Source organism: Vipera berus (genome assembly GCF_964194415.1).
Source record: "Vipera berus genome assembly, chromosome: 3".
In the NCBI taxonomy this organism is placed as follows: domain Eukaryota; kingdom Metazoa; phylum Chordata; class Lepidosauria; order Squamata; family Viperidae; genus Vipera; species Vipera berus.
In genome coordinates this window covers 21,344,459-21,469,871 of record NC_138204.1, presented here as the reverse complement: position 1 = coordinate 21,469,871, position 125,413 = coordinate 21,344,459, and the positions used below count along the sequence as shown (strand labels likewise).

Genomic DNA, 125,413 nt, shown 5'->3' with positions numbered 1-125,413 from the left:
TTGTATTGCGAGATAACAGCTCATTTCATCACATGTAATGTGCCTTTTGCCTGCCATGGACTAACACAGCTCTCCTATAATGACTTCGCTTAATTTTCTGAACCATACATAAGAACAGCCCTGTCAAGAATCTTTAAATATAGATTGTGTCCACACGTTAAGTCACTATTTTAAAATAGTTACTGGTTAGCAAGATGATCCCAGTTAACGCAACATGCCGAGCCATAATATTTGCGCCTCATTTATTTTGTGAACGTAGGCACTACATAGCAATTTGTGTTTATACGATCAAGTTTGTTGTGTGAAAAGTCCTATTAGGATAGTCTTTACTGATTCTGTACCCTCCCTATGCATTTCCATCTTTTGCCTAATCAGCATGGTTTACAATGACCAAAGTTACAGAATTGGGCAGCCTGGTACACTTCTAAAATTAAATAAATACTGCAGCTATGCTTGCAGAGATAATGTGATCGTAGAGTCTAATACACTGTAGAGCACCAGGCTGGAGTGGTACAAAACTACTAGGAAAAATGGGACTTTTATTATCCTGGACCTTTGTGGAATGACTGAGAAGACATTTCAGATGTTATCACTAGTTCATAGCATTGATTCTATTGATCCAATTATTTTAAGTTCTAAGAGCAAAAAGCACAAAATGTATTTTATCAATTCCTCCAACTGGTGGCCATGGAAAACACCCTATGGCAAGGTTTAGATCTACTAATTACCCACCACAAAAGGCTAAAGCAAAGGACAAGCAAAGATCAACAGGGAAAATGTGGAAGGCTGAAAAAAATCAGAGTTGCACCTCCTTTAGGATTAGCAAGGAGGAAACCACCTGCCTACATTAGAAGAAGAAAAAACAAATTTGAAGGGTAAATCAAAGGAGACACAGAGCAGCATCAACTTATAGAGGCACTTATAGTATAAAATATATACAATATATATAGAAATATAGAGAGCAAAATATAGACTTAAAGAAGAAAAACATGAATTCTATGGACTGCCCCAGACCAAATTCTATATTCTCTCCTATAACCTTTGGAGTACATTTAGAATTATGTGCCAAAACTATTTCATGGAAGAACTCAGAAAAATCAACTACCACATCATCAACCTGTGTGAAACTAGAGTATCAACTGAAACACACAAAAATTGAAAAATAATAGTGAAATGTACATATCCACAGGTGAAAACCTCACACATTGCTGGCGTCATCTTCATTCTAAATGTAGTCATTCTAAATGTAGTCATTGCAAATAATCTTCCATATTTTGCAAACAACAAACTAAAAATAAAGGGGAGGAAAAAAACCACAGCTCACAGTCCAATACTGTGTTCCACACAACAGTCACTACAACAATGAAACTGAATATTTTTACAAAAAACTTTAATAATAGCTCAGCTAGCCTACAAAAATATTATAAAAGACCTGTGCTTGAGAAAGTTCAAGATAAATGTGTTAAAATTTTGTAGGCAAATTTTTAGAAGATGAGTGAAATAAAAATATTGAACAGTTGGCAACCAATGTTGAATCATAAAAGACATATGTGATGAACATCTGTTTTGAGAAACCAGCATGGAAGCACTGAATTTGGCACTCTCCCAATTGGGAAATTAAAGTAGAGATCAACTTTGTATCTCCATCCCAGGGTAACACAGAAGTTGCTGTCACTGCCCTTTTGTGCCTGGGGGCTCTGGGGAATCTGGAAGTGGGGACACAACAGGCTTCAACTAAAGCCTTGAGATCTGGGGGTTCTCCTAGACTCATGACTCCTGCTTGAACAGCAAGTGGCAGTTGTGGCTAGGAGAGGTTTTGCACAATTTCATGTTTTGTGCCAGTTGCGCACGCTTTCCTGAATCATTATGCCCTGTGCACAAACACTCATGCCTTGGTCATTTCATGTTTGGACTACTTCAATATGCTGTATATGAGACTACCCTAGAAGAGTATTCAAAAGCTACGGGAGCATAGAATGCAGCAGTGTGGACAGTTCTAGGGGCCCCTTGGGTGGCCAATGTAACACCACTGTTGCATGAATTGCATGGTTGCCAGTTTGCTTCCAAGTTCAATTCAATGTGTTAATTAACATTTTTAAAGTCATTCATGCCATGAGCCCAGGCTATAAACTATCTCATCCCAGTAGGATTAGCTCTTTGGGCACAAGAGAGCACAAAAAAGCTTGTACTTTCTACTAAGGGCATTGCTGATATGATTAACATTCATCAGACATAGTGGTGGGATTCAAATATGTGAACAACCGGTTCTCTGTGTGGATGCTGCTTCTGGAAGTCCATTCAGGGCCTGGGCAACAAAAAATTAGCTACCAGTTCTGCCAAAGTGGTGCGAACCGGCTGAATCCCACCACTGAGTTAACTGTTTCTATTCTTTTTTCATGAGTCTGGCTATGTAAACTGACTGATAAAGAGTGGAATATAAATATTTGCAAGTAAATATTTTAAATCAATAAAAGAATACTGTCACTACTTATTCAAGATGGCAACTGGCTTAGGAAACCTTTATCTCATAAATGTCAGCTTAATAAAATTATACATAACTGTAATCCTCAATCCTCAAAACACCCATGCAGAAGGGCATCACAGAAAGTGGTTATCTACTTCACACTTTGGGCTCCATAATACTTATACCAAAGTCTGCAGAAAACTTTGAGGGGGAATTTGCTTCATCCATTCCTTGGTTCACATATCTCTATGAAATTACTTTATATTTGCTATGAAGACATAATTCTTACAACAACCATAAACCAATTATTATTATTATTATTAACCAAAATAACACAAATAAAAATAGTATTAATAATAGTGGTGAACTTGTCAGTCCTTTATTTTTTTTGTCATGTAGAACAAAATATGGGTTTGCACACATATATTTTTTAGTTTATATCTCTCCCACACACACGTCTACTTAATACTATTTCATTTTGGGGTTAGCAACATCATGCAAAGAAAAGGAATAAGAAATAGTAAGCCAAAAGAGCGAAGGTATTCAATAAGGAAAAGAGATTTTTACGGCTAAATCTAGTTTATTCCTTTCTATTCTTACGAACCATTCCTATATCAGTGTACAACCCCTGTACATTCCTGACTTTTATCTTTTTGTGTTTCTTAGGTATCCATTTCCATCATGTTCAAATTATTATGATTTTCCTGACATATTCAGTTCTCAGTTCCAGATAACAGCAGTTGTTATACATAACTATTTTTGCTTCCTTTTGACATTCATTCCTCACAGAAAAAGACCATACACTTATTGGATCCAATCTGGGTCGGTCACGGGGACCAGAGGTTTCGTCTTCTGAGCTTTCAGACTCGTGCTGGAGCCCCCATCTCAGGGAACTTCTCTGTGTGCTTTGGGCTTTCTGTGTGTGGTATTTATATGGTACCTTATACTTACGCTTTTATAAATTAAGAACAGAGTTCCCAACATTTTTTAAAAGCAAGTGGTGCAGAGGAAAGGACAGAATTCTTTTGTGCTATATGTGCTAGGGGAAAAAAAGAGAGAAGCTTCTGTAAGAAAACAGTAGAGCAGTATTTTTCAACCTTTGCCATTTTAAGACATAAATTTCAACTCTCAGAATTCCCGAGCAGAATTCTGGGAGTTGAAGTCCACATGTCACAAAATTGACAAAATTGAGAAACAGTGTGATAGAGTTTGATACCTCTCTCTGAGAATCCATGACAGTAAAACACTATCCCAGTATTTCTCAACCTTGTCAACATTAAGATGTGTGGACTTCAACACCCAAAAAAACTCCTGTCGGCATGTTAGCTGGAGGATTCTGGGAGTTGATGCCCAAGCGTCTTACAGTTTAGAAGACTGATAAACAATGAACTACTATACTGTTTCAAATTTAGTTGCATTCTTCTTTAACAGCCATATATTATTACATGTCCCTTAATGGAAGCAAATCAATATAGCAGTGGCTTCTTCACAAATAATTACTGATTTCTACTGCCTCATTAACCAGGTTTAATCAAATTAATCTAGCAGATGCCAAAGAGAAGTCATAAAGTGGTTTAATGTAACTGAGCAACAAGAAAGTTACATATGCAAAGGAACATATGCAAGTCAGTTGTCTACCTTGAATTACTGTGCAGTTATTTTAATTATTAGATATATAACTTGCATTTGCTCCAGAGCTCAGACAGGCATATGTACTACAGTATTCCATCTTCTCAACATTGCTGGGAGTTGAGTAGCTAATCTAATCTAAATATCTGGCTGACTGTGAGACAAACCATAGTATTTTCCCCTCACAACAGTCCTGTGAGTGTAAGATAGTGTGACAGTTTCAAAGCTGTCTGAGGGTGGCCTTGAACTCAGATCTTGGCCAACACCTACACACAGACACACACACCTGTACACACACACACACACACACACACACACACACACATATGGACAGACATGCATGAAATCTATCAGATAATCAAAATACTGTGTTAAGAAATAATAATCATGCTTTTGGGATTTAAAACTATGGGAAAAAGTGTAGTCCACTGCATGGGACAACCACAAAGAAGGCCTCCCTTCTAGTCCACAAACCTCCCATGTTACATAAAATGATATCTTTTAGCTGCAGGTTTTCTCTAGATTCTGTCACAGGATGGTTGAAGTAGAATCCTATTGGTGAAGGATCCTATCTCAGCCATGTAACTTGGAATTGCTTAATGTTGTATTTTGAGCTGTTTGCATTGAAACCGTTGTACTGATGGTTGTTTCTGGTTGTTGTTTTTTAATTTCAGGTCCAGATTGCCTATTTGTGTTGTACTTTGTAATTGTTGTAAGCCATCCAGAACCACCTCTTGGAGATGGGTGGCCATATAAGTGTGTGTGTGTGTGTGTGTGTGTTCATTTAATATGGAATACTATGGATATGCAAAGGGACGCGGTGGCTCAGTGGGTTAGGACGCTGAGCTTGTCGATCGGAAGGTCGGCAGTTTGGCGGGTCGAATCCCGAGTGCCGCGTAACAGAGTGAGCGCCTGTTACTCGTCCCAGCTTCTGCCCACCTAGCAGTTCGAAAGCACGTAAAAATGCAAGTAGAAAAATAGGGACCACTACGGTGGGAAGGTAACAGCGTTCCGTGCGCCTTTGGCGTCTAGTCATGCCGGCCACATGACCACGGAGATGTCCTCGGACAAGCGCTGGCTCTTCGGCTATGAAACGGAGATGAGCACCGGCCCCTAGAGTCGGAAACGACTAGCACACATGTGCGGGGGAACCTTTACCTTTACCTTTATGGATATGCAAACCCAGCTTTAGTATTGAAATGCTGGCTAGATAAATAATAACAGAGTGTGCCTTACTACCAAGATATATCAGGGAATATCCTGCCAAATACAATTCTGCCCATCCAGTTTGAACATCAAGAAACACACTTGGAAGGTTGACAGGATTTAGACCAGGAGGCAGGCCTTCTTGTTACTGGTCTTTTTGCCCTATATATTCCATTTGGCTCCCACCCGCCTTGTATTCAACAATGCCCTCAAAATGATTTTATTCCAATGAGTCTTTCATGTATAGATGGGTGTTTACCCTTATTAGTTTGGTGATTGTTTTTAACTATGATTTTGAGCTGCCAAGTTTTAAGGGATCTTAAGATATATTAATTTTGCACTGGTGTACTCGTGTAGTCTGCCAAGAGTCATATATATTGCAGCTGTTTACAAGATCTATATATGTCAGAGAATTGGGCAGCAAGTGTCCAATTTAAGTCAGAGACACTGACAAGAATTTGTCATTTTGTATAAATAAATATATTTAACATTTATATTTACAGCAGACAGGATAGTCAAGCACACAGGAACATCATGAGGTTAAAAACTTCAGATAGCAGAGCACACAGAAGAAAAAAAGGGCAACTCCCCCTTTACACCCACAGCAACCAAACGTAGATATATGGAAGCCTGACTTTTGGTTTCCATTTACCAGATTAATACATGACTTTCGGAAAAATGAGAAAGAAACAAAACAGCTAAATGTGTGTATCAAGGGCAGAAGTGGCAATACAGGAAGTCTTTGACTTACTGTTATGTACTGGGCTTGTGGTGATACACCACATTCATTGCTGGAGCAGCCAACAGCTCCCCAGCAACCCAGACTGGCTGTGTCTGGTCCTGCAATTGGCTGCCGCCTAGAGGCTAGACCAGACATGTCAAACACAAGGCCCGGGGGCCGGATCTGGCCCGTGAAGTGGTTTCATGTGGCCCACAAAGCCATCCTGGAAACAGTGAGGGAACGGCCCCCACTGCCTTGGCCCTGGCCCAGAGACCCTCCTCCTGCCAGAGACCCTCAGATCTGTCCCACTCCTGCCCAGGCCCTCATAGGCACCCTTGATGCGAATGATATAGAGCTGGCCACGCCCACCCAGTAGGCCATACGCACTCTAGCCACACCCACTCAGTAGGCCACACCCAACTGGCTCCCTGAGGGCAACCGCAATGCTGATGCGGCCCTCAATGAAATTGAGTTTGACACCCCTGGGCTAGACTATATATTGTGGCTGTTTGCAGCCCAAGTTTCAATACAGTTCCAGCAAGAATAAAGTATGAGTTATCCTGTACTCAGCCTCGTGTTGTCATTCCTGCACCCACGACTTAACAATTACCACTATTAGTAACCACTTAAAGTTACAACAGCACTAAAGAAGTGACTCATGGCCGATCCTCACACTTATAATCATTGCAGCATTCCCACAGTCACAAAACAATGATCAAAATTCAGGTACTGGGCAACCAGCATGTATTTACCACAGTGCCAGAGTCCTGGGGTCATGTGATCACCATTTGCGACTTTCCCAACTAGGAAAATAAATGGAGGAGGCAAAAAAAGTTTGTAAAATTGGGAGTGATTTATTTAATAATAGAAATTCCACTCCCAGTTGTGGTTGTAAGTTGAGGACTATCTGTATGCAAAACAATGGAAGTAGATACTAAAGCTTATTCGGAACTAAAATGGTTAGGAAGAGGTTCAAAATTATTTGTGCAGGTACTAGAATGTAACATTTGGGCCCATTGTATCAAAGGTCAGGAGAACTGTTAAAACAACTCTATACATTTTGGTTATGTTAGTGCTGGCAGCATTTGCTTGCTCTTAAGAAAACAAATTTTTCATGAGTGCCTAATTATAGTATAACTGGCTTACTTGGTCCTGTTCTTTGGCAATTGCTAAGAACAACTGTGAAAAACGTGTAATGAATATTGGCAGTTGTTTATTTTAATCAAGACAGTGTTATAACTAATATGCTTGATTTAACACCTAATCTTTTACAAATATTATCATATTATAACAATTACTTTTTAAAACAGCTATTTCTGTACTACATAAGGATTTAGTCTGAATCATACTTGCATTTATTTATTTAACTTATATGAACACTAAATTGGCAAGACTCAAAGCAGTTTTCCCAGCATGGCACCTTGGGCAAGGATGATAAACTAATGTAGTGATGACTGATACCATCTAGTATCTGAACACAATTCTCTTTGCTACCATCTAGTAGTCAGATGGATTTTTTTCAACTCAATTCTGGTAGCCAAAGAAGCTAGGTACCAAGTTAAACTGTGTCAGCCTTCACAGGTAAACCAGATAGGAAACATAACCAGATGCACTAATTATATTTTATTGTAAGGAATAGAATAGAATAACTTTATTGTCATTTTAAATGTACACTAATCAGCTTAAATTAAAATGAAATGTCATTGCATTCAGCTCCCAAAGGGTAACTGCCTCCAATAAACACTACATAAACATGACAAAAAATTATGCATATACCCACCTACACACAAATATATGAAACAACACAGTCTACTTCAGATGTGTACATTTACATGGTGAGAAAAAAGGATCCTGCGAATTTACAAGATGGATGGCATAAGGAACAAAGCTGTTACAGAATCTGAGAGTCCTAGAAATACTTTGAAACCTCCTCCCAGAGGGGAGCAACAGAAACAGACCATGAAATGGGTGGGTAGGGTCTCTAACAATGTTTCGAGCTCTAGGCATATAGCGCTTGTAAGCAGTATCCTGAATAATGGGAAGCAAGCTTCCTATAATCTTCTCAGCTCTCCTTACCACTCTCTGCATGGACCTTCTATCTGAGACACTGCTGCTACCAAAACAGACAGTGATGCAGTTTGTTAAAACGCTCTCAATCTTGCCTCTGTAAAAAGTGGCCAGGACAGAAGGAAAAATATGCTCTCCTCATCCAACACAGGAAATGCAGAGGCTGGTTTGCACACTTCATTAAAGATGACATATGAAGAGACCAAGTCAGATTGTTAGTAATCTGCAGCCCACGTATTTAACACTGTTGACCACCTCGACAGCTGCTGCCTTGATACAAAGTGGGGTATGACTATGCCGACTCTTTCTAAAATAAAAAAAATGATCTTCTTTGTTTTATTAACATTCAGAACCAGGTTATTTTTATTTTTATTAAGGCTATTGTGAAGTCAGCCCCCCAGAGAAGGAAATATTAAAAGGTCAGAAAAATATATTTCCTCAAAGGATCTTAAAGAGGCAGAAAAGCATGCCCAGTTTTTCTTAATAGCCCCAAGTCTCTCTCCCTCAAGCAGAAACCAGCTCTATAGAAATGCAGATGTAAATCCAGGAAGGTTGGAGCTAGAAGCTTAGGAAGACAAAGACACCTAAAATCTACATACCTCACCCAAAGTCTAAGACAGGACATAATAGGGTTAACTCACAGCTGCCAAAGAGACACAGGTCAAAATACATGACACAGGAAATACAAAGCCTCAAACAGGAACAGGAAATAACCTCCAAACAAAATTGGGTAATGGTCACTGGCTACTCAGACAGACCGTCTCCAGACCACCATTGGTTGGCCCTAGGGCGGCAATAGGTTCCTTTAAACCTATTGGCCACCGCCTAGTGGCCAGAGTATAAATAGCAGCGCAGCAGCCATGGTTCTCAGTTCAGTTCCTGCATTCAATAAAGCATGTTCCTGCCTGAACTCTCTCACCTCGTCTCCTGCTTCCAGCAAAGAGCCCAGTACACAACAGTGTGATGGAAGCGTCATCTGTTTTTCACGTTGCACATAAAAACAAAGGGAGATTTGATCATATCATTGAGATTGTCATCTTGACTTATAGACTTAAACCCTTATATCCTGCCAAGAATTATTAACCTGGTGTCCTCAGGATGGTAACATTCAGATTTGCCAGATTTCAACTCCCAGAATTTTCGTAGAAAGTCACAGACATTAAATTGTAAGAAATTGAAGGAGAGTATCTGAAAATCTTGCTTCTTTTAGCAGAATGTCAACAGTGCCACATCATTGTGCTGAGACCTACATGCTCTTGGGGACTTGTCTGTGACATCTGATACATGTAAAAAAGGAGCACAAAACTTATGTTACAACACCTTTTGCATCACCTCTGACTCCCACCACAAACAGCTGCCATGTGGTTGTTTGCATCCGTTTACACTGCAGAAGGCCTATGCCCATTTATCTGAAAGTTGTGAAAGTAAGGTTGCAAAAGATACTGTACACTTGAAAAATGCACTTACCCTGGATAGGAAGTCAGCCCCCCCCCCCGAGAAGGAAATATTTTGGGGGATATTAAAAGGGCAGAATATTATATTCCCCCAAAGGAATAATGGAGAAAATCTTAGGCAGAAACCAGCCCCCAGTCTCCTTCTCCCAGGCAGAGGCCAGCTTTTAGAAATGCAGATTTGGGGCCACCGATTCATCAGCAAAATGTCTATGAAAAAAAAGCCCTGGTTGGATTGTACATCACACCAAGCCATATGCACTCCACAATCAAACAAAATATTATAAATAAAAGGAAGTTATTAAATCACCAAATGACTATATGACAAATAAGAGAGTAACAAAATAAAATTGTACATGAAGCTTTAAATTAAGTATTTCTACTTTTGCTTTTCTCATGAATGCAAGGCAACAAAATATTGACAATATCCAGGATACATGCATTTTCATTCTAATGGACATCTATAAAAATGTTATAAACTGCAACCCATATAATGTATTAATTTTAAAAGGCGGAACAGTTTTGTAGATGCATATTTAGAAGTGCCTCTCACTGAACATACTGATTTATTCTTCATGTTGTACTGTATAGGTTTGGGTTTGCTTTCTTTATAATACTATAAACAGTGGAAATAAGACTTTAAAATCCAAGTGTGTAATTATAGTACAGAAGGAGAGGATTATAATAAGGGAATAGATAAGATTTGTGGAGAAGCAAAATAGAAGCAATAGTTTCAGTTGTTGAACAGAAACAACCAAAGCAGACCTTGGGCCACATATGTCACCTAGAAAACTTATCCCTTGTTGGATAATATTAGACACAAATTCTAGGGGAAGTAGGAAAGAAACTGACAATTTAAAATAAAATTGCTTCATGCAATCAAGAATAAAATCACTCCACAATGTGCTAATGAAAGGGCATGTAATCTTTTCCAGAATGGCTATATTTGGTCTTGATGATCCACAGTGGCACTCCAAAAATCTAAATTTAACTTAATTGTATACTTACATTTAATTAAAATTAAATATATAATTGTTTACTATCTTATTTGTGCAATTAATAATGTTCTTTTATTTATAATATTTTAATTTGTGTTCCATTGGGATATGTATCAAAATAACTTTGTACTTGCATTTAAATAAAATTAAATATATAATTAATATGTTTACTTTTCAGTTGTGCATTTAATAAAGTCTTCCTTTTATTTATAATATTTTGTTTGATTGTGGAGTGCACCAAAATAATTTCTTGCGGGGTGTGTGTGTGTGTGTGTGTATGAGTCCTTCAGCTGAATCCCATTATTTTGGTTCAGATAATCAATGTGCTATTTCTTTGTTTTCTCGTGAGATGTCCACTTATAATTAATTAAACCACAGTTTACTCAGTTAACCCCACTGCCCACAACTAAATATATTGGTTTAGAGTTGTACAAGATGCACCATGTCTTAGCCTAATGTGTAAACTTAGCCTATAGATCAAAATAAAGTGCAGATATTAAACAGTGGCTGGGTTTCACAATATACTAAGCCAGGAGTCTTCAAACTTGGCCCTTTTATGACTTGTGGACTTCAACACCCAGAATTCCTCAGCCAAGTCCACAAGTCATAAAAGGGCCAAGTTTGAAGACCCCTGTACTAAGCTAAGATGTGGTTACCTAGTTTGTGATACTATTTATTATAAAAATCTTACCAGTGTGGTTAGTTAACATTTTTTTAAAAACTGCTTCTTGCCTCTTGCTGTAGCTGTTGCACTTTCATACATAGAGAAAAAGGATGTGGCCTATAAAAGTGTATCTAGTGTTGTATTAAAAATATATTGGCCTGATTGCTACTGTTCTCAAGTTTTTAAAAGTGGGTGATCAAGTTTTAAGCTAAATTTAAGCTAAATGCAGAATTCAAGTGCTAAAGGCTAACAAAGTACTGTACAAATTTGCACAAGCAGTTTGCTCATGGGCATACCACATATTCATTTTCAAAATCTAATTGAATTCGCTTTTTAGTTTGAAAGAAAGAAGGTGCTAAAGAGTGTTTGGCAATTAGAAAGTTCACAACAATTTTAGGGGGAGTTGAGTGTTCTGTTGTGGGTTCTGAAGAGCAGGAAAGACGCCAGGCAGATGAGTACAGAAGAATCATAGATTTATTGTAACTTAGCCTGCACTGTACTGAGGCTTTGGGGTACGTTGCACCATATAGTCCACATGCTCTGAACAACCAATCAGATTGAACCCATTATTCCTGCCACATTAACTGCTGCCAGGACTGGAGATGCCCTGTCTGGGTTGCTGGAGAACTGTTAGTTTTCCAGCAGCACACGTGATTAAAGCTCAGTACATAACACCCCTCCCCCTTGTAAGAACAAATAATATAACCCTTACAAGTTTAAAGAATTCAATTCACTCCCAACTTCCAATATATAAGTGAATGTTTGACCCCATTCAAGGTAGTAGATTCATAATGCAACCTTCTCAGACGTGTTATGCACAACTGCATGCAATGAGACTAATGACAGTTTTGCTGTTCTGCCAGTAGTGTTGTAGTACCTAGCAGTAAATAATAATAATAATAATAATAATAATAATAATAATAATAATAATAATAATAATAATAATAATAATAATAATAATAATAATAATAATAATAATAATAATAAAATTTCTATACCGCCCTTCTCCCGAAGGACTCAGGGTGGTGTAAAGGGCAAATACAATAAAAATACAATATACAAAGGCTAAAAAGGAATTAAATAGTGCAGCCCAATAACAATAAAATAATACAATTAATATTAATATTAAAATACCCCAAACCCATCAGACCAGGCTGGCTTGTTCAAATAAGTATGTTTTTAGATCACGTTGGAAGGAGCGAAGGTCGGGAGCCATCCGGAGCTCAACCGGTAAACGGTTCCAAAGGTCTGGCGCGCCCACAGAGAACGCCCTCCCCCTGGGGGCCGTCAGTTGACACTCTTTGACCGACGGCACCCTAAGGAGGCCCTCTCTGTGGGAGCGCACTGGATGAAGGGAAGTTGATGCCGGCAGCAGGTGCTCCCGTAAGTAATCCGGACCCATGCCATTTAGGGCTTTATAGGTCATTACCAGCACCTTGAATCTTACCCGGAGGGCAACCGGAAGCCAATGCAGCTCGCGGAGTAGAGGTGTTACATGGGAGTATCGGGAAACCCCCACCACCACTCGTGCGCCTGCATTCTGCACCAGCTGAAGCCTCCGAGTAGTCCTCAAGGGCAGCCCCATGTAGAGAGCATTGCAGTAGTCCAAACGGGAGGTCACGAGCGCATGAGTGACTGTACGCAAGGCATCCCAGTCCAGATAGGACCGCAACTGGCACACCAGGCGAACCTGGGCGAAGGCTCCCCTAGTCACAGCTCCTATATGATCTTCCAAGGAGATATGTGAATCTAGGAGGACACCCAAGTTGCGAGCCCTATCTACGGGGGTAATATCTCATCCCCCATGGTTAGAGATGGAATAATCTGAATTTCCTGAGATGCCGGCACACACAGCCACTCAGTCTTATCGGGGTTGAGCCGGAGCCTGTTCCTCCCCATCCAGACCCAAACGGCCTCCAGGCAACGGGACATCACATCGAGGGCATCACTGGGGTGGTTTGGGGTAGAGATGAAAAGCTGGGTATCATCAGCATATTGATGATACCCAACCCCAAAACCACGAATGATCTCACCCAGCGGCTTCATATAGATGTTGAACAGGAGAGGCGAGAGGACCAACCCCTGAGGAACTCCACAAATAAGAGGCCTCGAGGCCGACCTCTGCCCTCCTGCCAACACCGACTGCGAATGTCCCAGGAGGTAGGAGGAGAACCACCGTAAAATGGTACCTCCCACTCCCAACCCCCTGAGACGCCGCAGCAAGATACCATGGTCGATGGTATCAAAAGCCGCTGAGAGGTCTAATAGGACTAGGACAGAGGAACAACCCCTGTCCCGAGCCCGCCAGAGATCATTCACCAGCGTGACCAATGCCGTCTCCATGCTGTACCCGGGCCTGAAGCCTGATTGGTACGGGTCCAGATAATCAGCTTCCTCCAGGAACAAAGGAAGCTGATGTGCCACCACACTCTGAACAACCTTCGTGAGAAAGCGAAGGTTGGAAACCGGACGGTAGTTGTTTAAAACAGCTGGGTCCAAGGCAGGCTTCTTGAGGAGGGGTCTCACCACCACCCCCTTCAAGGCGGCGGGGAAACTACCCTCACTCAAAGAAGCAGTTATCACTGCCTGAAGCCAGCCTCGTGTCCCCTCCCGAGCCAAATAAACCAGCCAGGAGGGGCACGGGTCCAATAAACATGTGGTTGAACTCAGCTTCCCCATAATCCTGTCGACCTCTTCCAGAGTCACAGGATTGAACTCCTCCCAGATGACATTACCAAGACCGCCCATGTCCTCACCGTCAGACTCTGCCCAGTTGGAGTCCAAACCGGTCCGGATCCGAGCAATTTTGTCCGACAGATGTTGGCTAAACTCCTCGGCTCGACCCTGCAAGGGCTCCTCCCTCACTTCCTGATTAAGGAGGGAGTGAGTCACCCTAAACAGGGCGGCCGGGCGATTATCTGCGGATGCAATGAGGGTAGCAAAGTAGTTAGACCTTGCCATCCTCATCGCTGCGAGATAAGACCTCGTAAAGGACCTTAGTCGCAATCGGTCGGATTCAGACCGGCTGGACCTCCAACAGCTCTCTAGGCCCCGTTTCCGATGCTTCATCTCCTGGAGCGCCACAGAAAACCATGGAGCCCACTGGGATCTGCACCGGGTCAGGGGCCGCAAGGGTACAACTTGGTTGAGTGCCTCCGTGGCTGCCTTTTCCCAGGCTTCCACTAAGGCATCAGCCGAGCTGTGAACTAAGGCAGCAGGTGGGGTCCCAAGCGCCGCCTGGAACCACTCATAGTCCATTAAGCGCCTAGGGCAGAACCATCTAGTTGGTTCAACAACCCCACGACGGGGAGTGGCAAAACGGAAGACCAGCCGCAGGAGATGATGATCGGTCCATGACAGGGGCGTAACAATTGGGGAACCCCCACCCAGATCATCTAACCACCGGCCAGATAGAAAAATCAAATCGAGCATGTGCCCCCCCATGAGTCGGGTCCTGAATTACTTGCGTCAGGTCCATGGCCGTCATGGAAGCCATGAACTCCCGAGCTAACTCAGATGATCCCCCCAGGGATGGCAGATTGTAGTCACCCAAAATCATAAATCTGAGGAACTCAATCACCAACCCCGAGAGGATGTCGAGAAGCTCAGGCAGGGCTGCTGCTATGCGACTAGGCAAAAGGTACACCAGCAGCAAGCCCAACTGAGCTCTAGGGCCACATCTCAGGAGGAGAGACTCACACCCGGCTATTTGGACAACGGTGGTCTCCCGCGGACATAAGGTCTCCCTCACAACTACCACCACACCCCCGCCCCTGCCCTGAGCCCGAGGCCGGTGAAGCACCCGGAAACCTGGTGGGCAGATACCAACCAGAGGGACACCTCCCTCTGGGCCCAACCAGGTCTCCGTAATGCAAGCCAGGTCCGCACGCTCCTCCTCAACCAAATCACAGATGAGAGGGGCCTTATTGACTACGGACCTGGCATTGAAATACACAAGCCTGAGCTCAGGTGGCTGCTCGTCCTCGTTCCCGGAACCACGGGACGAAACCAGAGGGTTGGAGCACATCACCACTTGAAGACAGCGGGGACGCACTCCCAAATGTTGATACGGCCCTCTGTTCGAACACCTGCTGCCATTCCCTAATGTCGTGGGAATAGGTAATCCCACACTCTGCTCCGGGGCCCCGGAGGCAACCAGCCCAAGCCCTGTCCCGGTGTGATCTATCCCGGACCTGGACTGAACAGCGGATAGTGGACACCCTCCAAAATCCAACCAAGATCGCAAACCCTCCCCCCTCCCTAACCCTATAAAATATTTCAATAAAAAACAAACCAGGAACCTCTTCTTAAATTTATACCAGAGGTTCCTATCCCTACCCAAACATCTCTCAGGGTCCCAACAATTGGGCCCATCATCAAGAGGAGAAGTAAAGAAACAGGTGGGTCGCACCCAGGAAGGGGGGGCACCCCTGAGAGTGAATAAGTCCGTGCTGGTGTAATGTAGGTGAGCCATAATTGTCCATGAGGGACCAGCAAAGGCAGACCCATGATTGGTAAGGAGGATCTTAAATCAGAAGATAGGTAAATATCCAGTCCGCCTAGCCAGCTCCACTGCCACTCAAGCCGGATAGCCTCTGAACAGGTCGGCCACGACGGTCACAGGCCTGAACTAGGAAGCGGCATGGAATATACGTCCAGGATAAGGCATACCCCCCATAGATCTCTCACCTCTAGGGGGGTAGCAGATGGTGCCTTCGAGCCACTCTCTCACAGTGGCTCAACAACTGGATCCTTCTGAGTCTTTTGGGGGCACGGAAGACAGAGAGAGTTAAACAGCTACTGGCCAAAGATGTAAAAGCCTGCTAGATGACAAAATAAACAGATGTCTCGGCTACAAAAGTTCTACTCCGTATCAGGAAAAAAAAATCCGGCAACAGGCGGGTCCAGCACCGGCCAATGGAGTACCAAGGAGCTATAGAGCCCTCCCCGCCTGCCGATCCAGATATTGCTGCCGTTCCTCCACCATTCCGCCGTTCCACACGTTCCTCTACACGCTGTTTTTCCACACGCTGTTCCAAGCCGCGGCTCCACCGGCTCCGAAAAACAGCCGGCCGGAGCCATTACAAGCCGAAACCAGCTGGTCGGAGCTGTTACAAGCCGCGGCTCTTCTGGGATCTTCCGGGCCCAATCAATGCCCCTCCGAGGGTCGCTGGAGCTCACGGAGATAATTTCAGGTTCCTCCGCCACTCCGCTATTCCAAACGCTCCTCCATGCACTGTTCTTCCGCGCGCTGTTCCAAGCCGTGGCTCCACTGGCTCCGAAAAACAGCTGGTCGGAGCCATTACAAGCCCAAAACCCAGCTGATCGGAGCCGTTACAGGCCGCGGCTCTTCTGGGGTCTTCCGGGCCCAACCAAGGCCCTTCCGAGGGTCGCTGAAACTCACGGAGACGATCGCGGAGACCTCTGCCACCTCTGCCATTCTGCCGCTCTAAACGCTCCAAATGCTCCTCATGCGCTGATTTCTCCACACCGTTCTTCCACGCGCCGTTTCAAGCCGCGGCACCACCGGCTTCGAAAATCAGCTGGTCGAGGCCATTACAAGCCAAAACCCAGCTGGTCGGAGACGCCACAAGCCGCGGCTCTTTCGGGATCCTCCAGACCTAGCCGACGGTCGCCAGAAACTCATGGAGCCAGTTTCAAGTATGGAGGGACCTTTGTTTATCTGTACAATTCCGGCCCCAACACAGAGGCAAAGCAACTCTGCAAAACTCCCAGGGTCGCCAAAAAGTCGGAGCCCCTCGCAGAGCTCAGCCAAGCACGTCCACCATCTTGGGCATGTGCAGTAATGTGATAGCTACATTATGATAGCTACAATGAAATTAAAGAACGGCTAAGTGAGCAGGCATGCCTAAGAACTGGTAATCATTTTACACAATACATTGTCCTTTATTTAACAACATAGTCTGTAAGGTATGCAGGAGGTTTGTGTGGTCGTGAGGAACGCCTTGGGGTTCCAACCACTTTGTGGTCTACCCACTTATCTGGCATGCCATGTGAATTCATGTTCTCCTGTGCTGCAGAATCTGAAGACGGAGAACTGCTCTGGCTGGCCTCTCCAGGTTGGCCCACCCCAGAGTCAAGACTTGGAGCAGAGTGAGCATAGCTGTCACTGATGTATGGCTGATCCAACTGATCAGGGGTCCCATGTTGCACCTCAGAGTTGTCTTGGTCCTCCCCAGACTTGAATTCCGCTGTGTGCTGAAAATACTGGTGGTACAGATGAGAGTTAGCTTGTGTGCCTGCTGGAGAACTATGGGAGGGACTTGTGCCAAAGTTCCCACTCAGTGACCGTTCTGGAAAACTTTTCCTTAACTGGTCAATATGCCGTCTGACCAGTCACCCTCCCTCCACCCCTACTGTGTAAGATAGGGGTCCAGTTTTGTCAACCACCTGTCCTGAGACCCACAAGTGTCCAGGCCCATAATTTCTGGCCCAGACCAAATCACCAGTCTGTAGCCCCCTCGGGGGTTTGGGTTGAGAAGCATCTGATGCCACTCTGTCTGGATGAAGTCTGTCTAGTTTAGTGATGAGTCATCTACCCCAATGAAGCTACACCGGACTTTTACCTGTGGCTGTGCAGGGTGTAGAGTGTTGGCAGAGTAAAAAGTCTGCCAGTCTATGATGCCAGTCCCCTGTGATGATGCGCTTGAGGGCGTCCTTGGTTGTCCTCACCATTCGTTCTGCTTGCCCATTTGACAATGGGTGGAAAGGTGCAGATGTGGCATGTCTGATTAGATTCGCTCTGAGGAAAACCTGAAACTCAGCAGCAGTAAATTGAGCCCCATTATCTGAAACCACGACATCAGGTAGCCCATGTGTAGCAGAGTTTTCTCAACACCTGGATGGTCCTAGCAGTAGTCATATTAGGAACTGGAATTACTTCCAGCCATTTTGAGTGGCTATCCACTACTACCAAGAAGAGCTGTCCTTGAAAAGGCCCAGCATAGTCAATATGAATCCTGGACCAGGGAGTATGAGTCTCCTCCCATCTATGGACAGGTGCTTGGGGCATTTCAGGCCTTGACCTTTGGCAGATATAACACCCGTGTACTTGCTCCTCAACAGCCTTATCTAAACCTGGCCACCAAAGGTAGCTTCTAGCTAATGCTTTCATGCGCACTATGCCTGGGTGTCCTTCATGCAAGGACTGTAATACCCTATCTCTTAATACTGAGGGAATAATGACTCTGTTTCCCCAAAGCAAACATCCTTTATGTGCAGACAATTCATGCCTTCTAACAAAGTAACTTTGGAATTCAGGGCGCTGACTTTTCTCCAACCATCCTGTGAATACCCATGACAATACTCTGCTTAGAATTCTATCTGTGGCCGTTTCTGCAGCAATGTCCCCAGCATGGAGGGGGAACTCAGGCAAATCTTGTATAGATAATATTCTTGCAGCAGGAGCTCGGTCAGGATCTATAAGTGGCAGTGGTAGTCTTCTGAGGCCATCTGCATGGCCCATCTCCTTTCCAGGTTTGTGAATTAACTTGAATTTATAAGCAGACAGAAATACAGACCACTTGAGCATCTTTGGGGATAATATGTGGAGGGTTTGTTTATCTGTTGTAAATAATCCCCAAAGGGGTTTGTGATCAATGTATACTGTGAAATTTCTTCCAAATAAATAATCATGAAATTTTTTGACCCCAGCCACTATGGCTAAGGCTTCTTTGTCAATTTGTGCATAATTGTGTTCAGCAGCAGATAAAGTTCTGGAATAGAATGCTATGGGAACTTGTTCCCCATTCTTTTCTATGTGTCTTAAAACTGTCCCCACCCGATAAGGAGATGCATCACATGCAAGACATACAGGTTAGACTCTGTGTAATGAGTGACTGTGGATTTTTCTGATAAGAGGGCCTTAAGGTCCTGAAAACTCTTTTCATGTACATTAGTCCATTGCCATACAGCTTTCTTATTGAGTAGTCTGTGGAGGGGCTCTGCTATAGCTGCCTTATGAGGTAGAAATGTGTGATAAAAGTTCAGTAAACCCCAAAATGCTTGTAATTCTGCTTTCTTTTTAGGACTAGGAGCCATTTTGATGGCCTTCACCTTTGATTCTGTGGGGTGGATTCCACTGGCATTGATACGGAACCCCAAAAATTCCATTGATGAGACCCCAATACTACATTTATTCTTTTTCAGTTTAAGGCCCGCATCACGAAGTCTTTGTAAGACGGCCCTGAGCCTAATTGCTAATACTTCTGCAGATTCTCCAGCAATGAGAACATCATCAAAATACAGGCAAACACCTTGAATGCCCTTGAGCAGACATGTCAAACACAAGGCCCGGGGGCCGGATGCGACCCGCGAAGTGGTTTCATGTGGCCCGCAAAGCCATCCTGGAAACATTAAGGGTACGGCCCCCGCTGTCTTGGCCCTGGCCCAGGCTGGCCAGGAGCCAATGTACAATTTCGTGGTGGTCATCTATGCTGAAATACATTCAGTCTTAGCTCCACAAGGCCATCTGGAAACAGCGAGGGACTGGCCCATGCCGTGTCGGCACTGCCCCCTCGGTGTATGCTGGGGAGGTATCACCCTTTGTGAGAAATGAAGAAATGCACCAACACCTGGAAGTGGCCAGCACATGGCCCTGCCTACTTCGGGCAGGCTAGGGGTTGGGGAGCATTGTGCTTCTCTTCAGATTCATGCCACCTGGCTCAGCCTCTCAGCACTGTGAGTATAGCACCCCGCTACCTGCCCAAACTGGGCAGGCTAGGGGCTGAGCAGCATTGCGCAGGTAACATCGACTCTCACGCTACTCATGGCATCCCCTCCCATAGAGCCCACCAAGCTGGATATGTGAAATAGGCGAGGGCCATGTGCTGGCCATTTCCAGGCAATGGTGCATTTCTTCATTCCTCACGAAGCATGACACTTCCCCAGCTGTGTTTCTTGCCTGTTTTTCTCCCTCCCTCATCTCAAATATTTTCCCACCACTCTGTTCTTTGGAAGGAAGGAAGGAAGGAGAGGGAAGGTCTGAGGGAAGTCCTACCTTAGTCCTGCCCTGCTGCCCTTTCACCATCCCGTTGCCCCCTCCTCCTGGCCTATCATAGGGTGTCTCCCATCCTATTGCTAAGGAAGCTTTGGATACAAAGCCAGGTCTCCTCACATGGAGAGGGAATGGGCCTCCCTCTTGATTTTGCCCTCGTACCCATCATGAGCAACCTGGCTAAGGAGAGCAAGCACAGCAGCAGCAGCCTTGAGGAGGAGGTAAATGCAGCTGGGCACCCCCTTGTGGAAGTGGGGCTGGGCTTAGTGCCATGGGTGCTTGAGGGCTAGGCTAGGCATTTGAACTCTGCGCCACCATCCAGCCCCCCTCCCCCACATGGCTTGAGAGGAACAGTGAGGCTCCTCTGGTGGACCATGCCTTGGCACTTCCCTGGTCCCATCTCCTTCTGCCAGAGACCCTCAGATCTGTCCAACTCCTGCCCAGGCCCCCATAGGCACCCTTGACACAAATGACGTAGAGCTGGCCAAGCCCACCCAGTAGGCCATACGCACTCCAGCCACGCCCACCCAGTAGGCCATGCCCACTCTGGCCACACCCAGCCGCCCCCCCCAAGGGTGACCGCAATGCTGATGCGGCCCTTGATGAATTTGAGTTTGACACCCCTGCCCTTGAGGGTGCGTTCCATGATCCCTTGGAATATTCCTGGTGCTACGCTTACACCAAACTGCAACCATTTGACTTTGAAAGCTCCTCTATGTGTCACTATTGTTTGGGCCGCTGCTGTGGCCTTGTCTACTGGCAGTTGTTGATACACCTGCACTAAATCGAGCTTAGCGAAAATGGCGCCCCCTTGCAGAGGCTAGAATATGGCTGACTATCAGGACCGGGTAGGCATGCTGGTTTAAAGCTTTGTTTAGGGTACATTTGTAGTCTGCGCAAATGTGAACCACTCTCCCCCTTCAACAGGCTGTAATACCCCTTGCTCTACTAATTTATCAATTTCTGAATCGATTTTATGTTTTAATGCAAAAGGAACTCTGTGTGGTTTGACTCTGATCGGTATTACATTGGGGTCTAATTTAAATGAAATAGGTGAGCCAGTATAAATTCCTAATTTAGAATCGAACACATCTGCGTATTCTTCACAGACAGCTCTGAGGTCAGTACTCTGCATTCGGTTGATGCCTTTTATCTGAATTCCTAAAGCCTCAAACCAGTCAAGTCCTATAAGACTTGTTCTCTGACCCTCTACTACTACGACATCCAGGTGCCCTGAAAACACTTTAAATTTTACTGATATGGTGGCCTCCCCCTTAATTTTAACTTGGGCATTCTGAAAGTCGGTTAAGATAATGCTTGAGGGCTTCAATTTAACCCAGTGATTGCTGTGTTTAACAGACATATTGAATGTCTCATGCGAAATGATTGAGACTGCTGAACCCGAGTCCACTTCCATTTTGCATGGAATGCCTTGCAGTTCTATGGAGAGCTTAAGTTTAGATTTAAGGGGACAATGAGCCCCTGTGCGGCAAATACATCTCCGGCTTTTGAAAAAACCCACACTGGTTGGACCCTGGGCCCCAGTACCTCTCCTTGTCGGTTCCGACTGGTGCTTGGGTTGCCCGCCATACAACCGCGATGTGTCCGGTCCTACCACAGGCCCTGCACGTGGCCATACGGAATCTGCAGTTTGCACGGGAATGGTTGCCTCCGCACCCCATACATCTAGGAAAAAGAACTGCCTTGTAAGTGTTTTCTTTTTGTTGATTTCCGCGTTCTTGTGTGCCCGGCTGTTTCTGTAGCTTGTCTATCTCCATCTCTTCTTCCACTGCTGGTTCGCTGTCAAATTTAGCGACCTCGTGGTGAATGGTTTCTTCGACCTTGAGAGGTTTGGCAGTTTGCACTACTTGTATGGCTCCTCCAGCTGCTTCATCAGCCATTATTTTGTCTTGTGCCTCCGAGAATGTTAAATTGGGTCTGGCGAATAGTCTCTGTTGGAGGGCTTTGTCTCTGAGGCTGCAAATGAGTCGATCCCTCAGGCATTCTTCAAGGTTTGAGAATGCCACCATTCTTCAAGGTTCATTGCCACTGTTGTGTTGTGGGTTCTGAAGAGCAGGAAAGATGCCAGGCAGATGAGTACAGAAGAATCATAGCTTTATTGTAACTTAGCCTGCACTGTACTGAGGCTTTGGGGTACGTTGCACCATATATATAGTCCACATGCTCTGAACAACCAATCAGATTGAACCCATTATTCCTGCCATGTTAACTGCTGCCAGGACTGGAGACGCCCTGTCTGGGTTGCTGGAGAACCATTAGTTCTCCAGCAGCACATGTGATTAAACCCCCAAAAGCTCAGTACATAACATTGAGGATACAGTGGATGAAGTGTTGATATAAACTAAAGATGGCCATCTCTCACTCATAGAAGGGGAGCATTTTTGAGGGGTACTAAATAACCCACAACAAATTGGGTTCAACCAACATGCTAAGCCTACATTAAGCCAGATTTTGACACTCGAGCTTTACATACTGTTGAACTATAAATATTGCTTTCAAGGAATTCTACAAATTTTAATACAGGAAATATCTGTAGTGCCTTAGCCAACCTAGCTCTGCAGTAAGAAATTAACAAAATATGGGGTCTGTATTAACCCAATACTCAATCCAAATACAAACTATTTTTATGATGAATCCAGCTTAAATGTTTCCTGCCTCAAAATAGCTGGGATGATGTTGCCAACTTTTGCTAATCATTGTTGCCAAGCTTTCTGTCGGCTGGAGGAAAAGCATTTGCATATGGATCTATCAGCATTCTGGAGCGGAGGAATCTAACTCAAGCAATGTTTACTTTATTTATGTTAAGTTCTCTGGATTTGAAGAGCAGATTTTATTAGTAGAAGAAAAAGAAAATGTACTTAATCGTTAAATAAATGATAGGGTTAGGTAAAGCTTAACATCTAGATAACTGGATATCAGAAGCAAGAAAGTTAAAAAGTAGCTATGTGGACAGTGAGCAAATATTGTTCTAAACAAGGACAAAAGTGAGCTGAGATAAGCAATCTTGTAAGAAAAAAGAGGCAGAATGACAGGCACAGGCAGTACGTGCCAATTGAGTGAGATTTCTAAACTGACATATCCTTCCTACTAACCATCTACCCACAGAAATCAGTGCACCTGTGGTTCCGGATTTTCAGTGTAGCCAGATGCATGAGGGAATCGCTCCTCATGTTGCCTGGATTTCTTCATTGGGGGGCCCCTGTAAAGGGGTCAAAAGTCACCCTGGAGGGACGATGAGCGGGGGAGAGGTCTCTCCAGTCAGCGGTAGAAGGGCGGCGGCCCTCCCATCAGCTTGGAGCTACTCTCCGAACCAAAGAAGAAAGGATCGGCCACTCCCATGGCCCATCATTTAGCCGTTTCCTGCCAAAGCCAAAAGCACAAGAAACCACTTGACAGTTGCCTTCTTGTTTTCCTAATTGTCTACTTTCCCTGCCAAAAGCTTCCCGAATTTGCTTCCCCTTGCGAGAAGAGAGGGAAGGGATTTTTTTCCCCCTCACCCTCCTTAAGAGCGGCCTTTGACTACATTGGGAGACAAAAGAAAAAGCCTTGTACTAAATTATACTGATTTATTGGACTTACTGCCTTTCTACTTTTGGCCCAAAATTCCTATATTTACAGAAATGGACTATTCTACCTATTAGTCTAAAAAAGGGGACAAAAAAGAAATAAATAAAAAGATACTGTCTGACAAGGATTTGAAGTACTCTGGGGATATTTAGTAAATACTATTAGCAAACAAGCTTGCTTACATTTTGGACTGATCTTGGCATTAAGATAAAAACCTGAAACAGCTGGAGATGAATTTGGTCTAGACTTGTGGAGGTGGACTCTTACTGATTTTTGTTTGAAATATAGCCTCCACCAAGGACTATTTATAATTATTACAAAATGGAGAAGGATCAGCCACAAACCTCGCTTGACTATAACCTTATACTTTGTCACTGCATGTTTTCTAGTTTTGCCAGCTTCACTCATTTCTATCTGTACATTTTCCCCTGCTCTCTGCACCTAATCTCCTATCACAACATGTAGGCAAGGCAAAACAGTTTCATTGGACATGTGTTAAGAAATTATTGAGATATCTAAAACACACCAAAGACATGAAGTTATTGTTAGAACCCACACATACTGACTATGCAGAGTTATGTTGTTATGCAGATTCTGATTGGGCAAGTAATAAGAAATCACGTAAAAGCACTTCAGGTTATATGATGTTTTTAAATGGATGTCCTGTTTACTGGCATGTGCATAAACAGAATTTTGTGTCTTGTTCCTCTACAGAAGCTGAGTATGCTTGTGTTTCAGATGCATATAATTCTCTAACGTGGTTTGATGCTTTAGTCACAGATATCTGGACACCTCCGAGTCGACCAATCACTATGATGGAGGACAATAAATCTGTGGTTTATATATCTGAGAATCGCTTTACAGGTTCCAGGTCTAGACACATTGACATACGTTACCAAAACATAAGACAAGCAGTTAAACAAGGTTTTGTCAAAGTGCAGTATGTGCCTACACATGACCAAATTGCTGATATGCTGAACAAACCACTTCCTACAGCCCAACACGAGTATCTGTGCAAGAAGATGTGCCTTATCTGATTTTCTGCTTCGCTGAAAAAGAAGGGGATGTCACTGCGTGTTTTTTTAGTTTTGCTAGCTTCGCTCATTTCTATCTGTACATTTTCCCCTGCTCTCTGCACCTGTGTTACTATCTTATTGTGTAACCATAGTGACTCTCATATGTCTAGCTATGTTATGGTTTCAGACTGTTTTTGTGCACATGCCTAGAAAAAGTTTCTCACAGTTACTTTTTTACTTTTCTCTTCTGCCTGATGAGAGAATGTAGTCAGTTTAGATCTTTTGTTTTCTCATTAAAGGTTTTACAATAGAATATGCCTTGGATTTCCTTTCTTTGATATTCACCATGCAAATGAGATGTCTATCTCCAGATTTAATAATTTACATGCCAACCTTAAGTCACAAATTGAAACCCAGACTGTAACTAAAGAATTTACACTTCAGAATATAACAAAATTGGAAGATATTACTTTTGAGACAGAGGAATATAACCAACAACTATCCAAAGAACCGACAACTCTAAAAGAACAAGGAACTATCACTAAGGACCAACAACAAACTATGCAAAAACTTAATACTCAACTTTTGACTCCATCAAAAGAGCCTATAACTTTAGAAGTATACTATGTGCAAGATAGTGATGCTAACATAGAGGATGTGGAAGATCAACAAAGACAGTTTCCTGAAAACCTGGATAGCCAAGCATTAATTACAAAATTAGATAAGATTCTCTATTTAAAGCAGATGAACCCACATGGAAGAGGAATCCAGACCGAACTGAAGATAAAGTTTTTAGAGCAAATACAGAGACTAGAACTAACAGGCAACAACATGATTACAAATGGTTTGGTTTTTGTGGATCACTGATGGCTAGATGGCCTCCTTTGATTCAAATAATATGTATTGGAGCGAAGGGAGACCTATCTGGCAATTCAAAGGCCTTGGTCTGGAAACCTGATTGGCAAAAAAAGAAAGCCAGAGTTAGATTTAAAAAGTGAGTTCTTAGAGAACCATTAAAGGTTATCCTTTTAGTAACCAGTGATCTATCAGGCTCTAAAATAGAAAATGTTTATGAGATAGAACTAGAATGTATTTATGTATCTATTAGGTTTATTTTAGACATTATAATTTGTGCACTGACATAATGGAAATTTGGTTTATAGATCCCACGTTTGATGTTAAAAGACGTTTGATTATTCTATTTAAGAATTAAGAATTAGCTAAAATTTAAAACAGAATCTGGTTGTGTATAAATAGTTGTAGATTGATAAAACATAGGCTGTGGTCCTGTCAGTAATGTGTGATGTATTAGGATGTGAAACAGACAATGTTTATTAGGTAGAACATAGCTACTCAGCCACTGTGTACATGTTAGATGCTATAGTTTTTGCTGTAATGAAATAAGGGAAATTTGGGTTGTGAATATTATTTGGGATGTTAAAGGCTAAATTTGAATAATATAATTAAAATTAAAATTAGGTAAACTTTAATAACAGGACATAGAGATATCTCAATGAAATTGAATTGACAAATTTTTCAATTGACCATGTTATTTCTAGAAATTTATTAGATTAAACTGGTTGTATGAAATGTTAAGGGAAATTGAGAAGGATGTTTTGATAATATAACCTGAATTATGTACTGAAAACTCTGTTACTGAATCTCTGATTACCCAGTCATGATGATGCTTTCTAAATATGTAGATTTTAACTGAAAAACCAATAAAACTTGTTGAAAAAGAAATCAGTGCACCTGGTGCATTGGATGGAGAAGCCATCACTCTTTTTCTAATGTTGCTATGTCAGGATTGTAGGGAAAATACCGTATTTTTCCGTCTATAAGATGCACCCTTGTATAAGATGCTCTGGCATGCAAGTTTCTCCACGCCGATCAGCTTTTCAGCAGAGCGCCAAACAGCTTGGCCGGCAAATCCAAAAGTTCGGCCAGCCAACGATCTTGCCCCCTCCACCCTCCCATTAGTGGCAAGCCCACAGGGGCTTGACACCTGCACCAGGTAGCATGGCAAGCTGCACAGGCATGCCCTGGGCTGAGGAGGTTACCATTATTTTTCTGTGTATAAGACGCTGCACTTGTATAAGATGCACCTGATTTTTGAATAGGGTATTTGCAGGAAAAAAATAGCATCTTATACACAGAAAAATACGGTAGATTTTAGCACACTAAGCCCCTATAGATACTGGAGAGGAGAAATATCATCCAGCCTTCTTTTCATTCCAGTAGCAGCTCTACTACACTGTTAGGTGGAAAGGGAGAAAGTCAAGGAGAATAGTGGTGGAAAAGTTCACAGGAGTTTGGAGACTTACCAGGAGGGGGTTAGATGGGTACTCTATTGCAATTCTCAAAGTAAGTGTAAAAATCCAGATTTACTAAGATTGAGTCAAGACTGGCTTGAGCTATACTTGGATTAATCTTTTCAGGTTTGTACTGTCCAGATATGTTGAAATGACCATTCCCAGAATTCCTACTCTGGAAACCTTGGCATGCTAGCCAGATATCCTGGGAGTCCTTGTATATGGAGGATACAGCAAGCAAGTTAGAAGAGAACCAGAAGCAGGGTTCACAGTTGCTAACCACACCTGCCAGTTAAAGTTATGAAACATTCTTAACTGAAAGTGGAATTCCATACAGTTTATGGTACTGTAGTCATTATTTATTTCCTGAAACGACTCTCGCTGATAGAAAGGCAGCTCTACTGATGTAGGATTTCTCTGAACATCCCTTAAATCTAGTACTTTCCCTTTCTCTCTTGACTCTAAAGAGAGTCAAGGTTACATTTCACTCTTCTTTTCTTGTAGGAGGAGAAAAACCAAAATATTTGAGAAAGAAGTTTAAGGAATTGGCCTCATTTGAAGTACATGGCTGTGATGTATGTTCTATGTGTAGCACCACCCCCATAGGGACTGCTTAAGTCCGGGCCCTCCCAACCTCCTCTCCTCCAAGTGGCCACCAGCCCAAAGAGGTCTCTCATGTTGGCGCCTCTGCCTAACAGGGCATGTAACGTGGTATTCAGTCACGATCGGTAGCCATGCACATGGGGCAGTGATGGTTGCTCTCTCTCAACGGTGACTCACTTGGGATGATGGTGGTTGATCTCAGGCAATAAGAACTTACAGGGAAGATGGTAGTCAGTCTCTAATGACAACAACTTGCCCAGAATAATGTTAATCAGCCTCTGGTGATGGCAACTTGCCTAAAGCAATGGTAACCAGTCTCTGGTGGCAACAACTTGCCCAGGACGATGTTAATCCGTCTTTGATGACAACAACTTGGCCAGAACGATGGCAACTAATCTCTGGCGCTAGCAGAGGCCTCCCTTGTCTGCTCTCCTCACTCCTCTTTGACCTCACTCCATGTAATACCTTTTATCTCCCCCAGCTGATCCTATAAAGAAAATAAACCCCTTACCTCCCACTAAAAGACATATGTCAAACTCTTCCCTAACTCTCCCTCTGCCTAACTTACTCCAACAAGGGAAAGGAATTTAAACTCCCCAAACTACCCTCTCTCCCTCTCTTCATTTGGCCTGCCCTCAATGAAAGAGAAAGAAACAATAAAACTTCACATTCCCCCCCACCTCCCCTCTCTCTGTCTGGCCTGCTTCAAGCAAACAGCTCAACCAACCACTCTCACCCTCTCTCTGTCTGGTCTGCTTCCAGAAAATGGCTCCAGCAACTACTCTCACCCTCTATCCCTCCCTGCCTGGCCTTCTTCAAGCAAACAGCTCCAGCAACTACTTTCACTCTCTCTATCCCTCCTGCTTTCATCCGACTTGCCCGTAACGAAGCAAAAAAAGCAAATGCAAAACCCCCAGCTTCTTACTATCTCTTTGATCACCAAGCCTTCTCTCTTCCTCCTTTCTATCGGTTTCCTCCTCCTTTTTCTTCCCTCCTCCAAGCCATGCCCTGCCGCCAGACGCATGGCAGCTTCTGGAGCTCCTCATCTTTCTGCCTAACCGGCAGGGCTCCTTCAAAGCCTCTCAGATGGCCCCATTCTCACCCCAACTCCACTACATGTGCATTGAATGAATGCTACTTCTATCAGCAAAATCATTGATGTAGAGTAGACTGAAGAGTGAACGGAGGAAGCAGAACTTCAAAAAATCAAGTTGCTGTGGGAAACACTACATGCAGATAATAATGACAAGGCCTTTGATGATACAAAGTCAACAAACAAGGGCTGAATTACTGTGGTGAAATGGACTTGTTCTTTCCCACACACTTCTCCATTTGCATTTATAAATATGCATTATTTTATAAGCACTAAGGAAATAAAAGGACAAGCCAAGTTCTTCAGAACCAGCTCTTGCTGAAACAAAATACTAGTTACCCATCAATATGTTACCAAGACAGAATGTTTTAGTATGGTTTTATCACCCTTCTAAATGTTTATTCAACTACCATTCCACAAAGTAGGAACTTTTTTCCCCAGCAGCAGAGCTGTTCTATCTTTTCTCCACCCTCACAATTTGATCTATATAGATTAAACTTTTAATCACATGCCTGGAGTTGCTCCAGACTCTTGTTTGTAAGGGCACAAGCAGAGAGTACAAAATACCTGCATGTGTCTTCCACTTCATGTATATCCTCTCTTTATCCCAATTAAAGTAAGGATGTGAAGTTCTCTGGATCTGAAGAGAAAATGTGCTTCAGATCATGTGCATCAGCATATATGCAGCACCTCTTGGCAAGTCTTACAGCAGACATATTTTCCTGAAATTGTGTTGCAGCTTTGTGGAGCAGATATAAATTCCAAGAAAAAAAATAAAGATACTATGCTTTAAGGATCTGCAGACTAGGTCTACATCCATGCCATTAACATCCCACCCCTGATTTTTTTTTGCCTTTGAATCTGAAGTATTGCACTGTCCTAATACAAAAAGCTGTACTTTTTACTAACCATAACTGTTATGTACTAAGCTTGTGGTACCACACCACGTGAGCCAACAGCTCCCTTGAAACCTAGACAGACTGTCTCCAGCCTGCAGTTGGTCTACCTTGGCGGGAAGCATGGTTCCATTCTATTGGCTGCTGCTAGAAGGTTGGACTGTGTATATATATTGTGGCTGGGCATGGCCCGGGTTAAGCTCTGTCTTAACTAATAAAGGATGTGTTGCTTTCTGAACAACTGTCTGTATTCATTCCTGCTCACCTGAGCCCATGACATAACAGTGGCGACGAAGGTGGGATCCTGCTTCACTGCCTGAAAGAGCTTAAGTCAGTGAGGGGTCAGCAAGATGCACTGGTGGGAAGAGGCATTTCCCCCACCTCTCCAGGCCCGCTAGTAACGTTACACTAGCAACCGCGTGCTCAGTGAAAGCATTCATGAGCCCTCAAAGCAGGATCCGTGAGCACCGGAATCAAGAAAGATGCTGAAGGTCGGCAAACTCAGAAAGTTCAACATCAAGCATCCAGAAGATTGGCCATCTTACCTCTCGGAGGTAGAAAACTATTTACGCACTAACCAGCAAGGCCTAAAAGCTGCCACATTGGTATGTGTTTGCAGACCAGCAACTTTCGACTTAGCTGAAAATCTCTTCATGCCAACACCCATTGAAGCCATATCATTTGCAGATCTCAAAAGTTGACTGGACATTTTCAGTCGAAAATGTCAGAGATGGCATAGCATTTTAAGTTTGATCAGAGAGTACAGTTACCCGGAAAGACAGCGTCAGAATTTATTGCGGGCCTAAGGCAGGCCACACGCCTCTGCAAGTTTTCGAACTTAGAGGAATGCCTGAGAGACCAACTTGTCTGCGGTCTCAGAGACAGAACATTACAGCAAAGACTGTTCGCGAGACCCAACCTCACTTTCTCAGAAGCTCAGGACGAGATCATGGCCGCAGACTGTGCAGCCAACCAAAAACCTGAGGGTTGAAGATTCAGTTCATTCCGAGGTCGCCAAACACATCAAAGAATTGTCAGGAGACGAAGAACTCGAAGTCAACAAGCTCCAACAACCGAGCGCGCAAAACCGGAGAAGCCAGCAAAAAGAGAACGATTACAAGGCAGTTCTCTTACCTAGATGTAAGGGGTGCAGAGGCAGCCATCTTTGCGCCAGTTGCAGATTCCACTTGGCCACATGTGGAGCATGCGGAAGGACCGGCCATATTGCCGTGGTCTGCAGAGCCCGCCAGAGAGACAGGCCACCCAAGCAACAGTTGGAGGAGCGAGCTAGGAGAGATACTGGGGCCCAGGGTCCATTTAGTGTGGGATTCTTCAATAGTTGGAGAAGCATTTGCCGCACTGGGGCTCATCGCCCACTCAAGCCCAAACTCAAGCTCACAGTAGAGCTACAAGGAGTTCTTTGTAAAATGGAGTTGGACTCCGGCTCGGCTGTATCCATCATTTCGCAAGACACATTCAACTGTGTTTGCAGGCGCAGCAACAAGTGGGTTAAACTAAAGCCCTTTGTTTTTGTGTTAACTGACTTTCAGAACACTAATGTTAAGGTTAAGGGGGAAGCATCTGTACTGGTAAAATTTAAAGGGTTTTTGGGGCACCTGGATGTCATAGTAGTAGAGGGACAAAGAACGAGTCTTATAGGACTCGATTGGTTTGATGCCCTGGGCATTCAAATTACAGGCATTAACCGAACTCAGACAGCAGAACTCATGACCATTTGTGAGGAATTTGCAGATGTTTTTGAGTCAAACCTGGGAACTTATAAGGGGCTGCCAATTTTGTTCAAATTAAATCCTCTCGTTGTACCCATCAGAATTAAACCTAGGAGGGTTCCGTTTGCCCTGAAGCACAAAATTGATTCAGAAATTGATATGCTCATGGAACAAGGCATTCTAGAGCCTTTTGATGGGGGGGGAGTGGGAAACTCCTATCGTCATCCCTCTGAAGCCTAACGGGGAGTTTCGTATATGCGCAGACTATAAATGTACATTGAATAAGGCTCTTAATCAACATGCTTACCCAGTTCCTGTAGTCAGCCATATTTTGGCTTCGTTGCAAGAGGGAACTATTTTTGCTAAGCTCAACTTAGCGCAAGTGTATCAGCAATTGCCAGTTGATGAGACCACAGCCGCGGCTCAAACAATCGTAACTCACAGGGGAGCATTCAAAGTCAAGAGCTTACAGTTTGGAGTCAGTGTGGCACCAGGTATTTTCCAAGGGGTTATGGAACGCACACTTAAAGGTATTCAGGGAGTCTGCCCCTATTTTGTCGATGTTCTCATTGCCAGAGAATCCACTGAAGTATTGGCCAATAGGCTCAGGGCTGTTTTACAGAGGCTTCGCGATGCAGGCCTCAAATTAAAGAAAAACAAATGTAGTATTGGGGTTTCATCTATGGAGTTTTTGGGGTTCTGCATCGATGCTAATGGAATACACCCCACAGATTCAAAAGTGAAGGCCATTAAAATGGCTCCAAGGCCAAAGTCAAAAGGGGAGCTGCAGGTGTTTTGGGGCCTCCTCAATTTTTATCACACATTTCTACCTCATAAGGCTGCCATAGCAGAGCCCCTACACAGGCTGCTTGATAAAAAAAGCCCCATGGAAGTGGTTGCCCTCGCATGAAAAAAGCTTCCAAACTTTGAAAAGTCTCTTATCTGAAAAGTCTACTGTCACTCATTACATTGAGTCTAAACCACTTTGTCTTGCATGTGATGCATCTCCCTACAGGGTGGGGGCACTTTTAAGCCATGTTGAGAGAAATGGGAAACAAGTTCCCATTGCCTTTTATTCCAGAACCTTATCATCTGCTGAACGTAATTATGCCCAGATTGATAAGGAAGCATTGGCCATAGTGGCAGGTGTTAAAAAATTTCATGATCATTTACAGTATATGGCAGGGAATTCACTGTCTACACAGATCACAAACCTCTTTTGGGGTTGTTTACAACAGACAAACAAACTCCTCACATACTTTCACCCAGAATGTTAAGGTGGTCCATATTTTTGTCTGCATACACTTTTAAGTTACTTCATAAACCAGGGAAGGAAATGGGCCATGCAGATGGCCTAAGCAGACTGCCACTGCCACTAATGGAGCCTGACACTGCATCTGCTGCTAAAATATTGTCTATTCAGGATTTACCCGAATTTCCCCTTCATGCTGGGGACATTGCTGCTGAAACTGCCTCAGATAAAATTCTGAGCAGGGTATTGTCTTGGGTATACACAGGGTGGCTGGATAAAAGTCCAGGATCAGAATTCCAAAGTTATTTTGTCAGGAAACATGAGTTGTCTGCTCACAAGGGCTGCATTTTATGGGGCAACAGAGTCGTAATTCCCACCTTATTGAGGGATAGAGTCTTACAATCTCTACATGAAGGCCACCCTGGCATTGTAAGGATGAAGGCCTTAGCTAGAAGCTACCTTTGGTGGCCAGGTCTAGATAAGGCTGTAGAGGATCAAATTCATGGTTGCTATACCTGTCAGCAATCTTGGCCTGAAATGCCTCAGGCCCCATTTCACAGGTGGGAAGAAACACATATGCCCTGGTCCAGGGTTCACATTGATTATGCTGGGCCTTTTCAGGGACAACTTTTCCTGATAGTTGTAGACAGCCATTCCAAATGGCTGGAGGTCACCCCAGTTCCTAATATGACTACTGCTAGGACCATCCAGGTGCTGAGAAAACTCTTTGTAACACATGGGTTGCCTGACGTTCTGGTTTCTGATAATGGGGCTCAATTTACTGCTGCTGAGTTTCAAGCTTTTCTCAGGGCTAACCTCATCAGGCACACTACATCTGCACCATTCCACACTTCATCGAACGGACAAGCCGAACGGATGGTAAGGACTACAAAGGATGCACTCAGGCATATTATCACAGGTGACTGGCATCACAGACTGGCTGATTTTCTGCTCTGCCAGCACTCCACTCCCTGCACAGCTACAGGTAAAAGTCCTGCTGAGCTTCGTTGGGGGAGACGATTAATTACTAAACTGGACAGATTGCATCCAGACTGCATGGCAGCAGAAGCCTCCAGGCCGAGGGGGTTGCATATGGGTGATCTGGTCTGGGCCGGAAACTATGGGCCTGGGCAATTGTGGGTTCCTGGTAAGGTAACCAAAGTGTCAGGGCCCCTATGTAGTGGGGTTGGAGGGGGATCGTCAAATAAGAAGACATATTGACCAATTAAGGAAAAGGTTTCCAGAACGGTCATTAAGTAAGGACCATGGCATAAGTCCCTCCAGAGGCCCTCACAGAGACACCCAAACCAGCCCACACCAAGACCACCAGGGTTTTCCCCCATCAGTAGAAATGGGTTCCGAGGATGCACCAGAAAGCTTGGAGCTGCAACATGGACCCCCTGATCTGGCAGACCAGCCAAATCTCAGAAATCGCTGCACTTATGCTGCAGAACAGGCTGACTCTGGGGTGGGCCAACCTGCTGAGGCCAGCCAGAGTGTGTCCCTTCCCCTAGACAACAGAGCACAAGGGGACCTGGGTCTACCCAGCCCGCCGGGTAACTTGGTAGACCACAAAGTGGGGGAAACACCAAGGCGTTCATCTCGGGTACACAAACCTCCAGCATATCTATCTGATTATGTTGTAAAATGAGTGTAATACAATGTATGTGAAAAGTGTACACTACCTACAGAAATAGGGGCGGTTTGAACTGTCTGGGTGCAAGCCCTTTGTTCTTTAATCTCATTGTAGTCACGTTTGTAAAGGTCATGTTATACATACACTGAATGAAAAAATACCATTACTTATTATTTGTATTTTGTTTATTTGTATGTTGGTTATTGGGAGTGATTAATAGGTCTTGGCTGTTATCAAGTTGTTGGGAAAATTAGTTTCGTCTTAGGGGGAAGGAGTGTTATGTACTGAGCTTGTGGTACCACACCACGTGAGCCAACGGCTCCCCTGAAACCTAGACAGACTGTCTCCAGCCTGCAATTGGTCTAGGCTGGGCACGGCCCGGGTTAAGCTCTGTCATAACTAATAAAGGATATGTTGCTTTCTGAACAACTGTCTGTATTCATTCCTGCTCACCCGAGCCCACGACATAACAATAACAATACAGGTAGTCCTCAGCCTATGACCACAATTGAGCCCAAAATTTATGTTCCTAAGTGAGAAATTTGTTCAGTGAGTCTTGCCCCACTTTATGATTTTTCTTGCCACATTTGTTAAGTGAATCACTGCAGTTGTTAAATTAGTAACATAGTTGTTAAGTGAATCTGGCTTCCCCATTGACTTTGCTTATCAGAAGGTTGCAAAAGGTGATCCCATGACCCCGGGACACTGCAACTGTCATAAATGTGAGTCAGTTATTAAGCATCCAAATGTAAATCACATGACTATGGGAATGCTGCAATGGTCATGTGAAAAATGGTCATAAGTCATTTTCAGTGCTGTTGTAACTTCTAACGGTCACTAAGTGAACTAAGGTGAGGACTACCTGTACATCTAATGTAAGAATATTCTTAAATTCTTTTAGTGAGTCACTATAGAGTCCTTGACTTACAAACAGAATTGAATCTGGAATTATGGTCATAAGTCAAGGTGGCTGTTAAGCAGGTCACCATGTGACCCTGCCCAATTTTATGACTATTTTTGCAGCAGCCATTAAATGAATCCATTTTCCCTAATGGGTGGTGGTTTTTTGCCAGAAACCATAAGTAAACACTGAAAAAGTCATGGTCAAATTCAAGTTGGTTACCAGGTGCCCAAAATGTAATCACATGACCGGGGGGAGGGGCAGAATTTGCAGCTGTCGGAACTTTAAAAAAAGATTGTAAGTAACTCTAGGGAGGTCCATTGTAACTTCAGCTGGTCACTAAATGACCAGTATCTGGTATTTGCTTCAAAGGGATGTTTTGATAAAGAATATGCAAATAGAATCAAAATCAAATAAAATGATTTTGACATTGCTGCTACTCTACCGTTGCCTCTTTGCCCAACCTAGTTTCTTGCCTGGTTCCTCCTTGTGTTTACTAATTGAGCTGAAACCACCTTCCCAAAGTAGGCAACCAATGATTTTTCTCACCTCAAAGTTTCTGAGGAATGCAATTCTACCTTTTGTATCAGTTTCTTCTACTAATATTATTAGATAACATTCACCTGAAGTGATGGAGATTATACAAGTAGATCTGCTTACCTTTATATTATTTTATGCAGTATTGTATATCATAGGATATTATATTATAGTAAACATAGGTAGTCCTTTATTTACAACCATTTAATTAGTGACCAAAGTTTCAAGAAGCCTTGATGTGCAGTGGTTAGGATGCAGCATTGCAGGCAAACTCTGCCTGCAGTCTAGAGTTTGATCTTGAAGGGCTTAAGGATAACTCAGCCTTCCATCCTTCGAAGGTTAGTAAAACTAGGATCCAGATTGTTGGTGGTAATGTGCTGACACTGTAAAACACCCAGAGAGTGCTGTAAATTACTATGGGGCTGTGGGAAGTCAGCCCCACAGAGAAGGAAATATTAAAAGGTAAAAAAATATAGTTCCTCAAAGGATCTTAAAGAGGCAGAAAAGCATGCCCAGTTTTTCTTAATAGCCCCAGGTCTCCCTTCCTCAAGCAGAAACCAGCTCTATGGAAATGCAGATGTAAATCCAGGAAGGTTGGAGCTAGAAGCTTAGCACTGAAAAAAGTGACCTGCAATTGATCCTCACACTTACAACCATGGTAGTGTCCCCATGATTACGTGATCAAAATTTGCACACTTTGCAACCAGCATGTATTTATGATGTTTGCAGCATCCTGGGGTCATGTCATTACCCTTTGTGACCTTCCCAGCAGGCTTCCAACAAGCAAATGGGAGAAGCTGGATTCACTTAATTACCATGTAATTAACCAAACATTATGTGGTTAAAAAAATTGTAAAATTGGACGCAACCGCCTCATTTAGCAACAGAAGATCCCAGCCCAGTTGTGGTTGTAAATCAAGGATTACTTTTATACACTGGTGATAACACAAAACATTGTTTTAAAAATGCACAAGTAAAACAATGTCCTCTCATTAATAAGCCACATTAACATGACTTATATGAAGAATAACAAATGGTCAGGGAATGGATTTCTGAATTCCCAGTAAATGCTTACTTTTTAATGAAGTGTTTGGATATTTTCCTATTTTAAATCCAAGTAGGGTATTTCCTGCATTGCTCAGTATGATTTTGCTGTTTATTTATTCTCTGTGGACAGCCTGAAGGTTGTTGCGAAATGACTGACACAAAGGCAATTGATTTAAATGTGAATCTCAGTTTTATTTCCCTTCCTCCAGGCACAGTTTAACATTAAATGAATCAGTCTTCCATTTGCTTTGCAAGCCCTAGCATTTTCCTTGTAGAAACCAAATGAAACCAAGCATTTTCCTTGTAGAAACCAAATGAAGTCTAAGGTTTGGGTACTTTACATTTTTGAACGATCAGAACTATCAGAAAGAACAGAAAATCAGAACGCTTCCTGTCTCCCAAATTTTAGATAAAATATACGAGGAAAGGGACTGGAAAATAACTTCATTTAAATAGCCAACAGTACCAAATATTCTGCAATGTGTATTAAAGAATAACCCTTTTTTCTATATTATGTCTGAGTTTTCTTATTCCTAGATTTTCCTGCAAGATTCAAAATATCAATGCACATTAAAATGTTTAGTGTTTGACTATCCACATCAAGTTATTTACTCAGAATTCTGTATATTGTATCAGGGGAATCTGTTTAGACTACTTAGAAGAGAGGTCCCCATCCTTTTGGGCACCAGGGACCGGTTCCGTGGAGAAAGGTTTTTCCATGGACCGGAGAGTGCGTGGTTTTGTATGCTGCCTGCATCCTGCAAATGGGGCTTCGCTTGTTTGTGCAGACCAGTTGCTGGCATGCCGTGGCCCAGTACTGGTCCACGTACTGGAGGTTGGGGGACCCTTGACCTAGAAGATTAAAGACAACTAATTTACTACTACATCAGAGCACTGGAGGAGAAAATGTCTTATGCAATCATATAAATTCTTGACTGTATTTAAGAAAAAGAATTCAGCTAGCATGTTTAATAAATACTTATTAACTGGATAGCCGACAACCACAAATGAAAGCTCTATATAGAAACTCTTCTGTAAAAATTATTATATTTATGCATTGCTACGATGAATTTGGAGAAAATCCCAGAGCTGGGATAAACGTGTCTGTCTGCGGTTTTATTCATTTTCTATTATTAGGTAAGCAAAAAATGCATTTCTCCTTCAATTATGTAGCATGAGGTACAAAGAAGAATTAAAACAACAGAATCCAAATATTGTGCTAAGTCATAATGTGATTTGATTGATTTTGACTTGACAAAGTATGTGTATCATTATGGTTTTAAACCATGGTTTATAGTTTAGCATACTGTGCAGGTTTAAAGGTAAAGGTAAAGGTTCCCCCGCACATGCATGCTAGTCGTTTCCAACTCTAGGGGCCGGTGCTCATCTCCATTTCAAACCCAAAGAGCCAGCGCTTGTCTGAGGACGTCTCCGTGTTCATGTGGCTGGCATGACTAGATGCCAAAGGCGCACGGAACGCTGTTACCTTCCCACCGTAGTGGTCCCTATTTTTCTACTTGCATTTTTACGTGCTTTCGAACTGCTAGGTTGGCAGAAGCTGGGACGAGTAACAGGCGCTCACTCTGTTACGCGGCACTCGGGATTCGACCCGCCAAACTGCCGACTTTCTGGTCGACAAGCTCAGCGTCCTAACCCACTGAGCCACCGCATCCCGTGCAGGTTTAGCCAATTGCAAATTAATGAATTAATTTATAGTTAATTCATAGATTGTTTTAACACTATGCAAGAATCCAGTCTATAGGCTTTTGTTTTAATTTTCTAATTATGGGACTTTCAAATAGTTTGTGCTTCCTTTCACCTTCAAAAGCTTTGCCAAAGGGGAAATGAGTGAAAGCAGAAAGAATTGCTCTGTATACCCAGACTGTGAAGTAGAATTTATAATGAAGAACATCTGCACCTTAGGTTTAAAGGAAAGAGGAAGATGGTTATTGTTGTGGGGAAAACAGGAGAAGGGAGTAATTCGGTATGTTTGCTGCTTCAAGTTACTTATAATAAAGGAAAGAGAAAAAGTGAATAAATAAATTGCGGCCTCCCCTTATTTAAGTCTCTTGCCTACAAGTCTACCACCCAGTTCAAGAGATGGATGAAGAGGAACACTTCCATTCTGTTGCTCACTTATCAGTTTGCTTAAAATAATCTTTTAAAAACTTATACATAGGTATCAAATCTTTCAGTAATTACCCATGAAAATAAACTATCTTTGACTGCTCTAAATTTCCTATTCATCATTTTCAATCTTATTTTGTTTTCCATTCAAGTTAAAGTGAGCTAATGTGTTAACTTACCTTTCTCAGAGTGAAAGATCTCTAACAAACAATGTTTTTGGACAGGGTAGTGGTGGAGGATAATCTTTAGGTTTTTTTGTTATAATTCAAATTAAAAATAATTAAATAGTTCACACATATTAAGCCATATTGTGATTTGTCCATTTACTGCTTGCATGTTTGCATGTTATGCAAACATAGCTTATTTACTATTCCATTGGAAAACACAATGATGTAAATTGCCACATAGTACTTAAGTATAGCACCTGGTTTTAAAATACTATCCTATATGTTAAACTAATGGCAAACCACTTGGAAAAAAAGTTGCTGAGAAAACTCCAGGGACTTTTTAGTCTAGTCCCCAGGAATCCAAAGCTGACTAAAAGGCACGCAAAAAAAAGGCAGAATTCCACAGAGCACTATTTAAACAATCACAATTTATGGGTTGTGAGAACGCAGCCAGTGGTTGGATTCATCAAACATGAATAGCAATTCCAACGTAGTATGGCTTGGCGTGCCAGATTCATTTTGAAAATTGGATTGACACACCATAGTTAGGTTACTCCTAAGTAATCATGTTTGATTGATTCCTCAAAGTTTCGCTCTTTCCACACCAAGAGTAATTGGTTCCCACATGGCCACACCTGAGCAACAGGGAGGTGCCACGGCTCGGAAGCCTCCCAAACAGTTGGAGAAGTGACGCGCTATCCTACAAGGCCGAATATGCAAATGTAGTTCATGACGTAACGCCCCACCCACACGGCAATGTCGTAATAATCGAGACCCGGCGCTAAACCTCAATTGCCCCTCCGAATCCTTCTTTGCATCTTGCTTGCCATAGAGATGCGTCGTACCAGTTCCAGAGCGTCGCAAACAAGAACCCGGAAGTCGCCTCGGATAGTGTACTAGTTCTGACGCCCGACGGTGCGGGGAGGGGGTGGCTGGGAGGATCGCCCCGTTAAGATTTGAAGAAGCGAGCCAATGGCGCAAGCGGAGTGAGTGGTTTCTCTTTAAGGGCTCTGGGCGTGGGGAACGAGACGAGGAGGTGGGAATACCTGTCGGGACGGAGGGGTTTCAGCGGTGCTAGATTTGCGGTGGGTGAAAGGCCGCGGAGAAAAAAAACAACAACGCGAGACTTTCACCCCATCTGTAGTCCTGGAGAGTGTGAGAGAAACCTACGTCGGCCCCTTCCTTTGCACTCCAGCTCACCACAGAACAGTCACCCAGTATCATGTCATTCTAACCTGGGGCTTTCTAGATCAGCGTTTCCCAACCTTAGGAACTTGAAGATGCGTGGACTTCAACTCCCAGAATTCCCCAGCCAGCATAGCTGGCTGGGGAATTCTGGGAGTTGAAGTCCACGCATCTTCAAGTTCCTAAGGTTGGAAAACGCTGTTCTAGATTATGGGAGGTTACGATTCCACTCGTCATCCTGGCCTTTCCGGCCAGGTCTCTTCTTTGGTCTGTTGAAATACGATTCCTGACACCTCAGCTGTCATTGTTGGGCTGGCTGGTGGGGACAGAGTCGAGCACACCCGAAGGACCCCCCTGATTGGGGAAGGCTGGGAGGGATGACACCATCCCATCCCCTGCAGATGTAAACGAGGAGCTGAAAGGTGTCTTCAGTGTTGGATGTGGGAGGCTGAGTCATTTCTCAGACAAGTTTCAGGAAATGCAGAAGTTAAGCTATTGGTATTGTTTAAAACACATATATGAGAGCCAGTTTGGCCCAGTGGTTATGGCAACAGGCTAGGAAGCAGAGGTTCTGCCTTAGTGATGAAAGCCAGATGGAGGATTTTTTGGCCAGTCATTCTCTTTCAACTCAACCCACCTGACTGGGTTATTGTTGTGGGGAAATTAGGAGGAGGGTGTGTTAGATATGTTTGCCACTTGGTAAAAAATAATAAAGGCGGGATTTTGTTGTTGTTGTTAGCTGCGAAGTCGTGTCCGACCCATCGCGACCCTATGGACAACGTTCCTCCAGGCCTTCCTGTCCTCTACCATCTTCTGGAGTCCATTTAAGCTCACGCCTACTGCTTCAGTGACTCCATCCAGCCACCTCATTCTCTGTCGTCCCCTTCTTCTCTTGCCCTCAATCTTTCCCAGCATTAGGCTCTTCTCCAGTGAGTCCTTCCTTCTCATTAGGTGGCCAAAGTATTTGAGTTTTAGCTTCAGGATCTGGCCTTCTAAAGAGCAGTCAGGGTTGATCTCCTCTAGGACTGACCGGTTTGATCACCTTGCAGTCCAAGGGACTCGCAGGAGTCTTCTCCAGCACCAGAGTTCAAAGGCCTCAATTCTTTGGCGCTCAGCCTTTTTTATGGTCCAACTTTCACTGCCAAAGGCGGGATACAAATAGAGAATATTGACCACAGTAATTTGTAAGGAGAGCATCCTAAGTGAAAGAGGAAAGATGTTCTTGCCAGGTCATGAAAAGAAAGTTGCAATGATAATTACAGGTTGCAATGATAATTAAAAGAATAGCATCCTCCTTTGCTTATTGGATATCAGTGCAAGAATTACAGCATTATTTCAAACTGCATTAGTGCTAAAACATGAACAAACACAATTGGTCTTATATGATATTTTTACATCCATTTTTTATTGTTTAAAAATACTTGGTATTTTTATATCGAATGTATCCATGTTTGGGATATCAAAGGTATTATAGAACTGAAATTGAAATTTGCCAAATATGACTTTACATACAAATATAATTATCAGCTTTTTGCACAAAGAAGAATATATTTATTAGTTTGTGGACCTAAACAGAAAAACAGTTTGGTGTAATGGTTAAGACACCAGGCTAGAAATTGGAGGATTGTGAATTCTGCATATGCATTAGGCACAAAGCTATCTGGGTGATATTGCACTAGCAAACTACAATGCAAAATATTGCCAAGAAAACTACAAGGACTTGTCCAGGCAATTGCCAGGAGTCAAGGATGAGTTGAAGACACAAAACAGAGATCAGTAAAATAGGAGTAGGTAATCTGGAGCCCTCTATATCTTTCGGTTGAAAAAAAATATTTGCTTTGATTTGGGGAGTTTTTCTCCAAAATATCTAGAGGATGCTAGATTATCTATCCTTCCACAAACTCTTCTCAACACTGAATGAATAAAACAAAATAGTTCATACATTAGTTATCCTGAATAAGAGAAGATAATTTTGACCTTTGTGCGTTGAGCCCAAATCAACACTATGTTCATTCACGGATTGTCCCCATTTGGCCTCATGAACTGTGCTTTGTCAGAAATGGGTTTTGCTTGTAAGTAGCTCCACGTGTTGCAAAGTGCTTTTTATTCAAGCCATGATAAAAGAAGCAGTTTCAATTGAGAGAAATCTTTTAAGGAGAAGTTCAAGAATATGCCAGTCTCTATTTCAGTGCTAACACTAAACACAGTACTATCATCTGGATTAGAACAGGATATGAAATAAAAAAGAATAATTCTCCACGTTCAGAGGGGGATGCAGATTAACATATACAGTTGGAGTCTTTCTCCTCTCTTTGGAATAATTGGTCACAAATATTTTCATCTTTACTCTTAATCTGATACATTGTGAAAGCCATTTGCTCTCAAACTTCACTGTTTGGGGTCTTCATGCATTTTTATTTTTGTTGTGTATGAAGAAGTAAACTTTCAATATTTCAAATATCTCCGCTTTGAATATTTTCTGTTATCTTTTGAATGAATAGTTGTATCATGGTGCATGAATAGTAATACCATCAAATATTTATATTTATTACCCATTCTTTTACTGATGTGGTAAAGTCATTATTTCCATCCCTATTGTATGTCACAGAAAACAATTAAAAATATTTTCATATGATTTTCCTGCAATAAGATGTGCCATGATTCTTGTTTCTTGTTCGTACTGTTTATCAGATATTGCTGAACTACATTGCTGCTATGTCCCAAAAATCACCAAGGTGGCCAGAGCTGATGGGAATTGAAATCAAATACTATCACACATTCACCAAGCCTGTAGTAGAGCAGATCACACATTCCTTCATTTAAGGCCTAGCTGCTTTAGCTCTCTAATGTAAAAGAAATCAATAATTCTCTAAGAAATCTGAGACAAAATCTTTTGTTCACTTTAAACTTTTCTGATAATTGTACCTAAGAAAACCATTGACAAGTATTCCTTTATCAAAATTTGGTTTTATTTTACAATCCCCTTGAGAAAATTCTAGTGCAGTGGTGGCGAACCTATGGCACGTGTGCCAGAAGCGGCACTCAGAGCCCTCTCTGTGGGCATGGGCGCCGTCACCCCAACCCCGCCTCCCCCCAGGGTCCTATCCTCAACAGCAGCCCCCCCCCGGAGGAGAGTTGCCCCTGAGTGCAGCCCTCACAGAGCAGCACAGCCAAGGACATGGCAGCCCGGCAGTGGGGAGAAGACTCCGCCCTTGTGCCCCGTCACTGTAGTTGATGCTGCAGGGCACAGGTGGAAGACGTGGCTGTCATGGCACTGCTGGGCCGCCTGGGCGATCTGCAGCAGGCCATGGAGGTGGTGGGTGGCCCTGCGGGTGGGGCAGAGTGGGCGTGGGGGGGGGGCGGTTTTTGGGCACTCTGTTTCTAAAAGGTTCGCCATCACTGTTCTAGTGCATCACAATAAGTTAACCATGTATATTTTTTCTGTCATTTCTCAGCTATAAAATGCTTTTTGTGGTGAGAACTACAAAGATGTTTTTGGGCTCAAATTAGACTTTTTATTCATTCCATATTCTGAGATTGGCCTGCTTGACATAATGATTTTTGAAATCTATATTGACCTTACATTGACCATATTATACTTACCTGTGCCACCCAAATTTTAGATCATGTCCTTCTAAATCTAATACTGTTCTGTTTCATAGTAACATCCACTATTTAATCCAAGCTAAACAGCAGGCAGCAAAGTATAATTTCCAGACTGGTAGTCCCAATCCTCCTCTTTCTTGTGCATCTTGTAATACCTTGTATTTAAGTTACCGTAGGTTTTTTCCTCTGCCATATACAGGCTTCTGAATGAGTTGAAAAAAGAGGCCCTGATTTAAAAAGTCAGTTTATTAGAGTTAATATAATGAGGCTGTTTTAACAAATAGCAGAGAGATAATATGTGCTTCTGTTCAGTAATTATTTCTTCCTAAACAGTTCTGAAGTGTGCATAGCTATAATAACTATCCCATAGCTGTTACTGATAATTTAGAATGCTAATATAATTTGTACTATCCATTCCTCCTGAAGACGTTCAGTCTCTTAGCTACTCTTTGCTTCTTCTAGGTTATGTACTTGTACAGGTGAAACTCAAAAAATTAGAATAGCGTGCAAAAATTCATTTATTTCAGTAATGCAACTTAAAAGGGGAAACTAATATATGAGATAGACTCATTACATGCAAAGCAAGATAGTTCAAGCCGTGATTTGTCATAATTGTGATGATTATGGCTTACAGCTCATGAAAACCCCAAGTCTACAATCTCAGTAAATTAGAATATTGTGAAAAGGTGCAATATTCTAGGCTCAAAGTGTCCCACTCGTAATCAGCTAATTAAGCCATAACACCTGCAAAGGGTTCCTGAGCCTTTAAATGGTCTCTCAGTCTGGTTCAGTAGGAATCACAATCATGGGGAAGACTGCTGACCTGACAGTTGTGCAGAAAACCATCATTGACACCCTCCACAAGGAGGGAAAGCCTCAAAAGGTAATTGCAAACGAAGTTGGATGTTCCCAAAGTGCTGTATCAAAGCACATTAATAGAAAGTTATGTGGAAGGGAAAAGTGTGGAAGAAAAAGGTGCACAAGCAGCAGGGATGACCGCAGCCTGGAGAGGATTGTCAGGAAAAGGCCATTCAAAAGTGTTGGGGACTTTCACAAGGAGTGGACTGAGGCTGGTGTCAGTGCATCAAGAGCCACCACACACAGATGGATCCTGGAGAAGGGCTTCAAATGTCGTATTCTTCTTGTCAAGCTGCTCCTGAACAACAAACAATGTCAGAAGTGTCTTACCTGGGCTAAAGAAAAACAGACCTGGTCTGTTGCTCAGTGGTCCAAAGTCCTCTTTTCTGATGAGAGCAACTTTTGCATCTCATTTGGAAACCAAGGACCCAGAGTCTGGAGGAAGAATGGAGAGGCACACACTGCAAGATGCTTGAAGTCCAGTGTGAAGTTTCCACAGTCTGTGTTGATTTGGGGAGCCATGTCATCTGCTGGTGTTGGTCCACTGTGCTTCATTAAGTCCAGGGTCAACGCAGCCGTCTACCAGGAGATTTTGGAGCACTTCATGCTTCCTTCCACAGACGAGCTTTATGGGGATGCTGACTTCATTTTCCAGCAGGACTTGGCACCTGCCCACACTGCCAAAAGCACCAAAACCTGGTTCAATGACCGTGGGATTACTGTGCTTGATTGGCCAGCAAACTCGCCTGACCTGAACCCCATAGAGAATCTATGGGGCATTGCCAAGAGAAAGATGAGAGACATGAGACTGAACAATGCAGAAGAGCTGAAGGCCGCTATTGAAGCATCCTGGTCTTCCATAACACCTCAGCAGTGCCAAAGGCTGATAGCTTCCATGCCATGCCGCATTGAGGCAGTAATTGCTGCAAAAGGGGCCCAAACCAAGTACTGAGTACATATGCGTGCTTATACTTTTCAGAGGTCCAATATTGTTCTATGTACACTCCTTGTTTTATTGATTGCATGTAATATTCTAATTTACTGAGATTGTGGATTTGGGGTTTTCATGAGCTGTAAGCCATAATCATCACAATTATGACAAATCACGCCTTGAACTATCTTGCTTTGCATGTAATGAGTCTATCTCATATATTAGTTTCCCCTTTTAAGTTGTATTTCTGAAATAAATGAACTTTTGCACGATATTCTAATTTTTCGAGTTTCACCTGTAGGTGTCTTATCTTTATTTTTATTTCTGTTTTGCTTTGATGCTTTTACTCTTAAGGAAGAAACAAACGTTTCTTCAGCTGCTGTACTGTACTCTTCATACATTTATTTTAATCATTTCACTGCAATAGTTTCCCAAGAAGATTTGGAGTCACGGTATTTATGCTGCAATTATCCAGCACCTATAATAAAGCACAGTTCTTTTCAGACAGGTTTAATGTTAGGTATTTTTTTTCTTAAATAATAGTTTTTCCATGTTTTCTGTGTTTTAGACATTGTTTTTATTTTTAGTCCTGTTTGTACTCAGTCTGACTTGTGTTTGCATTCTCTTATAGCTTCCCAAATGTGACCCAAGATGCATTCAATTTCACCCTTCATACCACCCTGGCCCTCACCACAAAACTAGTGCTTCCTACGCCTGCCAGACCAATCCTTCCAGTGCAAACTGGCGTCCAGGCTCAACAGGAAGAACAGTCGAGTGGCATGACTATATTCTTTAGTCTCCTTGTACTAGGTAATCTCTCATTAATTACTTTTGATGGCAGTCATGAAAAGATGAAGGTTGTGAAACACAATTCCAGTTCTGCTTACTAACCTCTATTGCTAGTATGGAAAAAAAGTGGAATGGAAGAGTTTTTTTTTTAAAGTTTCTAATGTAGAAGGAAGCAGATGTGAAGATTAGCTTTCCTCTTTGTGAAATAAAATTTGCATTTCCTTTTACTCATGCAGGGTGACATGGTGGCTCAGTGGTTAAGAAACTGGGCTTGTTGGCTGGAAAGCCGGCAGCCCAGGTTTAAAACCTGAGAGCGCCACATGAGAGGGTGAGCTCCTGTCCTCGCCTCAGCTTCTGCCAACCTAGCAATTTGAAAGCATGGAAATAGAGTAGATAGACAGGTGTCACTTTGGTGGGAAGGTAATAGCACTTCGTGACGGCATGCTGGCCACAGGACTGCGGAAATGTCTTTGGACAGCATTGGCTCAATGGCCTTGAAATGGAGATGAGCACCACCTCTTATTGTCGGCAATGACTAGCAGAGTAAAATTCACAGGGACTCCTTTACCTTTTTACTTAAGCATATAAATACCAGGAATACCAAATTTCACATGGTTAGAGCCAGGGCAGAAAATATTTCGTTTATCAGAAGCCACACTTTTTTATTATTTTATTTTGTCACTCCTTAGGATAAAGGTTTGAATTTGAGAGGATTTTGCCATATGAATAAATATACCCTTAAATTTCCAGAAAGCTTTTTTGGCAGGCTAAGGGCGGTTGAAGTATTGCAACTTTTTCTAAGAGTTTTGATTTCCCTTGTAAAATTGATGGCAAACTATACTGTCGGTGTTCATTTGTGTTGTCAGAATGGGATTTGACTAAGCAAATGAGATAGGAAATAAGCAATTCAGAAATCACATGTGGTTCATGGGTGATCTATGCCTTGTTTAATGGGTCAAATTCCCCATCCAGAAGTTGTTGGCAAATGTTATCTGTGGTTTGCTAAATATTTACAGAATTTTGGTGATTTGATCCATCACAAACCACTCTATGTACCCATGGGTCTTAGTACATTATGTGAAGGTGTTAAATAGCACATTTAGCTAAATGTAACTTGTGGCACTTTGGTTTCTCTAACCGTTTAGCAAACTACTGTGGCTGTTGCACATGAAAGTAGATGATGGCTGCATACAAATTATGGTAAATATTTTAAAATGAGATATAATGTGTAACTGCAGTTAAAGGCTGTGTTCATACTTTTAGTTCAACCATGTGGTGTAAAATATGTAACTCATTAATTAGTGCTTAATATGGTACATAGATCCAACCAATTGTGATTTATTTAGCAAGATTATATTTAAATACACCATACCTTAATACTGTGTTTGTATCAGATTAATGACTTTGCCCAAGATAAGGGAAAACAACTCAATAGATTGATTTTTGGGAAGAGCAGGTTATTCCCAGTGAAAGCTTTATATTGGCAATTTACAGGTTACATTTTTTTTTATTGAAAGGTTTTATGAAAGTTACAATATTATCCCATCCCCAACCTACCCCTAAACCCCCCTACCCCTCCCCCATTTCCCAAAGCTGATTACAGGGTTACAAATATATAATAATCATAATCTAACTAACATTAACCAACTATATAAATAACCAAATACATAATGCACTTTAACCCGCCTATAACATAATTACAAATGATCTAAAAGTATCCAACTTATACTAATACAATAATAATACCGTATAATATATATATTATTATAACTAATAATAAAAAAGAAAAAAGAAAAATTTAAATTATAACAATCTAAAATTTACTCATAAGCTAAATGGAACTTTTTAGTCCCATATTTTTTCTGAATATAATCTATCCATCTTCTCCAAACCGAAATGTATCTTTCTTGTGAATGATCCTTCAAATAAGCAGAAATCTTAGCCATTTCTGCTAAATTTGACACTTTAAGCGTCCATTCCTCTATAGTAGGCAGGCAGTCCTTCTTCCAATATTGCCCTACCAATAACCTTGCAGCTATTATCAAATTCAACATCAAGTTAATTTCTTTAGTATCACAATCTGTAATAACACCCAATAAAAATAATTGTGGGGTAAACTTTATCTTTCTCTTTAAAATCTTTTGGATGTTCCACCAAATTTTAATCCAAAAAGCTTTTATATTTCTACAAGTCCACCAAATCTGAAAATAAGTAGCATCCAAACTACCACATCTCCAACATTTGGGCTGTAAATTGGAATACATACAAGACAGCTTTTTAGGATCCAAATGCCATCTATAAAACATTTTATAAAATTTTTCTCTTAAATTTTGGGCTTGAGTAAATTTTACATTTCTAACCCAAATTACCTCCCAAACATCCAACGGGATCGGTTCTTGAATATTTTGAGCCCACTTTACCATGCAGTCTTTCACTAATTCCATTTCCGAATCCAATTCTATTAAAGCATTATAAATTCTCTTTATATGCGCTCGAGTTTCATCTTTAATCTGTTTTACCAAATTTTCATCCATCAGTGTCAAACCAACCTTCTGATCTAACTTCCACCTAGCTTGCAGTTGAGTATACTGAAACCAAGACTGTACAATATTTTCTTGTTTTAACTCAGCTAACGACCTTAATTGCCAATCATTCCCTACCAGTCTAAGTAATTGCTTATAAGAAATCATATCCAAATTCACACCCATAGATACACCCCTCTATTGTGTGTCCAGGAATCCCCCAAATTGGTATTTTATAATTCAACTTATAATAATACTTTTTCCAAACACGCAATAAAGCACTTCTTAAAATATGAGATTTAAAAGCCTTGTCAACTTTTTATCATAAATCAAATATGCATGCCACCCATATAATAAGTCCCATCCCTCAAGATAAAGTATACTTTTATTTGTTAAATTAAGCCAATCACTAACCAGTGTTAAAACCACTGGATCATAATATAATTTCAAATTAGGCACCTTAAGTCCTCCTCTTTCCTGTGCGTCTTGTAAAATCTTAAGTTTAACTCTCGGTTTTTTCCCCACCCAAATAAATTTATTAATACCCTTCTGCCAATCATCCAAGTTAGCATCCTTTTTCAAAATAGGTATCATTTGAAACAAAAAGAGAAACTTTGGTAAAACATTCATTTTAACAGCTGCAATTTTTCCCAACAAAGATAATTGTAATTTTTTCCAATTATTTAAATCCTTTTGTGTTACGGGAGAAGAAATTAAAGTTTTAGAAACAATAGGAATTGCCTGCCGTCTTGAAGCCATTTTCCAACTTGCTACAATTCACTTTCTCTTACCACTTTCACTTTCCCTCTGCACTTCAGAATAAAAATAAAATCCAAAAAAAAGAAAAAGAAAAAGAGAAAAGAGGAACCTTTAATAAAAAACCTTTAAAACTCTAAAATCCAATGTATTGTTTAGACTTTAACAGAATCTTCACACTTTATTCTTTTGAAGGAAAAAAACATTTCGGCGCCATCTTTTCTCTTTCAAAGTCAAATTTGTGTATGAGGAAGATTAGAGCACCCGAGTTAAAGTTTTAAATACTTGCAAATTTACTCCTCCTGGTCAGCTCTGTCTGCTTTAAGATCAATCATAAATCACTATAATCCATAGATGTGGATGCAGCGTCTGACTTCGCCCCTGCTTTGGAGCAAAGGCATCCTGGACTCAGAGAAAGCCTCGGGCTCCATGGGAGCTCTCACCCTCCAACCCCCAGATAATTCTGGGAGGTCTTGGGGAGTTCTACCACTACCCGAGGAGAGCTCACCTCCCCCTCTTCTCCCGAGGGGGAAGTTTACGAGCCGCGGGACAGCTGATTGTCACCGTCTCCGCGGATCTAACGAAGCCTCAGGACGGGCGGCCAGAGAAAAGCTGCCATTCAGCACGGCGTTGCCACCGGAAGTCCCAATTTACAGGTTACATTGTAGTTGGCATGAGTAGAGTGATAATTTAAGAAAGACATTTTCATTTATCGTAGAGTTTCACTGCTTAAATGAGAATTTTTCCTAATCAAGATTCAAAATTCATAGTCCTGAACTTTTAATTAAAATAAAAATTATAAATATTGTATTACTATTAGGGTCATTTTCTTCCTAACTGTACCTTACCAATTTTTAAACAAATAAAAAGGTGAATTAAAAATACAATAACAGACAGAACTTGATCTTACATTGCTAAAAACAGATGAAAAGCTGATTTAAAAACTTTATAGATTACTGCTTAACTTAAAGATGGAGGAGGAACAAGTTAAAGAAACAGTGGTAATATGGGCAAAAAATGTTGGAGCTTGAAGAATGGGAAAATTTATGGGACAGAAATATTAGATTAACCAAAGCTGTACCATATAAAGAAAATTTGTATAAAATGTTTTATAGATGGCACATGACACCAGTGAGACTAGCCAAAATGTTTAAAAATACTTCAAATGTCTGTTGGAAATGTAATCAAAGACCAGGTACTTATTATCATATATGGTGGTCATGTTCTAAAGGAAAAAGGTTTTGGCTTAAGATAAATCTATGGTTGGAGAAGATGATTAAAAAACAAATAGAATTTTAACCAGAATTGTTTCTGTTAGGAATGATAGGCCCCAATTATGACAAGGAGAGCAGATACTTATGTTACATGTATTGACAGCAGCGATGTATGCCCAATATTGGAAAAATGAAAAGTTACCAACTGAAGAAGTATTAATCAAGAAAATATTGGACTGTGCAGAAAGGGATAGATTAACTTTAGAGATTAAACAGAAAGAACTTTCAGTTTACTATAGAACTTGGAAGAAATTTTATCAATGGCTAGATAAGTGAGTTAGAGAGAAAGGAATGTGATATGCAATTTTGAATTTATTTGAGTAAGAAAAGTACTATACATTGAAAACTTAGTATTGTTTATGATAATCTATTATACCTACCATTGTTATTATTAGCTTTACTACTTTTATTTATATATATTTACCCAGACAATATGCTGTTTGCCAAATATTGAATGTTATTGGGGGAAACCCCAAACCCTACCCCCAACCTTTCCTGTAAGTAAAGGTAAAGGTAAAAGTTCCCCTGCACATGCGTGCTAGTCATTTCCAACTCTAGGGCCCGGTGCTCATCTCCTTTTCAAAGCCAAAGAGCCAGCGATTGTCCGAGGACGTCTCCGTGGTCATGTGGCCGGCATGACTATACGCCAAAGGCACACGGAATGCTGTTACCTTCCCACCGTGGGGGTCTCTATTTTTCTACTTGCATTTTTACGTTCTTTTGAACTGCTACGTTGGCAGAAGCTGGGATGAGTAACAGGCGCTCACTCTGTTATGCGGCACTCGGGATTCGACCCGCCAAACTGCCGACCATCTGATCAACAAGCTCAGCGTCCTAACCCACTGAGCCACCGCGTCCCTTTCCTTTCCTGTACCCTGTCCCAAATTCCCATCCCATTACCCCCCTTTTTAACCCTATAAAAACTAATAAATTTTGTTTCAAAAAACCACACAATTGTTAAGGGAGGAACTCTAATGACAGGAAGCACTGGTGATATAAAAAAAATGCAAAAAACATTGAGGAATGGCAAAGAATAGGACCAGTTCTTACATTTTAAAAATATTCTGAAGATAGTGTAATAATTTTTGTAAGACAGTTTATGTCACTAAGAATTTCAGACAGCCTGATGGGGCTTTGGTTCAGGTTCTTGGTATAAAGAATATGAGTTTCAATTTTTAATACATTTTTATAGGTTTGATTAATCACAGCTTAAGTGTTCTAACAACAAAAAAGATCTCTATAAGAATATAAATGCATTACAAAGCTTTTTAAAGTTTTAAGGTAATTGGTTTTTTCGTGCATCTCTCAATGTGGAAAAAACATTGATACATTTTTAAAAAAATGTTATTGTTAGTTGAATTAGTTGAACAATATTAGAACAGGATCGCTGCCAATGTGAACTATGTGAGTGTACTAAAATTAATGATCTTTCCAGGAAGAAGTTTACTCTGTGTGTCTGTATGTTTACATTGATGCTCTGTATGTTTATGGTAGCTTCTACAAAACAAAATACCCAGGAATTCCCTGTATAAATTAATAGTTTATAAAAATTCCATCACAAAAACGGGGAGACTTATGTGTAGTCTGTACGCAGCAGATCAATGCTCCAAACCCATGTGGTTTATGGAATTAATTTTGAAATAGAATTGCTTTATCTTTTATTCAACCATGACAGAGTGTAACCTGAGTACATAGCTATAGTTTTTACTTAATTAAATTCTGCAATTGCTTCCTCAATTCCAGTATTAAAATTAAAGGGTGTTGTACCTTCATTGTACTCAGAATGTAAAGAAATGTTTCTTTTATTTTTCCTTGAACTCTCTGTTGCAGAAAGGATTATCTGATTTTACTTCTATTCCTACTTCCTTGTGAACTGAACGTGACTTCTTTTTGAGGAAATATGTCTAGAACAGGGGTGTCAAACTGCTGGCCCGTGGGCCGGACACATCATCCGGAAGCTGCACCCACCCCATTGACAGCAATGGCGAAAAGGCTCCGATACGTTGCATGACGTCACGTGACGTTGCGAGTTTCACATGTCAGGTCTAGAATTATAAAATGAGCCTCTTCATAATATGCAATTGTGTAATCCAGCATTTCTGACACAGAGAGAATTGTTCCCAGGAATGGGATCCTTTAAAGCAAATCCATTAAATTTTGGTTCTGAGTTTTTGAGAGTCCCAAGTGTGAAAATAATAAGGATATATATTCCTAACAATATAACAGAGAAATGTTTCTCTAATAATGAGAGAGAATATTTTAGCCCTTTCTTTCACTACCGTAGGTTTTCATAGCATCAGAGGGTTATTTTCCTTTTCTTTGATATTTTTCCTTGATTCAATTTACCTTTATGTGAACTGGGTAATTCTGTATGAAAGATATATTTATATAGTCTGTATATATTATTTAGCTTTTGCTTTCCATTACCGTTTCTGGTTATACTTTCACAAACATAGTTAATTTATAAGCTTTGTTTTTCCTGAAAATCTGGTTGTCAGTTTGAATGATTGTTTATACCATCACAGCCTCGTGGTTGTATTGGATTACAGTTTCTATTTTAATAATGCTTAATTTTTTGTAAGTGTGGGAATTATTCTGGAGAAAAATCAAGTGTTTTCCTTTGAAATACCCCTATGCTGGTTTGGAAAAGTCAGTTGAACCCATTTTCATTCCCACAGTGATCCTAGTAAGAACACTAATTACTGCCATTTTTAAATAATTATCTAAAAGGGTTTCTTAGACCCATAAACTCCTGAATGTTAAATATTCAAATGTATCTATATCAGGGGTCCCCAACCTTGGCAACTTTAAGACTTGTGGACTTCAACTCCCAGAATTCCCCTGCCAGTCCACAGGTCTTAGAGTTCCCAAGGTTGGGGACCCCTGATCTATATTACTGTTTCTCCAGATAGAGAAGACTCTGAAGTTGTTTTGTGTTTAAAACAAGATAGGAGCAAGACACGCATTGAATAGTTGCAAAATGTACAACCGCATTAGGGAGATATTTGCCAGAAGGAAACCAGTTTTGATAAATTTTGAACTTTTTATTCTTAATAATGTCAGTGGCCCTGAAAGAGTGCCCTATCTAAAAAGCGCTTCAATAGTTAAAATTATTTATTTATTTATTTATTTATTTATTTATTTATTTATTTATTTATTTATTTATTTATTTATTTATTTATTTATTGGATTTGTATACCGCCCTATTCCCGTAGGACTCAGGGCGGTTTACAGGGCAGTTAAAACCATGAATACAAAAAATTAAAAACAATTAAATTAAATTCAATCCCCAAGAGTAAATCTAAAACCCAGTTAAATTAACAACCCCACAGTCTGGACCAAACAGATCGAAGAGCCAAGTTTTCAGGTCCCGGCGAAATGAGCGAAGGTCGTGGGCAGTCCTAAGTTCTGTGGGTAGTTGGTTCCATAGGGCCGGCGCACCCACAGAGAACGCCCTTCCCCTGGGAATAACCCGCGGGCATTCATTAACCAGCGGTACCCTGAGAAGGCCCTCCCTGTGGGGGTGCACAGGACGATGGGAAGATGATTAAAACATCCCAAATATAAAATATAACTTTTTGTGAGTTTTAATGATTTTCTTTGAATAGAAATAAGTGCTTTGTGTGTGTGCCTTGTTTGAAGCCAGCTAATACAAAAAGCCTAGATTTTCCTTTATAAATTTATTAAGAAAAATACTATGATGATATCTCATGAGGTATCGTTAAGTGTAACAATATAAGAAAACAAGGATTGACTAGATAGAGTACATGTCTTTTTTAAACTCTGTGTTATCCTTTGTCTTTAGAGAGAATTAATGTCTGGCCTCCAGGACCAAGTTAATATTTGAAAAGCATTAAATGAAATATTTAAAGCTAAAGAAAAAAAGATGACATTGTGAAAGAAAATGCTATATATATATAGCATTTATATATATATATATAAATGCTATATATATTAACTATATATATATATATATATATATATATATATATATATATATATATATATGTATATATATATGTATATATATATGTATATATATATATATATATATATATATGTATATATGTATATATATATATATATATATATATATATATATGTATATATATATATGTATATATATATATACGTATATATATATATACATATATATATATATACATATATATATATATATATATACATATATATATATATATATATATATATACATATATATATATATACATACATATATATATATATACATACATATATATATATATATATATATATATATATATATATATATATATATATATATATATATATAGTTAAGTGAGTTTTGCCCCATTTTGTAACCTTTCATATCACAGTTGTTAAATAAATCATTGCAGTTGTTAGTAACCTGGTTGTTAAGTGAATCTGGCTTCCCCATTGACTTTGCTTGTCAGAAATTTGCAAAAGATGATCACATGACCCCAAGACACTGCAACCATCATGAATGTGAGTCAATTGCCAAGCATCTGTATTTTGATCACAGGACTATGGGGAAGCTGCAGTGGTCGTAAGTGTGAAAAATGGCCATGTCACTTTTTTCAGCGCTGTTGTAACTTTGAATGGTCACTAAACATAAGTTCATAAAATATGGCACAACAAAATAAGTTTTTGCGGGGTTTACAGATGCTAGTTTGATGGGGGAGAGGGTTTTGCAGGAAGGTGCCTTTGGGTCGGTGTTGACCCTTGGTAACTGGATGAGTCCGGGCAGTTTTCTGGACAAAAGTTATGGAAGTATTCTGCCATTGCTTTCTTCTTAGGGCTGAGAGAGACCCAAGGCTCCTCATCTGTCTTTGTGCCTAAGGCAGGACTAGAACTCCTGGTCTCCCTGGTTCTACTGATGCCTTAATCATTACACGAAATTGACATTATCTATGATTATCACCAACTCCTTCTTTCCCTTCCTGCAATTTATATGTCATTTCAGCCCAAAGAAAAGTCCAAAGGTTATTTTTTAATAGAGGTCCTGTGAGTTTGTAGGAGTGGCTCTATTGAAATAGGCAGAGAAAGTATGATGCAACCAAATTTTATCCTACCACTCAAAAGGGCTTATTGTTGTTCAAGCTCCAGGGTTGAATGTAATCAACAACTTGCAAATGGGCTGGTAGATGTTGACTGTGGAGTACCTCTCAGCAATGACCCCGGCCTATACTATTTGCAGTGAAGGGACAAATAGTAAAAAGACTACTGTAAAACAAGCTGTGATTAAGAAAGGATCAATAGAAAGGATCAATCAAACAACTTTCACATTCAATAAATGATAACACTAGGTTGGGCAAGAAAAAGTCTTATATAAAACCTTAGGAGCAACTGAGAACAATGCAGAAAATAAACAGGGAGTTGTACTAGCCATCTGATTGATTCATGATGAGGCAATTTCCTGGAAACTTTTACTTAAACCTGCTAATTCACTTGGTAAATTCAGTCTGAATTAAAGCTGAATATGCTGCTTTTGAAACAATGGCAAAACATGGCTAGGAAACCTTAATCTTGATGGTAAATTATTATACCTGAGGTCCAGTGCTTGCAGGAAAACACTCAGGGCATAGAAGGCCTGTATTTATTTATTTGTAAACATATCACCTTGTATGGCTGCTTCACTTGCCAAATGACTTATTAAAGACTAGACCTAGAAAATTTTCTAAAAAAAATATTGCTGAGGAGAAATAAACACCAAAATAACCTCTAAAACAATCGGTGTTATGGACAATCTCTTTCTCTCCTTTGCCACTTTTTGTTGTTGTTGAATGAGTCTTTCTCCCTTGACTGTTGTGTCACTTGTCAAAGTAATGTCACATTGCTATGCCCAATAATATATTTTACAGTACTAAATGCAGCTCCCATTATTTCCTGACACCTGGCTCGTGTTTCTCCTGTGACAAGATATTGCAGTTTATTGCTGAATAAATGCTATTAAGAGTTTTCTTGTTCAGAGTTGTCCAGATTCTGTGCCACGTCCTATTTTCCCCAAATTATCTCAGTGTGTGATTTTAGGTCATGCATCATCCTGTGTGATGCAAGAGCAGCTCTAACTGTTATAGACATTTCAGAAGAAGTTATATCTCCACTGGATTTGGTCCCCCCCCCATGCTGTTAACAATTCTGCATTAGGCCTTTTTGAAGAAGCCTGGCTGGAATAACCTAATCTCGTTTCTTTGATGAATGAATCAAATATTTTAATAACTTGCATATTTATCTAACTTTACTAAAGTTACTGGTTCAAACACTCCCTGCTTTCTCTTTTTTTCTGGGACATTTGCGGACTTTTGCAGACTTTCCTACAATCCCCTTCCTATCCCACCCTTTTTGGTGACTGTTGGCTGCTTCCCCTTGGTTTTCTGTTACTAGTGTGAGGCTGCTGTTTGGATGCCTTGTAAGTTTTGAATTCCAAAACATTTTTTGATTAAACGAATAGTTATTTATTACTGTTTCTACTGCTACTTATGAAATGGATCCATTGTCTGTGCTGTTATAAGATGGAACTCTTTGTTAGCTAAAAAGGTTGACAGAGCAGAAGTAGAAAAGTAAACTATTTTTGTCTGCCAATGAGAAATAAAAAAGATTTGTTTTTTGTTTGAGAAGATATTAACATTTTAGCAAGTGTCCATTTCTTTGTGGGATGGGCTTGTTTACCAAATAAGAGAAGCTAAAACCCAAAGGAGAATTTATTCTCAAATCTCAACAGGTCGGCCTGTTGGAAAAGATATGTCTTAAGGTCACGATGAAAGGACCGAAGGTCTGGGGCCATCCGGAGCTCCCGGGGGAGCTAATTCCACAAAGTAGGTGCCCCAACAGAGAAGGCCCTCCCCCTGGGGGTCGCCAGCTGACATTGTCTGGCCAATGGCACCCTGAGGAGGCCCTCTCTATGCGAGCGCACAGGGCGATGGGAAATCGTTCCTGGCAGCAGACGGTCCTGCAAATATCCCGGGCCTAAGCCATGTAGGGCTTTATAGGTAAGGACCAGCACCTTGAATCTCACCCGGAGGGCAACTGGTAACCAATGCAGCTCGCGCAGGAGGGGTGTAATATGGGAGTATCGGGATGTTCCCATCACAACCTGCGCGGCCACATTCTGCACCAGCTGAAGCCTCTGGGTGGTCTTCAAGGGCAGCCCCATGTAGAGAGCATTGGAGTAATCTACATGGGAGGTGACAGTTGTTAAGTGAATCTGGCTTCCCCATTGATTTTGCTTGTCAGAAGATTGCAAAATGTGATCGCATGACTCTGGGATGCTGCAATCGTCATAAATATGAGTCAGTTGCCAAGCTTCTGAATTTTGATCACATGACCATGGGCATGTTGCAATAGTTGTAAGTGTGAAAAACGGTCATCAGTCACTTTTTTCAGTGTTGTTGTAACTTTGAGCAGTCACTAAATGAACTATTGTAAGTTGAGGGCTACCTGTATATTGCTACTCGATGGTACCCTGTCCTGAGTTCCCATCCTGGTGGGCCAGGTGGATGTGAGGGGGGAGAGACAGTCTTTCAAATAGCTTGGCCCCAAGGTATGTAGGGCTTTAAAGATGATAACCAGTATCTTGAATTGTACCTATTGTTTCTATTTCAGGGAAATGTTATCATTGGGGAAAGTAATCAGTAATACTCCACAATGTGAGGTACAAATAACGACAGGAATGGATGGGAAGTTCCTTATTGATTCCCCAGTTTTTAATATGCAAAACAAATTATGTCATTTAGGTGTATATAACTTACTGTAATTCTAACAACCTTTATCACGATTTGTGAAATCCTTGCAACATTAAATTTTGGAGGATCTCTTTGTAATATAAAAAAAACCACAATGCTACGTGCACAAGAGTAATTACAACATTTCACATTTCACAACTAGTTAGATGCTTGCCTACGTTACTTGTATTGATGTTATTGTATAGTCATTAAGATTTGTTAACACTTGTCTATAGGGAAATGAGTGATTAACATATTGTTATGTGCTCACAAAATATTAAGAAATATTGGCTAGAGGCATTTCATAGTGTTCAGTGATATTATTTCAGTGGGAAAGTTCTCAGAAGCAATAATATAAAAGCTTAAGCTTAAAGCATACAATTTTTAAAATTTTAATCCAATTATTTATAGAAAAGTAAATAGACAAGTTAGTGGATGACCATACAACTGATCTGACAAATAGTTTACTTATGTTTCTTAATATGAAAGATGAGACGGTTAAATAGTTAAAATTTGCCAAATTTTTAAAAACGTAGTATATAAATACAGAGCAACTCCTGCTCCCTTCTACCACTGATATTGTTATCTAGTTTGGTAATGCAATATCTGCAAGAAAGCATCCAAGTTCAGAGAGCATCAAGAACCCCATGACAGAGACCATACTGGAGGAGATAATCTGGAAACAGGTATTTTTGTGGTTTATCATGTGCACTATGGCAATTAGTTTGTTGCAGGACCTGCGACATATTCTCATAATAACAAATGTCCCCACTGGTCTAAAAAGATTGACTACCTCTGATCTATATAACTCATTTTCAATTATACTACTTTCTTCCATGTTCTTTCTTCTTACACAGTTTTTTATAATTGGATACGTAGCTTTGGATCCTAGGATTTCTTGCATAAATTGGAGAAGTTAGAGTTCTTCCTCCTAGCAGCTAACTGTTCCTGCCCCAATAGTTATTTGCCCTTTTCTGCACATCTCATTGTGAACGGTTCTAGAACAATCCTAGAAGAGACTTTTTCCAAATACAATATATTATTGAAAGAATTGTTTGGATCAAAGCCATCAATGTTTCTTCTGTCCAAAACTGAAATGAAGCTGACAATCACTATGTTACAATTGTTTTTGATCAGAACTCACAGAAAAAAATGTGCCTGTAAGCCCGTATAAAATATTAAAAGTTGTTATAGATATAGCATTGACTAACTGGCTCTCTTTTAGGAATGTTTAATTTATTTCAGGCTTCATATTTTAAATTCAAAGGATAATTGTAGGGTTTGTTTGATCAAGAATTTTGTTGTTAAATATCTAAATATTGTCTGCTTTCTCTTCAGCTATTTGCATCATATTGGTGCATTTATTGATAAGATACAGACTGCATTTTTTGCCAGAGAGTGTTGCTGTTGTTTCTCTAGGTGAGTACTGATAGTAGCAGGAAAATTTATACTGTTCTGTTTGAATAAAAAATAGTCACTGATATTTTCAAAGACCAGATTGTAATTTAATCCAATTATTGCTTTTTGTTATTTGCCTATATATATCATTACCTTCATAAGATTCAACAGTGTAGAAGAAAAATCCTGTGAGATTTATTAGTGTGAAGGGGATAAATAATATGATTGGTTCCAAGTCAATTTAACAATTAAACAATTTATTAGACAGATTTATATGTCCAGACCCCTTCATGGATTACTGCCTTGTCGTGGCGAAGGGGCTTGCGTAATTCAATGAAGCTATGAGCTATGCCGTGCAGGGCCACCCAAGACGGACAGATCATAGCAGAGAGTTCTGACAAAACGTGATCCACTGGAGAAGGAAATGGCAACCCACTCCAGTATCTTTGCCATGAAAACCCTATGGACAGTACCAAAAGGCAAAACGATATGACGCTGGAAGATGAGCCCCTCAGGTCGGAAGGCGTCCAATATGCTACTGAGGAAGAGCAGAGGGCTAGTACTAGTAGCGCCAGAAAGAATGAAGCGACTGGGCCAAAGCCGAAAGGACGCTCAGCTGTGGATATGTCTGGTGGTGAAAGGAAAGTCCGATGCTGTAAAGATTTTTTCTCCATAGGAACCTGGAATGTAAGATCCATGAATCAAGGCAAGCTGGACGTGGTCAAACAAGAGATGTCAAGACTGAACATCGACATCTTAGGTATCAGCGAACTAAAATGGACAGGAATGGGGGAATTTAATTCAGATGACCATCAGGTATACTACTGTGGGCAAGAATCCCTCAGAAGAAATGGAGTAGCCTTCATAGTCAATAAAAGAGTAGGAAAAGCAATACTGGGATACAATCCTCAAAATGACAGAATGATCTCAGTTCGAATCCAAGGCAAACCATTCAATATCACAGTAGTCCAAGTCTATGCCCCAACCACCGGTGCTGAAGAGGATGAAATTGACCGGTTCTATGAAGCCCTACAGCACCTTATAGAACTAACACCAAAAAATGATGTCCTTATCATCATGGGGGATTGGAATGCTAAAGTAGGAAGCCAAAAGATAACCGGAATAACAGGCAAGTTTGGCCTTGGAGTACAAAATGAAGCAGGGCACAGGCTGATAGAATTTTGTCAAGAGAATACGATGGTCATAGCAAACACTCTTTTCCAACAACCCAAGAGACGGCTCTACACATGGACATCACCAGACGGTCAACACAGAAATCAGATTGACTATATGCTCTGCAGCCAAAGATGGAGAAGCTCTATACAGTCAGTAAAAACAAGACCAGGAGCTGACTGTGGCTCAGACCATGAGCTTCTTGTTGCAAAGTTTAGGCTTAAACTGAAGAAAGTAGGGAAAAGCACCAGGCCAGTCAGGTATGAATTAAATCATATCCCCATTGAATATACAGTAGAGGTGACAAATAGATTTAAGGAATTAGATCTGATAGACAGGGTGCCTGAAGAACTATGGACAGAGGTTCGCAACATTGTACAAGAGGTAGTAACCAAAACCATCCCAAAGAAAAAGAAATGCAAGAAAGCAAAATGGCTGTCTGAGGAAGCTTTGCAAATAGCTGAGGAAAGGAGGGAAGCAAAAGGCAAGGGAGATAAAGAAAGATACGCCCAATTGAATGCAGAATTCCAAAGAATAGCTAGAAGAGATAAGAATGCCTTCTTAAATGAACAGTGCAAAGAAATAGAAGAAAACAATAGAATAGGGAGGACCAGAGATCTTTTCAAGAAAATTGGAGAGATGAAGGGAACGTTCAATGCAAAAATGGGCATGATAAAGGACCAAAATGGCAGGGACCTAACAGAGGCAGAAGAGATTAAGAAGAGGTGGCAAAATTACACAGAAGAACTATACAAGAATGAGCTTAACGTCCCAGATAATCACAATGAGGTGGTCACTGACCTCGAGCCAGACATCCTAGAATGTGAAGTGAAGTGGGCCTTAGAAAAGCTGAGCAACAACAAAGCTAGTGGAGGTGACAGTATTCCAGCTGAGCTATTCAAAATCTTAAAAGACGATGCAGTAAAAGTGCTACACTCAATTTTCCAGCAAATTTGGAAAACTCAACAGTGGCCACAGGATTGGAAAAGATCAGTTTACATTCCAATTCCAAAGAAAGGCAGTGCCAAAGAATGTTCAAACTATCGCACCATTGCACTCATTTCTCATGCTAGTAAAGTTATGCTTAAAATCCTACAAGCTAGACTCCAGCAGTATGTGGATCGAGAACTACCAGAAGTACAGGCAGGATTTCGAAGAGGCAGAGGAACTAGAGATCAAATAGCCAACATACGCTGGATCATGGAGAAAGCTAGAGAGTTCCAGAAAAACATCTACTTCTGCTTCATTGACTATGCTAAAGCCTTTGATTGTGTGGATCATAACAAACTGTGGCAAGTTCTTAAAGAGATGGGAGTACCAGAACATCTTATTTGTCTCTTGAGAAACCTATATGCGGGCCAAGAAGCAACAGTGAGAACTGGACACGGAACCACTGATTGGTTCCAAATTGGGAAAGGTGTCCGGCAAGGCTGTATACTGTCGCCCTGCCTATTTAACTTATATGCAGAGCACATCATGAGAAAGGCAGGGCTAGATGAATCAAAAGTTGGAATTAAGATTGCCGGAAGAAATATCAACAACCTAAGATACGCAGATGATACCACTCTAATGGCAGAAAGTGAAGAAGAACTAAAGAGCCTCTTGTTGCGGGTGAAGAAGGAGAGTGCAAAACTTGGGTTGAAACTTAACATTAAGAAAACCAAGATCATGGCATCTGGCCCTCTCAATTCCTGGCAAATAGATGGGGAAGAAATGGAGGTAGTGACAGATTTTATTTTCCTGGGCTCCAAGATCACTGCAGATGGGGACTGTAGCCAAGAAATTAAAAGACGCTTGCTCCTCGGGAGGAAAGCCATGGCAAATCTAGACAGCACACTAAAAAGCAGAGACATCACCCTGTCAACAAAAGTGCGTATAGTCAAGGCTATGGTCTTCCCAGTTGCAATGTATGGCAGTGAAAGTTGGACCATAAGAAAGGCTGAGCGCAAAAGAATTGAGGCCTTTGAACTCTGGTGCTGGAGAAGACTCCTGCGAGTCCCTTGGACTGCAAGGCGATCAAACCGGTCAGTCCTAGAGGAGATCAACCCTGACTGCTCTTTAGAAGGCCAGATCCTGAAGCTAAAACTCAAATACTTTGGCCACCTAATGAGGAGGAAGGACTCACTGGAGAAGAGCCTAATGCTGGGAAAGATCGAGGGCAATAGAAGAAGGGGACGACAGAGAATGAGGTGGCTGGATGGAGTCACTGAAGCAGTAGGCGTGAGCTTAAATGGACTCCAGAAGATGGTAGAGGACAGGAAAGCCTGGAGGAACATTGTCCATAGGGTCGCGATGGGTCGGACACGACTTCGCAACTAACAACAACAACAATATGTCCAGAACGTGAGTGACTGCGATAAGGGTAGTCACTGATTATCATGGCTAACAAAGGTTTTAACCGACAGCCCTCATGTTGAAGGTTCTGTAATCATGATGATTTTACATATTTGTTTTCAGAAAGAGAGTGAGTGAAGGATGCAGATTATTATTGTGCAAGGAAGAATGGCAATATCCAAAACCCTCTCTGTAGATCTGGCACTGCTGTTGGCAGTTTCAACATTTTCTCTGCCTGAGTTAGATCCGAGCTATGAAAGATATAATCTTGAGCATTCTGGGACTCATTTTTACCCTGCCTAATAAGTGATTGATATGAAAGCTGTCATAGGAGCATTTTGCTTTGCTATTTTAGAATAGAGTTGGGATGGAAGAGTAGCTCTCCAGCTGAGTCTGAGCTGTTATTTCTCCTGATCCTGTGTGGCTTAAATTGGTGGACTTTTTTTTTTTGAAATCCAGATATTGGCCTATAATTCCCCTTGTCATCAAAGTGACTATTAGCTAAGTTATTGTGCATGATGGATGGTATTGACCAACAGATATGAAGGTAATCAGATTGAGCTTGGCTGGACTTTGAGAACCCTAAGATTAGTAGCAAACAGAGAACCACCTGTTTCTGGATTATGGTTGTTGTTTCAGCCATTGAGCAGACTGTTCCTATAAATATATGAATAGCTGTGCTACATTTCTCAGGCATCACAGGAAAAAGTATAAAAACTGATAACCTGCATCATAAACAGCATGTGTGCTCACATTTAGAGGGAGGCAGACAAGAGTACTTATGAACATAACTCACAGGGTGAAGTAAAGAATTTATGATGTGATAAACTTGTGGTCCTTTGTCTCCCTCATTTGTGATTAGGTAAATATATTCTCTTAAGTTGAGCTCAACTCCTCATGCCTGGGAGAACCTTTGGGACTTTCCGGGCTAGTTTAGAATCCAAGTACCTTTAAACCCGACCCTATTTAGCTTATAAGCATGGACAGAACAACTAGATTTTACTGCTTGCTGGAACTAAAGATGACTGTGAATCAATATTGGCTTGTGGGGACTCCATGGATACTGTTTTTCTTGACAGCAGTATAGAAGTGATTTGCCATTGCTGTCTTCCGATAGAGAGAAATGGGCCAGTATTAAAAACCACAGAATGAAGCTGGTTTAAATGTAATCCACATAACATTTTATAATCTACAGTCGGACTTCTTTACCACCTCCTTGAAATATTGTAGTGGTACTCTTGTGCTACTCCAGAGCCCTTCAAAAAAATTCTGTAGAGCATTGTCAAAAGGTGGCAATTCAAATGAGTTAAAGTAATATTAACAGTTTTGTTTCCATGCAGCAAAATAAGCAGTTCCACCCGATCATGATGAATCACCTGCATGTCCCTTACCTTTGGTTAGATACATAGAAACAGTTGTTACCATTAACATAATTATTGTGTCATCAGTATATGAGCCTTTTCTTTCTCTTTATATAAATCCAGTTCTCTCAAGACCTTGCCATAGAAATTTAACTCTTTTGAGGACACTTTTAATAACGGGAAAGAGAAATGACTTACATGAATATGGTCATGGTAGTGTCATACCAGTTTTCCTTTGAATTGGAAATAGCATAACTGAAGCTAGCTGCTTTCACTTAGTTTTGTAATCAACATAAAATGCTCAAAATTAAAATTCTGAAATGCCTTCTCTAGCGCTGGACAGAAGTCCAGATTTGTTTGCCTTTGGAAAGACCCTGAAAACATGACTCTCCCCTCAGTCACACTAAGGCAGGGTATTACATGAGCCATCAGTGTGTGTTAATGTGGGTGAGGTGAAATTTGATTCTAGCAACTATAGGTATTTGTATGTGATTTCCTTGTCCTGCTCTATTTATTTATTTCTTTCTTTATTTACTTTCCATATTATTGGGTTGTTTTTGTTGTCAGTTGCCTAAAGTTATATGACAACTGCTGCTAAGTTCTTCAGTTGCCCAACTCAAGGCATCGTTAAATTGTTCTTTAATATTAGAGCAGCTAATAGCAACTGTAGAGCTGTTTTCAGTTTCTTGTTCTGGTCTCTTAGCAGATTGGATTTGTTATTAATAACATCATGACAGACAGGATAAGCCCAGAAGTCAGAGCTTTATGAGAAAATTGCAGGCGTAATGAGGGGAGGAAGGAATACAAGACCTCCGTTTGAGACTATACTTACTTTTACGTGATTCATACGCAATGGTTTAAAACTTCCAATTACCACATGAACAAATGAATTGTTCTTTGCCTTTTTTTCTTTTTCTTTTTAGGCATCTTGATGGGTGCAGTTATAAAAATTATAGAATCTCAAAAACTGGCCAACTGGAAGGTATATCAGCAGTTTTTACAATATATTATATGATTGATGCCATACTTATTTTAAATAATTCAATTTTAATGCCCAACTCCCAATTAATATTTTCTTCATTCCTAAAGCAGGAATGGTCATTTCATCTTAATAAGCTGTACAAACAGCTAGATGGGAATTCTAGGAGTTATAATCCAACACAAAATGGAGTATGCCTGTTTTGTATTTCATAAACTCCTTTCCCAGAGACTCATCAATCACTTAGTTTTTATTGAGCATTTTGGGGGGAAATGAGGGAACCTCTTCTCCTTTGTACTTTTTGTTAACCCTAAAATGTTTTTGGACTTTTATAAAACTTTGAGATTTCCTAAGCCACCGATAAGCAACCTGCAGTCACCAGTACACTTTTGCAGTCTCATGGAATGAACAAGGCCAACGTGTTCAGTGTAATTTAGGGGATTTAAGAAATTAAGAAATGAAGGACTATGGCACACAGTTTACTTCTTAAATTCCTACTTCAAATTGGTTTGTTTTACTTGTAGTAGGTTAAGAGTAAAAGTAAGTACATTTAGTCCTTTAGAGCCCACCAAAAGGTGAAAAAGAACCAAAATCTGCCCTAGTCACATCCAATTAAAGACTGCATTCTGAACAATCAAAAGAGCTGCCCTATATATATTTGAATTCCAGTATCCTTAATTTTAAATATAGAATTTTAGATTCTTCATGCCAGTGGGTGATACTTAATAATAATACATTACTTCACTACATTTTCTTCGTTATCATGTTGCCTATTTTAACAATTCAGATATTAGGGTAGTACATTCTTTGACGTTTCTCAGTTCTCTCTCTATTTTCTCCCCAAGGGCAACCCTGTGAGGTGGGTTGGATTGAGAGAGAGTAACTGTCACGAGGTCACCCAGCTGGCTATCATGCCTAAGGCGGGACTAGTAAAGAAGACGACCAGCAACAAGCTGGATGGGCTGAATTAAAATGGCAATGGAAGACTTAAACTAGGTTAAGAACAGGTTATCCTGAAGAAAATCTATCTGTATGATGACTAGGAGTCAACACTCACTTGGTGGCACATATTGTAATAAAATGTTCCTATTTTTGTTAGAGATGCTGGATTTACCTTTGTTCTAATATGATATTACCGGTAGTCCCTTTCTCATATATCTCATAATTCCTTAATATTTTTGTTTGTGGTATTTTGCAGGAAGAAGAAATGTTTCGTCCTAATATGTTTTTTCTTCTTTTACTTCCTCCAATTATATTTGAATCTGGGTATTCATTGCACAAAGTGAGTCTTTTTTTTTTTGGTTTTTTGTTATAATGGTTTGTATATTTAGATTTAGATTTTATTAGATTTATATACCGCCCTTTCCCGAAGGACTCAGGGCGGTTTACAGGGCACTTTAAAATCACATCAATATAAAATACAAAGTTAAAAGAGAATTAAAAGTTTAAATTATCCCTGAAAATAAAACCCCAGTTAAAATTCTCAGCCTGGGTCAGAGAGCTCAAAGAGCCAAGTCTTCAGGTCCCGGCGGAAAGAGTGTAGGTTAGGGGCAGTCCTGAGCTCCACGGGCAGCTGGTTCCAGAGGGCAGGAGCACCCACAGAAAAGGCCCTCTCCCTGGGTGTTATCCGCCGACTCAAGGTCATTTACAATAGTAGAACAAGCAGAAAATAATATTTCAAAATCCACCAACCATAAACAATAATTAAAATTACATCTAAAACCCTCTAAAAGTGAACAAACTTTTCTGGCTATATTTGTGTTGAACTACCCTTGAACTTCGAAATAAATACAAATGACAGCTCTCTGACCCTTTGCTAACTCTCAACAGACTAAACTCTCTCACACAGGTATCTGAATAAAGTTTCATGGATGTTATGAAAAAGTGCTCCTTTAGCTCAAGTTCTGTCCTTTTAACCACATAAAGGTTGCTTCCACTTGTGGAAGTGAATTGGATTAAGCAAATAGGCACTACTGCAAGTGAAAGAAGGGAAATATTTTGCATCAATGTCCTTTTCCCTTTCTGTGATCTCAGAAAAGGTAAAAGACTTTATTCTAAAGGTGCTTTTTTTCAAAAGGCAACTGGACTACGTTGTTCCTTGGAGACATTTCGCTTCTCATCCAAAGATCTTCTTCAGTTATGACTAAATGGTGGAGGATGACAGGATTTATATTCCTTGCAGTCATTTGGTCATTAGCACTCTTTCTCAGCAACAGATAGACTGCTAGTGACCAGATCACTGCAATGAATATAAATCCTTCCATCTTCCACCATTCAGTCAGAACTGAAGAAGCCTTTTGAATGAGAATTGAAAAGTATTCAAGGGAAAACATGACCTGGATGACTGAGAATTTCCATATAGATGTAAAAGACTTTACCTTTTTCTCCTGGATCCAAGTCCAAGCTAAAATATGCCAGACCAAAAAGCACTTCCTTTACTTCTTCATATTAGAAAATCTATAAAATAATCAAAATATCCAAGAAAATATGGTTGTAGTCCTCTTGTTTCCTGAAATTCTCTGAAATGTCATTTGTTTTCTGGATGTGGAAAGTTCTCTTATTTTCCACGTTTTATCTACACTGAAAGAAAATATATTTCTAAAAATATAAGTAATGAAACATTGGGATGACACTGTACAAACTCCCTGTGGAATTAAAATCTAACTAATTTCCTTGTCTGTCTCTTTAATTCTAATTTAACTTTGAATACTAAAAGTTAGAAACAGGAATGTGTTTCTGGAAGATACTCAAAGTTCCAGTTGTCCTGTTTTTTTCACACGGGTGGTACATATTAGGACCTGTCCAAAAAAAATAAAAAGTCAACTATTATCTTATATGCGAAACAAGAGCAGAATTACAGGTAGTGGTTGACTTACAACCACAATTCAGCCCAAACTTTTCATTGCCCCATTTTATGACCTTTTTGCCACAGTTGTTAACGAATCACTGCAGCTGTTAAGTGAATTGTGCTCACAAATCTGGCTTCTCCCATTGACTTTGCTGGATGGAAACTGGCTGGGAAGGTTACAGATGGTGATCACCTGACCTCAGGGTAGTGAAACTGTCATAAATACATGCCAGTTGCCAAGCACCCAAATTTTGCTCATGTAACCATGGGAATGCTGCAATGGTTATAAGTGTAAAAACTGGTCATAACTCATTTTTTCCAGTGACATCATAACTTCAAACGTTCACTAAACAAATGGTTAAAGATTGAGGAATACCTGTACTGTACTTTGTTTATTCAAATTGTATGAGGAAAGCTAACGTTTCAGCACAGGTACAGTTCCTTCCTGACAGCCATTCGTTATCTGGAATTAAGTGTCCATACTGTTTACCATTTGAAAAATAATAATCACATTTGCAGGCACCTGTACATAAGTAGAGAAAAGCATTAGATGTTTATCTACTTGAGTTGCTAGACTTTGTTTCTGGGTTAGCTGTTCAGATTCTTCGGAAAATAGGTCCCAGGATTTCAGTTTGCTCAGCTCAGGAATTCATGGAAATCATTGATTTCGCCCAGATCATTGAGGGACCAATCCATGCCAGGCTTGCCCTTTATATCTGGCTTCTGTGGTTACCCGGAATGCATTTGAATGTGTCATTCCTGAATAAGTGGGAAAGGGTATTGAAGCTACAAACCGGGCAACTTTTTATTTGATCCACACTTTCTCTACCTGCTAACGCCCACACATAGGGTGCCAAGGTTGTGTCCATTCAGTAACAGAAAGAAATCATCAGAGATAGCCAGTTAATGGAAAGGCCCAATGGGCATACTATGGGCCTTGTCTGTCACCGAGCCTGCTCTCTGGACCAGCATTTTTGTTTCTACCTTGCCTTGGTTTAAAAAGCCATCCAATACAGGGCTTTTTCCTCAGGTCTTAGGTTAGAGTGGGTGGTGAAACTCTTACGAGTTTTTTTTTCCTGGATAGTTTTCTCTTCTTGGGGTGGTGGTGGTGGTGAACAGTTCCTTCTTTTCTGCTTCATTATATGGTTTTTGTGTTATTGGTATAAGTTGCCCAGCATTGTCATCGAGTAGGGCAATTTTATTAAACAAAACAAAAAAGGAAAAAAGGAAAAAAAGAAAGCAAAGGTGAGCCTCAATCTGCACGGATAGTAATGTTCTTGGATCTGAAAGTCCAGTTTGTTCATGTTAGATATATATGATCTACCAATATTTCCATATGGATGAGGATATGTAAAATGTAAAAGCACATTGATTTGTGCTTAGATTGTAAGCCGCCCTGAGTCTTCGGAGAAGGGCGGGATATAAATGGGATAAAAAAAAATGTAAAATGTACATTTTACATAATGTTTAGATTCAGATCCCGACACTGATTGCAAGTGATATTTGGTTTAAAGCGTTTGCAAAACTCTTCTTTGTTATATCTCCCTCGAATTTTCTTATTTTAGGGGAACTTCTTCCAGAACATAGGCTCCATCACCTTGTTTTCTGTGATTGGGACAGCTATTTCAGCTTTCATAGTTGGCGGAGGAATTTACTTTCTTGGCCAGGTGAGGATGTGCATGCAGAACTTTGTTCGTTGTGGTGTGGAATGCTCTCCAGAAATTAAGGACATATAGTTTTTCTTAGCACATATATTCTTTGCAAACAACTTCCCCTAATGCATTTTTAATGTTACCCTTATGAAAATGTCCATTTTTGGCTTACTTCCTTCTAATATACACTCTTGTAATGGTATTTTTTATTGGAGAATCCCTTCATAAGGGCTTAAATATATGCAAAAGCTAATAATAAAATATAATTATTTTAGATAAATTAAAGCAATGTTTTGAGAGCCAGTTTGGTGTAAGGCACCAGGCTAGGAAATGAGATATTGGGAGTTCTAGTCATACTTTAGGCATGAAGCCAGCTGGGTGATCCTGGGGCCAGCCTTTTCCTCTGTGTCCTTGGAAGAAGGCAATGGCAAACCACTTCCAAAATCTTGCCAAGAAAACTGCAGAGTTTAGGTAGTTGTCAGGAGTCAAGATGCTCAAAGGCACAATAAAATAAAATGAAATAAAATAATAAAACAATACAAAATAAGTAGTGCTTTATATGACACAATGATATCTGCGTTTTACATTTTCCTGGAATTATTGCATTTCAGAATCTTGCATATATCTGATCAGTGCCATATTCTTTTCTTTGGTTATTGAAAATCTGAAATTGACTTCCTAGAGTTATTTACCATCCTGTCCTTTGGATCTTCTACATCAGGGGTGTCAAATTTTCAACGTCAAGTGACGTGTCCTGACGTATTGTGACTTTTCTTCCATTGCCGGCAATGGTGTGGGCGCAATATTGCCATGACACATCTGGCCCACGGGCTGGCAGTTTGACATCCCTGTTCTACATTATAGACATCATTTTGCTTTTCAGGTTGCAGGCATTTTACATGTGGAAACAATAGTAATTATTTCCCTAGCTAAAGCAGGTACTTTTATAGTCTGACTTTCAGATCATTTTAATTAAATCCCAGAACAGCAGAGGAAAGGCAGAGTATTCGCACAGGGGAACTGCCAGATAATTAATTACTACCACAGCAGCGACTGTATCTTTATCAAACAATGCAAAGCAAGATGATAGCACCAGCATTTAATGTTTGTAGTAAATCATAAGTGGCTTATATTTAAGATAGGACTGTTTGTGCTGAGAGTTCATGTAATATGTTCATGAATAGCTGAGAATTTTAATTTTAATTTTAATTGGGGGCTTTTACTTTTTCAGGGACTGTTGTAATTTTTTTAATCGTTTTGAACTTTTGTATTTCTTGTTTTAATTACCCTGTAAACCGCCCTGAGTCCTTCGGGAAAGGGCGGTATACAAATCTAAATAAATAAATAAATAAATATTTTAGAAAGGTAGAGTTGGAAGGGACCTGCAAAATAATCTAATCCAGAGGTGTAGAGCTTTTCAGATGCAAGAGCTACATTCTTAAAAAAAGAGCCAGGACAAAAAAGGGGACAAGGCTAGGACAAAGGCTAAATTTGATTTGTATTGCCTATTTAGTAAAACTAATTAAATTCAGATAATATGATTGTTCCCCCCTCTATACAAGATTTTCTCCTTATTGTCTCAATTAAAAATAATGTCCAGTTAGTTTTGTGGTTGGACCTAAGATTTTGGGAACTGCATGTCACTTGGAGAATAGTCCAATACTGGAGAATTAATGACACACCAGACATTTCTGGATTAAAAGTCCCAGCATTCCTCAACAACTGGCTAGGGCTATTGGGAGCTGCAGTTCAGCTCAGTGTAGGATCTGCAATGGAGATTACTGCTTCAAGCCTTTGAGCATATGATGAAGGACAGCTCTAAATGGCTTTTACATTTAGCAATTTCCTCCCCTTTCACATCAATTTAATCAAAGTCTGCTCTCTAAAGCAGTATTTTCCAACTATGACAAGTACCAAATGTATAGATTTCAATTCCCAGAATTCTCAACAATGGCCATACAGGCTGGAAAAATTTTGGATGTTGAAGTCCACATATAGAAGTATTCAAATTCTATATGTGATTCTGATCCATTAAATTCTGGTTAACTAAAAGAAAGTTGAAATTAATTAAAAAGACAAAAAGAATAGCAGTTTAAAAAATGAAAGAAAATAATTGCCCCAGGCAAGCCTCACATTGATTATCTTTAATGGAAAAAATATTGCTAAAAGAGTGGTTTCTTTGCACAAATCCATCTATCTCTTGAAATCTATTACTGAATCTTCATTCTATAAGCACTTTTGTCATCAGAGTGATAACTACTTTGATGGCCCACAGTTGGAGAAGGCTGTAGTATAAGTTTGCAAATGATCCTAGATCAGGGATAGGCAACCTTGGCTCTTTTATGACTCGTGGACTTCAACTCCCAGAATTCCCTGAGTCATAAAAGAGCCAAGGTTGCCTACTTCTGTCGTAGATCATCTTGCTATTGCTTGAAGTATGACTCTGATCTTAATTTTCATTTCACTCATTCATTTCATTAGTTTATGCTTCATGGGTTAACTCTATATGCATATTACTACTGTTTTGTAGACATATTGCACTTAAGCCTAAATTGTCTGCTTGTAATTCCTGAGTGTCAGATGGCATATACATTTTAAAAAATCTTATTTAATTGTTGAGAACAATGCGAAGTTATAGCTGCAGTTCTTTGGTATTGGCCTTTATATGCATTGAGTTCTTCTCAAGAACCTAGGATGTTGTAATGTATCTATGTAATATATTTGGAAATGCAAGCTGTGTAGGCTTGTGTAATTGACTCATGGAAATACTAAGTATTGTCTAAAATTTCTGGGTATGGCACCCAGTGTGTCAATAACCACTGGGACCACCATACCTTGTCGATTCCATAATCTTTCAATTTCAATATTTAGATTTTGATAGTCTCAAAGGTGCTTTTTCAAAAGGCAACTGGACTTTTTTTTCCCCTTGAAGATGTTTCATTTCTCATCCAAGAAGCTTCTTCAGTTCCACTGAAGATGATATGATGTGCTGAAAGCACTATTTGTTGATCTGGGCAAAAATGACATTGATTAGTAATCTTTAAGTTGATATTTATCTTATAAAAATGAAATTGCTGCAGTGAGCAGATCCTTGCTTCATTGAACTATACATTAATAACTTTAGGACTTTTTTACATTTCATGGTGAATACATGAGTGTCTTCAGCATTTTATGAGAAATTCAGCTCTTCTACTATATTAGGTTACAGGAATGTTCATCACAGCTTTATTGAATGCTAGGCTCTTGAGGGAGACTGAAAGATAGCTTTTCTTGAAACATACAGAAATCCACATCAGGGCAATACCTTGGTGAGAATAGAAGATTTATGTTCCAAGAAATCTTCATGGGAAGTAAATCTGGCAGTTTCCTCATTTTTGAAAATACAGAATCCATCTGTAAATTCAAACCAGGAAACTCACTTTATGATCCTTGAGCAAATATGCTTGTTCCTTAATAGATGGAACAGAGAAGTGGAGAGTAATAGTTAAATTTTACAAGATGTTTCTGTTTTTGTCAATTTTTCTAGGCTGATGTAATTTATAAACTGAATATGACTGACAGGTAAGTTTTGAGAGAACTAATCTTTGTGTGTTTGTAGGAGTCTTCAGGCTGCTACAATGAACACAGTGACTGCATTTATTAGGTTCTTGATTCCTGAGCACTATAGTTAGGCAGGATGCTGATTACTATACTTGTGGCCAATGTTAATGATGATAATAATGCTTACCTATGGTTTAGGAAGATAGGTGGAAATGTGAATCAAAGAGGATATGGGAACTTAACATGGCATAGCAATGTGCCTTCAGCCTTTTAATTGTAAAGAAGTGGTCATTGCTTCTTAATTTTAATATATAGCACTGGATGACCCCATGGTTTGGCTAAATCTTTATGTATTAATTTTGAAAAATTCTAGAAAATGGCTAAAAGATTACCAGAAGAGAGCAGATATCTATATCTTAGGTGGGATAAGGATCTGAGGAATTAACTGCAATGATTAGAAAGATACCATTGTAATTCTATATTAACTTGTGTATTGTTTGTTAAAATGTTAATGTTTAAATAGAAGAGATATATGTGATGATAAAAGTTCTCCAAAGTTTTCTGGATGTCCTGTTAAATCAGAAAAGAAATCTAAAGCGCAATCTGTTAATAATATTAAATTAAAAATTTAGTTTACTTATGATATAATGAATATCTGACATTGAGTAGGTTGCTTTGAAATATTTGAAAAAATACACTATTTTTATTCTTCTTGTTGATAATTGTTGGTCTACATGGAATGAGATTCATCTTCTGTTAGAATGAGAAAAAAACTAATGCATTCCAGGATAATGATTTAAATCCATCGATGTATTCCAGGCTTGCTGAGTAAGCATCAAACCTTAGTAGCATTTAATAATTCAGACATTATGTTAATGTATTTATTGGATTTCCTGACAGTTTTGCCTTTGGTTCCCTGATCTCTGCTGTTGATCCAGTAGCTACTATTGCTATCTTTAATGCTCTTAATGTGGACCCTGTGCTTAACATGCTGGTCTTTGGAGAAAGCATTCTCAATGATGCAGTCTCAATTGTCCTGACAAAGTAAGTACATTCATGCACATGGATGAAATTAGTGCTCATTTAGACAAAGAATAATGTGCTTCTTTAAACACTACTTATTTTAATGTAATAAATATATGTAATATGCACTTATACTCTTTCGCTTAGTATGCTTTTTAACCATCATTCCTCCTTAATTGTCACATTGATGCTTGCCACCCACTCATATAAAAAAGCCCCAATTATTCTTTCTCTTAGGATCCACAGATGTACAACCTATATTTAATTACACATAAGGGCAGGAATTTGTGTTGGGGATTTTCTTCAGCACTATAGTCTTTATGAATTTTTTTAAAAAATTCTACTTCATATGAGAAGCTGGTGTGTAAATTCATTCTGTTTTCATGGCTTATATTTGTTGCAGTATTAGTTTCTGGGTTTGAGGCCAGAAATAGAGTTATTTTACACATGTTTACAAAGCTCTGTTTTGTGTGTGTGTGTGTGTGTGTGTGTGTGTGTGTGTACACACACACACACACATATACAGATCTCTCTCTCTCTCTCTCTCTCTCTCTCTCTCTCTATATATATATATATATATATATATATATATATATATATATATATATATATATATATATATATATATATAGGGCAAAATGGGTACTTTCTGATTGCTTGGTTTGAAAGTCATGTAGGTGAAAGTACATCTTGATTAATTGGATGATGTGCCTAAGGATATTTTATTTATTTTTAAAAGCTTTCTATAGGTGACTTCACATATACATATTAATATTGTCTGATTTGTCAAGAATCTTATTTCTTGCCAACCTTAGTCATATTAGGATCTGGAAATATTTTCATGAAGTATATTCATTCATTCATTCATTCATTCATTCATTCATTCATTCATTCATTCATTCAACTCATCCCTACATCCCTTCCTGCCTGCCTGCCTTCCTCAGAATATAAGCTTATTTCCCTCCCATGTTCTCATTTGCTTGAGGATCAGATGAGCAAACATCTTATTTTTGATTCTGTTATATTGTGCCTTCTTTTTTTTCTTTGTCTGTGAAAGATCTGTTAGAAAGATTTCATTTTTTTTGCTGTAAGTAGATACCCTCCTGGCTTATTTTGTATCTTTAGAACAGCTGTATTTCTCTTTGAAAAATAGTGCATCTTGACTTGATTGAATGTCTTTTGTCATTCCCCTAGACATATTACAATGAAAGCATTTTAAGAGCAATTTCAACAATAACAACAAAATTAAAGCATTTACGGATTCTGCATTCCGAATCCCAGACTTAAGATTCTAATGTGTAATCCCCTTGGTTGTCCTTGTTTTTTATTATTATTATTCTCAGTACAGCAGAAGGCTTGACGAGAGAACATACATCTGATGTAAATGGATGGCAAACCTTTTTACAAGCACTGGCTTACTTTCTGAAGATGTTCTTTGGTTCTGCAGCACTGGGGACTCTGACTGGTCTTATTTCTGCATTAATATCCTTTGCTTTTAGATAAAATAAATATTTGCTCTTTAATAATAACCCTTGGTAACATTTCTGAAGATGATTATTCTTTTAAAACATAACATTTTTATTAGCAAGAGTTAGCGAGTAACAATTTCAGTTTTGCATGAAACTTATATTTGTACAAGACTTTCATTAAGGCCCAAGTTGCTCTATAATAACTCATCATACTTGCTGATGTAGTGTTGCTGGCTGGGGAATTCTGGGAGTTGAAGTCCACACATCTTCTAATTGCCAAGGTTGAGAAACATGCTAATGGATGAGACTAATATATGATTTTCCAGCTGTAGTTTTAGTACATTCATTATATGTTCAATAACGTGTTAGTGCATGTTTCATTTTTCAAATGCATTAGATATCTGATTGATTGATTTTTTATTTTCATGTTGCCAGTTTTAGAATTGAATCCTGAAATTATCCTATATCAAAAATCTATCCAGCTACAGTAATTGGCTTGGCTCCTTTAGTGTGGAATTTATGTCAGACAAAGAGTTCGATTTTTCATAGCAGCTTGAATTGCTTTTCTGTTATAACATGTGCTGTATGTTTCATCTTTTCTCCTCTTCCAGTAATATCTGGTGAGCTAAAGCATTATTCCATTATGGTCTGATTTTCTCTTTTCCTATAAAAATAGAATTCCATAATTTTGTTGTTGTTGTTGAAGTATATGTTTAATTTACCTATTTTGTGTGCAAAGAGTTGATAATGGTTAAGTTGCTAGTGATAAGTAACAAAACTAACACTACTCCTACAGTGTAGATTGGAAAGGGAATTGTAGGAACACAGGAATAATAACAGCAGCAGCAACAACACAATAATCTTTACTACGACAATTGCTAAGCAGTATGAAAACATAGCAAATCAGTAAAAAATAGTAGGAAATCATAGAATCACACAGTTGGACTGGGTCATTAATTGAAACTAAAATATCCCTGGCAAATTGTTGCCCAGCCTTGCTTCACATGAAGTAAAAGGAAGCCCACAATCTCCCTGGGTCAGTGCTTCTCAACCTGTATTCCGTGGGCTCCTGGAGGGGCTGCAATGTCTCACAGGGGATCCCCAAAGGTTTGAAGAAAAGTTACGATTTAAATATTGAGTTATTTTTGGAGGTCTGTGGCCATGGTCTGTGGCCACAAAGGGTATTTAAAGGTGAAGAAAAAGTTGAGAACCTTTGCTCTAGACCAGCGGTCCCCAACCTTTCCAGCTTGGTGGCACGGCATATAAATGGCAGGTGCATGTATGTGCACAGCTCCATTTCTGTGAATGGCAGGTGCATGTGCCCTTCAGTTGCACAAATGGAGGATCATGCGCAAGTAGAGGGTGCTCACGCTCAGGCATGAAGCTCCACTCTCGTGAGTGGCAGGCATTTGCGCTCATGTGCAAAGTTCTGCTTGCACAAGTAGAATTTTGTGTGCGAGCCAAGTGGCGCTTCGTGCATGTGCACTTGCCCATCTCTCCCGCAGCCTGGTTTCGAACAGGTCGTGGCCTGGTACTGGACTGCAGCCCAGGTGTTCCCTCCTGAACTGTTCTCATTGCTCAGATTTTTTTTTGTCACTGAACATGCCTTTCTATCTGTCTTTGGTGATGTTGTGATTCAGGGTCAGCCTGTGGGTTCGGCAGTTGGGTCGGACGACTCAGAGGAGGAGGAGGAGGGGGGTGTTGAAGAGCTTGCTGAGGGGATTGGACAGCTTGATGAGAGCCCCCAGCAAGGCCCCTCTCATCTGGTCACAATGCAGATCCAGCTGTGTGAGCCTGACAGCGTGGATGAAGATGACCCACAGCTGGCCCTGTTCAAGGACACCCGACGCAGGAGGCAGTCAGTCAGGAGTAAACAGAGGAAGGCAATGGGGCACCTCGGAAGGAGGCACAGAGAGGCCACGCCCTGAACTGTATTTAAGGGGAATGTGTGGGAGGGCTGGTTTGCTAAAGGCAACCGCTTGGATTGTTCCTGCTTCTTAGCTCGTGTTTTATGGTTGGTGTCTTGTCTTACTCTGTTTTATGTGAATAAATTTGGCAGGCGTAAATCCAGCCTCTTGCCATTTCTAAAGGGGTTGTCCCTGCCTTTTCTGCAGGGCCGGTAGCAGGCTGGTACAGAACAGGTGAATGATTAATGGTAATACTTCTCTGTTAAGCCGCACGCACAATCTGGCTACATAGGGTTAGGGTTAGTATATTGAGGACATTGGACATCTTCTCATGATGATTCAACTGCTTAGCCTTTTAAGCAATGAATTCTTTTCTGTTTTGTTTTGTTTTTTTGACTGGCAGCTGAAAATTGACAGAAAACTATAAGGTTATGATATGCTTGAGGCCATAAAGACAGATGTCTTTTATTCTACTTCTCAGGATTTCCCTTGTAGGTGCCAAAGACTGAAGCAGACTTCAGCTTCATCACCCCCCCATTTAATTATACTCTCAATTATCTTTGTTGTTTTTACACTGATTAAAGAAAGCCTCCAGTAATCTTATATAAATCCAAACTCCATATATATGACCAGCGAGAGCATTAAATACTGGTAGAGCTAAAGTTATTTGCTATGGTTGGACTGTGCTTATGAGAAATTCATATTTATTTTTTGTCATTTTTAGTGCCTTATGCATTCCATCTATTAGACAAAATGCATTATGTCTTACAAAGGAAAACATTAGTTGGACAATTCCAAATAGTTTAGACTACAGTCCAGCTCTCCTTTTAACCACCATTGCCCTTCGCCAAAGATTGTAATAGTTGACATCTGGAACATTTGAAGCAGAGCATCTCACATTGGGAGGCAGTTTGAGAGCAAAGAGGAGTGCAGTATACAATTTAGTGAGGGTTTTTTTTCATGATAAGCCAGTATTTTTTTTTATTTCTGTGGATTCAATAGATAATATTGCTTGTTATCTAAGGAATGTTTTGTGTTTTCAGTGGAAAATAATATATGAAGCTCAGGGTTGAAATGTGGAATCTTTGGTTTTCTCTGAACTTGGTTGTTTTCTTGTAGATATTTCATTACCGAGTTAGGTAACATCTTCAGTACTAGAAAGAAATGGGGTTTATATACAACAGGTTGCCCTGTCAAGAGTTGGTGGGGATGTTGTTTTTTCCTTGGTAGTAACTTAATTTGGCAATTTACCACTTGATTGTTTGTTTGAGTTGTAGTTCCTTGATTTAGGGTATTATTGATTCACTGTTTGTAGTCTAGTATTAATGCTTTTAATCCTGTTATCTGGTGGTGATTACTGGTGAGGAGATGTTCTGTTTTATTGTTTTATTAGCTTTTTTATAGTTTCTTTTGAATGGTGTGTAAACTTTGTTTATCTCCTTGAGCCTGTTCATGGCTGATTTGCTTGACTGCCAGACTTCTAGACATTACATAGCTATTTTGGATTGAACTTAGTCTAGGATGCTCACAGTTTCTGAGTTGAAACTATGGTTAGGTCTGCCCATGTATTGTGAAATTATGGAGTTTTCATCATGTCTTCTGACTCCTGGTTAGTGTTCATGGATGCTCTCTGCTAGTTTTCTGCTTGTGTGCCTAACATAGTGGCTGTTAGAGTCCTTATACTGTACTTGTAGATTGCTTCTGTTTTTACTTCTTGAGTTACTGGGTCTTGGGTTACTTAAAATGTTTTGGAGGGTTTTGGCATATGTGCTATGTGATAAGGAGCCCTAGTGGCGCAGTGGCTAGGTGCAGTATTTGAGGCAAACTCTGCCTACATCCTGCTGAAGTTTGACTTAGTCTTCCATCTTGCCAAGATGGGAAAAATGAGAACCCATATTGTTGGGGGCAATATGCAAATATTTCTGATATTGTAATCCACCCAGAAAGTGCTGTAAAGCACTATGGGGCAGTATATAAGTCAATAGGAGAATTCTCATACATTGCATTCTTGCTGGCAGCCACTCTGCATGTAGTAGATCAGGGGTGTCAAACTCAATTTCATTGAGGGCCGCATCAGCATTGCAGTTGCTCTCAGGGGGCTGGGTGGGTATGGCCAGGGTGGGCGTGGCCCACTGGGTGGGCGTGGCTAGAGTTTGTATGGCCTGGGTAGGCGTGGTCAGCTCTACATTGTTCGCATCAAGGGTGCCTATGGGGACCTGGGCAGGAGTGGGACAGATCTGAGGGTCTCTGGCAGAAGGAGGGTCTCTGGGCCAGGGCCAAGGCAGTGGGGGCCGTTCCCTCACTGTTTCCAGGATGGCTTTGCGGGCCACATGAAACCACTTCACGGGCCGGATTCGGCCCCCGGGCCTTGTGTTTGACACGTCTGTAGTAGATCTATCAGAGTGAATTCACAACGAAGCAGCTGGCTCAGGGACAGCCTAACAGCTTCTCTATTACTCCAACGCCCTGTATTTACTCTCTTGTCATAAATTTGCAAAGTAACCTGGTTAGTGTGCAGACTGTAGTTATATTGGTCATCTCTTAGGCCTTTGCCTGATTGAGTGCTTTCTCTATGGGTGTTCAAATTTTTAGAATGAAGACAAGGTCCTTCTCTACTTTCATTTTCTGAATTAGCCATTCCATGTCTATCCATGGTTGTCTTCCCAAGTCCTTCTACAGTATTTAGGTGGCTCCTAACAAACATTGCAAACGATTCTTTCAGGCAGTCGACCTTATTTATGACAATTGACAAAAGATCATATATTGAGTTTACAGTTTGAGCTGTAAGCAAACATTGTCTAGAGAGGAAGTCTGTCACATTTCCCCCCTTTAAATTTGTCACACCTCCCTCCTGTGCAAAAAAGGCTGTTGCTGGGTTCCAAGGAGGGGAGCCATTCTCCGAGAGGGAGGAGAACAGCTCTACACGCTGTTTGCTCTCCAGTTCCGTTTGTAAGTCCCATTCCAATGAGTCACATAAATTAAATTTATCTGATAAAGTGCCTGCGAATGAGTTACTTACTGGAACAGACTGTCTGTTTGCAATATAATCTTCCATTTTCTGCTGCTTCAATGGCTTGGATAAACTCTGCTGCAGAGTGCTGTCTCTTCCTCCTTTTCCCCATTCACGTTTGTTAAAACAGGTTTAAAAATGTTTAAAACTAGGTTTAAAAAGGTTAGAATGGGTTAAAATGGGTTTAAAAGGTTTAAAAAGGTTAAAATAGATTAAAAAGAGGTAGGTTAAAAATACAATATTAAAAGAGGTTAAAAAGTTAAAATAAAAATAAAGTAAAATAAAATAAAGCTTACTTTTGGAGGAGCTCTTTACAGCATTTGCTGCCTCTCCACCATCTTGGCTCCTCCCCCATTAATTGAAAATAGGTGGTGAGGCAGAGGTTGATGAAGGCCATGATTTTGGGTATTTTGATATTAGCATATTTTCTTAGACCGGATGTGTTGTGTAGTACTGCTGCCATGGATTCTTTCACTTCTTCTGGGGTCCCACTGATGTAAAAAGTGTTGTGACATTGAATGAAATCATAATTTCAGCTTCTTTTATTTTAGGTCTTTGATTTTCTGTAGGCAGTGTAGTGAGGTGTTGATAGAATATTTGTTCTCCTCTGTGAACTGTGCAAGCTTTTTTGTAAGCTTTTTAGCTATATTGTATTTTGGAATCCCTGGCAAATGATACAATTGGACAAAGAGGTATTCAGGCTTGTGTATTTGGGGGTGTCCATAGAAGTGTAGGAATACGAGAGCTTTTCATCCACTGTTCTTTTTCTGATTGTTCTTTCTTGGTTGGATTGTTTAGAGTTCTCTTGTTTAAGCTGTCTACTGCCTGTACTGGGTTGGTTTTATTGGTATGTAAGCTTCTGACTTTCCAGCAATTCTTTGGCTTTTTATATATATTGGGATCTGATCATGGTAACTTTTATTGCTCAGAGGCTGAGGGTTTGGTCTTTCTTTAGGTTTTTTGAGGGCTGCTCTGTCCTCTACTTTGAGTTGGTTCTGATTCTTTTTTGATGGTGGTCTGATTGTCTGCCTTATGTTTTGTCAGGTCTCTGTGGCAAGGCCAGTGGTTTTAAATGGTGCTTCTAAGGCTGCAGATTCTAACCAAGGCCCTTTGGTGGGATCTTGTGTGTTGTAGTGGATAGTGAGCAACTGGACATTTTGACAACCCATTCAGGTTCAGGTACCTCTTTGCTTCTAGGGTTCAGCTTGAGCATTTTGGTTTGAAGTTTTGTTTTCCTTTTTCTAACTTTTGTTAAGGATGTAATCTTGTCAGCATTTTTGTTTGTTTTGGGATCATAGCTTGTTCTAGCATCTCATGTTTTGTGTTTTATCTCAGATTAGAACTTTAACTTTTTGTTAAAACACAAAAGGTTTTGTGTGTTATCTCAAATTGGTAACTAGAAGTTTGTGTGAGAAATTACACTCGCTCATTATCAAGATTTTAGATCATGATCAGACAACTTGTTGTCTTTAGAGGTTTAAATTAATGTTTTACATCACACAGTTACACAATGCCAGATCATTGCACACGCTAATGGGAATGCTTGAGTCATATTGTTAAAAAGAAAAATTGAAGGTATCACATCCTTGATTTAGGTAGGCATATTGTCGCATAATCTAGAATATTTCAAATGTGTTTATAAAAGAGATGTAATGTGTTTAAAATTGTTTCTTATAAGTGTTGGTTGAAACAATTCTTTCTGATGTTTTAAAGCCTAGGCCCGGGGTAGGCAAACTCGGCTCTTTTATGACTCATGGACTTCAACTCCCAGAATTCCTGAGCCAGCTGGGAGTTGAAGTCCATGAGTCATAAAAGAGCCGAGGTTGCCTACCCCTGGCCTAGGATGAAGTGCCTGTGACTTTTGAAATATTAGATTTAGCTTCAGGGATGATGGGTCCTACTGCCTGGAGCTATAGGGAGTATGAGCCCAACAAGTTTGGGTTAGTGACTATTATATTGAATATTAATTAGCTTATAGAGCAGCTTGGAAAATTAGAGCATCCAATATTCAGAGTTTCAAAGTAGATTTAGAACAACATCAAGGCAGGGTTAAAAACAGGATTGGACAAAGTGATTCCTAGATGGTGATTATCCAACTTTATGAACCTGTAATTATTCTTGAAAGCAGATCTTTGGATAGACCGAAATATCACATTAGGCAAAATGTCTGTTAAAGTGAATTTCAGAGGTAATTTTTCAGTCAATAGATCTGAAAAATTTAAAGGGGAATCTTTAAAAGAGTATCTAGTTTACTTGAGGCAGTGTGTTTGTCGTGTCCATTCTTAGCCTTGAATATGAAGTATAATAATGGATCATAATTGAAAAGTCAGATTGATGATCCAAGCCAACAAGCATAAATGTGCCCATTGTCTGTATCTTTATTCCTTTTGCAGCTATTTTGGCCACTAAAATTATTAAGTGGCTTCTTTGCAGACAAACATCTATGTTAAGCACAGAGAAAGTAAGTTGGCTTTCATTCCATTAAAGTGTTTAGATAATACTTTCAAATAAGTTAAAACCACATATATAGAATACAAAGAAACTTCACTGTGGAATTGTTTTCTATCTTATAAAATATGTACTCCAGACATATTTACACATCTGCCCTTAGAACCTTAATCTGTTAGAAGATGATCACTGATAATTGTTTTTCAGCATGTCAAATGAGAGTTACAGTTGTATGTAAGGATATTTAAATCTTGTTGAAATCTGTAAAATTTAAGCAGCTTAACAATTACAACATTATTTCCAAGTGAATTTTTAAATATAATGATTAGGTATAAAGCTAAGAATATTATAAACTTAAAGGCCCTTTTGTAATAAAAGCATTTTTCTATGCACTGTGTTAGAAGCTTTAAAAATCCTCTAAAAATAATTCCTTATTGCACAGAGCACCATCACCTGGTAGCTTCCATTATTCCATTTGAAAAATTCCATCAGCTAAACAGTATGAAGAAAAATAATTGCACTGTATGATTCAATATGAGATGCTAAGCTTTCTAATGGAGCTCTAATGACAAATAAGAAATTCCTAATCTGACTTTCCTGTTTCATCTTTCTTCTTATTTTACTTAACTACTTTTAATTAACGTACTGAAACATATTGATTTACGAAAAACTCCTTCCCTGGAGTTTGGCATGATGATTATCTTTGCATATCTTCCTTATGGACTTGCAGAAGGAATTTCTCTCTCAGGTAAGTTGCAAAACAAATCCCCTGAAGTTATTGACAGTGTTAAAACAGCTTTCACTTCTCTAAAGCTCTCAGAGTGTTCAAACTTTCTAGTATATTTCCTTCCTGCAATCTTCCATGAAGGCTATAAGGAGAGAGAAGTGGATAATTTATCCTTCCAATTGTTATGTTTCTCACATTTAGATTAACTCCTTACTGTACATCCAAAAAGAGATTTTACCAATTTGGAATTTGGGGAATCACTATTTCAAACCAGTATGTAATGTTCCCTGTCTATTATTGTGAAGTTCATAGGCTATGCTAAATCATAATGAGATTTGCTTGGTTTCAGCTTAAAAGTAATTATGGTTTTTCTTAGAACCATGGAAAATATACTTTTAAGTCATTTGGTTCTATCCGATGCTCAGAATAGGAATACATTAAATCATTCCAATGGATGGCTATCTAACTACTGTGTGCACAATTATCAGGCAAGTTGTATTTTGGAGGATTAATTTCTTGTTGAACAACTAAAGTGCTCTCGATCAATCCAAAATATTAATAAACCTCACACCTGAATATTTTAAAAAGTAAAAGTGAGATTTTGGCTTTCTTAGGAGAATATCTGTGCGTGCACAATTATTGGGCAACTGTTAGTGTGCATAATTATTATGCAACTAAATGAAAAATGAATATTTGCCCATCTCGTTTAATTGCATTTGTTAAAGCGAATAATAAACAACTCAAAGTGTACAAGTAAACATTTCTGATATTTCACAAAAAATATATCAGTGACCATTATAGCCACCTTTCTTTTCAATAACAGTCATAAGCCTTCCATTCATGGATTCTGTCAGTTTCTTGATCTGTTGACGATCAACGTTTTATGCAGCAGCAACCACAGCCTCCCAGACACTGTTCAGAGAGATGCACTGTTTTCCTTCATCGTAAATCTCCCATTTAAGAAGAGCCCACAAGTTCTCAATAAGGTTTAGGTCAGGTGAGGAAGGGGGTCATGTCATTATTCTTTCATCTTTAAGGCCTTTACTGGCTAGCCATGCAGTAGAGTACTTCAATGCATGCGATGGAGCATAAAAATCTCTGTCTTCTTGAAAGATGCAGATTTTTTCCTGTATCACTGCTTGAAGAAAATGTCTTCTAAAAACTGGCAGTAGGTTTGGGAGTTGATTTTGAGTCCATCTTCAATCTGAAAAGGTCCAACTACCTCATCTTTAATAATACCAGCCTCTACCAGTACCCCACCTCCACCTTACTGGAGTCTGAGTCATAGTGGAGCTCTGTGCCCATTACTGATCCAGCCATGGGCCCATCCATCTGGTCCATCAAGAATCACTCTCATCTCATCAGTCCATAAAACCGTAGAAAAATCTGTGTTCAGATATTTCTTGGCCCAGTCTTGCTGTTTCAACGTATGTGTCTTGTTCAGTGGTTGTCGGCTTTCAGCCTTCCTTACCTTGGCCATGTCTCTGAGCACTGAACACCTTGTACTTCTGGGCACTCCTGGTAGGTTGGATTTCTGGAATATGACAGCACTGGAGGATAATGAGTTCCTGGTAGCTTCATGTTTGATTCTTCTCAAATCTTTGGCAGTTAATGTGTGTCTTTTTTCCTCAGCATGTTTCTTGCAACCCTGTTGACTATTTGCAACAAAATATTTGATGTTACTGTGATCATGCCCCAATATCTTAGCAAGTTCAAGAGTGCTGCATCCCTCTGAAACACTTTTTACAATTTTTGTCTTTTCAGAGTCAGTTAAATCTCTCTTTTGGCCCATTTTGCCTTAGGAAAAGAAGCTGCCTAATAATTATGCACACTTTGATATAGGGCAGGGGTGTCAAACTGCTGGCCCACGGGCCAGACGCATCATGAGGAAACTGCGCCCACTCCATTGCCGGCAATGGGGAAAAAGTTCTGATACATCGCACGATGTCATGTGATGTCACGAGTTTGACATGTCTGTTATAGGGTGTTGATCTTCTTAAGCCACATACTACCACATTACATAAATACACATCACCTGATATGCTTATATCCACTAAGCACTCAAGTTTATACAGCTTGGAGATGGAACATATGCATGAAAATGATGATATGGTCAAAATACTCATTTGTCTAATAATTGCGTACACAATGTATGAAAAAACATCCAGCAAAAAGGATTTATTACTGTTCTAGGCAAGTTGTTCTACTGCTTAATAACTTATCAAGAACAGCTTAATAACATTAGGACATTCCTTGTGATGTTTATGTTAATATAATCAAAGATTATATTAGCCTTTTTAGGTGCTATGTTTAGTTGATGGTCCAAAAGTATTTCTAGATCGTTCTGACATACATTGTCATCAAGTCAATAGATATTTGACTTTTTATATGCATATGGAGGATTTTGCTTTTCTCACAGATAAGCATCTTTCCATTGATTATGGTCCAATTTTTATTTTCACAGAGGTTATTTTGACCTCTAAGATGTTAACTAATTATCCTAGCTTGGTATCATCTAAAAATTTGAGAAGCAGTTCTGTATCCTACATCATTTATAAAGATGTTAACCAGCATTGGACCAAAGACATAATCCTGCAAGACTTTATTCATACTTTACTTTGGGATGATGATGATGATGATGATGATGATAATAATAATAATAATAATAATAATAATAATAATAATAATAATAATAATAATAATAATAATAATAATAATAATAATAATACAAAGATGCCAAATATAGTTTGAACATCCGGCTGACTGTGCAATGATCAATAAATATAATGATGATGATGATGATAATAATAATAATAATAATAATAATAATAATAATAATAATAATGATGATGATGATGATGATGATGTTGGAAAGGACCTTGGAGGTCTTCTAGTCCAACCTCCTGCTTAGGCAAGAAACCTACCATTTCAGACATGGTTGTCCAATTTCTTCTTAAAAACTTCCAGTGTTGGAGCATTCACAACTTCTAGAGGCAGGTTGTTCCACTGATTAATTGTTCTAACTGTTAGGAAATTTCTCCTTAGTTTGACTCCCTCTTCTTTGTGGCAACCCCTGAGATATTGGAACACTGCTATCATGTCACCCCTCGTCCTTTTCATTAAACTAGACATACTCAATTCCAGCAACCATTCCTTATATGTTTTAGCCTCCAGTCCCCTAATCATCTTTGTTGCTCTTCTCTGTACTCTTTCTAGAGTATTCTTTTTTACACTGTGGCGACCAAAACTGGATCCAGTGTTCCAAGTGTAGCCTTACCAAGGCATTATAAAGTGTTATTAACACTTCACGTGATCTTGATTCTATCCCTCTGATAATGCAGCCTAGCACTGTATTGGCTTTTTTGGTAGCTGCAGCACACGGCTAACTCATATTTAAGTGATTTTCCAGTAGGACTCCGAGATCCCTCTCACAGTTACTACTATTGAGCAAGGTACCACCTATACTGTACCTGTGCATTTGGTTTTTCTTGCCTAAACGTAGAACCTTACTTTTTTCACCATTGAATTTCATTTTGTTAGATAGTGCCCAGTATTTGAGTCTGTCCAGATCCTCCTGTATTTTAAGCCTATCTTCTGGAGTGTTGGCTATTCCTGCCAGCTTGGAATAGCATTCCCCTAGAGCAGGGGTAGGCAACCTTAGCTCTTTTATGACTCGTGGACTTCAACTCCCAGAATTCCTGAGCCAGCTGCCTCAGGAATTCTGGGAGTTGAAGTCCACGAGTCATAAAAGAGCCAAGGTTGCCTACCCCTGCCCTAGAGATTAAATTGACACTGACCTTGGCGTTTTCCATAAAACAGTTAAGACTTGCCTTTTTCAGTTAGCCTTGGGATCTGATGTGCTGAATTTGTCCTTCCTGCAGAGAAAAGTTCTTTTTAATCTTACTATTGAACTCAGGCATGTAAGCTGCTCAGAGTTAGTTTGCAACTGAAGTGACATAAAAACCTGGAAACTAAGCTAAAATAAAATTGTACTCAGATTGGATTTAAAGATACTGTTCAGTCATAAATTAAAGGAAGAAGAAGCCTATAGATTAGTGAGAATCCAGGGACATATACCTTTTGCACTGCACTGTATGTGGCTGGGATTTTTGTATTTTGTATTTTTGTAGTTGGAATGTTTACTTCAGTAATGTATGCAGATAGAAAGATATGTAGTTAATTTAATTGTATACACGAGTGGCATTTAAAATTGCTTGAACTAGAAAAGAAGAACAATGATCTAGAACAGGGGTGTCAAACTCAATTTCATTGAGGGCCGCATCAGCATTGCGGTTGCCCTCAGGGGGCCGGTTGGGTATGGCCAGGGTGGGCGTGGCCTACTGGGTGGGTGTGGCTAGAGTGCGTGTGGCCTACTGGGTGGGCGTGGCCAGCTCTACATCATTCGCATCGAGGGTGCCTATGGAGGCCTGGGCAGGAGTGGGACAGATCTGAGGGTCTCTGGCAGAAGGAGGGTCTCTGGGCCAGGGCCAAGGCAGTGGGGGCCGTTCCCTCACTGTTTCCAGGATGGCTTCGCGGGCCACATGAAACCACTTTGCGGGCCGGATCTGGCCCCCGGGCCTTGTGTTTGACATGTCTGATCTAGAAAGTATATCAAATTACTTGGCCTGGAAGAAGAGAGAAGGTAGAAGATTATGACAATTTTAAAGGACCAAAGTTTTTTCACAATCAGAAACAACCTCTTTTGCTAAATTAAGTATCTAGTGTGGTTATTTTAGTAACATAAATTCTACATTGTTTTAGAGTTTGGGATAATAGAACATTTCTACAAAGGTTTAGGGATGTTGTGATTTGACCTCAGTCAAAAGAGATTTACTGATATCTTGTAGAAAAGGGATCCCCAACCCCTGATCCTTGGACTGGCACCGGTCCGGGGCATGCCAGCAACCGGGCCATGCAAACAAAAGTGAAGCCCCATCCACGGGATGCAGGCAGCACACAAAACCAGGCTCCCTCTGATCTGCGGAAAAACCTATCTCCACAGAACCGGTCCCTGGTGCCCAAAAGGTTAGGGGGGCCCTGTTGTAGAGAGCAAATGTTTATGATTTGAAGTATTCTTAATGTATCTGCAGGTGCTGGGAGAACTTGGTCCCAAATATGCCTCTCCCTAAATACATTCCTCCTCTCATTAGTCTCGAGCATCTCACAGAGTGAAATGTATGTGGTTGTTGCAAGTAACTGCTTGTCCCCTGCTTTTCTAGTTGTTGTTGTATCATTTGTTAAGAAGCACCATGGGCACCTGATAACAACTGTAAAGTCTAAGCATATTTGTATCCATACTGATTTTACCAGAAAACATCTGTTTTGATAGCCACAGCATTTGCAACTTTGCATATGCAACTCAGAGTGGATTTTACAGTTGTTCTCTACTCCTAAAGTAACCCCTGGAGAGCCAATGTTTTTTTTATAGCTGTTTTATTCCAAATAAAATCTTGGAAACTGTGGTGCAACTAATAATTAGAATTCTGGAGCACCTTCACTTATAGGTTCATAATCATTCAGTGGAATGTTAGATTTAAATTGGATAAAATGAATTACATAATGCAGCAACTAAAAGGATTATGATGATTTGAGGTTCACTGAATCTGTCAGCTGCTATCAGATCACTGTTATATTCTCATTTTACAGAGGCTTGGCCATCTCTCTCTTTTGGTATAATATCAAATACGACTTCTCCATTTTCTATGTGTGAAACTTGTTTTTGTACCCTGGAAATAGACAGTAGTGTCAAATGACATCCAGTTGGGATCTGGTAATACTTATTTATTTTATTTATTTAGTTACATTTATATACCGCCCTTTCCCTGAGGACTCAGGGCGGTTAATACGATCCATATGATATTGGTTCCATGGAAGCTCCATTCGGTCTCTGCAGCATTGGAGTAGCTTGGAGACTTTCTTCCAGCCCTAAACAGAATGTATAGGAAATGCATGTGAACTGAAGTAATAGCAACTGTTTATGTATGTCATGCTAAGCCATATGTAGCTTTGGATCATTTTTCATCAATAAATCAGTAAGTATAAGGTTTTGAATTATTTATTTAATTGGGTTTCCTATCTAGTTTTAGGACTTGTGTGGAGTATAGATCATCTTTCAGGTCATATTTATAGCAATAGCAATATCACTTAGATATACCACCCGATAGTGCTTTACAATGCACTCTGGGTGGTTTACAATGTCAGCATATTGTACCCAACAATCTGGGTCCTCATTTTACCGAACTCAGAAAGATGGAAGTCTGAGTCAACCTGAGCCCATCAGGATCAAACTCCAGACTGCGGGCAGAATTAGCCTGCAATACTACATTCCAACCACTGCACCACCAGATCTGCATATTTATGCAGAAATACTGAAAATTCAAAAGGCTTCATGAACTATTAAGCTCTACTGTAGCAGAAAGATCCAATTATTTAGTATGTTAGAGTAATAGTATGTAGTTGTAGCCTTCAGTCATAGGGGAGTGTGGATATAATTTGGAACAGGAGAATATACTCTTCAGGAGTTGAAATTCAGTAGATTTGGGAGGAGGGTTGGTCGCAAAGATGCCTTTTCAATCATAGCATTATTTTCCTGCAAACATTACCACATTCTCCATATTGAAAGAGTGAGAATATTACTTATAATGAAACCAATATCTGCAATCTATTGTTAAGTCTTAGTTTGGCTATTCTCCTTGAGTCTATTAACTAGTATTTGTTTGTCTATTTTTGGCCTAGTGGAAAGAACTTTCAAAGTGTGGTGATATTTTGGGTCCTTTATATATACTATGTTGATTTTCTAATAACGAATTATGTAATTGGGAGGGCAATTATTTTGTAATTTCTAGGGTTGGGTCTTTATTTACAATAGAAAAATATGGATTTGGTATTTCACATACAGTAGCGATATTCATCAGACTTAAGTGAAAGCACCCTCCAGTGCAAATATAAAACTCCTGTGTAAGCAGTCCAAGTCCTTGAAAGGTCCTAAGCTGTCCCCAGTTTTGAAGTACATTGTGAAAATATTGTATATGCATATTTAGGTGCTTTTGTCCCTTTGGCAGTTGAGCCAAAGGACTGAGCTACTCCGGGCAGCTGGCTCATCTCCTGTTGTTTAATTGTGCAACTGCTAGACCTAAGTTTCCAATCTGAATCACTACTTTTCCCATTCTTGTGCTGCAGAACAATTCTGATTCTTTATTGGCTTGCAATTAGTAACAGTTTAAGGAAAAATGTGACTTTATATATATCAGTATATCTAATTGTGAAATTTTTCTTCCAGGTATCATGGCTATCTTGTTTTCCGGCATCGTAATGTCTCACTACACCCATCATAATCTTTCTCCGGTTACACAGATCCTAATGCAGCAGACTCTGAGAACTGTTGCTTTCATGTGTGGTATGTACTGTCTATTGCTTGGACTCCTACTATCAAAGCAAAAATTTCCAAATGCTTCCTGATTATCCTACTATTTTTTGCAGTGGCAATCTAGGGGTTACTACATAAGCAAAATATTTTAATTTAAGCATTAAATATTTTTCAGTTACGATTATCCATTTTTGTCCTGCCAGTTGGTCAGGAGCTATGGGCAATGGTGTTGAGAGTTATCTCTAGAGGTGCTCCTTAACTTTACCACCGTTCATTTAGTGACCATTCAGAATTATAACAGCACTGAAAAAACCTGACTTATAACTCGTCTTTGCACCACTGCAACATCCCCACAGTCACGCGATCAAAATTTGGGCACTTGGCAAACGGCATGCATTTATGATGACTAGAGTGTCCTGGAGTGCTGGGGTCATTGATTGGCAGCTGGTTTCTGACAAGCAGCATCAATGGGAGAAACTGGGTTTGCTTAACAGTCCATGATTCATTTAACAACTGCAGTGATTCGCTTAACAGCTGTGGCAAAAAAGGTGGTAAAATCAAGCACAACTCACTTAACAACTGCCTTGCTTAGCAATGAGAATTGGGAAATGTGTCAGCAAGACTGGGGAGTAGCTGTCTGGAAGATGCCTATCAATTCCTGGTGTCTTTTTCCTGTGAGCACTGACTCATTCTCGAGTTCCTCATCCCTGATCTAGTCAAATATCTCAAATGCTCCTGACCAGATAAATGTATTTTAAAAATAGTTTTGAAGGTTGCAGCGTATAGCTTCCCTATTTCTCAGCAGTAGGCAGCACTTTGCAGTCCTCGCTTTGGCTGAGAAGGAGATTTTTACATTACAACTTTGTGTATACTCAGACATTTGGTAGACCTCATTTGATCCAATAGGACTCCCAACTAAGCATGCATGCCATCACAGGCTTAGACATTACAATTTGTCATCATTGATAGATTTTTTGTGTGTGTGATTTCAAAATCATTCAGAATGTGAATTATGGATAAGAAAAAGCAGAGGTGTTTCTTTAACTGTGGGAGCATTTCTTCACCACAATTCTCAGAACAGACCTACTAATATAGAGTCTGCCAAGCAGAAAAGTCACCTTTACTGACAAGGGGGATAAAATGTGCTGTAAATCTTTTCCTCTCTTCTCCTCCAAGCTCTGGCTAAGTCTTGCCACAAGATTAATAACAAAATGGATTTCTTTTCTTTTTTTTCTCGCCTCCAGGGTACTTTTAGATGATAGAGAGGCAACATGCCTTCATTTCCATTAAAGGATTATGGATACAGTACCAGGAAACTATTTTTTTAAAAAAGGGGGGAATTACAGGCAATAAATTCATGTGGTTTTCTGTTCTCTGTCCTTTCTAAGATGGCATTTGTTTTTAAATGTATTTATTATTTAGACGATATTAAACGCAGTATTAATGATAGGGCCAGATGTGAACAAAATGTGAACAAAATCTTATAATTTCATGGACGCAGGAATAAGAGGCAGTGCTACACACAAAAAAAGAACACAAGCACAAAACCTGCATTGTTAGACTAGACCAGGGGTAGGCAACCTCGGCTCTTTTATGACTCATGGACTTCAACTCCCAGAATTCCTGAGCCAGCCAAGCTTGGCTGGCTCAGGAATTCTGGGAGTTGAAGTCCATGAGTCATAAAAGAGCCGAGGTTGCCTACCCCTGGACTAGACATATTCACTGATCCTTTACCTGTTTTCTTTCACAATAGCTAACTAGATACTACCAGGAGACACATGACCAGAACATGTGGGGAACAGACTTGTGATTTCCCCATCATTAAGTGTGCTGCTTGTCTTTGAACATGGGCATTCCAATGAGCTATTAAAGCTAAATTAATATCAGATCCGAACGGTGCTTTCTCAAGTTTAAAGTGCAGGGGCACAGAAGGTTGAACATCTGCTAAGAGAGCAAAAGAGGAAATAGCTGGGGGAAACAGAAGATCCTGAAAAAAAAGATCTTGCTGGCAAGACAAATCATACTGCAGTGTTTTGTTGCCGGCCCAAATCATCACTGTTAGCCAATTACTGTTAGACCTGCATGTTGTGTGTTTCTTTTTCAGTCTTTTATTTTTGTAAAATGTGGGCTCCATTGCTAAATCTTACGCAGCAAATGTTGAAGAAACTAAATGTCTGTTGGATAATATTCAGACCCTTTGAAAGTAATAACCCAGTGAGTGAAGAATCTCCTAGTAGTCTCTCCTTTTCCTTTCGGAAGAAACAAGTTATGTACAGTATCTGGACATAACAGATTATGTATCTGGACATTTTGAACATTTTTCTTTTTTCCTTTGTTATGTCATCTAGTAATGTAAGACTGCATCTGCATCAAACATTTCTTTTGAAACTCTGACGTTTTAAAAAATTAAACATAAGGACTTGAATGATCAGTGTGGTACTTTATGATGACTCATTTCTGATTTTTCTCTTTCAGAAACGTGTGTTTTTGCATTTCTGGGCCTGTCAATTTTTAGCTTTCCTCACAAGTTTGAAGTGTCCTTTGTCATCTGGTGCATAGTAGGTATCAGATTATAGTAGAGTTTTATTTGTTTCACCTGACCCCAGATTGGCAAGAAAGGCTATATAATGTGTCACAGAGAACTCCAATTTATGTATTATTTGTCACAACAATTTTCATGCTACCTACCCATTGGAATCTAGCTGGATTACAATATTAAAAACAATGCAACGTGTATGTATAATAACACAAACTAAGCTACACTGCAGAGAATTGCTTTCTAAAGGATCTGTGAAAATGACTCTTAAAAGTCAGGGTCTTCTGGAAAGCCCATGGGTGTATAGGACATTCTTTCGAAATTGGATACTGCCCTGATGGTGAACAGTGGTCACTTTTGAGATTAAAGGGTTTATACACTATATAAGTGTTACTGTTATCCAGATTTCAGGATGTTAATTGATTTGCATAGCGGTCCTAAAACTTAAAACAGGAGGGTTATCCTTATAACTCTGTGACATTGAACTGCATGCATTCTTTTAACAACAGTTGATAATCTTTAAAGATACCACCAAATTCTTTTTAACTTTTGGTTAATGTTGACTAGCATACCTCTTCTCCTGACATGCTAGTTTTTAGTGAACTCAGGTCTGACTCAGTTACAAGGCAGCTTTGTATTTCTACTTTATTTATTATTCATTCTGAGGCAGCCAAAGCTAGAAAGAAAGGCCTCGGTAAGAGGAGACTAATTGCTAGAAGAGTGCAAGCACTCCCTTATAGGATCAGGCTAAGATTAATTTGGTCTAGCATTTTACTTCCAGGACTTCCTAGTTAGGAACTTCTGTAAATTCATAAGTAATGTGTAAAAGTGATGTTGCGTTTATTTACCCTACATATTCTATCTATCTCTTGTATTTATTTCAATTTATGCAGTCACCCATCTCAAAGCGATGATGCTGAGCAGTTCACAGCATTTAAAACACAATACAGATTCTTGACGTACAACAGTTTGTTTGATGACCTTTCAAAGTTACAATGGCACTGAAAAAAAATGACTTATGACCCGATCACTGCAGCATACCCATGGCCATGTGATCAAAATTCAGACACTGAGAAACTGACTTATATTTATGAGGGTTGCAGAGTCCCATGGTCATGGGGTCATGTGACTTTCTGACAAGCAAAGTCAATGGGGAAGCCAGATTCACTTAACAGCTGTGTTACTAATTTAACAACTGCAGTGATGCCCTTAACAACTGTGGCAACGAGGTTGTAAAATGCAGCAAAACTCACTTAACAACCATCTCACTTAGCAACATAAATTTTGAGCTCAATTGTCGTCATAAGTTGAGGACTACCTGCATAAAGTATCCAGAATTAAAAAAAAATCTCCTTTTCCTCTTTGAGCGGAACACAACCTGAACGCTATGAATTTGCTCCTTCCTCCCCCCCCTTTAAACAGTATGCTCTCATGCATGTTTGTTTGAGGGTTAAGACCTTCTCTTTTCACTTGCTATCAAATGAATTTGTAGTGGACTAGAGCCTTAGCTTCATAATTCCTTAACATCCTTTAAGCATTCCGTCATAGTCAAAAGTAATTGTAAAGTAGCAAATTGAGGACTTGCCCCTCCCCTTCCAAGTGAGAATTAAATAAAGATAAGCAGAGGTATATATGGGATGTAACACATCTGAGAAAAAAAATGGGCATGTTACCTTCCGAGGTAGGTAAAATGAGGACCCAGATTGTTGGGGGCAATTAAGCTGACTTTGTAATAATGCCGCTGGGGTGTGTGTGAAAGCCCTAATAAGCAGGCATATACATAGAATGAAGGCTACTGCTAAGCTTGTAAGCTGCCCTGAGTCTTCGGAGAAGGGCGGGATATAAATGGAATTTAAAAAAAACTAAGCTCCACCCATAAAGCCCTGTTGAATCTGACCTAAGGGCTACCTAAGCTAGCATTCTGTTTCTATATTAGCCCTAGATGCTAATATAGAGATGACCCATAAAGAAGTTACGAATCCCAATCCCCACTTTCCAATTGTTACTTCTCTTATTAAAAGCTCAATTTTGCTTCTTTTTGACAGGTGCTTGTCCTTTTTGGTAGAGCAGTCAATATTTTCCCCCTCTCTTATTTGCTCAATTTCTTCCGTGATCACAAGATCACTCCCAAAATGATGTTCATCATGTGGTTTAGTGGTAAGTTCTTGCAATTTCCATTCTTAGATATTGTTCTATATAGCATTGTAATTGTAATTGAGTCTTCATAAGATCATGTTAAAACTATATTTAGATTTTAGATTTTATTAGATTTATATACCGCCCTTTCCCGAAGGACTCAGGGCGGTTTACAGGGCATTTTAAAATCACATCAATATAAAATACAAAGTTAAAAGAGAATTAAAAGATTAAATTATCCCTTAAAATAAAACCCCAGTTAAAATTCTCAGCCTGGGTCAGAGAGCTCAAAGAGCCAAGTCTTCACGTCCCGGCCTGAATGAGCGTAGGTCAGGGGCAGTCCTGAGCTCCACGGGCAGCTGGTTCCAGAGGGCAGGCGCACCCACAGAAAAGGCCCTCTCCCTGGGTGTTATCCGCTGGCAATCTTTTACCGGCGGCACCCTGAGAAGACCCTCCCTCTGCGAGCGCACTGGACGAAGGGAACTTGATGCTGGCAGCAGGTGTTCCCTCAAATATCCCGGACCCAAGCCATTTAGGGCTTTATAGGTCATCACCAGCACTTTGAATCTCACCCGGAGAGCAACCGGAAGCCAATGCAGCTCACGGAGTAGAGGTGTTACATAGGAGTATCGGGAGACCCCCATCACAACTCGCGCAGCCGCATTCTGCACCAGTTGTAGTCTCCGAATGGTCCTCAAGGGCAGCCCCATGTAGAGAGCATTGCAATAGTCTAAACGGGTGGTCACGAGCGCATGAGTGACTGTGCATAGGGCATCTCGGTCCAGGTAGGGTCGCAACTGGCGCACCAGGCGAACCTGGGCAAAAGCTCCCCTGGTCACGGTTCGTATATGATCTTCAAAATTGAGCCGTGAGTCCAGGACAATGCCTAAGTTGCGAGCCCTATCGACGGGGGGTAACACCTCACCCCCCATCATTAAAGGTGGAATAGTTTGGTTAGCCCGAGATGCCGGTACGCAAAGCCACTCAGTCTTGGCAGGATTGAGACGAAGCCTGTTTCTTCCCATCCAGACCTGGACTGCCTCCAGGCAACGGGACATTACGGCGAGGGCATCGCTGGGTTGGTTCGGGGTGGAGAAAAAAAAGTTGGGTATCATCAGCGTACTGATGATACCCCACCCCGAAACCACGAATGACTTTGCCCAGCAGCTTCATATAGATGTTGAACAGGAGGGGCTGAGTTTCTGCATAAGAAACTTTCATTTTCTCTATTTTTGACTGATTGATTGCTATCTCCCACCATACAAAGGAATTGTTTCCAACTGCTCAGCAGAAAAAGTGTTTGCGGTAGAGATAAATCTTTCACCGCTCATTTCTAATTCTGTATTGGACATTTTGCATAAAATAGGAAGTAGTTCAGCTTTCTCCCACATAGTCTTATCTAGATGTATTGTCTAAACGATTTATATGTGGACTTAGCAAATTTGCAAAACTGGCTGGGAATTCAGACTTTCAAGCCCAAGATTATGAAGTATTTCCATTTTATATGGATAAAGGAGGGAAAAATCTAAGGAGAGTGACTTCTGCTGGTATCAGATGGAACTTTTGTCCCAAGTCATATATGGACATAGGACCACCCATGAGCCACATGTTGTCTTTAAAGCCACATGTTGTCTTTTTCTCAAGCCCACCATTGCTCTTCTCCTGTACCTCCTTAAGGATTGATAGCATGTGTAAGAATACATTTCCTCCCAGGTTTTCCCCAGCACAAAGACACCTTATACACATCTTGGCAGGCAGTTAGAAACTCAATTTATATGGAGAAAGTGCTGCCTGGGAGGCAGATCATCTCTATATTTATGTGTCAGTATATTTGCATATAAATGTATTTCCAGTCCATTGCTGAATGCCACATAGAGCCATTAAGGCAAAAAGACTGCCCATTTCTGGACAAGATAGATCTTTGGTATAGAAGGAACGAAAAACTAATGCGGCAGAAGACAACCTCGGATTTCAGCGGTGATGAGACAGAGTGGAGAATTGAATGGTTAATGAAGGTAGCAATAACATAGCTTTGTCCCAATGCTTCATTGCAAGCTATTCCTTGTAGGCTATCCTAAACCAAGATGCTTGTCCCTTAATCTTTAAACACCAAACAAAGAAACCATCATTTTGATAGCTTGAAGAATATTATTTCTAGAGGGGCTGAGGAATGCTTATATGCTTCCCTGTGTTCCTCCCCATTAATTAGGCTTACGTGGGGCAATTCCGTATGCCTTGAGCCTCCACTTGGGCCTGGAACCAATTGAGAAGCGGCAGTTGATTGGCACTACCACAATCATCATTGTGCTGTTCACAATCTTATTGCTGGGTGGAGGAACAATGCCTTTAATCAGGCTGATTGACATTGAAGACTCTAAAGCCCGGAGGAAGAACAAGAAGGATATCAATCTCAGCAAAACAGAGAAAATGGTGAGTTTTCCATGGTCCATGTTTAAATAAGATAGATGTTTTTATATGTGAGTCTTCCATAAACCTCTTTGCCTTTCTTCATGCCTGTATATTTGCTTCCCCTGATTTGGCATCCTCTATATTTGTTAGGGACTATATAGGTAACCCTTGACTTACAGTCTATCACTTAGTGACTATTTGAAGTTAAGCTGGATTTACCTTGGGGCTACTTTTTTAAAAAAATTCCATTTATATCCCCCCCTTTTCCGAAGACTCAGGGCGGCTTACAAGCTTAGCAGTAGCCTTCATTCTATGTATATGCCTGCTTATTAGGGCTTTCACAACCCTCCCAAGCGGCATTATTACAAAGTCAGCTTAATTGCCCCCAACAATCTGGGTCCTCATTTTACCTACCTCGGAAGGATGGAAGGCTGAGTCAACATTGAGCCTGGTGGGATGCGAACCTGCACTAATTGCAGGCAGCTGGTGTTACTTAAGGTGTTACTTACTTTTGACCAGGTTCTGAAGTTACAACAGTTGGGTTCCTTCTGCGGTCACATGATGAAACTTTGGGTGTTCAGCAACATGGGTGTTCACATTTATGGCTGTTTGTAGCATTCCATGTTCAAGTGAGAAAGTTTTACAACAATGTTGCCAAAAACTGGCACATCTAGTTTTCGGCAAAACTCTGCCAATAGTGAACCATGAGTTTGCTTAACCCTGTTAGCTGCTTTATGATTGCTGTATTCACTTAAAGACCATTAGAAAAAAAGATGGTAAAATCAGTTCTGTGACTGACACATTTTATAACTGTCACAACTTACAATTATAATGGGCAGGTTCCATTACGGTCAAGAACTATCTGTAGCTACCAGAATTCTTCTTGGCTAAGAATTCGGATTGTGGCCATAGTACTCCAATTTGGGTAAGTGCTTTCTGTGGATTGAGGCAGAAGAGAGGCAAAGGAGACAGAATTTTGAGAGTCTTCGTAATATTATTGCCCAGCAAGCTTCTCTTTCTTCTAACATATAGCACTGTTTCAGCAGGCAGGTTGTGAATGTAGCGCAGTGTAATTATTAGTCAGCTACCTTTAAGTAAAATAATCTTCCTATTGAAATTCAGACACAATGCTGCCAGTTGGACTGAGCCACATCTAAGTGGATGACGATAACATACAGATGGTGAGTCACACATCTTTCAAAAGGATGATGGGGTGTACTTCACTGATAAGCTGCAGGTGTAAATTGCTGCCAAGCAGGTCAAAAATAAGAAAAAAATGCGCTGAGCTTGTCGATCAGAAGATCGGCAGTTTGGCAGGTCGAATCCCGAGTGCCGCGTAACAGAGTGAGCGCCTGTTACTCGTCCCAGCTTCTGCTAACCTAGCAGTTCGAAAGCACGTAAAAAATGCAAGTAGAAAAATAGGGACCACTACGGTGGGAAGGTAACGGCGTTCCGTGCGCCTTTGGCGTTTAGTCATGCCGGCCACATGACCACGGAGACGTCCTCGGACAAGCGCTGGCTCTTCGGCTTTGAAACGGAGATGAGCACCGGCCCCTAGAGTCGGAAACGACTAGCACGCATGTGCGGGGGAACCTTTACCTTTACCTTTATATTCAGAAGTTGGGAAGAGTGCTTATGCTTATTTAAAGCCCCTATCTTGGCTTAGCAGAAACAATCAGCCTTAGCTGAGACACTGGCTTGCTTTTCACCAAGCACCCAAGATTTTCAGAGGAGGCTAGCATTCTGGGGAAATGACTTTTAATTTTAAATACAAATCCATGTTTTATACAGCCTAAATGCTTGCTGTTCATACACTGATTCTATACCTGTACTCCCAAAGACACACAATATTATAATAGAAATATTATATGTATCAGCATTATTCATGATGTTTGAACCTAGATAAACCATGGTTAAAGATCTTTGAGCTTTGGTATATTAGCATAGTTGAATTCCTAATCCATAACTAATACTACAAGTAGTCCTTGACCTATGACTGCAATTACAACTGGGATTTTGTTGTAATTTTGTTGTTAAGTAATGCGGGTGTTAAGCAAGTCTTTGCATGACCCTATGGTTGATTTTGCAACCATTTTACTGCAGTTATTAAGCAAATCATGTGATATTTAAGTGAAACAAGCAGCCGTTAAGTGAATCTGACTTCCTCAATTCCCAGCCTGCTGGGAATGTTGCAAATTATAATTCTGCAACCATTGACATCAGTAAGGCATTTGATAAAGTAGACTACAATCTACTACTTGATAAAGTAGACTACAATCTACTACTTGATAAGACAGAAAAATGTGGGTTAGACAGCATCACTGCCAGATGGATTCATAACTGGCTGACCAACCACACTCAACGTACTGCATCTACATGGAAAGAGGTATGCAGTGGGTATTCCAAGGCTCTGTTTTAGGCCTCAACATCTTCATCAATGATTTGGATGAGGGGATAGATGGGGAACTCAACAAATTTGCAGACAATACCAAGCTGGCAGGAATAGCCAACACTCTAGAAGATAGGCTTAAGATACAGGAGGATCTGGACAGATTTGAACATTGGGCACTATCTAACAAAATGAAATTCAATGGTGCAAAAAGTAAGGTTCTACATTTAGGCAAGGAAAACCAAACGCACAGGTACAGTATAGGTGGTACCTTGCTCAATAGTAGTAACTGAGAGGGATCTTGGAGTCCTACTGCATAATTACTTAAATATGAGCCAGCAGTGTGCTGCAGCTGACAGAAAAGCCAACACAGTGCTAGGCTGCATTAACAGAAAGATAGAATCAAGATCATGTGAAGTGTTAATACCACTTTATAATTCCTTGGTAAGACCACGCTTGGAATACTGGATCCAGTTTTGGTTGCCACAGTGTAAAAAAGATGTTGAGACTCTAGAAAGAATGTAGAGAAGAGCAGCAAAGATGATTAGGGGACTGGAGGTGAAAACATAAAAAACAGTTTTTGGAATTGGGTATGTATAGTTTAATGAAGAGAAGGACTAGCAGTATTCCATTATTTAATAGGCTGCCACAAAGAACAGGGAATCAAGCTATTCTCCAAAGCACCTGAAGGCAGGACAAGTAATGCATGGAAACTAATCAAGGAGAGAAGCAATCTAGAACTAAGGAAATTTTTTTGTGACAGTTAGAACAATTAGTCAGTGGAACAACCTGCCCCCATAAGTTGTGAATGCTCCACACTGGAAGTTTTTAAGAAGAGATTGGACAACCATTTGTCTGAAATGGTATATAGGGTTTCTTGCCTGAGCAGGGGGTTGGACTAGAAGGCCTCCATGGTCCCTTCGAACTCTGTTGTTCTGTTCTATTTTATTGTGGAAGTTGTATGACAATTGTAACGTCAAGAACGACTTGTAAGTTCTTTTTCCCAAGGTTGTTCTAACTTCATACCATTGATAAATGAACAGTTGTAAGTTGAGGACCACTTGTAATCATTATTTTTTTATGGTGGACCAAATACATAATGACAGTTAATTGAAAACAGGGACAAGAGCTTCTAATCCTGCAGTTATACTATATGAAGTAAGTAGAATTTGCATGCAAACCTAAGGCTCACCCATACTTAATCCTGTAGCATCAGTAGTACTATTTAGTCTTATGCTTGTATGCATTCAGTTGAAGTATTCACAGACAATGCATAATTATTACATAGCTTCTTTGCTTCGGATGTTGGGTGAACCATATACTGTATTTTGTAGACCAAGTTTATCGTTTAATGTTACAAACTGGGAGGAGTGATTTAAAAACGTCCCTGGCAGACCTTGCTTTCTAAGAGTTTCCAGTAAAAAATAATAACAATGGGCAGCCATTGGCCAGTTAGAACTCTCCAACAGTGCCTAGTTTGTCCAGTGGTGAGGGCTTATCTTCTACCCAGGATGTCTTCTTCCAGCCCAGCTCTTCTAGGCAAATAGAAAAGATGCTTTGGATCTTCTTTCTCAAAGCTCAGAAAGATAAAATATAACAGATCTAGTGGCAATTTAGAAGCACGGGACAGTCTTAAAAAGAAGGAAGGTTTTAATGAGAAACCCCCATTATAAAAACTAATTTGTTCTCTTACCTCCTTCCCAGGGTCACAGGAATAGCCTTTATTTCTGATGTGATTTTATTAGTACCTAAGTTTTGTGCAATATTATACATGCTATTAAATACGAGATCCCTCTTATATCTTACAATAAGATCTTGGCATTTGGCAGATATTCCCTGCAGAGGGGATAATTGGGTTTTTGGGTTTCCTTGCTCCCCATTTCTTTTTTTCCTGTTTCTTACTTGTCCTCTGAGCACATCTCTCCAGTTCTATCGAAAGTGAAACCAAATGAAAAGCAGCATTTTGGGGAAAGCTAATTCTTGCTTTGCTCAGTCAAAGAATATGTTGCATCTCTGGTGTTCTGGCACTAGACCAGAAATTAGAGGTTATATAAGTCTAAACCCATTTTCCTAATGACTCTGGATGGGATTAATTTTATATATGAGGTTGTATGGTAGAGATTGAAAAAACAAGGATCTGAATTCTCTCTCTTCAGTCCTCTTAGCACAGACATGTCAAATTCGCGACGTCATGTGACGTCGCGCAATGTATTGAGACGGTTTTGCCATTGCCGGCAATGGTGTGGGCACGGCTTCCAGATGACATGTCCGGCCCACGGGCCGGCAGTTTGACACCTAGGGTTTGTCACAGTTAGTGAGGTATTGTCTTTCACTAAATCCCAATTAAATTAATCATGGGTTACTCTGATACTGTAATATGAAAGCATGTCAGTCTATATAAGAGACACTTTTTTTAAATCCCATTTATATCCCGCCCTTCTCCGAAGACTCAGGGCGGCTTACAATCTAAAGCACAAATCAATGTGCTTAGCAATAGCCTTCATTCTATGTATATGCCTGCTTATTAGGACTTTTGCCCCCCCCAAGCGGCATTATTACAAAGTCAGCTTATTGCCCCCAACAATCTGGGTTCTCATTTTACCTACCTCGGAAGGATGGAAGGCTGTGTCAACCTTGAGCCTGGTGGGACTCGAACCTGCACTAATTGTAGGCAGCTGGTGTTACTTAAGGAGGCATTAACTTAAGTGTTTCTACATATTAATGGGTATATGTTCATTTTAATTCTATGTCTATTTCAACTTTTATATTTTCTTTTAAATTTTGCCCTGTAAACCGCCCTGAGTCCTTCGGGAATAGGGCGGTATATAAAACTAACTAACTAACTAAATAAATAAATATGTGCTGGAATGCTCAGATGTAATTCCAGCCAGACCCTTTAAATATTTAAATCCCCATCACTTAGGGCCTCACATGTGCTTGTCAGAAGAAGGTTGGAAACATTTTGGAAAAGATGTACTTGCTAGGCTGTGTGCTTCCATTTTTTTACTTTGTGCTGCAATGCAGTTGTAAAATTGTACAGCGTTGGTCATTTTGCAATGTGGACTTTTCCTCCTAGCGTTTTTCTCAACCATCCTTTGTTTTGAGGTGGCTGGTCTACATTCAGATCAGGTAAAAAGGCAGCTGGAAGGTAAAATCACAAAACAGACAAGCCATTTTTGTGATAATGACCTGACTAATAAAATACCGGTTCCTAGCAGGTTCTTTTGCTGCTTTATTTTCTGTCACATTTGGTGCAGTGCGAACTGCCAAAGTTATAAAACAGCACACATCTAAAGTCCGTGCCAGTCAGAAATCGGCTCTTGAAATGGTTAAATGCAGGTCAAGATTTCTTTCTTCTTTTATATGATCTTTAATTTTTGAATATGCCTGTAGTGACTTCCTTAATTTTTCCATCGTAGCTATAAAGTTATTGACATCTTTGTTGAATTGCATGTAAACACAGTAGATAAAATGGTAGGGTGAAGGAACGTCAAAGAAACTATTGTTTTTTTTCATTATAATCATCTCCTCTCAGGGAAACACCATTGAATCTGAACACTTGTCTGAACTCACAGAGGAAGAATATGAAGCTCATTATATAAAGCGGCAGGATCTGAAAGGCTTTATGTGGCTTGATGTCAAATATTTGAATCCTTTCTTTACCAGACGGCTCACTCAAGAGGTAGGTTCTGCCTAAACAAATCCTATAGCAGATTGACTTTCAATCTAATTTGATACCCAAGAATACAGTGACTGCTATTTGTTTTGAAATAACCCAACGTATGAATAAGCTTCCTGTACTAACATTTTGACTGTCTCTTTATAGAAACCTCATTTAACTGAGTAGAGTTCAGGCACCTCAGCCGTGAGTTGTTCTAAGCATAGTTTGCTGAACAAAATTAGAATCAAATCAAGAGTCAGTGTTGCAGATAAACAGAGTAATCGTAGCCTGTCGACAAATTTGTGGCACATTTTCCTTCTCTTGAGCTCTTCTTGATTTGTGCTTTTTAATTGATTGGGAGACTTTTCGAGAAGGGAGCAAAAAACTAAAAAAAAACCCACAGGAATAACAGAATGCGTATTCCTACTCACATGTCTGCTTAAACTACTGTTGCAATCTAAACCAAAAATAGACTAAAAGTCACCGTCCTGAAACAATCCTAGACCTCTCCCCATTCACATTAAATCAAAAACAACCACACTGGTTTAGCACAATGTAAATCCATGCAGATATAAGTTTCTTGTTCATGGGAATCAAGAAATTACGGTGAATTATTTTCACCAGAATAGACAGCCATATAACATCTAGGATTGATGTTGAAACACCTAACCATAGTTTTATCCTACAAAGGCCACTGTGGTTACTTGTAAATTCTCCTTAATGTGGGCTTGTGTTTTTTGGCATGTGAAAAGAAATCATTGAAACACTCTGGCCATATAATGCCTATTAAAGGAGATGATAGTGTTTTAGTCCGATTCTGAGTTAGGTATCTTAAGGCCATTGAGATGTATGAAAGATTCCAAGGGCCAGTCAGTATTGGGACTAGACTGCATGTTTCATCTGTGCACAGACCTAGAGCACACAAGTTTCAATAGAGACAGCTTGGAATAGGAGACAACAGGTTAAAAAAGCATTTAGTGGCACGGAAGCTTGGCAGGTGAATGTAGAATGGCAGTAGGGAAGAAAGGCAAGCAGTGACAGAAGAGGTAAGGTGATTGAGTTAGGTGTACTAGGTGGATGGGTGTTAGCAGGTGGCAATTTCATGGTGGCAGGGAAGGGCAATGGAGAAGGAAGATGTGGGAAAAAATAGGTTGGCCAAGTTGGTCTTGAATTGCTCTAGTGGTACTCATGCTGTACTTGAATTCGAGTGTAGTGGTAGCTCAGAAGGTTGGGGGCAGGGCTGAGAAGACTGATGGTGAGACCATATGAAGAGAGGGGTGAGAGGTGTGTCAGCCTTGCCTTGCTTGTCCATTGTGGATTTCCTTCAGTTGAAATCTGGAATAGTCTAAATGTTTTTCTTCCACTGCATCTTGACCCACCTGGAAGCAATCTGACCAGACTTCTGAGCCACAACATGATATGGTCTGTCTATGGAACAAACCATGTGCTTTGTTCGCATCCCATTAAGCTACCTTGCAGGGAGTGTACACAAGTAACATTGCTGTAACAAAAGGACAAAACATTGTTCATGCATTTTAGGAAACCAAGTAAACAATGTGAAGAGCCACATACTTCTGAATGACGTATCTTATCACTTGAAATTTCCAAAAAATTTTTTATTTTTTTTCTCTCTCTCTGTGGCTTACTGCTTTCGAAATATATACTTAGAGAAAGACCTGAGATTTTTCAGTGGAACTCTTCATCATCTCTCCATGTTAATGCTATCATAGCACTGTCTTCTTTAAACCTAGCATATCAGATCTATTTAATTTCATACGTACTGCAGAATTAAAGTTGTACTGCCTTATACACAGGCAGGTGGAGAAGTGCAATTCTAACTTTCTAATGCACCTTCCCTTTACGTAGGACCTACATCATGGGCGCATACAGATGAAAAGCCTCACCAACAAATGGTATGAGGAGGTACGACAAGGACCTTCTGGATCAGAAGATGATGAGCAGGAGTTGCTGTAGCAGGCTGTTGCGTGTGTCTGCACTTCTGCTGACATCTCCAACTTTAATTTTAAGGCAGACAGTCTTATACACACATACCATGTACAACTTGGTACAGTTGTTGTCAAGTGACTCCTTTGTCCAGTATGAAGTTGTGTCATGTGCTGGAATGCAAGATCATTTCTAATGCCATTTGTTTTTAGTTTTTTTGAAATTATAACACCTGTTCAGTCAGCAATTATCCCAAATACATTAGGATAATTAGAACCATGGGTGGTACTGTCTGTGATTGTCTACTGTAAATACAGAAAATTCTGTAGAAGAGCTTTAAAAAAGTTTAGCGCACTTTACTTTTATCAGTATACTGGCCCCGTACTGGAAGGACAGTGCTGTAAATTTGTATCAATGGTGAGCAAATAAGTGAATATTTAAGGCCTTTCTTTACATTGCTCTTTAAATATTTAACGAACTCAGGGTACAGATTAACAGAAGGCAGAAGCAGCTTATTAAAGCCCCTTGGCCTTTGGGATTTCTAGAAGTGTTTGTTCCAGTTTTTTATTTCTAAGTTTGAAACAACTTGACACACAGTTTTTCATACCATAACTTCAAATCATTTGGTTCAAGAATAAAGCTTTATTTGAAATCTGTCAAGCTTAATTTCTACCCTTCTCATTCTCTGAGAACTGCTCCATAGCACAACTCTGGATGGGTGACTTGAAGCCAGAGCATAGAAGAGGCAAATAAAACAAGGAGTTTCTTTTTCTGGGAAAACCTTAAGACTGTAAACAATTCAGCTGCTTTTTATTATTCACAGATTAGCCTTTACATACTGTTTAATTTTTTTAGATGCTTGCAGAACCATGTGTGCTATTGCAGAACATCAAATGATCATATAATAATTGTACATTTTTAAAAAATCTGGCTGTGGAATATTACTGGAACTTTGCCATGAATGTAAAACATTGGCTGATGAAATATTATCACATTAAAAGTGAGGGGAACATGTTGCATTTCTTTTCCACCTGAGAAAAATTGAGATATTTTTGTAAACAACTTAAACTCCCATTTGTATTCCAAACTGGTACAGTCTCAGAAAGTTTATGCCACATGATTTTTCCTCATACACAAAATTCACTGCAGATAGAAAGGAATATGGAGTTGAGACAGGTCCCTATCCTTGATTGGTTGTAATTGGAGTGGCCTATCAGCCCTATAAAACATAACTAAATACTCCTCATGTAACTAATCCTAACCTTGCTTTTTCTGCCATGCTGTCATGGCAGACTGATAAAAGCTTCACAAACGTTCTTTTACGAACATGTTCTCAGTAACATTGCATAATATTGAGAGCAGGAATGATGCAGTAGGTGCACTTCAGATGAATTTTAAAATGTGTCTTTAAGCAATCCTTCACTGTGCTGGCAAGAAGATGAGATCACTTTAATTCAAAAAGTGTGTAGAGAACAAGTAAAACCAAGTCATTCTGTAGGACCCAAAGGGCAACTTTTGTTACTGCCAGATTCTGCTGGGTATACATGCCAGGTATTGTGATTCAGCGTCAGCCTGTGGTTTTGGCAGCTGAGTTGGACAATTCTGAAGAGGAGGAGGAGGGGTTTGGGGAGCCTTTGGTGTCAGAGGAAGGTTCTGATGCACTGCAGAACTCTCAGCCAGGCCCCTCCCATCTTGTTCCTCCTCAGACCCAGCTGTGTGAGCCTGAAAGATTGGAAGAAGACGATCCACAGCTGGCTCTGATCAGGGACGCTAGGAGCAGGAGGCAATCTAGCAGAACTGAGCAAAGGAAAGCAATAAGGCAACTCGGGAGAAGGCAATGAGAAGCCACGCCTTGAGACTGCTGTTTAAAAGGGGAATGTGTGGGAGGTGCTGGTTGCTAAAGGCAACCGTTTGAAGAGCTTCTGATAAAGTCTTGGTCTGTATTTGTTTAACTTTTGTTTGAACTTTTTCATTTAGCTTTTGAATATAAAAAGGGGTTGTCCCTGACATTCCAACAGGGCCGGTCGTAGGTTGGAACAGAATACCAGGGCTGTTATGAAGTCAGGTGAATAAGGATGTCTTTTTTCCTTCTTTTCCCTGCAGAGTAGGGACATATTGTTATTTCACATTGTGAAACATTAGGCAAGTTTGGCATTAAATAAATGTATTAAATAACATTAGACAAGTTTGGCATTAGATTATTTACTTATTTATTATTTCAGTTTATATGATACCCCATATAAATTCATGACTCTGGGCATGTAACAATTAAAAACTGTAGAAAAACATAAAACAGTATAAAAAACTGCATAAATACAATCAGTAGCTGAGGTTAAAAAAATAAACCTACCAACATTAAATTAATACAACAACTGCATGGGCTTTACATTGCATCCAGATCTCCAAGCGTGATGACAAAAATCACATATTTAAAGTGAGAGTAGCCCTGAAGATTGCATACGGCATAGGAATTGGTGCTTTATCATCCAACTGTGGAAGAATGCTTGCTCAGTTACCAATGTTCAAGCATAGTTCACCCATCTATTTTTGAGGTTTATGTTTCGGACAACTCTTGCTTGCTCAGTTACCAGTGTTCAAGCATAGTTCACTCATCTATTTTTGAGGTTTATGTTTTGGACAACTCTATCTTAAATTACAAAGTCAAAATACACAAAATATTCATTGTGAGGTAAGTAGATTTCTGAATTTCTTAAAAATTACTGGAATATAAATATACTAGAAATGCAGTTTACCTTGCCCAACTATTTAAACATATGTAGACTTCTAAGGTAGTATCAACACAAAGGAGCCTGCATTCTATTAAAGAAGCTTATTTAGAACTCCTAACTACTCCCCTAGCAAAAAGTTTTGGATTAAAGCTCTCATAATCCCCAGTCAGCATAACGAATACAGTCTTGAAATATAAGGGTTGGAAGGGAGTTGAACATCATTTGGTCCAACCCCCTGACCACTACTAAGCAGTCTCTATTTAAACACTTCCAGTGAAGGAGAGTCCATTGTCTTCCAAGGTAAGTGGTCCTTTTACTGAACAGTTGTTAATATTAGAAAAATAGTTTCTGATTTCCAGTTGAAATCCTTATAATTTAAATTCATTGTTGTCACATCTTCTTGAGATGTTCTGATAGTAATCTGCATGACAGATCATCAGACACCTGAAGACATCTGTCATGTCTCCACAATATACTCAACAATTTCAATCATTTCTCATAACTTTTTCCTTCCAAGTCTCTTATCCTCTTGGTTATTCACCTGTGGACACATTCAGGTTTGTTAATATTCATTCTGTGGAGTTGGAACTGGGCATAATATTCTAGGTATGGACTAGAAAGCAGCAGTTTGGAAAATTCATCTTGACTACAATATCAGTACTCCCACTTGTCATGGAAAAAAACAATAGAAGAGGAAAAAAGACAGTAACACAAAGAACAATTCTTACTTTAAGATTCAGAGGTTTATTTTCTAATAATTTGGAACATAGTATAAGAACATAACACTACTTGCATCAGTAACCCATTGCAATAAGGACCAAATGGCAATAGCAGATTCCAGTAGAACAGCTATAGACCAATGGCCCCGAACCAGACTTTAACCAACATTTTTATACTTTCCTTTTACCGACCACCCACTCATAATTCTTACTTTGCACTGATAGTTCCCATCTGAAACTTCTAGGCATATGCTACTTTCTCTTCCTCTTTTCCCACAGTTAAAATATGTAAGTTCCAAATATATATAGAATTACATACTTTGCAATATATATTTATTCAGAGCTCAGCAGATTACAAATAGCATAAAGTTCAAAGTTAAAGCTTTAAATCACTATTGTAGAGCCTATTTTATGTTTGTTCATTCCTATCCTATTAGAGAGTAAGGGGCTATATTTTTTATTTCCCACACACTCTTCTCAGTTCATGTGTCCTAGGACAGGGGTCCCCAACTCCCGGGCTGTGGCCCACTACTGGGCCTTCAGTCTTTTGGAACTGGGCTCTGGAAGTGGTGGACGAGTGCACTTGCACATGCATTCACACACGAGCAGTGAGCAAGTGTGCACACGCTCATCCACCGTGCACATGTAATCATTCCCCCCTTCCTGCTCTCCCCCACTGGTCTGCAAAGGTTGGGTAACTTTGTCCTAGGATAGCCATGGTCATAAAATAGGTTTGTGAGTTAGTTTCGTAATGAAGATGAAGATAGTATAATATCCTAGCCAAGCTTTTCCTAAGCAAAAGGTAAAGATTTCCCTGTCAGTCGTGTCTGACTGTAGGGTGTGGTGCTCATCTCTGTTTCTTGACCGAGGGAGCCAGTGATGTCCAAAGAGAATTTCCATGGTCATGTGGCCAGCATGAATATATGCCAAAGGTGCACAGAACCCTGATGCTTTCCCATTGAAGTAGTACCTATTAATCTACTTGCGTTTGCATGCTTTCAAACTGCTAGGTGGGCAGGAGCTGGGACAAATAACAGGAGCTCACTCCGTTACGCAGCTTGGTTCTCAAACCTGGGCCCCAATGCTTGTCAACAGTATTGGGCCTTATGGGACAGATAGAAACCATGTGTTTATAGAAAGACAGCCTGTCAAATAGCCAAGGCTTTTTAGATGACAATATTTTGTAGTGTCAGATAAATCAGTAACTTCAAGATGATTGGAATTATCATCAAGGACCATCAAATTATTATTTTTGATGAGAAAAAAGGAATGAATAATTGTTTGGCACAAAATCCGTATCAATGTAAAATCAACTAAAATTATTTTTTTCCCCTTGCCTTGCCTACTTTATGGAGTGTAGGCCATGGCATGCCAGTCAGACTAAGCAACATGTTGGGTCTGTCTTTGAACTTGGCATTATTACTATGTGCCAGAAAGAATTTTAAACAAAAGTTAGTGCTTGTACAATTAACTGCAATCTCTACAATGGATACTGTCTTTAAGTTACTTATCAGCAATAGCAAAAATCACTATCCCCATCAGATCAGATTTTTTTATTCCTACGCCTTATCATTTCACATCAAACACTTAGGAAGCGGTATTTTTGGTTAAGAGTATAAGAACCTTTCTGAAGTTTATCATAAGGAGACAAGAAAATTGAACTAATGAGATTTCAGCTTCAGATTATGTCCCTACATGAAGCATTTTGGTAGATTATGATGTCTGTGCATGCAAATCAGTATTTTGTTATCAGAAATAGAGGCATGGATATTTCAATGTACCTTGCAGAGCACAAAATGAATGCCTTTTTTCCCCTCTCCCCGGGAATATATTCTGTCTCTCAATGCCTACAGAATAGGTTTTGTATATGCCCAACACAACAAGACAGTGATTTCTTTCCATTTCTTTTGTAAATGTTTACAGCAGTGGAAGAGAGTATTTGGAAAACCAGGGAAAAGCTTCAGGGGCCACATTTAAATATTTAATGGGACCAAAGATGAAGTGGGCAAAACCTAAGGAATTTTCCCCCCAATAATAACTATTTGCCTACTGATAGACAAGTAAAGGCATCACTCAACAAAGCTGCTTCTTTGTAGGTGTGTTTATAAGGGAAAGGTAAAAAAAATTGCAACCATGTATGTATGATCAAAACCCTGATCTTTTTTTTTTAAAAAAACACACTAGATAATGCCTACTTCGTATGCCTACTTTGAAGTGAATCTCACTAGATTCAGTGACTCCGACTCCTATATAACACTGAATATAGATGCAACACAGATGCAGATTTTTCCAGCATTCTCTGTTTTTGCTAGTTTCCCTGTTAAAATGGGCATGAAATAAGCATTTCTGAAAAACCATCCTGGGGCGGGGGAAAACATTTGGAAGGAACAACGCATTCTTCCAGATTTGTCAATTTTAATTGTTAGAGCTTGGTTTTTCCCAGGATACTTTTTTCCAGGACATTCCAAGTAAAGTGGAGAGTGCTTTAAGAAATATGGTGACCCATCAAAATTTGTGATGTTGTCTCTGAACTTCTCACCTTTGGGAGTAAGTTGTATATCACATACTAAAATGTGGGTTTGGGTTAGATTTGGTGAGAATAGCAGACAAAAAAAACCTTGTGCCTTACCTTTGAAACATTCACTTCTTCCACCACAAGCATTGTTGCATAACATGACCTTATGGTGGGACCAGGCCACTAACAGAAAAAGGGTTCACATGTGCATCTGAGATTCCTTTCAGCATGTCTGGCTTAGTTCAGTGCAACACTTGTTTTGCAGCTGTCTTTCGCAGCACTCTTTTCAAACTGGGAAACTGTCCTATCTGTACACAAATCACTAGTCTACAAGGACAGATTATTCATCTAGGGTCTGTAATCTGTGGTCTTCAGGCAGAAATCAGGTGTTCAGTTCAGCCCTCCTACTTTACTGAGCCTCCACACTATCAGCCCCCTCTACTGCAAAGATCCTGCAGGAGAAGGGCAGTGTGGACAACCGTGGGATCTGGCAGGGTGAGAGCTGTGAACCATAAACCCAAAGCTTTCGCTGTGTCCCTGCATAACAGATACAGTGCCCTTGCTGACCTTAACAGGGACATTAAGGAAACAGGTCAAGGTAATTGTGATGATAACTCAAATAAGCAGGGGACCATGGTCCGAGATGAACTTGTTTATGACAGGGAGAAGTGCGAATCAGGTATTAAACATCAGTAATGCAAGAAAGAAAGGTACCCCAAAAGAGAAGCCACCTTCTGGTTGGTGATTCAATTATAAGGGATGTAAATTTAGGAAAGGATGGTTTCAAAAGAGGTCAGGTGTCTTCCAGGTGCTACTGCCAGTAGGGACAAGAAGCATATTTTCAAAATAGTCAACAATGCCAGCAAAGACTGTAATGTGGATGCTATTGTACATCTTGGCACTAACGATCTGTCCCAAAACGATGTACACTCTGTGCAGAATGATTTCCAGAGCTTGGGGCAGGAACTCAGCAGAATAGGCTGTAGGCTCACTTTTTCAGAGGTCTTACCAGTGTATAAGGAGCAAAATGGAAAAGGCCAGCGTATAGCAGAATTTAATATGTGGCTAAAGGAGTGGTGTAAAGGAGAAGGCTTTGGTTATATTATTCACAATGTCTGTAGCTGGTCCAATGAAAAAATGTACAAAAGAGATGGTCTGCATATCATCCAGGAAAGGGACTGAGTTACTTGGCAATAAATTCACAGCTTTTCTGGAGGAAGATTTAAACTAAACAACGGGGACAGTGAGTTAATTGATACAGAACATCACTGTCCCTGGCAATCTAAGAAAATAGGGGAACTCAGGCACCACACAAGTTATGTAGCAAGTAAACAGAGGGTCAGTCATAAAGGACTCAAATGTCTATACACCAATGCGCAGAGTATGAACAGTAAGCAGGGTGAACTAGAAATTCAGGTAAATGAGGGCAGATATGATATTGTTGCCATTACGGAAACATGGTGGGACAAAACCCACAAATGGAACACACAGCTAGAGGCATTTAAATTATTTAAAAGAAACAGACTAAACAAAAGAGGAGGTGGAGTTGCCCTATATATAAGAAATAACTTTATCTCTACAGAAATAGAGCACAACAATGATGAAAACTGTAAACTTGAATGCATTTGGGTCAATATAAAAGTGGGAAAAATGACATTGCCATAGGTGTATACTATAGGCCGCCCAACCAAGCAGAGGAAAAATGAACTTTTTGCTAGTCAGTTATCTAAGGTATGTAGGAAGCACATCACAATAGTAATGGGGGACTTTAATTACCCTGATATCAACTGGGAGACAAATTCTGCACCAAGTGGAAGATCTAACAGATTCCTGACAAACCTAGCAGACAACTTTCTCTCCCAAAAAGTAGAGAAGGGAACTAGGGGATTAGCCATATTGGATTTAATTCTCACTAACAGAGATGAAATGATAGAAAGTGTCGAAGCCACAGGAACCTTGGGGGGAAGTGATCATGCAATATTGGAATTCAACATTGTGGAAGCACAAGCAATAGAACACAGCCAAACTAGAGTCTTGGACTTTAAAAGAGCTAATTTCAATAAACATAGAGAGACCTTGGGAAGAATTCCATGGATGAGAATCCTAAAGGGGAAAACAACTCAAGAAGCTTGGGAAGTTTTGAAAAGTGAGATAATAAAGGCCCAGTCTAGCACAATACCAACAAAGAAGAAAAATAACAGCTCTCAAAAGAAACCAGCATGGCTGCATAAAGAACTCTCTGATAAACTGAAAGATAAAAAGGACAAGTATAAGAAGTGGAAAGAGGGGCACATAACTAAGGCAGAATATCAGCAAACAGCCCGTGCCTGCAAAGATGAAGTGAGGGAAGCTAAGGCTCAAAATGAACTAAGGCTTGCGACCAAAGTCTAAAATAACAAAAAAAAGCTTCTTTCAACATATAAGAAACAAGAAAAAAGTGAAGGAAATGATTGGTCCATTAGTGGGGGAAAGTGGCAAGAAGGTGACAAGCAACAGGGAGAAAGCAGAACTATTTAACTCGTTTTTTGCATCTGTCTTCACACAAAGGGGAAAAACAGTCCAAACTACCAAAACCAGTGCCATAAAAAACAGAATAGAAACGCAAGTTAAGATAGGCAAGAAAATGGTAAGTGAGCACCTGTCCAGCCTAGATGAGTTCAAATCACCAGGACCAGATGGATTACACCCCAAGGTTCTCAAGGAACTGGCAGGCGTGATCTCAGAACCACTGAACTATATTTTTCAAAGATCCTGGAGCACTGGAAAACTACCAGAGGACTGGAAGAGAGCTGATGTAGTTCCCATCTTCAAAACAAGGGAAAATAATAGATCCAGGAAACTACAGACCTATCAGCCTGACCTCAGTACCTGGGAAGATTCTGGAAAAGATAATCAAACAACAAATCAGTGAACACTTTGTTTGCATCAAGTTATCACTAAAAGCCAACATGGGTTTGTTAAAAACAGATCATGCCAGACAAATCTTATTGCATTCTTTGACCAAGTGACAAAACTAGTGGACCAGAGGAATGCTGTAGATATAATTTACTTGGACTTCAGTAAGGCATTTGATAAAGTAGATCACAACCTACTACTTGATAAGATAGAAAAATGTGGGTTAGATAGCATCACCACCAGATGGATTTGTAGCTGGCTGACAGGCCGTACTCAGCGTGTGGTCCTCAATGGAACTGTATCTACATGGAAGGAAGTGTGTAGTGGGGTGCCCCAGGGCTCTGTTCTGGGCCCAGTGCTCTTCAACATCTTCATCAACGATTTGGATGAGGGGATAGATGGGGAACTCATCAAATTTGCAGACGACACCAAGCTGGCAGGAATAGCCAATACTCCAGAAGATAGGCTTAAGATACAGGAGGATCTGGACAGGCTCGAACACTGGGCGCTATCTAACAAAATGAAATTCAATGGTGAAAAAAGTAAGGTTCTACATTTAGGCAGGAAAAATCAAATGCACAGGTATAGTATAGGTGGTACCTTGCTCAATAGTAGTAACTGTGAGAGAGATCTCGGAGTCGTAGTGGACAATCACTTAAATATGAGCCAGCAGTGTGCTGCAGCTGCCAAAAAAGCCAACACAGTGCTAGGCTGCATTAACAGAGGGATAGAATCAAGATCACGTGAAGTACTAATACCACTTTACAATGCCTTGGTAAGGCCACACCTGGAATACTGCATCCAGTTTTGGTCATCACAATGTAAAAAAGATGTTGAGACTCTAGAAAGAGTACAGAGAAGAGCAACAAAGATGATTGGGGGACTGGAGGCTAAAACATATAGGGAACGGTTGCTGGAATTGAGTATGTCTAGTTTAATGAAGAGAAGGACGAGGGGGTGACATGATAGCAGTGTTCCAATATCTCAGGGGCTGCCACAAAGAAGAGGGAGTCAAGCTATTCTCCAAAGCACCTGAAAGCAGGACGAGAAGCAACGGATGGAAACTAGTCAAGGAGAGAAGCAACCTAGAACTAAGGAGAAACTTCCTGACAGTTAGAACAATTAACCAGTGGAACAACCTGCCTCCAGAGGTGGTGAATGCTCCAACACTGGAAGTTTTTAAGAAGAGACTGGCCAGCCATTTGTCTGAAATGGTATAGGGTTTCCTGCCTGAGCAGGGGGTTGGACTAGATGACCTCCAAGGTCCCTTCCAACTTCTTCTTCTTCTTCTTCTTCTTCTTCTTCTTCTTCTTCTTCTTCTTCTTCTTCTTCTTCTTCTTCTTCTTCTTCTTCTTCTTCTTCTTCTTCTTCTTCTTCTTCTTCTTCTTCTTCTTCTTCTTCTTCTTCTTCTTCTTCTTCTTCTTCTTCTTCTTATTATTATTATTATTATTATTATTATTATTATTATTATTATTATTATTATTATTATTATGTCATGTGACAGGTTGAATGAGCCCACCAGATTTTTTTCTTGATATGTTTATGGTTGTGGGTTTGATTTAAAGCATTGTTTTTCAAACTTCACAACATTAAAATGTGTGGACTTCAACTCCCAGAATTGCTCAGCCAGCGTGTAATTATGAAATGGTAGCTGGGGAATTACAGGAAATGCAATCTACAAATCTTAAAAGTTTTCAAGTTTGAAAAACAGTGGCTCAGGTTGCCCTCAGATGTCATTATGCTTATTTTGTTACTTCTATTGTTTATTATTTATCTTTTTTTGTTCTTTGTTGATGGACATCTATATAAATCAAATTAAAGAATGTGTGTCAAACTTTTGACAGTTGATTAGATCCCATCACAAGATTCTCACAGCCATTTTATTGAAAGGGAATGAATAGAATAGAGCTGGAAGGTGCTTTAGAGGTCTTCTAGTCCAGCCCCCTGCTCAAGCAGGAGAACCTATATCATCTCAGGTGTATGTCCAGTCTCTTCTTAAAAATCTCCAGTGATGGAGCACGCACGATTTCTGGTGGTAAGCTGTTCCACTAGTTGATTGTCCTCACTGTCAGGAAATTTCTCCTTAGTTCCAGGTTGCTTCTCTCTTTAGTCAGTTTCCAACCGGTGTTTCTCATCCTTCCATCTGGTGCTTTGGTGAACAACCTGGCCCCCTCTGCCTTGTGGCAGCCCCTCAGATACTGGAACACTGCTATCATGTCTCCCCTATTTCTTCTTTTCCTAGCCAGACCCAAATCCCGTAGCCGTTCTTTGTATGTTTTAGTCTCCAGGCCCCAATCATCTTAGTTGCTCTTCTTTGAATTTTTTCCAAACTCTGTTTTGTGGTATGGTGACCAAAATTGGCTGCAGTATTGTGGGTGTGGTCTTACTAGGGCTTTATAAAGCGGTGATAGTGTTGTGTATTTACTAGTTATTATTATATTAAGGGCTGAGGTAAAACCACGGCAGCTTTTGACAGCTGTCAAAAGCTGCCGGACGAAACCGCGCAAGCGCCAACAATTGACAGCTCTACACGCGCTACAGATGACAGCTCCGAGCTGTCAAAACCGGACGGCCCTGATTGGCGGCGACTGCGGCGCGGGAACAGACTCACCCCTGATTGGTCAAGCCGCCGGCAGCTGTCAGTATAAATAGAAGTCATGTTCTCTTGTTCTTTGCCTGGTTCGGAATAAAAGTTAAACGTTAACTTGCTGTCTCGCCTGCTTCTTAGTTAAAGCAGATAGTACTTGTCGTGATCTTGATTCTATGCCTCTGTTTATACAACCCAGCTTTTTTGGTTGCTGCTGCACACTGCTGGCTCATAGACAAGTGATCGTCCACTAGGACTCCAAGGTCCCTCTCACAGTCACTGTTTTTGAGCCAGGTCTCGCCTAATCTGTACTCAATACCTTTGAGTTTTCCTGCCTAAATGTAAAACTTTGCTTTTCTCCACATTGAAACTCATTTTGTTGGATAGGGCCTATTGTTCAAGTTGGTCAAGATCTTTTTGGATCCTGTGTTTGTCTTCTGGGGTGATGGCTACTCCTGCTAGTTTGGTGTCATCTGCGAATTTGATGAGTTCCCCTTCAATTCCCTCATCTAAGTCATTGATGAAGATATTGAAGAATACTGGGCCTAAGATGGAACCTTGTGGTACCCCACTGCTTACTTCTTTCCATGTGGATGTAGGTCCATTGAGGACTACTCGTTGATCATGTCACATAAATCTCAGCAATGAAATAAATTCTCTTTTAGGGCCCCATTTATTCTTAGGGCAGAGCCTTTATCATTCTTATGGTAACTATGCCTGGATGAGCAGGAGCTGCAGCCAACCATCTACCAGATAAGGAAGGATTCTCCTCATATGCTGATGCTGTAATTTGTTTTTTGAAAAAGCTTCCTCCTTCCCAGGCTAAGAGAAGACCAAAACATTCTGGCTTGTTGATTAAACAAAAATTGGATGTGTTCATGCATTATACTAAAACCTTAAGCCATACTTTACAAACCATGATTAGTAGACTTTACACAAGGCAATAAGCTAGAATAAAACCCTATTATAACTTATTTCAGGCACATCCTATTTTTAGAAAGACACACTGTAAGAAGACACACATCAGATGCCTTTGAAAGATTTTGACTTGCATTTCTGAATCATCCTGAATTTAAAGTCTAATGTTTGCGAATAATATTACATCTCAGGTTGTTAAGAGTACTCTTTATAAAAATTTCCATTTCCCATCATTCTTTTTTCAAAAGATCATGTTTAAAAATTAACCCTCAAGTATCATTTGATTAGGCTAGTACAAAAGTTCTCATGGAAGGATAAGTTAATATCAAAAATTGTCATTCTCATTTCTTTGAGTCATAAAAAGCATACGTGCATTTTGGCATTATACATAACAAAAATAACTTTAGGAATTATTTTTTACTGAACTTTTTTTAACTGAAGTATGAGTGGAAATTCCCATATTTGTGAATTTGTCCTTCACATATTTGAAATACTGTTACACTTAAGCAGAAGTATCATGATTCATTTATAAGCTTTTCAATTGACTTACGCATGTACTGTATTAATGAACAAAACATGCATAAGTACACGCACACATAAACACACACTCTTAATTTAAGGAATCACATGGAGACTAGTCATTTCCTGCCCTCTAGTGGTGATTTTGTAGGAAAAGAGTTCAGCCAGGTTTTTAAAAAGATGTTGCATCAAGCATAATTAAGTAACCAAATGTTTAGAAAAGCCATCAAGTTCTTAGTTTGGAAATCATCAAGTTCTTAGCTTGAAGCAGTATGCCTCAAGAAGCATACTGACAATGCAATGCAACCTAGAACTAAGGACAAATTTCCTGACAGAGAGAACAATTAACCAGTGGAATGGCTTTCCTTCAAGTTGTGGATGCCCCATCACTGGAGGCTTTTAAGAAGAGACTGGGCAGCCATTTGTCTAAAATGGCATAGGGCCTCCTGCTTGAACAGGAGGTTGGACTAGAAGACCCCCAAGGTCCCTTCAAACTCTGTTATTCTGTAACGCTGTTTTTAAAAAATACTATTACAGTTTAAAACCATATGTACTTTTGTTGCATCTTAAGGACTAACAAACATATCATGGATGTAGCTTTTCCTGGTTTAAGGTTGATTTCTTCAGATGGCAAACAAGGATTCCTTGGGCACTTGATTTGTTTTCACCATTAAACTTCTGTGAGTCCAGTTTATCCAGAACAGGGTACTGAATTCCAGTTACAGCAGGCATGTCAAACTGCCGGCCCGCAGGCTGGATGCATCATGACAAAAGCACGCCTTCCCCATTGCCGGCAATGGGGAAAAAGTCACGATACATTGTGTGACGTCACATGACATTGCAAGTTTGACATGCCGAGTTACAGCATCCCATGATCTGGTCATTATGATTCTGTGAATGCATTTGCTTTCACAGCAACCACATTGTCATTGTCACTCTGTGGCCTACAAAGATTCCTGAATCCAATATCCCTTATCCCACTGTGGTATTTCCAAACCTCTGACCTCAAAATCTGTTAACTAGAGCCCTCCCCAACCACTGTGGTCAAGATGAAGAACATTAGGCGTCTTTCCGTTATTTGTTTTCTCCTTTGGAGATGTAAAGATGGCCTGGGATATGAGTGCTGTAGCTGAGGCAAAGGATAGAGGTGAGTTGGCTACTTTGATGCTTAAGACGTTTTGAGCAAAGATCCTTTCCTAGTACATCGGTATACACACACACACACACACACACAGCTTTTTTTCTCATAGAACGCTCTGGCACCTTTTTGGGGGGGTTGGGGAAAGCTCCCTCTATTGGCTTTAGGAGTAGGCAATCTTGGCTCTTTTTTATGACTCGTGGACTTCAACTCCCAGAAATCCTCAGCCAGCCACGCTGAGGGGAAAGAGAGAGGTTTCCAAGCTGAGCCATGCTGGCTGAGGAATTCTGGGAGTTGAAGTCCTTGAGTCATAAAAGAGCCAAGGTTGCCTACCCTGCACTAGAGGAGGACATTACAATTATTTACAAGGTTACTTCTTTAGGAACTAAACTTTTAGAATCTAAAACAGCTAATTCAAAAAAGCCAACAGGAAAGAACCTCGCATTTTTCATCTGCTTCTGTTTTTTGGAAGGTAAAATTAGATAACAAAACAATCTATTTCCTATGTTAACAACTCTGCAATGAAATCAATAAAGGTAACAGGAAAGAAATGAGAAACATTTTCTCAATGTAATATGTCTAATTTAGCTGATGCTAGAAAAAAAATAGTATCTTTTGTTGGGTTGAAACTAAACATTAAGAAAACCAAGATCATGGCATCCAGCCCTCTCAATTCCTGGCAAATAGATGGGGAAGAAATGGAGGTAGTGACAGATTTTATTTTCCTGGGCTCCAAGATCACTGCAGATGGGGACTGTAGCCAAGAAATTAAAAGATGCTTGCTCCTCGGGAGGAAAGCCATGGCAAATCTAGACAGCACACTAAAAAGCAGAGACATCAGCCTGTCAACAAAAGTGCATATAGTCAAGGCTATGGTCTTCCCAGTTGCAATGTATGGCAGTGAAAGCTGGACCATAAAAAAGGCTGAGCACCAAAGAATTGAGGCCTTTGAACTGTGGTGCTGGAGAAGACTCCTGCGAGTCCCTTGGACTGCAAGGAGATCAAACCAGTCAGTCCTAGAGGAGATCAACCCTGACTGCTCTTTAGAAGGCCAGATCCTGAAGCTAAAACTCAAATAATTTGGCCACCTAATGAGAAGGAAGGACTCACTGGAGAAGAGCCTAATGCTGGGAAAGATTGAGGGCAATAGAAGAAGGGGACGACAGAGAATGAGGTGGCTGGATGGAGTCACTGAAGCAGTAGGCGTGAGCTTAAATGGACTCCAGAGAATGGTAGAGGACAGGAAGGCCTGGAGGAACGTTGTCCATAGGGTCGCGATGGGTCGGACACGACTTCGCAACTAACAACAACAACAACAACAAATTTTTTGTAAATACTCTTGAAAACTATTTTGAATCTATAACCATCTATTACAACTAAACCACTTTCAATTAAACAATTCTTAAGAATGAAATATTCTTAATTTGGACTTTACTTTTACTGTTTGGACTGTTGTGTGTTTTGAAAAATAGATTATTTAGAATCTAGTTATGTTGCACTTCAATCTTTAAAAAATTAACCTAGTATATACATAACAATATATGATGTTTTCCATGGTGAGCTTAACATCAATAACAACATTTATTAAAAAGACTAAAATAATTTCTGGTGGTATTATCTGTACATTAAAACTTTGTTTAGTCACAATCTTTCACTTTTCTGGACAAGCAGTGGTCATGTATCCTAGCAAAAGATGTTACATATGTGCATAGGTTTAGTCAGTAGCATATGCCTTTTTAAAAATATCAAACATGCAAAGAAACAAAAATAAGTCCAAAATATCTGTATTACATCCAGAAATGCCAACTTTGCAACCAATATTTCTCATCCATAACTATGGCACCCTAAGGATACCTGCATACATGCAAATACTTCTCTGGGATCAGTAATGCAGCAGGGATTGCTTTTTCCTTCCAGTAACAGATTGCTGGAAAATACCAAACATGGCATTGAGAATTCCAATGTTTGTTACAAATTTTTCTGGATGTGGTTGGAAAGAGGCTGTTTGGTGCCGGACACCACTGCTACGAGGAACACAGCTCTGGGTTGGGGTTCGGAGCAGCTCTGGGTGGGGGCTCAGTACGGGCTGCGGCGTGGCAACTGCGGGGAGGGGAATCCCCAGGGCAGCTGTGGGGAGGGGAATCCCCGTGGCATGTGGCTCTGAGCTGCAGGGGCGGGGGTGCAAAGGACGGGCGGCGACGCCGTAGCAAGACACCGGCATCGCTCCCAGTGACAGAACCTCTGAGCACCTCTGCTTTATATATATATAAATATGAGCTGTCACTGTTGTGACTACTGCCTGTCGATGGCCTTCGGTTAGGCTGAGACAGGAAATAAAGATTTGTCCCATATATATGTTTTCTGAGGTCATTCGGGTTTTTTCCCATGTAGAATTGAAGGTAGAAGAGCAACGTTTCGACGAAATCTCATCCGTCATCCTCAGGCTGGTGGCTTCATATATATATATATATATATATATATATATATATATATATATATATATATATATATATATATATATATATATATATATATATATATATATATATATGGTAAAGGTTCCCCCGCACACGCGTGCTAGTCGTTTCCGACTCTAGGGGCCGGTGCTCATCTCCGTTTCAAAGCCGAAGAGCCAGCGCTTGTCCGAGGACGTCTCCGTGGTCATGTATATATATACACATATATATAAACATATCACACACACATATTCCAGAGCATTGGAATAATGAATTGCTCATAGAGGAGGCCACCTAGTTTTATTTTGGGACTGCTTTTGCTTTCTAGGTCAAACAAGAATAATTTAAAGAAAGGATGCGGATAATAGTGAGGCTTCATAGTTAGTTGAAGAGCTGACAGCTGTTTACAGATGCTGAATGCTGATATTTAGAGCTTATATTTAGAGTAAGTTTTCCAGTGAAATGGGAGGAAAGTAAAAAAAAAACATGGGAGGAAAAGTTAGAGTCATATGAAATGAGCAATTAAAACTCCTCTATTCTCCCTTTTTGACTTGGCTCATCTTTAGAACCAGAACTCCATTTGGTGGTCATTAGGCAAGACTCTGAATTCCTCTCCCAGATGCTGACTATGCTTTACAAGTGGGCCCACTGGCCAGAGACTGGCAGAAACAGCAGTCCACTGAGACACACTTTCAGGTAGCACCAGGATATAGCACTTGTCACAGTTATCTTTCCTTTCAAAGAGTAGCCTGGCTATCTGGGCTTTGCTATGGCACTTTCGTTCCTAACGACTGCCATTGCTCAGAGGTTCCAGTCGATTAGTTAACAAAACCAGAGCAGCTCCCATTGGTCATTTTAGGCTCAAGGCCCTTCTGAAAACTTGCTGCTGTGTGCATAGCCATTCATCTTCTTTGGAGGTGAAGATGCCCTTGATGATACGCTGTCGAGCAGGGAGCCCATGAAGAATGATGCATTTCAAAAGAAGAACAAACCTTAAGACTTCTTTATTTTCCCTTCCCCAATTTTTATTTTAAGAGAAAACCCAAGACTTGACCCAGGCATAACAATAGCAGGTCTTAAAATACCCACATCTGCAGGAGGAATAGCAAAAGGAAATTTCACGATGATTAAAAAAAAAATGAGCCCAATATAGTAATAAGTCACTGGATGTGACAGGTTGTATAAGAAAACAGCAACGGCAGATTAAATCGGAGGGTTGGGAATGTGACTCCTGGGAAGTTTCCCCCCCCTCTTCTTTTTAAACATGTGTAAAAGAAAATACACACACACACCAATAGAAAAAAAAGAGGTACATATTATATTTTGTATTCCAAGCAATAGCTTAGTGCTAGACACATATTTTTTGTCATGTAAAATTAAGTCATTCATAATTTATTCTGTTCATTTCACAAAAAACCCCTACAAGCCAGTATGTACTGTCTAAGATTCTAAATAGTCCTCAAATGAGTAAAATCCTTGCTCTGTTGTAGAAACAGAGGCCCCTTGAGGTCACTACAAAACTGACAGAGAATAAGCACAGAATCCATTTCCAATAGCATTAAGCGCCACATACATAAAGTTCACACCATTCCAAGCTTCAGAGCAAAGGTGACAGGATATCTCTCTCATTTTCCTTAGTTGTTATCCCTCCGTTTCTTGATCAACTGTTATCTAAACCTTAAATGCTACTAGGTGTCCCCCCCCCGCCCAGCCCCTGACTTCTTTTCCCCCTGGTTGCTTTTCTTCGTTCAATGGCTTCCTCTCTTTCAGATTTGATTTGGTTGGATTTTAGCACACGGTCACTATCCACTTTTGCACAATAGAACATTGAAGTAAGATAGTACAATTTGCCTTTTGTTGT

At 40.1% G+C, this 125,413-nt stretch overlaps 1 protein-coding gene across 3 annotated transcripts; it reads left to right on the top strand.

Annotated features, from left to right (window-relative positions):
* Positions 1 to 40,039: 40,039 nt before the first annotated feature.
* Positions 40,040 to 108,091, top strand: SLC9A8 (solute carrier family 9 member A8). Of its 3 annotated transcripts, none has more exons than XM_081322855.1 (16): positions 40,040 to 40,107; positions 46,333 to 46,511; positions 60,105 to 60,185; positions 65,956 to 66,014; positions 67,210 to 67,293; positions 70,425 to 70,526; positions 74,038 to 74,072; positions 74,952 to 75,095; positions 76,418 to 76,556; positions 84,551 to 84,656; positions 91,915 to 92,031; positions 94,477 to 94,559; positions 96,583 to 96,694; positions 98,883 to 99,103; positions 105,007 to 105,153; positions 106,999 to 108,091. In XM_081322855.1, the coding sequence occupies exons 1-16, from the start codon at positions 40,094 to 40,096 to the stop codon at positions 107,104 to 107,106; spliced, it is 1,731 nt and encodes a 576-aa protein (XP_081178981.1). In that variant the 5' UTR covers positions 40,040 to 40,093; the 3' UTR covers positions 107,107 to 108,091. The 3 variants fall into 3 exon arrangements, with proteins under 3 accessions (XP_081178981.1, XP_081178982.1, XP_081178983.1); XM_081322856.1 differs by lacking the exon at positions 106,999 to 108,091 and adding an exon at positions 100,205 to 100,263 and having other exon boundaries at positions 105,007 to 105,141; XM_081322857.1 differs by lacking the exons at positions 40,040 to 40,107; positions 60,105 to 60,185; positions 65,956 to 66,014.
* The last annotated feature ends 17,322 nt before the right edge of the window (positions 108,092 to 125,413 follow it).

Excerpts from the sequence above, each read along its gene's own strand:
- SLC9A8 (XM_081322855.1), top strand. Across the intron at positions 96,695-98,882 it reads GTTCATCATGTGGTTTAGTG|GCTTACGTGGGGCAATTCCG; the intron begins GTAAGTTCTTGC and ends CCCATTAATTAG. Across the intron at positions 99,104-105,006 it reads TCAGCAAAACAGAGAAAATG|GGAAACACCATTGAATCTGA; the intron begins GTGAGTTTTCCA and ends ATCTCCTCTCAG.